Source organism: Schistocerca gregaria, chromosome 9, assembly GCF_023897955.1.
Source record: "Schistocerca gregaria isolate iqSchGreg1 chromosome 9, iqSchGreg1.2, whole genome shotgun sequence".
Lineage (NCBI taxonomy): Eukaryota > Metazoa > Arthropoda > Insecta > Orthoptera > Acrididae > Schistocerca > Schistocerca gregaria.
Genome location: NC_064928.1, coordinates 122,658,112 through 122,802,290, shown reverse-complemented (window position 1 = coordinate 122,802,290; position 144,179 = coordinate 122,658,112).

The following is a 144,179-nucleotide window of genomic DNA, read 5'->3' as shown; positions in this document are numbered from 1 at the left end:
CCTTACCAACAATTAATATTATATGATCATTCCATTCAAATCGTTCCGCACGCATACTCCCAGATATTTTACAGAAGTAACTGCTACCAGTGTTTGTTCCGCTATCATAAAATCATACAATAAAGAATCCTTCTTTGTATGTATTCGCAATACATCCGCTACAGATCTTCCTGCATTTCGCTACAATTTTCTAATGCTGCAACTTCTCTGTATACTACAGCATCATTCGCGAAAAGCCGCATGGAACTTCCGACACTATCTACTAGGTCATTTATATACATTGTGAAAACCAATGGTCCCGTAACACTCCCCTTTGGCACGCCAGAGGTTACTTTAACGTCTGTAGACGTCTCTCCATTGATAACAACATGCTGTGTTCTGTTTATCAGGCGACAGTGCGGAACTGTATCGAACGCCTTCCGAAAGTCAAGGAAAATAGCATCTACCTGGGAGCCTGTATCTAATATTTTCTGGGTCTCATCAACAAATAAAGCGAGTTGGGTCTCGCACGATCGCTGTTTCCGGAATCCATGTTGATTCCTACAGAGTAGATTCTGGGTTCCCAAAAACGACATGATACTCGAGCAAACAACATGTTCTAAAATTCTACAACAGATCCACGTCAGAGATATAGGTCTATAGTTTTGCGCATCTGCTCGACGACCCTTCTTGAAGACTGGGACTACCTGCGCTCTTTTCCAATCATTTGGAACCTTCCGTTCATCTAGAGACTTGCGGTACACGGCTGTTAGAAGGGGGGTAAGTTCTTTCGCGTACCCTGTGTAGAAAGGAATTGGTATCCCGTCAGGTCCAGTGGATTTTCCTCTGTTGAGTGATTCCAGATGATTTTCTATTCCTTGGACACTTATTTCGATGTCAGCCATTTTTTCGTTTGTGCGAGGATTTAGAGAAGGAACTGCAGTGCTGTCTTCCTCTGTGAAACAGCTTTGGAAAAAGGTGTTTAGTATTTCAGCTTTACGCGTGTCATCCTCTGTTTCAATACCATCATCATCCCGGAGTATCTGGATATGCTTTAACTGATTTAACGTAAGACCAGAACTTCCTAGGATTTTCTGTCAAGTCGGTACATAGAATTTTACTTTCGAATTCACTGAACGCTTCACGCATAGCCCTCCTTACGCTAACTTTGACATCGTTTAGCTTCTGTTTGTCTGAGAGGTTTTGGCTGCGTTTGAACTTGGAGTGAAGCTCTCTTTGCTTTCGCAGTAGTTTCCTAACTTTGTTGTTGAACCACGGTGGGTTTTTCCCGTCCCTCACAGTTTTACCCGGCATGTACCTGTCTAAAACGTATTTTACAATTGCCTTAAACTTTTTCCATAAACACTCAACATTGTCAGTGTCGGAACAGAAATTTTCGTTTTGATCTATTAGGTAGTCTGAAACCTGTCTTCTATTACTCTTGCTAAACAGATAAACCTTCCTCCCTTTTTTATATATTCCTATTAACTTCCATATTCAGGGATTCTGCAACGGCCTTATGATCACTGATTCCCTGTTCTACGCTTACAGAGTCAAAAAGTTCGGGTCTGTTTGTTATCTGTAGGTCCAAGATGTTATCTCCACGAGTCGGTTCTCTGATCTAGGTAATTTTCGGATAGTGCACTCATTATAATGTCACTAGATGCTCTGTCCCTACCACCCATCATAAACATCTGAGTGTCCCAGTCTATATCTGGTAAATTGAAATCTCCACCTAAGACTATAATATGCTGAGAAAATTGATGTGAAATGTTTTCCAAATTTTCTCTCAGTTGTTCTACCACTAATGCTACTGAGTCGGGAGGTCGGTAAAAGGAGCCAACTATTAACCTAGCTAGGTTGTTGAGTGTAACCTCCACCCATAATATTTCACAAGAACTATCCACTTCTACTTCACTACAGGATAAACTACTAGTAACAGCGACAAACACTCCACCACCGGTTGCATGCAATCTATCCTTTCTAAACACCGTCTGTGCCTTTGTAAAAATTTCGGCTGAATTTATGTCTGGCTTCTGGCAGCTTTCTATACCTATAACGATTTCAGCTTCAGTACTTTCTATCAGCGCTTGACGTTACGGTACTTTACCAATGCAGCTTCGACAGTTTACAATTACAATACCGATTGCTGCTTGGTCCCCGCATGTCCTGACTTTGCCCCGCACCCTTTGAGGCTGTTGCCATTTCTGTACTTGTCCGAGGCCATCTAACCTAAAAAACCGCCCAGTCCACGCCACACAACCCCCGCTACCCGTGTAGCCGCTTGCTGCGTGTAGTGGACTCCTGACCTATTCAGCGGAACCCGAAACCCCACCACCCTACGGCGCAAGTCGAGGAATATGCACCCCACACGGTCGGAGAACCGTCTCAGCCTCTGATTCAGAGCCTCCACTCGGCTCTGTACCAAAGGTCCGCAATCAGTCCTGTCGACGATGCTGCAGATGGTGAGCTCTGCTTTCATCCCACTAGCGAGACTGGCAGTCTTCACCAAATCAGATAGCCGCCGGAAGCCAGAGAGGATTTCCTCCGGTCCATAGCGACACACATCATTGGTGCCGACATGAGCGACCACCTGCAGATGGGTGCACCCTGTACCCTTCATGGCATCCGGAAGGACCCTTTCCACATCTGGAATGACTCCCCCCGGTATGCACACGGAGTGCACATTGGTTTTCTTCCCCTCTCTTTCTGCCATGTCCCTAAGGGGCCCAATTACGCCCCTGACGTTGGAGCTCCCAACTACCAGTAAGCCCACCCTCTGCGACTACCCGGATCTTGCACACTGAGGGGCAACCTCTGGAACAGGAGAAGCAGCCATCTCCGGCCGAAGATCAGCATCAGCCGGAGACAGAGCCTGAAATCGGTTCGTCAGACAAACTGGAGAGGCCTTCCGTTCAGCCCTCCGGAATGTCTTTCGCCCCCTGCCACACCTCGAGACGACCTCCCACTCTACGACAGGTGAGGGATCAGCCTCAATGTGGGCAGTATACCGGGCAGCCACAGTCGTAGTCCAATCGGGGGATGCGTGGGACGAGCTGGCCGTCCCCGACAAACCCCCATCCGGACCCCCACAGTGATGCCCATTGGCAACAGCCTCAAGTTGTGTGACCGAAGCCAACACTGCCTGAAGCTGGGAGCGAAGGGATGCCAACTCAGCCTGCATCCGAACACAGCAGTTGCAGTCCCTATCGATGCTAAAAACTGTTGTGCAAAGAAAGTCTGAATTGATCTAAAGAGAGCACAGACAAATCGACACGGTTATTAAAATACAAGATTGCCTAGTAAATGCAGTAATGTTGCTACTTGCGCACTGCTGACACACTGCTCGGCGGCGGAAGGAGACTACGCGATTTTACACTATTCAGGTAGTAAAACGCGATGCTACAACTCTCAAATACTATAACACGCCCGAAATGTATGAATTAAACAATGCAGGTACCAAAAACACGCAAAGAAATTAAGAATTAAATTATGTAACAAATGAGTGAGCTAGGAGTATACGACTTTCTGCTGGCAGCTGCTTATCCAACGGCGGCAGGGAGCACACTGGTTGTGACCAACCGACACTAGCCGTCCAAAACAAAAACAGAAGACAGACGACTACGAGAATTTACACTATTCAGGTACTAAAGCGCGATGCTACAACTCTAAAATACTATAATACGACCGAAGTATATGAATTAAACAATGCAAGTACCAAAAACACGTTCTTGGTGCCCCGCTCTTACTGTTTTCCCTCTTGGTTCTTGTACATACTGTATATTACTCGTCTTTCCTTGCAGCTTACCGAGTTTTTCTGAGGATTTCGAACATCTTGCTCCATTTTACATTGTCAAACCCGTTTTCCAGGTCGACAAATCCTGTGTTCTAGATTTATCTTCAGTCTTTCTTTCATTATCACCCTCAAAATTGCCTCTATGGTGGCTTTCTAAAGCCAAGCTGATCGTCATCTAATTGATCCTCAATTCTCTTTTCCTTTCTATGTTATACTGTTCAGCAGCTTTCATGCATGAACTGTTAAGCTGATTCTCACTCTTGTCCGGTCTTGCAATCTTGAAATAGTGTGGATGACGTTTCCCGAAAGTCTGATGTGCATCACCAGACTCATACACTGTACATACCAACGTGAATAAACATTCTATTGCCACTTCCGCCAAAGATTTTAGAGATTCCGACGGAATTTTATCAATCCCTTCTGCCTTATTTGAGTTTAAACCTCGTAAATTTTGATTGTAATAGTGGATACCCTATCTCTTCGCTGTCGACTCCTGTTTCTTCTTCTGTCACGTCACCAGGTAAGCCCTCCCCTTCATAGAGGTATTAGTGTACTCTTCCCCCCTATGAGCTCCCTCCTCTGCATTTAACAGTGGAATTCCCACTGCAAACTAGAGAGTCTGTATACACAGAGAGTGGCCATAGGTGAAGTTGCTCGTGATTGGTTGATTAGCTTAGGTGCGATTTTTCTGCCAAACGTCTCTCGCGCTTCCTATGTTCGCCGTGCTTTTGAGTTGAATTGAAGTTCAGAGGACTTTTGGAAACGATTAAATGGTATTTGAATTATTTAGAGATTTGTCATGCGTTGTTCATGCATGTTCTATTTAGTTGAATGTCGTTTACAGTACGTAATTAGCGTTGCGATCTTAAATACGAGTTGAAATAATGAAGCGTTTTGTGATTTCTTTAACAGTGCGTGCATACTGGTAGCATCATAAGCTTTTCTGAAGCTAATATCTGACAGTCCTTGCTGGAAACGGAAAGTTCCTGTAATTGTTGTGCATTCTTATTCAACTTAATAGAGCCAAACTTTATTTCGTTCCGAATCAGAACACTAGGCATTATTTTGGTTTCAGTATTACTGCCTGACTGTTGACGCTGGCAAGTTGTAGGCACGTTTCCCGCAGTAGTCGTGGTTGCTGAAACATTATTCGTAGTAAATAATTGTAGGTACTCCTGAAGACAGTTTTTAATAGGTCTCATTACTGTAGGGTAGAAGGTTCAAATGACTCTGAGCACTATGGGACTTAACATCTGAGGTCATCAGTCCCCTAGAACTTAGAATTACTTAAACCTAACTAGCCTAAGGACATCACACACATCCATGCCCGAGGCAGGATTCTAACCTGCGACCGTAGCGGTCACGCGGTTCCAGACTGTAGCGCCTAGAACCGATCGGCCACCCAGGCCGGCTGGGGTAGAAGGGATACGGTAGTTTTCTTGTTATATTTGGTCGTTATTACAGTAGCCTACATTTAACATTACCTGATTTTTTTTATTTTTCGATATATATATATATATATATATATATATATATATATATATATATATATATATATATATATATAAGAAATATATATAAAAGAAATGACATGCAAAACGTTTGAAGACGTGACAAGAAGTACTAATACGTCTCACACTTTTTGCATGTCACAAGTAAACAACTGCTTACGACTTTCATTTATCTGACGTAATACAGGTACGTTAAATGTTTAGCGTTATGCGCTTCCGATACAAAACAAATGATATACACTATATTTTTTATTTACATTACTTTCATTGCAGTATGTCTAGTAAACGAACTTTAAAGGAAATAAATGAAAGTAACGAATAATTTTTACAGCAACTATATCAAATTGTTCTGTGCTGTACGTCGTAGGCTACTATGAGTATATTATAGCAGTAAAGAAAGAAGAATGATTTCGCCATATAGTCTTGTGCTTTTGATTCGTGTGAGTGTGTCCTCCACTATTGGCCATTCAAAAGTCCCGCCCGTAGTTTGGCAGAGAAATGGCCGCCGTATCGTCCGGTTGACCATTCTCTCCCTATACAGGCTCTCTACTGCAAACGTAATGTTAACGCCATTGCTTTTAACTTCACTGAAGGCTGTCTTCTCTGTATGCTGGGTCCGATAGTCATTCCCTCTTCAATATGTTCACATTTCTCGTGTAGCAATTTCGCCTTAGCTTCCATGAATTTTTTACTTATTTCATTCCTTGCACTTAATCATCGTTCATTGTAGCACGTGGAGCTTGGTCCAAGTTTTGCTGAGATGTCTTATAATCGTCGGACTTAGTAAGAAGGTAGCTGCTGTAGGCTTTAGGCAGCCTGTAGCGGCGGGGGAGGACAGATGCCTTGGGGGTAGTTCGGCCAGCGACCCGCCAGAACTTGTACTGCTGCCCTGGTAACAGTCTGTCCGGATACATGGCCGGTAGCGGCGACTTCCCAACTCCAGTCTCCGCAGATGGCGCGTCCGCCACAGCCACGCCACAGCTGCCGTCCCTCTCTCTCTCACACACACACACACACACTGTGCTACTGATGCAATGTCCTACTGCTAGTGTTTGCAACGAATACATCAGACGTTCGTAAGGTACTCACGTGGGAGCTGAACAAAGCGAGCGAGACCCCTCGCCTTTTCGCTATGCTGATTCGCACAGCTTTAAAGTCTGCTACACAGCATAACTGGCAAGGCGACGAAGTGCTACCAACATACTATGCACAGGCGTGAAATTGACGAACTATTTGAAATTGTGTCAGACTGTTCGTTATTTATATAAATGATATGCCCTCTAGTATTATGGGTAACTCTAAAATATTTATGTTTGCTGATGACACTAGCTTGGTAGTAAAGGATATTGTGTGCAACATTGACTTGGTTTCAAGTGGTGCAGTACATGACCTCAGTTCATGGCTTGTAGAAAATAAACTAACGTTAAATCACAGTAAGACTCAGTTTTTACAGTTTCTGACACACATTTCAACAAAAACTGACGTTTTAATCTCACAGAACGGGCATATGATTAGTGAAACTGAACAGTTCAAATTCCTATGTGTTCAGATAGATAGTAAGCTGTCGTGGAAAGCCCACGTTCAGGATCTTGTTCAAAGACTTAATACTGCCATTTTCACTATTCGAACGGTATCGAAAGTGAGTGACACTTCGGCACGTAAATTAGTCTACTTTGCTTATTTTCATTCACTTATGTCGTATGGTATTATGTTTTGGGGTAACTCTTCCCATTCTAGAAGGATATTTTTGGCTCAGAAACGGGCGGTTCGGGCAATAAGTGGTGTGAGTTCAAGAACTTCTTGTCGACCTCTGTTCACGAGTCTGGGTATTTTGACATTGGCCTCTCAATATGTATATTCCTTATTGTTGTTTCTTGTTATCAATATTAGTTTATTTCTAAGAATAAAAAGCTTTCACTCGGTTAATACTCGGCAGAAATCAAACCTCCATTTGGATCGGACTTCCTTAACTCTTGTGCAAAAAGGTGTGCAGTATACTGCTGCATCCATTTTCAATAAGCTGCCACACGAATTCAAAAATCTTAGCAGTAATCCACGCGCTTTCAAATCGAAACTGAAGAGTTTCCTCATGGGTCACTCCTTTATTCTGTCGAGGAGTTCCTTAAAAAATTAAGCTGATTCTCATTGTATTGCTGATAGCGTTTGCTTGAACTTATGGACTGATTTTCTTTCAGGTTCATGAACATTTATTTTTATCTGTTATTACTTTTATGTTGTAAGTTCATGTACTGACACGTTCCATGACCTTGGAGATTTGCTCCTCAATTTGGTCCTACGGATTTTGACATGTAAATAAATAAATAAATAAACTATGCGAGGGCTGGAACTTAAATAGTGGCAACTATTTATTCACAACCGATACAAAAGAGTTACATGTTTGCATCTGTTACTGTCCTTCAAAGCAGTCATCAGCATTGTGTAGAACCCGTTGCCGTTACTCGCTAATAACAGTATTTTGTTATTTCGATAAACATCCCAAATGAATTTCACATAAGCGGTGACATAAAGGTATAAAATTCATGTTTTGGAGTCCAGAAAGCTCTATGCAACAGAAACTGCAGATCATTTTGCCATTTTCATTGCGAAATTGCCGGGTTATTCATGTCTGGGGTAATAATAGAGGGCTGTTTGCCTGGGTTCTCTGCTAGCGCAGTGAAATGTGTTTGCTACTGCAAGGGAGGTCTGGTTCGTTTTCGGTTCTAATCTCGATGGAGGCAGATAGACTATCAGTAAAGCAATTTTAAGAAATTCTCGCGCCCCCAATACGTTTTATTGCTACATTTATTCTGCACTGGCGCCCTGAGTCAATACGAAACTCTTGTAGAATTCCATACTTATTACTGCCTTCCTTTTTCCGCTTCTGTCAATAATTGAATTGACTTACGTGTGGCACTGAATGATTTTTAACTGAATTTCATTATGAATCTTCACGTATTGCTAAATTTTGCACACTTTCATGGTAGGTCAGCAACGGTAATTCAGTATGACTGCGCTGAAAGTTGACACAAACGGTTCCGCGGCCGAATGCGCATAATGTTTTGCTAATTCGTAACGACCTGGGGTACTTTGTCTTACTAGAAAAGTTGTTTTATCTCGATAGGTTGAAATTCATCAAGTACAGTTCATACTAATTAGCGTTTCTTCTTTCATTTATATCTTATATTTTCGTATTATGTTTAACACACTAATCAGCATTAATATAGTCACACACATGACTGAAAACAGTCTGACAAAGTTCGGACAGTTTGTCAATTTCACGCCTGTGCAAAGCATGTTGGTAGCACTTCGTCGCCTTGCCTTGTATGCTGTGTAGCAGACTTTAAAGCTGTGCGGATCAGCATAACGAAAAGGCGAGGGGTCTCGCTCGTTTTGTCCACGACTGTACCTGTATGTCTACACTATTCGTCAAACCACCGTTCGGTGTGTGGCGAAACTAACTTGTGCAGCTGTGCTGTCGCACTCTCCAGGCCTCGCAACATATCGACACATCATAGCTATGTTAATTAGAGATTAACAAGCCTTTAACAATAGCTCAATGGTATTCCTGTACAAATTAATTACATCTACATACATATTCCGCAAGGCACCGTACAGTGCTTTGTGGAGGTTACTTTACACCATTATCAGTCACTTCCCTTCCTGCCCACTCGCAAACAGAGGAAGGGAAAAACGGCTTTCCACATGCCTCCGGACGAAGCATAATTTCTCTTATAAAATTACAGTGAAATGAACACCCTCAGCTGCTTACAGGCGTTGACATACGTCAACTGGGACAGATGAAAATGTGTGCCACGACCGGGACTCGAACCCGGGATCTCCTGCTTACATGGCAGACGCTCTATCCATATGAACCACCGAGGACACAGTGGATAGTGTGACTGCAGGGATTTATCTCTGGCACGTCTCCCGCGAAACCCACATTCTCAACGTATTGTCCCGCACTACATTCGTAGTGTCTCCGCCCATTATACTCATTACTCGCGGCGCGTTGCCGATTCCCGTAAGAGTTCGGGCACTGTTTGTGCATTCGCACAGAAGAAGAAGATGGTCAAGTGGACGGTGATCCTTAACCATATATTTACTAAGATGGTATCTGTTCGCTGTCAACGCCTGTAAGCAGCTACGGGTATTCATTTCATTGTAATTTCATTCTAACGAGCTGCATGGTCACCGATGGTATCTGTTCTTTCGGACATGTCCGAAAGAACAGATACCATCTTAGTAAATATTTCTCTTATATTCGTAGCCATTATGCGGAATGTTTATTAGCGGCACTTGGATCGTTCTTCACTCTGTCGCAAATTCAGGTTCTCTAAAGTTTCTTAATAGAGTTCCTGGAAAAGAACGTCGTCTTCCCTCCAGGGTTCCCCTTTGAGTTCCCAAGGCAACTGCATAATATTTGCATGTTGATCGACCCTACGGGTAACAAATTTAGAAACCCCTCTATGAATTCCTACGATGTGTTCTTTTAATCCGACCTGATCGGACACCCGAAAACGAGAATAGTTGTCGCACTAGTGTTCTATATGCAGTTTCCTTCCAGACAAGCCACTTTCTTAAAACTCTCTCAATAAACGAAAGTGATCCATTCACCTTCCACAATACAGTCCTTACTTTGCTCGTCCCATTTTATATCGCTTTGCGACGTTACGCCTAGGTATTTAATCTACCTGGCTGAGTCCAGGAGCGCTTTACTACAGCCATATTAGAACATTACAGGTGTGTTTTTCTTACTCATCCGCATCAACTTACGTTTTTCTAAATTTAGGGCTAGCTACCATTCATCGCACCAGCTAGGAAGCTAGTCTACGTCATCTTGTATCTTCCCACGATCACTCAACGACGACACCACAGCATCATGAGCAACCAGCCGCAGTCTTCTGCTCACCTTGTCCATCACATCATTTATATGTATAGAGAACAACAGCAGTCCCGTCACACTTCTCTGAGGCACTCCTGAGGATATCCTTGTCTCTGATGAACACTCCCCATCGAATAGAAATATATTCGCAGTTAACATGAACGAATACGCAGCTGTATAGTGGGATAAAGACAATGAAAATTTGTGCGTGGCCAGGATTCGAACCGGGATTTTCCGCGTTTCGCGAGTGGTCGCCTTAGCTTCCATATGTCGTCGTCCATGTGTCATTCCTAAATTCCATTAATATTATTCCAGTACAGGGGAGACATTTTGTTTTCAGGTCGCAGGCCCGGTATCCATATATAGGGTGTTACAAAAAGGTACGGCCAAACTTTCAGGAAACATTCCTCACACAAAGAAAGAAAATATGTTATGTGGACATGTGTCCGGAAACGCATAGTTTCCATATTAGAGCTCATTTTATTACTTGTCTTCAAATCACATTAATCATGGAATGGAAACACACAGCAACAGAACGTACCAGCGTGACTTCAAACACTTTGATACAGGACATGTTCAAAATGTTAGCGAGGATACATGCATCCACCCTCCGTCGCATGGAATCCCTGATGCGCTGATGCAGCCCTGGACAATGGCGTATTGTGTCACAGCCGTCCACAATACGAACACGAAGAGTCTCTAGATTTGGTACCGGGATTGCGTAGACAAGAGCTTTCAAATGCCCCCATAAATGAAAGTCAAGAGGGTTGAGGTCAGGAGAGCGTGGAGGCCATGGAATTGGTCCGCCTCTACCAATCCATCAGTCACCGAATCTGTTGTTGAGAAGCATACGAACACTTCGACTGAAACGTGCAGGAGCTCCATCGTGCATGAACCACATGTTGTGCCGTACTTGTAAAGGCACATGTTGTAGCAGCACAGGTAGAGAATCCCGTACGAAATCATGACAACGTGCTCCACTGAGCATAGGTGGAAGAACATGGAGCCCAATCAAGACATCACCAACAATGCCTGCCCAAACGTTCACAGAAAATCTGTGTTGATGACGTGATTGCACAATTGCGTGCGGATTCTCGTCAGCCCACATATGTTGATTGTGAAAATTTACAATTTGATCTCATTGGAATGAAGCCTCACCGTAAAGAGAACATTTGCACTGAAATGAGGATTGACATATTGTTGGATGAATCATTCGCAGAAGTGTACCCGTGGAGGCCAATCAGCTGCTGATAGTGCCTGCACACGCTGTACACGGTACGGAAACAACTGGTTGTCCCGTAGCACTCTCGATACAGTGACTTGGTCAATGTTACCTTGTACAGCAGCAACTTCTCTGACGCTGACATTAGGGTTATCGTCAACTGCACGAAGAATTGCCTCGTCAATTGCAGGTGTCTTCGTCGTTCTAGGTCTTCCCCAGTCGCGAGTCATAGGCTGGAATGTTCCGTGCTCCCTAAGACGCAGATCAATTGCTTTGAACGTCTTCTTGTCGGGACACCTTGGTTCTGGAAATCTGTCTCGATACAAACGTACCTCGCCACGGCTATTGGCCCGTGCTAATCCATACATCAAATGGGCATCTGCCAACTCCGCATTTGTAAACATTGCACTGACTGCAAAACCACGTTCGTGATGAACACTAAGCTGTTGATGTTACGTACTGATGTGCTTGATTCTAGTACTGTAGAGTAATAAGTCACATGTCAACACAAGCACTGAAGTCAACCTTCATTCAAATGCGCCAACTGGCGGTGAATCGAGGAAGTACAGTACATACTGACGAAACTAAAATGAGCTCTAACATGGAAATTAAGCGTTTCCGAACACATGTCCACATAACATCTTTTCTTTGTTTGTGTGTGAGGAATGTTTCCTGAAAGTTTGGCCGTACTTTTTTGTAACACCCTGTATAAATATGAAGCGGCAGTGCCTGTGTTGTGGAGAAGCAAGACGGAGTGTTCTTTTGCACGCGAATGCATATCCAAACTCAGATTGCACGACACACCTTCACAACACAGCCACTGTAATTTCGTATTTGCCATCGATGACAACATACTGGGTCCGATTACTTAAGAAGTGTTTGAGCCAATCTTATGTCTGGTAATTTATTACGTGAGCTCCTGCCTTCGTTAACAGTCTGTAATGGAGCACCGTGCGAAACACTTTCCAGAAGCTGGGAATATGTTGCACTTCATCCATAAGTAGCGGGAGAGGCAAGCTGTTTTGCACGAGCGAAACTACGCTGATGTGGAGATCTTACTGATATTTTTTGTATTTGAACTGAGAATATGTTCAAGAATTTGGCAGCAAATCGATGTTAAAAATATAGTTCTTTAATTTTGCTGGTCAAATCTTTTGTCCTTCCTTTATACTGAAGTCACCTGCGTTTTTATCCAGTGCCTTAAGACTTGTGCGATAAATGGTTCAAATGGCTCTAAGCACTCTGGGACTTAACATCTGACGTCATCAGTCCCCTAGAACTTCGAACTGCTTAAACCTAACTAACCTAAGGACATCGCACACATCCATGCCCGAGGCAGGATTCGGACCTGCGAACGTAGCAGCCGCGCGGTCGATAAATGGAACCGAAGTAAGGGGTCAATACTGTAGAGTACTCTTTGGGATTCCATCCGGACCTGGCTTCTTATTTGTTTTCAGTTCTTGCAGTTGCTACTCTACGCCAGGAGTGCCTATTAGTATGTCCTCCATACTGGAATCTGTGCGACGGGGAAACGGCGGTCCGAGCGGTCTAAGGCGCAGCAGTCGTGGACTGTGCGGCTGGTCCCGGCGAAGGTTCGAGTCCTCCCTCGGGCAATGGGTGTGTGTGTGTGTGTTTGTCCTTAGGATAATTTAGGATAAGTAACGTGTAAGCTTACGGGCTGATGACATTAGCAGTTAAGTCCCATAAGATTTCACACACATTTGAACTTTTTTTTGAAGCGACGGTATGTTTGCACGAAGCTGCTCCGCGAACGATTTCTTAAACGCCGTAAGCTGAGTCACGATTTTGTGTACGAATTTTTAGACTTCTGAGTATACATTAGTTTATTTTGTACCCTGGTAAGAAAGTTAAGAGCCAGTCGGTTGCTCACTGCTTAGGCGCGAGAGCGAGCCAGCTCGTACGACCAGATGGGCGAACAGCACTGCAGTTGATCATGGTTTGCTCCCATCACTCATCAGCCGTAACTCTGGCATTGGGCAGCATAGAACGAGATAGGTATCCATTTCTGTCATCCACGCTCGACGCCCAGTGCCATTGTTGCAGTCGGAGTTGACAGCACTATGGACGAGGACTTATTCAGTAACTAAGTGTAAAAAAAATTCGGGATATTGGTAATACACTTGTTGACTATTTTTTTTTACATAATCACCATCCCGTTCAACATGTAATGAGCTCTGACACAAGCTTATTTCCTTCCTCGAAGACCCCTCTCGTCAGCTCATTCCCTCACTTCAGAGCCTCTTTCCGCACTCATGTGTGCCTTTGGGATGATAATCTGAAAGCGCCCTGTCAGGGGAAGGAGAGGTAAGGAGGGGGGGGGGGGGTCTCAAAACATCCCAACCGAATGAGTCCAAGCGCGCCTTGGTTGCAGGGGACGTCGTGCAGCTAGCACGCCCCTCTCTTGAGCACTCCCCTCCTTTTGTTACGAATGCTCCTTCTGAGTTTTCATAGGGTCTCCCAATATCATTGTTGTGCATTGATGGTTCCCTCCTGAGGCAAATATTTGACCAAAATGACGACTTTTCGGTCACAAAACATTGAGGCAAAACATTTTGCCCGAAATTCTGGTTTTGTAGTGTTTGGCAAATGAGGAATTGGTGTGACGTCACTGTCACGACTGTCTTTTTCCTTCAGACGTGTAATGAGCCCCCGGGTTCGATTCCCGGCGGGGTCAGGAATTTTCTCTGCCTCGTGATGACTGGGTGTTGTGTGATGTCCTTAGGTTAGTTAGTTTTAAGTAGTTCTAAGTTCAGGGGGACTGATTACCATAGATGTTAAGTCCCATAGTTTGGGTTGGGTTGTTTGGGGAAGGAGACCAGACAGCGAGGTCATCGGTCTCATCGGATTAGGGAAGGATGGGGAAGGAAGTTGGCTGTGCCCTTTCAAAGGAACCATCCCGGCATTTGCCTGGAGCGATTTAGGGAAATCACGGAAAACCTAAATCAGGATGGCCGGACGCGGGATTGAACGGTCGTCCTCCCGAATGCGAAAGTCCATAGTGCTCAGAGCCATTTGAACCATTTGTAATGAGCCACCCACGTTTCATCTCCATTCACAATGGAGCTCAGAATCTCCTCAACTTCCAATTCAAGTCGCCCCAAGAAACGCGCGGACGCCATTGACCTGATTTTTCTGGTGCTGCTCTGTCAGCTGTTTTGGGACAAATTTTGTGCACGTTTTCCGACCTCCCGGCGTTACTGTGAGTGCCTCGTATAAGAGAGTTCTGAGGGAGTTGTAGCAGAAATTTCATGTACGTCAATCGGCGGTCTTCACGAACAGTTTCTTCGATTTCTTGCACCGACTCATCAGTCGAAATGAAAGGTCTTCCATTCCTCTGTTCGTCATGAACATCTGTTCAGCCTCTACTTAACTCCCTACACCTCTTAAATATACTCGTCATGTTCACAACACCTTCGGCGTAAACTCTTTTGATTCGCGAAAAAATTCCGGTAGTTGTTATTCCTTCCGCATGTGGGAAGCAGATCACAGCACATGGCTCGCACTTGGCAAGATTTCTCACCTTCATTTTTCGCGCAATTGGACACTGCAACCTGAATTTTCGTGCTACCGTTTTCCTGCGATACTCTTTATAATCAGGGGATCCCCATCTACCACTTAGTGTTTCCATCCCTAAAAAAAACAGAAAAACAAAGCGCGTTATGGTGACAGTACACTTACTCGTATGTACACTCAACTATGAGTTTAACAACACATTATTTCTACTATACAGGGTGAAAAGTATTTAAACCGACAAACTCTGGGAGGTTGTAGGGGACATCAAAACAAATATTTTCCCCTAATGTAGTTTTTTTTCCTAGGAGGATTGTTTAAACCGGTGCAGGCTGTATTACGCTCTTCAGTTGTTAGAGGGCGTATTACGCTCTTCAGTTGTAAGCAACTGCTGTCCACCAGTGTAGAAGTGCATTGTCTCTGTTTACTAATGGAGCGATACATTTGGAGTGAGTACACTGATATGGTTGGTGCGTACTACGTAGCACACCACAACAGACGAGCAGCACAGCAGGTTTATCAGCGTTATCCTAATCGCCGTATCCCGCATCATACGACCTTTGCTGCTGTGTACCAACGTCTGCGTGAGACCGGGTCATTTAGCAGATTACTTGGGCAGGGATGCCGTCGCACGGTTAAGAACGCTGCAATTTGAGGAAGCTGTCTTGCAGCAAGTGGAGCAGGATCCTTCAATCAGCACTCTTGCAATTGCACTTAACATGGGGACGAATCGGACGAATGTAAGAACAGCCCTTTGAGTCCTTCCATTTCACTTACAGCGTGTCCACAACCTGGAACCAGTTGATTATCCACCCAGAGAACAACTTTCGCAGTGGTACCTGGACCAGTGTGAAATGCATCCTACATTTCCATCCTCCGTGTTGTTTAACGATGAAACAACGTTCGGGCGTGATGGAAACTTCAACATGAAAATTCGCATGTTTGGAGTCAGGGTAACCCACATGCCACAGTTGCTAGTACTCATCAAGTGCGGTTTTTCGTTCATGTGTGGGTGTTGTTGGCGACTGTTTAATTGGTCCGTATCTGCTACCTAGGCCATTAAATGGCAGGTGGTATTACAATTTTGTCGCCAGAACATTGCCAGAATTGCTGGAAGACGTCCCGCTCCCTACAAGACAACGCATGTGGTTCCAACATGACGGGGCGCCGGCACATTCCAGTCGTCGTGTGCGTCGATTCCTGGACCGACGGTTCCCAGAAACGTGGACTGGCAGAGGTGGTCCTGTACCATGGCCTGCTCGATCCCCACACATGTCCCCTTTGGACTTTTTTGTGTGGGGAGAGATGCGCAACCATGTTTGCGCAACTCCTGTTGCATTAGAAGAGGATCTGTTTGCCCGGATAATAGCAGCAGCAGGAACAATTCAGGATACTCCTGGGGTTTTTGCCCGTGTCAGTCAGAACATGATAAAACGGTGTAATCTTTGTTTACGTATCAATGGAGGCATTTTTGAAAATGTAGTATAATTGAAATTAGGTTGTGTTAATGTGTTGTCTCTTGGTCATACAAAATTTGAAAAAGTGTTTGTTGGTTTAATTAATTTTCCGCCAGAGAAATCTTCCTCTACCGGTTTAAATATTCCCCACAGGAAAAAATGACATTAGGGAAATATATTTGTTTTGATGTCCCGTACAAGCTCGCATAGTTTGTCGTTTTAAATACTTTTCACCGTGTATAGTTTGCAGACCATCAGTAAAGTTTAGTTTCCCGTCCTTCCTGGTTGGTTCAAATGGCTCTGAGCACTATGGGACTCAACTGCTGTGGTCATTAGTGCCCTAGAACTTAGAACTACTTAAACCTAACTAACCTAAGGACATCACACACATCCATGCCCGAGGCAGGATTCGAACCTACGACCGTAGCAGTCGCACGGTTCCGGACTGCGCGCCTAGAACCGCGGGACCAACGCGGCCGGCGGTCCTTCCTGGTCTAGCAGTTTTAACTGCTTCAGATCCCTGCTCCGCATCGCCTGAAGCCACGGCGGTGCGGCGCGCCGATGTGGGAAGTTCGGCTAGAGGGGTTGGTAACTGGCTAAGTGACCTCTCAGGTCCGTGGCGCCCGCCCACGCGGGGCTACAAAGGGAGAGGAATTTTCCGGGTGGTGGGTCGGTGGCGAGAAAGGCGCCAAACAGGCGAGGCGAGTGAGTGACCTGCCAGCAGCCGGGAGGGCGCAGGCGGGGCTGTTTGCGGCCATGGCGCCCCCTTTTTGGGGTGAAATACGCCGTATCTGGCGGCCTGGGGTGAGGGGACAGGTGGCCGGCGTGCCACAGGTCGTAGCGTGAGGGTCAGGTAGCCCCCGTGACGTCACAAAGGCGGTGTCGCGCCGAGGCAAGCCCCACGTCTCCTGGAGTCTAAACCCCGTAGCAAGCGGCCGAGATCCGCTGCAGGAAAAAATGCTGCTCATGTCAGTACCCTTCACTGCAATAATTTTGTGACGCTCCTAACGCAATGGAAAAGTTTACCACTACCTGCAGTAGCGCGCTACCAGAACTACGGTTCGGTAGTTTTGGTACATTACATATATGACGGAGTAAATGGTAGGATCACGGGTAGCATTGATACCATTCATAGAGAAAGAAACATAAATGAGTGTGTAAGAGAGCGACTGGGAGCTGACGACTTCTCTTAGTTTTGCGTCGAATTAGAACCGCACATCATTCATTGTTAGTCTGTTGTACACTACTGGACATTAAAATTGCTACACCAAGAAGAAATGCAGAAGATAAACGGGTATTCATTGGACAAATATATTGTACTAGAACTCACATGTGATGACATTTTCACACTATTTGGGTGAACAGATCCTGAGAAATCAGTACCCAAAACAACCACCTCTGGCCGTAATAACGGCCTTGATACGCCTGGGCATTGAGTCAAACAGAGCTCGGATGGCGTGTACAGGTACAGCTGTCCATGCAGCTTCAGCACAATACCACAGTTCATCAAGAGTAGGGACTGGCGTATTGTGACGAGCCAGTTGCTCGGCCATCATTGACCAGACGTTTTCAATTGGAGAGAGATCTGGAGAATGTGCTGGCCAGGGCAGCAGTCGAACATTTTATGTATCCAGAAAGGCCCGTACAGGACCTGCAACATGCGGTCGTGCATTATCCTGCTGAAATGTAGGGTTTTGCAGGGATCGAACGAAGGGTAGAGCCACGGGTTGTAACGCACCTGAAATGTAACGTCCACTGTTCAGAGTGCCGTCAATGCGAACAAGAGGTGACCGAGACGTGTAATCAATGGCACCCCATACCATCACGCCGGGTGATTCGCCAGTATGAAGATGACGAATACACGCTTCCAATGTGCGTTCACGGCGCTGTCGCCAAACACGGATGCGACCATCGTGATGCTGTAAATAGAACCTGGATTCATCCGAAAAAATGACGTTTTGCTATTCGTGCACCCAGGTTCGTCGGCGAGTACACCATCGCAGGCGCTCCTGTCTATGATGCAGCGTCAAGGGTAACCGCAGCCACGGTCTCCGAGCTGATAGTCCATGCTGCAGAAAACGTTCGTGCAGATGGTTATTGTCTTGCAAATGTCCCCATCTGTTGACTCAGGGATCGTAACGTGGCTGCACGGTCCGTTACAGCCATGCGGATAAGATGCCTGTCATCTCGACTGCTAGTCATACGAGGCCGTTGGGATCCAGCACGGCGTGCCGTATTACCCTCCTGAACCCACATATTCCATACTCTGGTAGCAGTCATTGGATCTCGACCAACGCGAGCAACAATGTCGCGATACGATAAACCGCAATTGCGATAGGCTACAATCCGACCTTTATCAAAGTCGGAAACGTGAGGGTACACATTTCTCCTCCTTACACGAGGCATCACAACAACGTTTCATCAGGCAACGCCGGTCAACCGCTGTTTGTGTATGAGAAATCGGTTGGAAACTTTCCTCATGTCAGCACGTTGTAGGAGTCGCCACCGGCGCCAACCTTGTGTGAATGCTCTGAAAAGCTAATCATTTGCATATCACAGCATCTTCTTCCTGTAGGTTAAATTTCGTGTCTGTTTCACGTCATCTTCATGGTGTAGCAATTTTAGTGGGCAGTAGTGTATAATTTATATCCTGACAGAAAATAAGTGCCATTTTATAAATAATGAACATTAGTTCGTCGCGTAGCTTCTACTCTGTTATATAACCAAAGCAACTGGTTTTGTTACAAGCACAGTTAAATACAAAAGTCGTGCGACTAGGGCCTCCCGTTGGGTAGACCGTTCGCCTGGTGCAAGTCTTTCGATTTGACGCCACTTCGGCGACTTGCATGTCGATAAAATGATGTTGATGATTAGGACAACACAACACCCAGTCCCTGAGTGGAGAAAATCTCCGACCCAGTCGGGAATCGAACCCGGGCCCTGAAGATTGACTTTCTGTCGCGCTGACTACTCAGCTACCGGGGGCGGACGACAAACACAGTTTACATGCACAAACAAACATAAATGTACATATTTATTGTTGTTACTTTGTACTCAATAGCATGTCCTTTATAACGCTCAGCCGGCCGGTGAGCTGTTCTAAGCGCGACAGTCTGGAACCGCGCGACCGCTACGGTCGCAGGTTCGAACCCTGCCTCGGGCATGGACGTGTGCGATGTCCTTAGGTTAGTTGGATTTAAGTAGTTCTAAGTTCTAGAGGACTGATGACCTCAGAGTGTTTTTTTATAGATTAATTGTCGTGAAAACACACCACATGTCATAAAGAAAGCGTGTAAACCGACTGAGGATGAATCACAACGATGCGAAACCGGTAAGGTACCCTTTGAATAAAGGAACTGAAAGTAAATTTGTGGCTGGTTGCTGTCCTAACACCATCAACATTTGTTTTCAAACAATGCCACGGTCTCCATCATGTCATCATATGACAAAATTGCACCTAGAAAGAATGTTCCAAAACACGGTTCACCTCCTGCGGAGCCAAGACACAGGATGCACAGACACGCCCCTAGAGCGCCATCTGATGGCCGATGAACATAGCAAATGAATCACTAACACTACAGCCCCTCAGTATGGACATCTTATACCCTGGTGCCACCGAACACGGTCCTTGAGCGTGTTGCATTATTTTTTTCCGGCAGTATACCTGCAACAGCTCTGCAAGAGGCCACACAATGAGGACAACAGATTTTTTGTTGCACCGGCACTCATAAACATACGGTACATTTCACAACAACACTAGTATTTTTTTTAATTACGTGATTTTTCAGCATTTCTGCGTTAGTACGTGTACCGCCACGTCGCCAGCACACGCTGCAGATCAACTTCCATCGAAGACTCAGGGATAATCTTTTGTGTGCTCTTGAGTCATTTCCCATTTGTGTAAAGTTCAGAGTGGTTTCAGGCTGTACAAATAGCATATGAACGTGTACATTGCACGGAACATAGTCTGTAAGGCGAATTCCATTACACCGAGAATCAGTTTCAGACCTCCACTGTGGACTTATTCCCCTAGCTCCGCTGAATAATTATTGCTTTCTCAGACACATGAGGCTGTTTTCTGTTGCACTTGCTACAGTTAATGTTCTCGACACATAATAGGGGCTTCAACATTTTCATTTTTCTGTAAGCAGGTTGGTTTTTTATTCAAGATTCCAGTGTACCGTGTTATTACCCATCATTCTGGCTACAAAACCCAATTTTTCAACACGATCTCCGTTATATGCGACTGCCTTACGCCGCCTTACTGGGAGGATCTATATGCCCACATGGTACCATTCTAACTTCGGAACCAACGTCTTGCTGCATCAGTAACCTCCCCATCATCCACGTACTTCTTCCCACGGAGTGCATCCTTCACTGTACGAAACAGATGGATGTCGGAGAATGTGAGATCCGGGCAGTAGGGTTGATGATGAAAAACAGTTCATTGCGGTTTTGTGATCTCCTCTCGGTTGTGCAGATCGTTTTTACGAAGGAGAAGAAGTTCATTTGCATTTTGGTGCCGGCCGAGCGGTTCTAGGTGCTTCAGTCCGGAACCGCGCGACCGCTGCGGTCGCAGGTTCGAATCCTACGTCGGGCATGGATATGTGTGGTGTCCTTAGGTTAATTATGTTTAAGTGGTTCTAAGTTCTAGGAGACTGATGACCTCAGAAGTTAAGTCCCATAGCGTTCAGAGCCATTTGATTTGAACAATTTTGGTGCCGACGAACACGCTGAAGTCGTTTCATCAGTTTCCTCTGGGTAGCACAATTCAGAGTTGACCTCTGCACCATGACGGAGAACATCAAACAGAATAACGCCTTCAGAGTTCCAGAAGACCCCCCGCCGTGACTTGACTAGCTGAGGGTGCGGCTTTGAACTTTTTCGTGGGAGGAGAGGTCCTGAGATGCCACTCCATGGATTGCCGTTTAGTCTACGGTTCCAAGTGTTTCATCGCGAGTGACGACGTTTGACAAAAAATTTTCACGATCAGTCTCGTAACACGCAAGCAGTTAGGTCCTTCATTGCTCCTTAAGGTCTTCTGTCAGACGACGGGGAACACAGCGGGCACAAAACCTCTGAGTACCTCAACTGCTGAACGAATGTGTCAGCACCACCAACAGAGACATCCAGTTGAGCAGCGAGGTGTTCGAATGTGATGTTTTGATCACCCCGAATGAGAGTGTCCGCACGTTCCAACATTGCAGCGGACACACCTCTCTCCAGCCGGCCAAGACACGAGAGATCAGACAGGTTTGTGCGACCTTGTTGCGATGATGGCAGACGCGTCGCCCAGCATCTCACCGTGCTTTTGTTCACTGGCAGGTCTCCGTAGAGACTGTGCAAGCACCTACGAATATCCGCGATGCTCTGGTTTTGAATGACAACTCTCTGCTTGGATGACACCTCCATTACAAACACTATTTAGAAGGCTACGGAGTTTAGGTTTTCCGTGGTTCAAATCGTTCAAAGATGGTTCAAATGGCTCTGAGCACTATGGGACTTAACTGATGAGGTCATCAGTCCCCTAGAACTTAGAACTACTTAAACCTAACTAACCTAAGTACATCACACACATCCATGCCCGAGGCAGGATTCAAACTTGCGACAGTAGCGGTTGCGCGGTTCAAGACTGAAGTACCTAGAATGGTTCGGCCATTTCCGCAACAAATCTCGCATTTTTTCAACCAAAACTGGCCGAGAAAAGTACGTGTTGCAGTACTTATCTAACGCCCCTGGTAGTTACGTGGTAGTGGCACACTGGAACCTAAGGAGATCACACACATCCATGTCCGAGGCAGGATTCGAACCTGCGACTGTAGCCGACGCTCGGTTCCAGACTGAAGCACCGAGATCGTCTCGGCCATTCCCGCAACAAATTGCGCATTTGTTCAACCGAAACTGGCCGAGAAAAATACGTGTCGCGGTACTTATCTAGCGCCACTGGTAGTTACGTGGTTACACTGGAATCTAAGGACATCACACACATCCATGCCCGAGGCAGGATTCAAACCTGCGACTGTAGCGGTCGCTCGGTTCCAGACTGAAGCATGTAGAACGGTTCGGCCATTCCCGCAACAAATCTCTCATTTTTTCAACCAAAACTGGCCGAGAAAAGTACGTGTTGCGGTACTTATCTAACGCCCATGGTAGTTACGTGGTCCTGGCACGCGGGAACCGCTGCTCGCGCACACGCGAGGGGTGTTTGACGTCGGCGATGCTGTGCCTGACACGAGCCGCCAGTGGAGAGGCGAGGCGGGCCGGGCCCCCCGGCAGGGCATATTCCGGGATATTACACGCGGCAAGCGGCCGGGGTCCTGCGACGCGCTGCGGCATGAATACCGATGCGTCGCCGCCGCCCCTCCCCGCCGCTGCCGTATGCGACTCCCCGCTCCGCCTCGCCCCAGTGCTCGATGCCGCCGCTGAATGCCGGCAGATGTATCGCCATTATTGGGACGCTGGCTGGCGCGATCTTCCCGCGCAGAAAAAGGAGCGCCAGCCAGCCGGTTAAAAAATAAAATAGCGAGAACGGCTTGCATATTCCGACAGCTGAGAGCGGGCGGACAGATGGAGCCCGAATCGCATTCAGGCGGGCCCTTTTCAGGGCGCGCCAAACTCTGCCACCCCTTTGGGTACCCGCCGATTCTAGCCTCTCCCTCCCCCCCTCTCTCTTTTCCCTTCCAGGTAATTTCGCGATCCGCGCAGCAGTCCGTACACAACACAGACACTTCTCTCACAGCTGCGTCGATAGTTTGGGGGTCATTATACAATTGCTTTCCAAGATGGCAACGCGCTAATGAGCCCATGCGACAAAAAATTTGTCATTCCTACGGATATCACTACAAGGATCATTTACCACCACGTAATTCCGCCCCTTGACTTGATAACAGCTTTTATTCAGTTAGGAAGTGAATCCAGAAGGTTGTGCAGGTACCTCGCTTCCAGGTTAAGCCACTCGCTGTAGATCTGATATACCGAGCGAGATGGCGCAGTGGTTAGCATACTGGACTCGCATTCGGAAGGACGACTGTTCAATCCCGCGTCCGGCTATCCTGATTTAGGTTTTCCGTGATTTGCCTGGATCACTTCAGGCAAATGCCGGGATGGTTCCTTTGAAAGGGTGCGGCCGATTTCCTTCCCCATCCTTCCCTAATCCGAGCTTGTGCTCCGTCTCTAATGACCTCGTTGTCGACGGGACGTTAAACACTAATCTCCTCCTCCTCCTGTAGATCTGATAGCGCAGTGTCCCCAAATTGTGGGGACGCTGATTTCGGAGTTTTACCCGCTTTTCTAACGTGTCCCACAGGTTTTTGTGGTGTCACCGCCAGACACCACATCTGCTAGGTGGTAGCCTTTAAAATCACCTGATATAAACCCCATAGAAAACTGTCGTGTTGGCAGAAGAGCCAACACCGAGTTACTAGAGGAGGCCGAAATGGACGCGTTTTTTTAGCTCGCGCATGCTGGCGTGAGGGGGAAAGGACTATGCTGGCGTGAGGTCTGGAACATGACAAGGAATTAGAATTGAGAAAGCGGACGTAATTAGTTTGATACTTAACTTTAATCCGTTAATGATGAACGTCGCTCTTGACGGTACATGATTGACAATATTATCTGTTCAGAATACATTCACAGTTACGGAATATGGCGCCTGCTAGGTTGTAGCAAATGACGTAGACGAAGCCTATGTTAAACTGTAGTCTCTGCTAATGAGAGCGTAAGTAGACAGTGAACCATCGCTAGCAAAGTCGGCTGTACAACTGGGGCGAGTGCGAGGGAGTCTCTCTAGACTAGACCTGCCGTGTGGCGGCGCTCGGTCTGCTATCACTGATAGTGGCGACACGCGGGTCCGACGTATGCTAACGGACCGCGGCCGATTTAAAGGCTGCCACCTAGCAAGTGTGGTGTCTGGCGCTGACACCACAATATATGCAAGGATGATTCATATTATGAAACTATATCCTAAGAAAATAAGCAATGATGACAAACATTTCTGGCAAAATTCAAAAATCGCTGTAGGAGAAGTACACTTGTAATAGACCTTGAGATGTGCCACAATTCCAATTTTATTACATCATGGCCAGACAAAGATTTCGAAATCAGGTACCGAATTGCAAAGCGTACCCAGGACCAAGCACAGTGGCCGAGCGGTTCTAGGCACTACAGTCTGGAACCGCGCGACCCCTACGGTCGCAGGTTTGAATCCTGCCTCGGGCATGGATGTGTGTGATGTCCTTAGGTTAGTTAGGTTTAAGTAGTTCTAACTTCTAGAGGACCACTGCAGTTAAGTCCCATAGTGCTCAGAGCCATTTAAACTATGGTGATTTATGTATGAACCGCACTGCCGACTTCTAAAGTACGTTCTTCGTCGAGTGCCAAAGAGCCCTACGGCTAGTTCTTGAAACATTGCCCATACTGTGGGCTCCTGTGAGCACACAGGTCAGAGTCGTATAGAGCGACTCCTGCCTACTGGACATTTTTTGCCACACTACCACCTCTCGAACAATGGAAAGAGCTCAGTAATAGCTCAGTAATAGAATCCAGTACGTTGTCCTCGATGGTGAGTGTTCATCGGAGGTGAGGGTATCATCTGGAGTGCCCCAGCGGAAGTGTGGTACGTCCGCTGTTGTTTACTATCTACATAAATGATCTTTTGGATAGGGTGGATAGCAATGTGCGGCTGTTTGCTGATGATGCTGTGGTGTACGGGAAGGTGTCATCGTTCAGTGACTGTAGGAGGGTACGAGATGAGTTTGACAGGATTTGTGATTGGTGTAACGAATGGCAGCTAACTCTAAATATAGATAAATTTAAATTAATGCAGATGAATAGGAAAAAGCATCTCGTAATGTTTGAATACACCATTAGTAGTGTAGCGCTTGACACAGTCACGTCGATTAAATATTTGAGCGTAACATTGCAGAGCGATATGAAGTGGAAGCATGTAATGGCAGTTGTGGGGAAGGCGGATAGTCGTCTTCCGTTCATTGGCAGAATTTTGGGAAGATGTGGTTCATCCGTAAAGGAGACCGCTTATAAAACACTAATACGACCTATTCTTGAGTACTGCTCGAGCGTTTGGGATCCCTATCAGGGGGCTTTGAGGGAGGATATAGAAGCAATTCAGAGGCGGGCTGCTAGGTTTGTTATGGTAGGTTTGATCATCACGCGAGTGTTACGGAAATACTTCAGGAACTCGGGTGGGAATCTCTAGAGGAAAGGAGGCGCTGTTTTCGTGAATCGCTACTGAGAGAATTTAGAGAACCAGCATTTGAGGCTGACTGCAGTACAGTTTTACTGTCGCCAACTTATATTTCGCGAAAAGACCACAAAGATAAAATAAGAGAGATTAGGGCTCGTACAGAGGCATATAGGCAGTCATTTTTCCCGCGTTCTGTTTGGGAGTGAAACAGGGAGAGAAGATGCTAGTTGTGGTACGAGGTACCCTCCGCCACGCACCGTGTGCTGGATTGCGGAGTGCGTATGTAGATGTAGATGTAGCCTTCAGTAGAAGAGATATGTTTACACAATAGGAAAGATGAACTAGTGTTCATAGTTTTAAGTTTTTTATTTTAGAGCCCATATTACTAGGCATTTATTCCTTGTTTAGGTCCGTGCTAAATCCTCTAAGAGCTTGTCGTTGGAGTTGTGGTTCATCCTGTGTATACTGTATGGGACATCAATTCGTACCAGGCCGCTGTTTTTCCTGTTTCAAGAATTGTGCTCAAGTAAAAAGAAAAATGTATTTCTCGACGTGACGAATAGAGTGAGCAAGCGGAACGGCAATAGGCGGACAGAGAGAGAGAGAGAGAGAGAGTTTGGGAGTCTCAGAGAGGCAAATCGGAATCGTGCAGCCGATCCGTAGCCACCCCACACTGTCAGACACACGCACGTCAGCTGCGGCTACCCTCGCTGCCTGCCTGCCAAGAAGTAATCCGGCAGCGGCAGGGGTGGTCAGGGGTTGGGGCTTGATATTCAGAGCGGCCAGCGAGCAGCGACTATAAATTTAAAATTGCGACTGTGTCCCATCATAAGGGGCGGCCGACGGTGGCCGGGCCCGGCACAGGGTGCCCCGGCAGTCGCGCCGCCGCCAGCCGCCGCCTCAAGAAGCGACCTGCTTCCCACCTCACAGGCTCTCGTCCGAGTGGACGCTGCGGCGATACGAGCTGCGCGGCTAACACTGCGCCTGTTCAGCCGCAGCTGGAAACCCACCGTCACTCGCGCGCTAATTGCTATCACGTTTGCTCGTGCGGATGACAGGTGTCGCCCACGACATAAACGGCGTATCTGGACACTTTGAACAGTGCGTATAGATGATTCTAAAAGTGTCTTATTTAGTGTTAAAAAATATATCGGCTCAACCACTTGTTTATAGTGTAAAACACTAAGATTGACGCGTTTCGGAGGTCAAGCTCCCATCATCAGAATAATAAAAAGTAAAAGAACATGATAAAACTCACGAACAATAATAAAATCATCAATTTTATTGTGCCTGGTGAAGACGAAGTGGGAGATATGATACTGCGTGAAGAGTTTGACAGAGCACTGAAAGACCTGATTCGAAACAAGGCCCCCGGAGTAGACAACATCCCATTAGAACTAATGACAGCCTTGGGAGAGCCAGTCCTGACAAAACTCTACCATCTGGTGAGCAAGATGTATCAGACAGGCGAAATACCCTGAGACTTCAAGAAGAACATAACAATTCCAATCCCAAAGAAAGCAGGTGTTGACAGATGTGAAAATTACCGAACTATCAGTTTAATAAAGCACGGTTGCAAAACACTAACGCGAATTCTTTACAGACGAATGGAAAAACTGGTAGAAGCCGACCTCGGGGAAGATCAGTTTGGATTCCGCAGAAATGTTGGAACACGTGAGGCAATACTGACCCTACGACTTACCTTAGAAAATAGATTAAGGAAAGGCAAACCACCGTTTCTAGCAGTTGTAGACCCAGAGAAAGCTTTTGACAATGTTGACTGGAATAATCTCTTTCAAATTCTGAAGGTGGCAGGGATAAAATAGAGGGAGCGAAAGGCTATTTACAATTTGTACAGAAACCAGATGGCAGTTATAAGAGTCGAGGGGCATGAAAGGGAAGCAATGGTTGGGAAGGGAGTGAGACAGGGTTGTAGTCTCTCCCCGATATTATTCAATCTGCATATTGAGCAAGCAGTGAAGGAAACAAAAGAAAAATATGGAGTAGGTATTAAAATCCATGGAGAAGAAATAAAATCTTTGAGGATCGCCGATGACACTGTCATTCTGTCAGAGACAGCAAAGGACTTGGAAGGGCAGTTGAACGGAATGGACAATGTCTTGAAAGGAGGATGTAAGATGAACATCAACAAAAGTAAAACGAGGATAATGAAATGTAGTGGAATTAAATCGGGTGATGCTGCCGGAATTAGATTAGGAAATGAGACACTTAAGGGAGAAAAGGAGTTTTGGTATTTGGGGAGCAAAATAACTGATGATGGTCGAAGTAGAGAGGATATAAAATGTAGACTGGCAATGGCAAGGAAAGCGTTTCTGAAGAAGAGAAATTTGTTAACATCGAGTTTAGATTTAAGTGTCAAGAAGTCTTTTCTGAAAGTATTTGTATGGAGTGCAGCCATGTATGGAAGTGAAACGTGGACGATAAATAGTTTAGACAAGAAGAGAATAGAAGGTTTCGAAGTGTGGTGCTACAGAAGAATGCTGAAGATTATATGGGTAGATCACACAACTAATGAGGAGGTATTGAATAGAACTGGAGAGAAATTTATGGCCCAACTTGACTAGAAGTGGGAATCGGTTGGTAGGGCATATTCTGAGGCATCAAGGGATCAGCAATTTAGTATTGGAGTCCGGCATAGAGGGTAAAAATCGTAGAGGGAGACCAACGGATGATTACACTAAACAGATTGAGATGGATGCAGGTTGCAGTACGTACTGGGAGATGAAGATGCTTGCACAGGATAGAGTAGCATGGAGAGCTGCATCAAACCAGTCTCTGGACTGTAGACCACAACAACAACATCATACAATGTTCAAAAAATGGTAAAATTTATAAAAATCCAGGACAAACGTATATAAATATCGCTTCAATACTTCGTCGAGCTTATATAAAACATGTTGCCCTCACAACTAAACAACATTTGCACATATCAGTTATAACAGGAACGTCTTGCGTTTGATTATAAAGAAGAATGTTCTATTGAGTACATATTAACGACTGGCTGTAAACTATATTTGCATAAACAGTAATTGTTTTGGCTACATAAAAGCGCAGAAGCAACGCGAACGGCTAATCTTTTTTTCTTATGAAATGCAATTTATATTTTGTAAGAATATGAAATACACATTGGACTGACAATGAACGATGTGTGGTTCTAATTATGCGCAAAAGGAAGAAACAAACAAATTCATTTATGTTTCCCACTCACAATTTACTACGTAATTTATGTACTCTACGAAAATTACTGACCTGTAGTTCTGGTAGAACGCAACTGTACGTACAACGCATTTCGGTGCGACCTACCGTGTACTGCTCCAGGTTTTACAGTGTTTATCAGTAAGGTCAGGCGACGTAGTTAGTAAAAGATCGCATCAGTTTGGTCCACTCTTACGGAGACGTAACAAAAGTTGAATGGCGATCGTTGGAAGACAGATGACGCTGATATTGCGAAACCCTATTCCGTAACGCTTGACAGCCTGTTTTCAAGAAAAAAATCAGCTGCCTCTCCCGTATACATAGAAAATAAGCGGAGATTAGGCCGTGTTCTGGGCCACCCACAGAGAGATGGAGAATAAACAGAAAGCCTGTGGCACGGAATTCAGCGCTTACTGCAGTGCCATACCGTGCTATTGTTCGCCATGTTCTGGGGAGGCGCCGCTCTGAAAGCGAAGGCGCTCGTGTTTCGTAAAAAACACAACTGCCGAATTTCTTTTCGGAACCGTATCCACCGAGTGCTCCGCCTATAAATCCACTCACATCTCTGGATTAAAATGACTGAAGACTGGTGAACATACGAGTATCTTGCATATGTTTCTGTAACCTAGTCGTATTTTGCGAAAATTTATTTATTTGTCTGCTTACATAAAAAAGATTGCCACATCACAGTTCTCCTTGATATATATGCCTTTTTTATTTTGAGTCATCAGTCTTCTGACTGGTTTGATGCGGCCCGGCACGAATTCCTCTCCTATGCCAACCTATTCTTCTCAGAATTGCACTTGCTACCTCCGTTGCCGATTGTTTGCTGGACGAATTCCAATCTCTATCGTTTTCTACAGTTTTCACGCTCTTCAGTTACCTCTCGTACCATGGACGTCATTCCCTCATGTCTTAGCAGATGTCCTATCATCCCGTCCCTTCTCCTTGTCAGCGTTCTCCACATATTCCTTTCGTCTCCGATTCTATGCAGAACCTCCTCATTTCTTACCTTGTCAGTCCACCTAATTTTCAACATTCGTCTGTAGCACCACCTTAAATGCATCGATGCTCTTCTGTTCCGATTGACCCGCAATCCATGTTTCACTACAATGCAATGCTGTGCTTCAAACGCACATTCTCAGAAATTTTTTCCTCAAATTAAGGCCGATATTTGATATTAGTAGGAATGTCCTTTTTGCCATAGCTAGTCTCCTTTTGATTTCCTCCTTGCTCCGTCCATCATTGGTTATTTTGCTGCCTAGGTAGCAACTTCATCTGCTTCGTGGCCATCAATCCTGATAAGTTTCTCGCTGTCCTTGTTTGTACTACTTCTCATTATTTTTGTCTTTCTTCGATTTCCCCTCAGTCCATATTCTGTACTCATTAGGCTGTTCATTCCATTCAGCACATCATGTAATTCTTGTTCACTTTTACTCTGGATAGTCATATCAGCCAATCTTATCATTCATATCCCCTCACCTTGAATTTTAATCCCACTCCTGAACCTTGCTATCCCAAATGACATTTAGACTTGTGACCATGCAGGCCCTTGACTAAAGCTTGCAGCGTACTTTGGCACGTACCCGAAAAATCAGGACGAAATGATCGTAAGTTATAATTGAAAACCTAGTTGCTGGATGGAAGGTACGCAAGATTACGTCTGTTATAAAAATGGGTATAGATATTCATCTACGTATATTTCACGTCTAGTCCTAAATCAGCGACCGTGGTACACATATCACTTATTGTCAGGAAAGAATGTGCGTTTCGTTAATAACCACCTTCCTGAATGAGATTTTCAGGAGTGTGCACTGCTTTTGAAACTTCCTGGCAGATTAAAACTGTGTGCCGGAACGAGACTCGAACTCAGGACTTTTCCCTTTCGCGGGCAAGTGCTCGACCAACTGAGCCACCCAAGTACGACTCACGAGCCGTCCTCACAATTTTACTTCTGCCAGTACTTCGTCTCCTACCCTCCAAACTTCACAGAAGTTCTCCTACGAAACTTGCGCTACTGGAAGAAAGGATATTGCGGAGACATGGCTTAGCCACAGCTTGGGGATGTTGCGTCGCAAATCTTTTCACGTGAATCACGTGACCGTTAAGAGCTCCGTCAATACACTACGTTTTATACCTCGTGTACGCGATACTACGGCCATATGTATATGTGAATATCGTTAGGTCCCTCAGTTTATGACGGGACATCATACACATTCTCCGTGGCCCTTGAGTTACTTGACATATCATGGTCCAGCAGCAACAGAACTCGTGCTTCTTTACCTTATTTGTAAATCTGAGGAAGTTACGTTTGTACTGGGTTGCTTTCACAAGAAACTGTAAACATATTGGTGCTCTTCTTTAGGTATCTTGGTTGACTATTGGGTGAGGAGCACTGAATGTTAATGAAATATCTTGCGATTGTACACGTTTGGGGATGGGATGGGGGACAGAAGAAGAGGCAAAAGAGAGATACTTGTTTTATGAAATAAAATTTTTTTATCTTATAAAGTTTCTCCTTTCAGTTGCAAGAGGGGAATGTTTATCTTTTCTAATGTGCATGTTTAAAAAAGTTTAAGCTCAGCAGTATTTTCGATGTATGAAGCTATTTTGTTTCCTGTTTAGAATTCCTTTCGTTGAAAATTACTGTAATCTAATGACTGGTATCAGTTGGACATTTACACATGTAAATTAGTTCACATTTCCAGTGACGATGTCAAACGAAAATAAATAAAAAAGGAAACGAGTGCATTGTAAGTGGGTTGGGGTAAGTCTCGATCACAAAATGGATCAAGTAAATATAGTTACTTGAATGTAAAATTTCCGAAGCTTGCAATGGGGCAAAGCATCTTCTCATATTGATCTACGTTTGTTTCGACATGATTCAGTAATACAGAACTATGGGCTTCATTCGTAGCTTTACGACAGTAAGAAAATCTTTCATCTAAATAACACTGCAGAATCCAAAACAATACCAAACATTTTGTCAAAAAATAAGAGATTTATAGTGATACACACGCCCAGGCGTTTGTGCCTGCAACAGACCTGGCGTTCACCGTGACTGGCCGACGTGACGTCACCAACAAGCACCGAGGCCTTCCTTTGAGTCGGTGTTCGTCTAGCACGCAAACAAGCCAACACAAGCCGGTTGCAAACGCTAAGCTGGTCTGCTCGTTGTGGGACCAAACTGCTGAGGTCATCGGTCCCTAAGTCTATACACTACTTAATCTAACGTCAACTAACTTACCCTAACGACAATATACACCCATGTCCGAGGGAGGACTCGAGCCTCCGACGGGGTCAGCCGCGCGAACCGTGACAAGGCGCCTTGGACTGCGTGGTTACCCCGCGCGGCTGACCTCCCTCTAATAAAAACACGGCCATTACTGACACCGAGGCAGAATCTGCTTTCAATGGAAAACACATCAGACCTCCGTCCTGCCCTCCAATGAACCCTCACTTGACACTTGTCAAGTCGCAGGTGAGAGTGGTTAGGGGTCAGTGGAATGCACGCTACAGGGCTTCTGGATCGGAGTTGTCCTTGAAGCAACCGATTTGTAACAGTTTCTTTGTATCACTGTGACGGCAACTGCTGCTCACATTGCTGCGTACGACGGCGTACGACTCACCACTGCCATACAGCGAACACGACGATCTTCGCTCTCGGTAGTGTCACGTGGCCGTGCGGAGGCCGGTTTTCTTGCGACCGTACCTTCCTATTACCGCAGGCAGCAATCATGCGCAGTGCCCACATTCCTGGCAAGCCTTTCTGAAACACTGCAGAAGGATGATCCAGATTTTCGTAGCCCTATTACGCGGCCTCGTTCAAACTCACAGGGAGACGGCACGACCGTGCCGTCGGGGATTTGTCCGCAATTTAGTGTGGTGAAAGAGGACCCCTAACACCTCACGTGGTTAAAATATTAGGACGCACTGCTCGGAAAATCCCGAGAAAAATCGATCCAAAGTTTCTTAGGTGCCTTATGAGTATAGAATGTTAGTCGTGCCGCGGTCTGGCCTACATTACGCCGTCACGGTAGCTCAGCGTCTTAGGTCAGAGTTGGTTGGCCTCTGTAATAAAAAACTGAGTGAAAGGATCAACAACGAACTTGAACCGATGTCATGTGACGTCCGCAACGACCAAACAGACACACAAAAAAAAGAAAACCATAGTTAGCGCTCGGACCCTTACGCCAGAGGTCTCGGGTTCGATTCCTCCTCCGGCACTTTTTTTTTTCTTCTGTTGCTTGCAAAATTGTAGCGCATTGTTACAGGAGAATCCTGAACTTAATTCCCGGGAAGATTGTATAAAAATTCATTCTATAATTCACCATCAATTATCGTCACCAATATTCCGAGACACGATTTAATATGCCTGGTTTGCCTCAAAATTGTCAGAAACTCGAAACAGTTTCGTAAATGTTAACGGGGCATGTTTTTGTACAGATTAAGTGCAGACGCCCTGTGATTGTAAAAAAATCCGCTTTTATATGTGGCGCAAGATGTCGCAAAAAATTATTGCTTTGTTTGTTTTTACGATAATTACCACTGCGGTTCTTGTTTATAATTATTATATGTATAAAAATTGAATGTTTCCCAGTCGACTTTGTTATTCTGATTAAAAAGACAATTTTTCTCCTCATATACTTTACAACGAAAAATGGAAAATCCACCGCTATGAATTGTGTTGTTGGACAAAAAGAAAATAATTTTTATTCAATAATGTAACTAATGTGTGAAAGATAATGTAGGTTTGGAAACTTCCTGAATAATTGGTGGAATAACCAAAGAAAATGAAAGAGAAGGGGGGAAAAAGTGCCAGAGGGAAATCGAACACGACACCTCTGGCGTAAGGCTCCGAGCCCTGAACACCAAGGCCAGACGGCGACTCGGCAGTGTACTAACATTTTATACTCATACGGCACCTAAGAAACTTTGGATCGATCTTTCCCGGAATTTTCCGGGTATTGCGTCCTAATATTTTAACCACGTGAGGTGTTAGGGGTCCTCTTACACGACACAAAATTGCGGACAAATCCCCGACCTTACGGCAGTGCCGTCTCCTTGTCAGTGAGGTGTCATTGTCGCCTTTAAGGCATTCTTGAGTAACATCAACGCACCAAGTCCAATCTCAAAGATAACAAATGTTCACGACAGTTACAGCGCGCATTTAAATTCCGTATTTCTAGATTTTCGGAAAGCTTTTGACACCGTCCCTCAAAAGCGACTTCTAATCAAGCTGCGGAGCTATGGGGTATCGTCTCAGTTGTGCGACTGGATTCGTGATTTCCTGTCAGGAAGGTCGCAGTTCGTAGTAATAGACGGCAAATCATCGAGTAAAACTGAAGTGATATCAGGTGTTCCCCAGGGAAGCGTCCTGGGACCTCTACTGTTCCCGATCTATATAAATGACCTGGGTGACAATCTTAGCAGTTCTCTTAGACTGTTCGCAGATGATGCTGTAATTTACCGTCTAGTAAGGTCATCCGAAGACCAGTATCAGTTGCAAAGCGATTTAGAAAAGATTGCTGTATGGTGTGTCAGGTGGCAGTTGACGCTAAATAACGAAAAGTGTGAGATGATCCACATGAGTTCCAAAAGAAATCCGTTGGAATTCGATTACTCGATAAATAGTACAATTCTCAAGGCTGTCAATTCAACTAAGTACCTGGGTGTTAAAATTACGAACAATTTCTGTTGGAAGGACCACATAGATAATATTGTCGGGAAGGCGAGCCAAAGGTTGCGTTTCATTGGCAGGACACTTAGAAGATGCAACAAGGCCACTAAAGAGACAGCTTACACTACACTCGTTCGTCCTCTGTTAGAATATTGCTGCGCGGTGTGGGATCCTTACCAGGTGGGATTGACGGAGGACATCGAAAGGGTGCAGAAAAGGGCAGCTCGTTTTGTATTATCACGTTATAGGGGAGAGAGTGTGACAGATATGATACACGAGTTGGGATGGAAGTCATTACAGCATAGACGTTTTTCGTCGCGGCGAGACCTTTTTACGAAATTTCAGTCACCAACTTTCTCTTCCGAATGCGAAAATATTTTGTTGAGCCCAACCTACAAAGGTAGGAATGATCATCAAAATAAAATAAGAGAAATCAGAGCTCGAACAGAAAGGTTTAGGTGTTCGTTTTTCCCGCTCGCTGTTCGGGAGTGGAATAGTAGAGAGATAATATGATTGTGGTTCGATGAACCCTCTGCCAAGCACTTAAATGTGAATTGCAGAGTAGTCATGTAGATGTAGATGTAGATGTAGATCTGATCTGCACCCTCATAGTGGCCCTAGTAGCGGGACTCTTATGCGCCTGGCGCGAAATTTGAATAGACATCATCGTTCGGATGCAGAACACGCATATCACTTACTGTTGTGTACATAGTTCCGCATAGTCAGCGCGTACACAACTTTCCCACTAGAGTGCGCCCCGCTAAGCACAACAGCGCATGCGCAGCGTTCGTCTGGCTCCACACTATGAGATGGCGCTGCCTTAGAGACGGACCAAATTCTGCTTCCGCCGATCCGCGTATTAATATGTAACGCAGCGAATGAGACTTCTTGCTAACGTAGAACCTCTTCTCCTCGCGTATCACACTCGCACAGTGATACATGAACGCATGAGGTATTATAACGATTGTACAGACCTCCGATCAGTCAGTCTGCATTTTTCTGTAGCAGTCTGTACCAGTCTGCAGCAGTCTGTACCAGTCTGCATTAGTCTGTACCAGTCTATAGCCAAGTTTCAGTCTGCGCCTAATAAGATTACCATATTCTTTTACATATTCATGAAGATAAATGAATAGACACTTTGTCAAGTATCAGAGATGTGTGAGAATAAGATGATCGTACCAAGACCAAAGGTATTTCGGATGGTCAATTGTAGACAGCCTCCAGAATCAAGCTATGTAATGTCTATGGTTTTTATTATTTTAATAAATGTGTGTGTAAATTAATCAAGTTCTGTTTAAAGTTGGTCACTGTCAATCTGCTACTCTGAGCGTGCAGGTGGCATTTCTATCGTCTGAGCTAACGGCAGAAGATAAACACGCCACGATAAGACCACGAGACATGTTGCTGACAGTCGCCTACTTCGTTAGAGCGACAGCTCAAATAATCTGATGGTGTGTGTATTGAAGGTCTTACAGTACGCACACCACAGTATTAATATTTACTTCAGTGAACTTCGTGCTAACTTTTCTACCTAAGAGATGCTAAAGAAACAGATATTATAGAGATCAGATCTTTCACTGGTTTGTAATGTGTGTGTTGGTCTTTGAGACGATCAAGAAAGAATTTGTCATAGTTTTGGGATAACCCAAAGGGCAACAGACTTGAATCATACTACTTATGCACAAGTGGAAATCGATTCAGGTTGCACTTGAGATATCTAGATTTGATAGTATCCATGACTGGCGTTCTCAGAGGGAATGACGAGCCGGCTGCTATCCAGATTAATGTACAAAGATCAAAGGTACTTCAGATTGTCAATGGTAAACTGGCTCCAGAATTAAGTTACGTAATGTCTATGCTTTTTATTATTTTAATAAATGTGTGTGAAAATTAATCAAGTTCTGTTGGTCACCGTCAATCTGCTACTCTAATCGTGCAAGTGGCATTTTTATCGTCTGGCCTAACGGCGGAAGATAAACACGCTACGATAAGACCACGAGACACATTGCTGATACTCGCCCACTTCGTTAGAGCGCCACTAACGTGGCACTACTCCGTCTTGGTTTTGCGCTTTTTTGCTTCCATTATTGTAGATGGTAGAAAGAATAATGATAGGCGCCTAGAACCCGCTGCGAGTAAACAGACGTGCTTTGCAGCAGGAGTCGCAGCGGCCAGGGCGAGCGCCCGAGGACGGACTTGCTTGCCGCAGCGGCTCTGGACGGCTTCCTGAAGGGGAGGCGAATATTGGCTTTTACAGGGGGTGGGTGGGGCGGCTGGATGTCCTGGCGGTCGGCGCGGCTTTGAGGGGATATCTGCCCTGCCTCCGCTCCCGGCTGCTTCCCTTGTCTGACTGGAATAATCAAATGACGGACCACATACGCCGCCGCAGGAATATTATACGGGCCGAGCGAGCAGCTATCTGCAGAACGGCGGCTGAAAGGAAGAAAGAAAGAAAGAAGGCAAGGGGGAGTAAAAAAAGTTACGGGAAGCCGAGCGGGCAGAATGAGGCAGCGACCGGAGAAAAGTCATGCCGGGCATAAAATAAAATCACCGATTAGTGGGCGTGTCCTTCCCGCCTGCTGGCTCCCAAATCCCTGTCCCCGCCGTATCCTCCGTGACGGCGAAATGGACGAGGCACTTTTCGTGGCGAGCGGGAAGGTAATTTCGCGTTCAAACTGCGCGGAAAATAACTGGTGGAAAAGCGGGGAGGAAAAGGGAAAGAGCGGCGTCGGGGAGGGGGAAGGGTCGTCGTGTGTGGCCGGGCTCGCGCAGTTAATTTGCTACGCAGTGTGCGGGCTCGTGTGTGACAGAGGGAGCGGCGTCGCTGTGACGTAAAGCGCTGCCGGTGCGGATGTTGCGATAGCGTCCCCCCGTCTCTGCGGAGAGGATTTCGTTTCTTACTCCCCGACCGTTCCGGAGCCGGTAAACATCGACTGCGCAACAACCGTTATGTCAGACCCTGTCGTAGCACCGCTAGGTCACACCCCATCCTCCACGGAGCTTCGTCGTGTGTGCTCCATTGAGTTTCTGCTTACGCAACGAAATTTTATTGCTACATTTCTCGTCGAGTGATTGAATAATGGACACCGTAACGGCATTTTCAGGAAAGGTTGTAGAAAGATATTTTTTTTTTCCTTTATTGATTTTCAATTCCCCCCGAAGGGGGCGGGCTGGCAGCAGCTCAGCACGCTGCTCTACAGCGTACAGACTTTTTTAAAAACGGAAGAAACAAAAGAAACAAGAAAAACAGGCGATAAAACGGTGACTTAAAGTGTAAAATGGCGGAAAAAATGCGGAAAGTTAAAACAGAAAGCAAAGAGGTTGGCAATGTTAATAAAATATACAGGAATCAGCAAGTAACGTAGTAGACACAGAATTAAAAAACGTGGCGACAGTCTGGTTTCTGTTCGCAAGAGATAAAAAATCACACCCAGCGACAGTATGATGGCCGTTCACAAAACTTCCCAAAAGACACAACACAGAACACTCACTGTAAAACACTGCACGAAAATGGCGGCACAAAGATGACATTCCCAAGCCAAGCCAGATTGGAGGGGGTGGGGGGGAGAAATGGAGGAGGAGGAAAAACAAGGAGGGAGGAGAGGAAGAAACGAAACGGGGGAACCAAGGAGGGAGAGGACTCATAAGAGGGGGGGGGGGAGAGGGGCAGGGCAGACGCGAGAGGGAATGAGAAGAGGCAGAGGAGGGAAATGCAAAAGGACTCGGGGGAGAGAAGTTGGCAGATTGAGGGGAGATAGGGAACAAAGAAGATGGAAGGGGGGAGAGGGAGCCTGGGAATATGACAGAGGAAAGGAGGGGGAGTGAGGATCAGAGTTGATAGAAGGGATAAATGGAGGGAGAGGGGGCATCATCCAGGAGGGGGAGTTGATGGAAGCCACCTTGGAAAAGAAGATGAAGGGTGTAGAGATAGAGGGTAGGGGGGACACAACAGTGAAGACGTGGTAGGGGGCGGGGATGGGAGAGGAGAGGAGCAACCAGGGGGTGACGGGGTTTAAGGCGGCGGGAGGTGTAGAGGATGTGGATATATTTTAGGAATAGGAGCAGATGGGGGAAAGGAATGAGGTCATAGAGGATCCGAGTGGGGGACGGGAGGCGTATACGGAAGGCGAGGCGGAGTGCATGGCACTCAAGGATCTGGAGGGACTTATAGAATTGGGGGGGGGGGGGCGGGGGTGGAAAGAAAAGTTGTGACTAACTTTTAACATCTCGAGTAGGTAAACTTTGTGGAGGAGCATTAGGTCGCACTCATTACTGAACAAAATCTCTTGGAAGAACAGTGTAGATTTACAAAGGAAAGATCAACAGCTCATTCGTTCAATAAGTAATGCTCAACATTTTTTTCTTAAATAAGTCATTAACATACATAGACAAACGCCCTTGTTGATGGTTCACATTTGATGTTTCTTCTGTGCGCTGGTGAAATTTCGAACCGTTCCGGCAGATGGCAGAACCGTAGTACAGTGTCAAAATAGCGTCTATATACGACGTTACAAGCAGTCTGCTGTTACTGGATACTTGTGTGCAGAAAAATAAACCGTGGTGAACGTCCATAAACGTTTGTGTGCAGTGTATGGCGATGCTGCAGTTGATAGGAGTGCAATTGGGAGGTGGGTAAAGAAAGTTACAGCCTCAGGAAATGCAGAAACAGAGCTCTATGATCAGCCACGCTCGCGACATCCTGCCACAGCCACCGCTCCAGACTGAATCGTGCGGATGCCGTTATTCGCGCCGACAGGCGCATCACAACTCGACAGTTTAATCTTCGTTGATCCATCATGGATCGTGGGACGACGGCAGGCATGAATTTCTTGATACAATAATTTACCAACCGTATGATTTGTAGAAGTTTATTTTACTTTATGAACTTCTATGTGCTACCAGTTTCAGCATTACATTGATGTCATCTTCAGGCACCACTGGTCATAGTCGTAAAATCGCTATACACGGAAGGAGCCATATAACTGGATCCGTGAATCAAACGTCCTGCGCAGACTACTCAGTCTGTGTCGCCTGGCCACCAAGAGCTGTTGCAGGACGTTTGATTCACGGATCCAGTTATATGGCTCCTTCCGTGTACAGCGATTTTACGACTAAGACGAATGGGGCCTGAAGATGGCATCAATGTAATGCCGAAACTGGTAGCACATAGAAGTCCATAAAATAAAATAAACTTCTACAAATCATACGGCCGTTGCTAAATCATGGCATCAAGAAACTCGACAGTTTGTTCTTCAGTTGCCGACCAGCATTGGATCTGCGTCTTCAGTGATCCAGACACTCTGTGACAAAAATGGTACTGGAACACAGGATGACAGACTAAAAGCCGAAATACTAAATCTATTTTTCCAAAGCTGTTTCACAGAGGAAGACTGCACTGTAGTTGCTTCTCTAGATTGTCGCACAGATGACAAAATGGTAGGTATCGAAAAAGGCGACAGAGGAATAGAGAAACAAAATCGCTCAAAAGAGGAAAGTCCCCTGGACCTGATGGGATACCAGTTCGATTTTACACAGAGTACGCGCAGGAACTTGCCCCCTTCTTGCAGCTGTGTACCGTAGGTCTCTAGAAGAGCGTAGCGTTCCAAAGGATTGGAAAAGGGCACAGGTCATCCCGTTTTCAAGAAGGGACATCGAACGGATGTGCAGAACTATAGACCTATATCTCTAACGTCGATCAGTTGTAGAATTGTGGAACACCTATTATGTTCGAGTATAATGATTTTCTGGGGACTAGAAAACTACCCTGTAGGAATCAGCATGGGTTTCGAAAAATATCGTGTGAAACCTAGCTCGCGCTGTTCGTCCACGAGACTCAGAGGGCCATAGACATGGGTTCCCAGGTAGATGCCGTGTTTCTTGGCTTCCGCAAGGCGTTCGATACAGTTCCCCACAGTCGTTTAATGAACAAAGTAAGAGCATATAGACTATCAGACCAATCGTGTGATTGGATCGAAGAGTTCCTGGCTAACAGAACGCAGCATGTCATTCTCAATGGATAGAAGTCTTCCGAAGTAAGAGTGATTTCAGGTGTGCCGCAGGGGAGTTTCGTAGGACCGTTGCTATTCACAATATACATAAATGACCTTGTGGATGACGTCGGAAGTTCACTGAGGCTTTTTGCGGATCATGCTGTTGTATATCGGGAGGTTGTAACAATGGAAAATTGTACTGAAATGCAGGAGGATCTGCAGCGAATTGACGCATGGTGCATGGAATGGCAATTGAATCTCAATGTAGACAAGTGTAATGTGTTGCGAATACGTAGAAAGAAAGATCCCTTATCATTTAGCTACAATGTAGCAGGTCAGCAACTGGAAGCAGTTAATTCCATAAATTATATGGGAGTACGAATTAGGAGTGACTTAAAATGGAATGATCATATAAAGTTGATCGTCGGTAAAGCGGATGCTAGACTGAGATTCGTTGGAAGAATCCCAAGGAAATGCAATCCGTACCAGAAAGGGTTGATAGAAGAGATAGAGAAGATCCAATGGAGAGCAGCGCGCTTCGTTACAGGATCATTTAGTAATCGCGAAAGCGTTACGGAGATGATAGATAAACTGCAGTCGAAGACTCTGCAGAAGAGACGCTCAGTAGCTCGGTACGGGCTTTTGTTGAAGTTTCGAGAACATACCTTCACCGAGGAGTCAAGCAATATATTTGCTCCCTCCTACGTATATCTCGCGAAGAGACCATGAGGATAAAGTCAGAGAGATTAGAGCCCACACAGAGGCATACCGACAATCCTTGTTTCCAAGAACAATACGAGGCTGGAATAGAAGGGACAACCGATAGAGGCACTCAAGGTACCCTCCGCCACACACAGTCAGATGCCTTGAGGAGTATGGATGTAGATGTAGATAATCAAAGAGGTGCTAACGATAGGTTCCGCGAATGCTCACAGCGGACCACAAGATTCAAACAAAGGGCACTTCATCTGAATTGTTGGTGCGTTTTGAGACCGACGGAGAGGCATTTCTGTCACGGATCGTTACGGCGGACGAAAGCTGGTGCACCACTTTCCACGGGAAACAGAAAGGCAGTGCATGGAGAGGGAGCGTCCTCATTCACCACAAAGCAGGAAATTCAAGACCGACTCCTCGGCGAGAAAAGTCATGGTGACAGTCTACTAGAATTGTGATGGCGTGATTCTAGTGGATGTGATCCCAAGAGGGGCAACCATCGATTGGGAGGCATACGTGAGGACTCAAGAACCGTTTCCGACGTGTAGGAACGGACAAGACTCCAGCAGAAATCTTGCTCGAACACGGTAATCTACGCCCACACCCAAGTATGAGAACCAGGGAACACATTACTAAATTGGGTTGGACATTATTGCCCCATCCACCCTACAGTCCAGACAGTCTGGCACCCTCGGACTTCCATCTCTTTGGGCCGCTTAAAGTTTCTCTATGGGGAACACACTTTGAAGATGACGAGAGTGTCAGTCCAGTCGTGCAGTGAAAACATGGCTACACCTACAGGACAAGAGCTTTTACCAGCAGGGAATACATGCTCTTCGACAACGTTGTTGTACAGCCATAGAACGTGGTCGCCACTACATAGAAAAATAGAAGATGGACATGTTGATGTATATTCTCACCAAAATCTTACAGATAACAATAAATACACTCCTGGAAATTGAAATAAGAACACCGTGAATTCATTGTCCCAGGAAGGGGAAACTTTATTGACACATTCCTGGGGTCAGACACACTGATCACACTGACAGAACCACAGGCACATAGACACAGGCAACAGAGCATGCACAATGTCGGCACTAGTACAGTGTATATCCACCTTTCGCAGCAATGCAGCCTGCTATTCTCCCATGGAGACGATCGTAGAGATGCTGGATGTAGTCCTGTGGAACGGCTTGCCATGCCATTTCCACCTGGCGCCTCAGTTGGACCAGCGTTCGTGCTGGACGTGCAGACCGCGTGAGACGACGCTTCATCCAGTCCCAAACATGCTCAATGGGGGACAGATCCGGATATCTTGCTGGCCAGGGTAGAACACGTTGGGTGGCACGGGATACATGCGGACGTGCATAGTCCTGTTGGAACAGCAAGTTCCCTTGCCGGTCTAGAAATGGTAGAACGATGGGTTCGATGACGGTTTGGATGTACCGTGCACTATTCAGTGTCCCCTCGACGATCACCAGAGGTGTACAGCCAGTGTACGATATCGCTCCCCACACCATGATGCCGTGTGTTGACCCTGTGTGCCTCGGTCGTATGCAGTCCTGATTGTGGCGCTCACCTGCACGGCGCCAAACACGCATACGACCATCATTGGCACCAAGGCAGAAGCGACTCTCATCGCTGAAGACGACACGTCTCCATTCGTCCCTCCATTCACGCCTGTCGCGACACCACTGGAGGCGGGCTGCACGATGTTGGGGCGTGAGCGGAAGACGGCCTAACAATGTGCGGGACCGTAGCCCAGCTTCATGGAGACGGTTGCGAATGGTCCTCGCCGATACCCCAGGAGCAACAGTGTCCCTAATTTGCTGGAAGTGGCGGTCGGTCCCCTACAGCACTGCGTAGGATGGATCCTACGGTCTTGGCGTGCATCCGTGCGTCGCTGCGGTCCGGTCCCAGGTCGACGGGCACGTGCACCTTCCGCCGACCACTGGCGACAACGTCGATGTACTGTGGAGACCTCACGCCCCACATGTTGAGCAATTCGGCGGTACGTCCACACGGCCTCCCGTATACCCACTATACGCCCTCGCTCAAAGTCCGTCAACTGCACATACGGTTCACGTCCACGCTGTCGCGGCATGCTACCAGTGTTAAAGACTGCGATGGAGCTCCGTATGCCACGGCAAACTGGCTGACACCGACGGCGGCGGTGCACAAATGCTGCGCAGCTAGCGCCATTCGACGGCCAACACCGCGGTTCCTGGTGTGTCCGCTGTGCCGTGCGTGTGATAATTGCTTGTACAGCCCTCTCGCAGTGTCCGGAGCAAGTGTGGTGGGTCTGACACACCAGTGTCAATGTGTTTTTTTTTTCCTTTTCCAGCAGTGTATATTATCAAGGCTTTCACGACCGGATGACATATCTTCTGAACATCTTGCGGGATGTAAGGTCGTTGTCCATGAAACTCTTCAGCTCCTAACGTTTCGTTCAGAGCTGCCCTGGACATCTTCAGAGGGGTGTTTCACCTCCGGTGAGTCATTCGACAAGACTCACCGAAGGAGAAACATCCCTCTGAAGATGTCCAGCGCAGCTCTGGACGAAACGTTAGGAGCTGGAGAGTTTCATGGACCACGACCGTACATCCCGGAAGGTTTACCAGAAAATAAATATATTCTGAGGGAAAAAATGTGGGGCATTACGTATTGAACGACCCTCGCAATTTTTCCTCTTCTCCGGAAAAATACACTGTCCAGCTACCTTAAAGGGACCAGTTGTCAAATGCCTGAGTAACTGCGTTTTTCGGCGAGACGTGCAGAAAGAGAATCAGTGAGGTTCTGAACGGTACGGACAGGGATGTGAAGCCGGGCCGACTCCAGTGACGTGGCCAGCGGCTCCAGGTTTCCAGCATCAGAAAAACTGCGTTTCTACAACTGTTAACTCACAATTGGGTGTGTATGAACAAAGGAGAATTGCATCTTCTACTTGAAACAACTATAATGGAGTTTTACTGTTATTACTCCTACAATTCCAGGAAGTCCACAAGGCTACTGATAATTTATTACAACTGTATTGGGGTATAATAAAATTAAAATGATGCAAAAATGATTATCTGTTGCATAAGGCACCACATCGTGTATGACACGAGGCCTGTTAAGCAGAACTAAATGCTAGCAACAGGCTTCAACACCATTTATGTCGAGATTGATTTTAAATTTTGTTGTAGTACTGTTAATGAGTAAGATTTCATAATAGCATATGCCTGTAGAAGACGGAATTCTCATCAGTACGGAAACACCGAGTTGCGAGTTAACAGGTTTAGAAACGCATTTTGTCTGCTGAGTTGAGCGAGCGAGCGACCAAGCTCAGGCCTATCTTCGTAACGTAAGCGTCGCGGCCTGTCTGCTCATGGGCCTTTCTAAGACGAGTATCAGGAAAAGTGAAACAAGGATATTGGAATATGGTCGAACTGAATCAGTGATACACAGGGAAGTGGACTAGGAAATAAGACACTAAAAGTAGTAAATGAGTTTTTCTATTTAGGCAACGAAGTAGCTGATGAAGAGGGAGGATGTGAAATGGAGACTGCCAACAGCAAAAAAAGCATTTCTAGAAAAATTTAAATGTTACGAAGTACTTTCTTAAGCTGCTTGTCTTGAGCGTAATTTTCTACCGAAGTAAAACGCTAACGAATAATAGTACGACAAAGAGAAGCGCAGAAGCTTTTCAAATTTTGTTATGTCGAAGAATGGTGAAGATCCGATGGGATGATCGAATAATTGATGTTAATGTTCCGTCAAACAGGGTTTGATTTTGTAAAATGTGACGGGTTTGTGTAATACCAAGCTTCTTAAGGAAAATTATAACCCCAAAATAAAAGCAAATCATGTTTATGACATGTCTTAAGCAAAAAAAAATATTGTTTGTAAAGTTATCTCGTCCAAGGGGAAGCTGAAGTCTCGCGACATTTTCCGTAGCTTTACTGGTTGCATCACATTACAAGAATAAATGGAATATGGAGCGTCATTTCAACTGAAATAATATTTCTGCTTCTTCACTCTTTACTTTTATAGCACTTCTGTAGCAGCGTGAGGCACCTCCAATTCTAATTTCACTTCAATGAAGATTAGTTATTAACACAACTGACTGTAGATGTTCTTCAAACTTCAGACACCCTCTTCGTAACACCCTAGGTTCACCAAGTAGGCCCACATTGCTCTGATAATTGATTTAGGAGATATCTCCAACATCAGACCGTGCAAGTGTGTATGTTGAATTACCTGTCATCCTCACGAACGTAACTTGTCTCTCATAACACGTTATCATTTTGTCAATGTGTCCAATAGGGTTCTTAGTTTTCTTCTTTTCTGCTTTTGTTGATTGCTAGGAACATGGCTCTACAAAAAAAAAAAAAAAAAAAAAAAAAAAAAAAAAAAAAAAAAAAAAAAAAAACCACTTTCGCCTATAGTCCCCAATCTTGACTTCTTACTGAAGCACATTTTATATAAGCACGAATAACAACTAGGACGTGTTTATGACATAGCAATGAATATTTCTACACAACATTAAGTACAGAAAGATACTCACGTCCAATGAGCTGCATCATCCAGCAGGATGATGTACGAACACCACAATCATGATTTTCCTACGAGTGAAGTTCAGTGCCGGCCGGGTTGGCCGAGCGGTTCTAGGCGCTTCAGTCTGGAACCGCGCGACCGCTACGGTCGCAGGTTCGAATCCTGCCTTGGGCATGGATGTGTGTGATGTCCTTAGGTTAGTTAGGTTTAAGTAGTTCTAAGTTCTAGGGGACTGATGACCTCAGATGTTAAGTCCCATAGTGCTCAGAGCCATTTGACCCATTTGTAGTTCAGTATGTCTTATGTAAGGACCAATTTAACTAAGAACTTCCAGAACCGGCATTCGATAGAAAGTGCGAAGCGTGTAAAGTAAACCGGGTCGTGTAAAATAACCCCAAAAGACGGTACAGAATCAAACTGAGAAGAAGAGCAATGTATGGTACAACATACAAGAAGGATCGATTGACACGATACCTTCTGAGTCATCGTTAGCTTGCTAATCGAAGAAAGTGTGAGGGTAAAAATTGTTGAGTGAAACCAAGTCCTGACTAGACTTGAATTTCTATTTGGTGCGATGAAAGTTCCAATTGCTCTTTATAGAAGGGCGAAAGTTACTGCAGATGATTAGGAAAAAAAGAATCGTATAAAATTCTAATACAGTATTAGTGATGTGCTGTTTGTCACAGCTACTCCGATGAAATATCTAGGCGTAAAATTGCAAAGCGGTATCAAGTGAAACGAGCACATATGGCCGGTTGAAGGGAAAGCGAATGGTCTACTTTGGTTTAATGGGAGAATTCTAGGAAAGTGTTGCTCATCCAGAAAGCAGACCTAGTACATAACAGTATTGTACGGTTGTTTTGGATCCCCAGTGGGTCGGTTTAAAAGGATCTCAGAGACATGCTGCTAGATTTTTCATCTGGAAAAACACTGCGTGAACTCAAGTGGGAATCGCTAGGAGAAAGAGTACGTTGTTTTCGCGAAACGCTACTGAGAAAGTCTGCAGAAGCAGCATTTACCACAGACTGCAGGACGATCTTACATCTACCAACGTACATCCCAGGCGAGGATCCCGAATACAAGATAAAAGAAAATCGTGCTCGTACGGAATCATACAAACAGTTGTGTTCGTTTCTCTCCATTTTCGAGTGGCGCATGAAGCAGAACGACTGGGAATAGTAGAAGATACCCTCCGCACCCTGTGATGGTTTGCTCTGTACGTATGTACCGGGTCATTAAAAAGTCAGTTTAAGTTTGAAAACTTAATAAACCACGGAATAAGGTAGATAGAGAGGTAAAAATTGACAGACATGCTTGGAATGACATGGGGTTTTATTAGAACAAAAAAAAAACAAAGTTCACAAAATGTCCGACAGGTGGCGCTGGACAGCAAAACTGCTACCGTGACGGGTGAGACGTACGCCGATATGTTACAGAATCGCATCATCCCCAGCCTCGCTGATAAACACCTGCTGGAACGTACGATGTTTATGCAGGATGGCGCTCCACCCCATATTGCTAGACGCGTGAAAGATCTCTCGCGCGTCGTTAGGTGACGATCGTGTGCTCAGCCGCCACTTTCGTTATGCTTGGCCTCCCAGGTCCCCAGACCTCAGTCCGTGCGATTAATGGCTTTGGGGTTACCTGAAGTCGCAAGTGTATAGTGATCGACCGACATCTCTAGGGATGCTGAAAGACAACATCCGACGCCAATGCCTCGCCAAAACTCCGGACATGCTTTACAGTGTTGTTCACAACACTATTCCTCGACTACAGCTATTGTTGAGGAATGATGGTGGACATATTGAGCAATTCCTGTGAAGAACATTTCTTTGTCTTACTTTGTTAGGCTAATTATTACTATTCTGATCAGATGAAGCGCCATCTGTCGGACATTTTTTGAACTTTTGTATTTTTTTTTTTTTTTATTCTAATAAAACCCCATATCATTCCAAGCATGTTTGTCAATTTGTACCACTCTATCTACATTATTCTGTGATTTATTCAGTTTTCAAATTTATACTGATGTTTTGATCACCCGGTAGATGTAGATTACGGAGATTGCAGTATATTCTGGCGGTAGACAGCTGAGAGATCAGGCGGGTGTCCTAGCCTCAGTTTAGGGACAGACCTCACTGCAGTCTACTCACCCTACTACCACATACATGCTCCGCAACCCACCATGCGGTGGATGGCGGAGGTTACCTTGTACCTTCTACCACCGCTCCTATGCAGTTATGCGGTGACTTAGAGGCATATACCAGCTGCGTCAAAGCGATCTCGAAACTGAAGAACTAAGCAACAACGACATCTACATCATACTCCGCCAGCCACCTAACGGTGTGTGGCGGAGGGTACTTTTGATACCTCTAACTGATCCCCTAGTACACTGTTCCACTCGCGAATGACGCGTGGGAAGTATGATTGTCGGTAAGCCTCTGTATTTGCTCTAATTTCTCGAATTCCGTCATCGTGGATATTACACGATATGTATTTGGGAGGAAGTAATACGTTGTCCCATTCTTCCTGGAAAGTTCTTTCTCGAAATTTCAATAGTAAACCTCTTCGTCTTGCACAACTCCTCTCTTGTAACGACTGCCAATAGAGATGGTTGAGCATCTTGGTAGCGCTCTCACGCGAGCTAACGGTTCGCGCCGCTCTTCGTTGGATTCCCTGTGTGTCTTCTCTCGGTCCCACCTGATGAGGGTACCATGTTGAAGAGCAATACTCGAGAATCAGTCGATCAAGCGCCTTGTAAGCGTCGATGTAATACATTTTCTGATTCTTCCTACGAATCTGAGTCTGACATCTGCTTTTACTACTGTTTGTTTTATGTGGTCAACCCACTTAAGGTCGATCTCCATAGTTTCACCTAGATATTTTACAGTATATACTGTTTCCAGAAATTCCTCATCAATATTGCAGTTGTACGGTAGCGGTTTTGTTTTCCTATGTATGCGCAGTATGTTACACTTATTTATGTTCAGGGTCAACTGCCAGAGCCTGCACCATTGCTCAGTCTTCTGGAGGTCATTGTGCAAATCGATACTGTCTCCTGGCGCTACTACTTTGTTATAAATAACCGAAACAAATGGCTCTGAGCACTATGGGATCTAACTTCTGAGGTCATCAGTCCCCTGGAACTATTTAAAACTAACTAACCTAAGGACATCACACACATCCATGCCCAAGGCAGGATTCGAACCTGCGACCGTAGCGGTCTCGCGGTTCCAGACTGCAGCGCCTAGAACCCCATGGCCACTCCGGCCGCCGACAACCGAATCATCAGCAAACAGGCTTATAGAGCATGCGACGCTTTCTACTAGATCATTTACACACCTTGTAGACTGTAATGGACCTACCACTCTTCCTTGGGACAGTGTCGATCTTGTTCCGTTAAGAGGGACGTGTTGAGTTCTGTCTGCTAGGAAATTATGAATGCAGTCACAAATCTTGTCCAGTACTGGGTACGATTCTTTCTTTTTTTTTTGTGCCAAATCTCTTCATGAAGTGAAGGAGCACGGCATCAATCTGGCAGAAGTAAAGCTGTGAGGACGGGGCGTGAGTCGTGCTTGGGTAGCTCATATGGTAGAGCACTTGCCCACGAAAGGTAAAGGTCCCGAGTTGGAGTCTCGGTCCGGCACACAGTTTTAATCTGCCAGGAAGTTTCATATCAGCGCACACTCCGCTGCAGAGTGAAAATCTCATTCTGGAGAATGTCTACACCGCTGTTCATCTCATGGAGGAACAAAGCGAGCTAGGTTTCGCAGGATCTCTCTTTGCGGACTCAATGCTGATTTTTACAGACGAGATTTCCGTTCTCTAAAAACATCATACGTCTTATGTATTGAACATGTTCCGTTACTCTGTAACAGATTGGCGTTAGCTGTATGTGTGCATGTTTCCTGCGGCCCTTCTGGTAAACTTGCGCTTTTTTTCTGTCGCTGGGTATGCCCCATTGCTCCAGCGATCTACGGTAAACGGCTGCTAAAAGGGAAACAAGGTCTTTCGCATAATCCTTTTAGAATGTTATGGATATCTGGACTGGTCGTGAAGCGTTTCTACTGCTAAGCGATTGTTGTTGCTTTTCTAATCCGCGATCGGTTATCTCAGTATCTACCATTTTGACGTTCGTACCGTAATGTCTCTTGCAGTGGTCTCTCTCTGATAATTTCAGAAATTTTATAAATTATAAACTCAGTACATATCTCAAAATATCTCTTCTTATCTTACCGATTCCTAAACTGTAATATACGATGATTATCAATGCAAAGTAGTTTCAAGCTCTATTATTCCTTGGAGCGTGCATTTACTCCATGGAATAACTTCTCTGCTATCTATGTTTTCTCTTATGAAAAGAATGATATGGATCTTGCCGATTAGCCGTGAAGGAACGAAGATGTATATGTATGTATTGTTGAGCTAGTCGCCATCTTGATGAGATTCTGTATGAGAAGTAATTTAATACATGAACTAAACTAAAGTAACTGTGTGCGCGTATTATTTATCTGATTATTGTTGACAGTGTCTGCTTACTACGCTCTGTTGCACTGGATCAGTGGGGAACGTTTGATTTACACTGGACGAGCCTGCCGTTTTGTACGCTCAAGATATCCAGTTTATACCTTCAATAAATGGGCTAACGCGGTCTTACCAGCAGATCTCCGGTCTTCCCCATGTGATCACCGAAAGTTACTAATTATTACAAATGTTTTCAGGAGATCGACTGACAATTTTCGTCGCACCGAGACTTCGAAATTGCTTCACTGCCTTATGGAATTTAAGTTAAGCTCAATTTAATCAGGATACAACAGTATTGAACTGTGTGAATGTGATAATCATGCTTTGTGAACGAAAATTCCCTTAATATACGCATTTTTTTTACGAGGGCTATCCACAAAGTACATTACGTTTTGGAATTAAAAATAAAAAAAGTATTGGAAATTTTTAAAATTATATACAGATGAAAGCCACACTTAAATACTACTTTTCTACGTAGTTGCCGTTTAAATTAAGACACTTATCGTAGCGATGGACGAGCTTGAAAATTCCTTCATCGTAAAATTCGTCCGCCTGCGCCTTCAACCACGTGGTTACCTCATCTTGAAGCTGTGCGTCGTCATCAAAACTCTGCATAGCCAACCACTTCTTCATTGCTGGGAATAAGTGGAATTCGCTCGGTGCCAGGTCGGGACTATACGGTGGATGAGGAAACAACTCCCACTTAAAAGATTCGAGAACTTCACGAGTGGCATTTGCCGTGTGGGCCCGGGCGTTGTCGTGAATCAGCAACATCTTTGAGCCCAACTTTCCCCTGCGATTGTTTTGTATTGCTCTTCTGAGGCTGTGCAGAGTTTGGCAATACCTTAGGGAGTTTATTGTAGTGCCACTTTCCAGGAAATCCACAAAAATCACACCTTTTCTGTCCCAAAAGAAGAGGTAACCACGTGGTTGAAGGCGCAGGCGGCCGAATTTTACGACAAAGGATAAGTGCCTTAATTTAAATGGCAACTATGTAGAAAAGGAGTATTTAAATGTGGCTTTCATCTGTATTTCCAATACTGTATTTATTTTTAATTCCAAAGCGTAATGTACTTTGTGGATAGCCCTCGTACTATCCTGATCAGTGAAGCTAAATCAGGTCGGTGTGAGAGAGGTTTTTAAATTTCAGATCCCACAGAAATATTAAAGTACGATAGTTGAAAGGCGGGACTGTGTTAGGTCGTACCGCGGTGAAAATTTCCCACATGTGACGGACGAATTAGCCGGACGCTTTGCTCGCCTGCGAGTTGAGCGCAGCCAGCGCTTCTCCAGGCGGCAGCCTGTTGCTCCCGCACGATCGACACGGCGGAGCAGGTGTTTGGCGGGCGCGCCGACTTCCGCGTCACATTTTGGGGTGCTTTCCCCACAAAAAAAGCGCCCGATCCGGCCCGCCGCCCGTCCTCTAAACAAAGTAAACAAAAAATCACGGTTTCACCCCAAAACGCCGCCGCCGGCAGCCACCTTTCGCGTCGACCCCCGAACCACCCCTGGCGCAGGTTTCCAACTTTTAGTCACACGAAACAGGTGGCGAGAGGGGCAGCACGGTTTACACAATTCCCGCGGAATTTCGCCGCGACAGCTGCTGCTGCTGCTGGCGGGTGCCCCCGTGCCAGACAGCGCCTGAGTCGCGGATTATGGCCAATAACACTCACACCCGGGCCAGAGGGCCTGCTCTAAAAAGGAAAGGGTGTGCGTCAGGCGCACGTTTTGTCGTTCAGGACAACTCTCAGCCCGGACGGGAGATTTACGATCGCTGGTCCGTATTATTGCTCCCGTTACAGCAGTCAGAGATCCTGCAAGAAAACTAACCAGAATTCTGATTTATCATACACTGACGGAAAAAAAACGCAAGAAATTATTATTGTAGAGTAATGAAATTTGTGGAACACATTTATCTATCTAACATGTGTAAGAGATCTACATCTACATCAATACACCGCAAGCCACCTGACGGTGTGTGGCGGAGGGTACCTTGAGTACCTCTATCGGTTCTCCCTTATATTCTAGTCTCGTATTGTTCGTGGAAAGTCGGTATGCCTCTGTGTGGGCACTAATTTTTATCCTCATGGTCTCTTCGCGAGATATACGTAGGAGGGAGCAATATACTGCTTGACTCCTCGGTGAAGGTATGTTGTCGAAACATCAAAAAAAAGGCCCGTACCGAGCTACTGAGCGTCTCTCCTGCGGAGTCTTCCACTGGAGTTTATCCATCATCTCCGTAACGCTTTCGCGATTACTAAATGACCCTGTAACGTAGCTCTCCGTTGGATCTTCTCTATCTCTTCTATCAACCCTATCTGGTACGGATCCCACACTGCTGAGCAGTATTCGAGCAGTGGGCGAACAAGCGTAGTGTAACCTACTTCCTTTGTTTTCGGATTGCATTTCCTTAGGATTCTTCCACTGAATGTTAGTCTGGCATCTGATTTACCGACGATCAACTTTATATGATCATTCCATTTTAAATCAGTCCTAATTTGTACTCCCAGATAATTTATTGAATTAACTGCTTCCAGTTGCTGACCTGCTATTTTGTAGCTAAATGATAACGGATCTTTATCTTTCTTTCTATGTACTCGCAGCACATTACACTTGTCTACATTGAGGTTCAATTGCACCATGCGTCAATTCGTTGCAGATCCTCCTCCATTTCAGTACAATTTTCCATTGTTACAATCTCTCGATATACCACAGCATCTTCCGTAAAAAGCCTCAGTGAACTTCCGATCTCATCCACAAGGTCATTTATGTATATTGTGAATAGCAACGATCCTACAACACTCCCCTGCGGCACACCCTACTTCGGAAGACTTCTCTCCATTGAGAATGACATGCTGCGTTCTGTTAGCTAGGAACTCTTCGATGCAATCATAGAATCGGTCTGATAGTCCGTATGCTCTTACTTTGTTCATTAAACGACTGTGGGGAACTGTATCGAACGCCCTGCGGAAGTCAAGAAACACGGCATCTACCTGGGAACCCGTGTCTATGGCCCTCTGATCTCGTGGACGAATAGCGCGAGCTGGGTTTCAAACGATCGTCTTTTTCGAAACCCATGCTGATTCCTACAGAGTAGATTAATATTGCAAGATCACACGATATTGTAAGTGCCAGATATGCCATTTCAAATGTGAAATGCTGGTACATTAATTACAGGAGTAAGCGGCAGAATGTTGAATGCAGGCATGCACACGTGCGTGCATTGTGTTGTACAGGTGGAGAATGTCAGTTTGTCGGATGGAGATGCCTGTTGCACTTCGTCGATCAATACAGGGGAGGTCAGTGCTGGCTGTGGATGACTCTGGAGTTGAAACTTCCTGGCGGATTACAACTGTGTGCCGGACCGAGACTCGAACTCGGGACCTTTGCCTTTCGCGAGCAAGTGCTCTACCAGCTGAGCTACCCAAGCACGACTCACGCCCCGTCCTCATAGCTTTACTTCTGCCAGTACCTCGGCTCCTACCATCCAAACTTCACAGAAGCTCTCCTGGTAGAGCAGTTGCCTGCGAAAGGCAAAGGTCCCGAGTTCGAGTCTCGGTCCGGCACACAGTTTTAATCTGTCAGGAAGTTTCATATCAGCGCACACTTCGCTGCAGAGTGAAATTCCCATTCTGACTCTGGGGTTGTCGTCCCGTATGTTCTCGACTCGAGACAGATCTTGTGTACGAGCGGGCCAAGGCAACATGTCGACGCTCTGTACAGCATGTTGGGTTACAAGAGTGGTATCTGGGCGAAGGTCATCCTGGAACGTGGAACGCTGTTCGTGAATGACAACTCAAGAGGTCGAATCAACAGACTGCCATACAAAATTCCAGTCAGGACTTGTTGGATGAATACGAGAGTGCTCCTGCTGTCATACAAACTCGCATCCTTGACTGTAACTCCAGGCGTAGGTCCAGTGTGTCAACCACACAGACAGGTCGGTTGCCGGCCCTCAACTGACTTCCTTCTAACCAACACACGGCCATGACTGGTAAATGACTTCCACCCTGCCCTCAAACAAGCTCTCCCCTGACACTAGTGAAGTCGCGAATGGCAGTGGTTTCGCAGCAAGGCTTCTGGCTCGGAGCTGTCAACACATTTGTAACATATGAATGCAGAGTCTCGCGGCGATAACATTGAATGAAATGTTCTCGGGTTTCCAACCGCGTCAATTGGTTAAAACTACACGAGCTTTTGGCCAAGCACTCCTTGGCCATTATCAAGTGTTATGACTGCCAGTGGGCTATTGGTGCGCCCTTATATCAACCGTCTACGACTTAGTGAGGACGATATTATGGTCAGTTTTGATTCTCTGGATCCAAATTCCCAGTACTTTGTAAGTGACGTGGTCGAGCTATTTAGGCACACTCTTACGTCATCCTACTTCGTGTACGTTGTTGTTATTGTGGTCTTCAGTCCTGAGACTGGTTTGATGGAGCTCTCCATGCTACTCTATCCTGTGCAAGCTTCTTCATCTCCCACTACCTACTGCAGCCTACATCCTTCTGAATCTGCTTCGTGTATTCATCTCTTGGTCTCCCTCTATGATTTTTACCCTCCACGCTGCCTTCCAATACTAAACTGGTGATCCCTCGAAGGTCTCAGAACATTTCCTACCAACCGATCCCTTCTTCTAGTCAAGTTGTGCCACAAGCTCCTCTTCTCCCCAATTCTATTCAATACCTCCTCATTAGTCATGTGATCAACCGATACGATCTTCAGCATTCTTCTGTAGCACCACATTTCAAAAGCTTAGATTCTCTTCTTGTCTAAGCTATTTACCGTCCACGTTTCACTTCCATACATGGCTACACTCCATACAAATACTTTCAGAAACGACTTCCTGACATTTAAATCTATACTCGATGTTAACTAATTTCTCTTCTTCAGAAACGCTTGCCTTGCCATTGCCAGTCTACATTTTATATCCTCTCTACTTCGACCATCATCAGTTATTTTGCTCCCCAAATAGCAAAACTCCTTTACTACTTTAAGAGTCTCATTTCCTAATCTAATCCCCTCTGCATCACCCGACTTAATTCGACTACATTCCATTATCCTCGTTTTGCTTTTGTTCATGTTCATCTTACATCCTCCTTTCAAGACACTGTCCATTCCGTGCTACTGCTCATCCAAGTCCTTTTCTGTCTCTGACAGAATTACAATGTCATCGGCGAACCTCGAAGTTTTATTTTTTCTCCGTGGATTTTAATACCTACTCCGAACTTTTCTTTTGTTTCCTTTACTGCTTGCTCAATATACAGATTGAATAACATCATGGATAGGCTACAACCCTGTCTCACTCCCTTCCCAACCACCGCTGCCCTTTTATGCCCCTCGACTCTTATAACTGCCATCTGGTTTCTTACAAATTGTAAATAGCCTTTCGCTCTATGTATTTTACCCCTTCGTGTACAACGGCCAGTATTACGATCAGACAGACGGCGTAGCAATGGGTAGCCCGTTAGCTCCAGCTGTTGCAAACCTCACCATGAAGAATTTTGAGGAAGTTGTCATAGATACTGCGCCATTGAAGCCTAAGTGTTTCTTTCGATAAGTTGACGACACGTTCGTCATTTGGCCACACGGACGCGAGAAATTAGACGAGTTTTTGGAACACCTCAATGGCATCAACAGTAATATACAGTTCACCATGGAGGTGGAAAAAGATAGTGCATTGAACTTCCTCGACGTCCCTGTCCACCGTAAACGAAATGGGTGCCTTGGCCACAGCGTCTACAGAAAACCCACCCACACAGACATGTACCGTCACGCTAACAGCCATCATCATCCAGCACAGAAGGGCACAGTGTTACAAACATTGGTGCATCGTGCGAGAGTAATATCAGACGACGACAACCTGGCCCACGAACTGAGCCACCTACGCAATGTTTTCAGGAATGACGGCTACAGCACCCATCAAGTGAAAGAAGTTATTTCTGAGAAATAACAGAATAAGACCAGCGACGAAGAGCAGGAAAAGAAACTTGCTTTGCTGCCATTCTGTGGCTCTGTGTCGGGCAAGATAAGCCGCCTGTTGAAAAGACACAAGATCAAATCGATCTTCAGGCCTCCAACGAAAATCCGTCAATTACAGAGACCAGTTAAAGACGCAGTAGGTCTCAGAACACCTGGAGTCTACGAAATACCTTGTGAGTGTGGCCAGGAGTACATCGGACAAAGAGTGCGCACTGTGGAGCAACGCAGGAAAGAACATGGGAGGTATTATCGCCTACGCTATCCAGAGAAATCTGCTTTAGCTGAGCATGCGTTAGAAAACGGTCACCACATAAAATTTGACGATACCTCTGTCGTGGCTCGCACTAACGGCTTCTGGGACAGTTTAATACAGGAAGCTATTAAAATAAAAATTACCACAAACACCCTGAACAGAGACGGTGGCTTACAGGTCAGCGCTGCGTGGGATCCAGCGATCGCGCTGTTGAAGAGAGCACATCGAACGCCGAATCAAAACGTGAGCATATATGTCAACGTGACGGGCACCAGTGACGTCACAGCCGGCAGCTAGCGTATATAAGGGCGCACCAACAGCCCACTGGCAGTCATAACACTTGACTATGGCCAAGAAGTGCTTGGCCGAAAGCTCGTGTAGTTTTAACCAATTGACGCGGTTGGAAACCCGAGAACATTTTATTCACATTTGTAACAGTTTGTTTGCCACTGTGGCGCAAACTGATGCTTAAATTGCTGCTACAGATGCAGTACGATGCGGCAGAGCCACTGGCCGAACACGATGGTCTTCCCTCTTAGTACGAGTAGTGCCACGTAGCTGTCCGGAATGCGGTCTTCTTGCGACCGTTCATTCTGATGACTACTGCTGCCAGTGGCTTCGATTCTGTGAGGTCTGTCTGTCTGCAATATCGCGGACGGAACATCCAACTTCTTGTAGCCGTATTACTCAACCTCTTTCAAACGCAGTAAGAAGCTGATAATGCCGCCTTGTCGCCTTAAACGCATACTTGGCTAACATCAACCCACCACGTCCAGTATCAAAAGGTAATTAACGCTCACAACCCTTATTGCGTGTATTTAAGGCAAGCTTGATTTGCATTCTCATAGTGGCGATACTAACTCCACTCTTACGCGACTGGCGCGAAATCTGAATAGACATCATCCTTCGGAGATGTAGGAACAGTCGCGGTGCTCCTTCTTGGTTTTGCTCCCCCCCCCCCCCCCCCCCCCCCCCGATATTATTTCTCAAGTGATCATTCCTTTTTCTCAACACATACTACTCATACAGGGATGAACGAGTATCGTTAGGAAGGTTTTTTAACCACCTTCAGATATTGCATATCGATTATGCGCTAAAACTTACTGTTTGTGGCAAAGTTTAACATAAAAGAAACTTTTAATTGTCAATAGCAAATAGTTCATCATGGGTACCTAGCTTCATACCTTCATTATACGAAGCTAATTTCATCATGAATAAGAGACTCCCTCTTCATTTTATCTTATTACAAATACAGGGTGTTTCAAAAATGACCGGTATATTTGAAACGGCAATACAAACTAAACGAGCAGCGGTAGAAATACACCGTTTGTTGCAATATGCTTGGGACAACAGTACATTTTCAGGCAGACAAACTTTCGAAATTACAGTAGTTACAATTGGCAACAACAGATGGCGCTGCGGTCTGGGAAACTCTATAGTACGATGTTTTCCACATATCCACCATGCGTAGCAATAATATGGCGTAGTCTCTGAATGAAATTACCCGAAACCTTTGACAACGTGTCTAGCGGAATGGCTTCCCATGCAGATGAGATGTACTGCTTCAGCTGTTCAATTGTTTCGGGATTCTGGCGGTACACCTGGTCTTTCAAGTGTCCCCACAGAAAGAAGTCACAGGGGTTCATGTCTGGCGAATAGCGAGGCCAATCCACGCCGCCTCCTGTATGTTTCGGATAGCCCAAAGTAATCACACGATCATCGAAATATTCATTCAGGAAATTAAAGAAGTCGGCCGCGCGATGTAGTCGGGCACCATCTTGCATAAACCACGAGGTGTTCGCAGTGTCGTCTAAGGCAGTTTGTACCGCCACAAATTCACGAAGAATGTCCAGATAGCGTGATGCAGTAATCGTTTCGGATCTGAAAAATGGGCCAATGATTCCTTTGGAAGAAATGGCGGCCCAGACCAGTACTTTTTGAGGATGCAGGGACGATGGGACTGCAACATGGGACTTTTCGGTTTCCCATATGCGCCAGTTCTGTTTATTGACGAAGCCGTCCAGGTAAAAATAAGCTTCGTCAGTAAACCCACATGCATATCGCCGTCATCAATCCTGTGCACTATATCGTTAGCGAATGTCTCTCGTGCAGCAATGGTAGCGGCGCTGAGGGGTTGCCGCGTTTGAATTTTGTATGGATGGAGGTGTAAACTCTGGCGCATGAGACGATACGTGGACGTTGGCGTCATTTGGACCGCAGCTGCAACACGGCGAACGGAAACCCGAGGCCACCTGATGCACTAATTGCCCGTTCCCCTCTGTGGTTGCCGTACGCGGTCACCCTACCTTTCCAGCACGTTCATCCGTCACGTTCCCAGTCCGTTGAAATTTTTCAAACAGATCCTTTATTGTATCGCTTTTCGATCCTTTGGTTACATTAAACCTCCGTTGAAAACTTCGTCTTGTTGCAACAACACTGTGTTCTAGGCGGTGGAATTCCAACACCAGAAAAATCCTCTGTTCTAAGGAATAAACCATGTTGTCCACAGCACACTTGCACGTTGTGAACAGCAAACGCTTACAGCTGAAAGACGACGTACAGAATGGCGCACCCACAGACCGCGTTGTCTTCAATATCTTTTACATCACTTGCAGCGCCATCTGTTGTTGAAAATTTTAACTACTGTAATTTCGAAAGTTTGTCCGCCTGAAAATGTACTGTTGTCCCAAACATATCGCAACAAACGGTATTTCTATCGCTGCTCGTTTAGTTTTTATTGCCGTTTCAAATATACCGGTCATTTTTGAAACACCCTGTACATTTTATTTTTTTAAATACTTCTACATCTACATACATACTCCGCAATCCACCATACGGTGCGTGGCGGAAAGCACCTCGTACCACAAATAGCATCTTCTCTCCCTGTTCCACTCCCAAAAAGGACGAGGGAAAAATGACTGCCTATATGCCTCTGTACGAGCTCTAATATCTATGTGGTCTTTCCGCGAAATGTAAGTCGGCGGCAGTAAAATTGTACTGCAGGCAGCCTCAAATGCTGGTTCTCTAAATTTCCTCAGTAGCGATTCACGAAAAGAACGCGTCCTTTCCTCTAGAGACTCCTACGCGAGTTCCTGAAGCATTTCCGTAACACTCGCGTGATGATCAAACCTACCAGTAACAAATCTAGCAGACCGCCTCTGAATTGCTTCTACGTCCTCCCTCAATCCCACCTGATAGGGATCCCAAACGCTCGAGCAGTACTCAAGAATAGGTCGTATTAGTGTTTTATAAACGGTCTGCTTTACAGATGAACCACATCTTCCCAAAATTCTACCAACGAACCGAAGACGACTACCCGCCTTCCGCACAACTGCCATTACATACTTGTCCCACTTCATATCGCTGTGCAATGTTACGCCCAAATATTTAATCGACGTGACTGTGTCAAGCGCTACACTACTAATGAAGTATTCAAACATTAAGGTATTCTTTTCCCTATTCATCTGCATTAATTTGCATTTATCTATATTTAGAGTTAGCTGCTATTCTTTACACCAATCACAAATCCTGTCCAAGTCATCTTGTATCATCCTACAATCACTCAACGACGACACCTTCCCGTACACCACAGCATCATCAGCAAACAGCCGCACATTGCTATCCACCGTATCCAAAAGATCATTTACGTAGATGGAAAACAACAGCGGACCTACCACACTTCCCTGGGGCACTCCAGATGATACCCTCACCTCCGATGAACACTCACCATCGAGGACAACGTACTGGGTTCTATTACTTAAGAAGTCTTCGAGCCACTCACATATTTGGGAACCAATCCCATATGCTCGTACCTTAGTTAGGAGTCTGCAGTGGGGCACAGAGTCAAACGCTTTCCGGAAGTCAAGGAATATGGCATCCGTCTGATACCCTTCATCCATGGTTCGCAAGATATCATGTGAAAAAAAGGGCGAGTTGCGTTTCGGAGGAGCGATGCTTTCTAAAGCCATGCTGATGCATGGACCGTAACTTCTCTGTCTCAAGGAAATTCATTATATTCGAACTGAGAATATGTTCGAGAATCCTGCAAAAAACCGATGTTAAGGATATTGGTCTGTAATTTTTAGGATCCGTTCTTCTACCCTTCTTACATTCAGACGTCACCTGCGCTTTTTTCCAGTCGCTCGGGGCTTTACGTTGGGCAAGAGATTCGCAATAAATCCTAGCTAAGTAAGAAGCCAATGCAGTAGAGTACTCTCCGTAAAACCGAATTGGAATCCCATCAGGACCTGGCGATTTATTTGTTTTCAACCCATTCAGCTGCTTCACAACCCCAGGGGTATCTATCACTATGTCCTCCATACGGGAATCTGTACGATAATCAAACGGCGGTATGTTTGTACGAACTTCTTGCGTGAAATATTTCTCAAATGCTAATTTTAAAATTTCAGTTTTCACTTTGCTGTCTTCCGTTGCCAGGCCAGACTGATCAGTGAGTGACTGGATAGAAGCCTTCGACTTATTAACTGGATAATTTGTATGAAGCATTGTCGTAGATAATAACCGTGACCATTGCGGTAGTTCACTATCTCTGCCCCTATACCTTGAAGAAAGTGAAGAACAAACCACACACCAAGATTGCTTTCTTACCCTGAATATCGTTTGCACCGAATTTTTGTAATGCTCTGTAAAGATTGTTCTTCAAAATTATGGGCCTAGACATGTAAATAGAAGGATGTGACATGAATTCATGATTATTATTTCACGTTGTCCGGTTTATTTTCAAAGATATTTTCTCTTCATTCTCACAACTACCGTAATCTCAACGACTACACTTACTCCAAATACTATCATTGGTTACAACCACGAAAGTGCGAAAGTTTCTTACGGGTCCCTTGGTACAATCAAAGTTGCCTTACGGAAGCGTCTCATATTGTGTTGACCTAAACTATGCAGAGTGAATGTTAAGCGAGGGGGAAACTTCAGAAGCTGATTCCTGACAGGGGAAAGAACAAAGAAGTTCATGTCCTGACATGGACAATGCATTTTAGCAACTAGTATTGGCAATGTGTGTGCCGATTTAACACTCGAAGATGTCTTTCGATGGGGATATCTAAGGAATCGAAACCGTCGTCGGTCACACTAATTCAGCAACACCAAAGCGTAAAAGTCCGGACCCTACCCAAATTGGTAGAGATTTGATTTCAATTTACTCGCACACCGTTGGTTTACATACATCTCCTGCATGATAGGAAAATGTTCTATTAAAAAGTGTATCGCTGGTTACTGTAAATATATAGAGAATAAGTTAATGGCCGGTGTTCATGCCTCCGCAGAAACAGTAATGTTTCTTGTGTTTGCGTATCTAAATATTCTGCGGTCACCTGTTTGTAGGGGATAGCAGTGCGAGCTGTGTCCACCCCTCGCCTTTCTGACAGCTTGAACCCTGCCGGAGACGCTTTCAGTGGGGTGTCAGAATGTCTGTGAAAGAACAGCAGGCCATTCTACCTCAAGAGGAGAAGCCAAAGTATGTACTGGTGTTGGATCTGGGATTTGGAGCGAAGTCGACTTCCTCTTGTTCCAGAATTGTTCCATTGAGTTCAGGTCAGGCCTCTGGACGGGCCAGTCCATTTTAGGGATGTTACTGTCCAGTTACAGAACTATCACATTTCGTGACATCTAGCAATCAGTTCCGCATTACATAGGGGTGTCGTGATACTTTTTATCCGATAGTGCATGTATGTATTGAACTGGGGACCTAGAAACGATGGAGTGACATCATCCCAGCCGTAGCCCCCACTGGTTCTCAACCCCGCTACAGGCCACAGCAGTCCACCCACTCCACCGCCGCCCCACACCGAACCCAGGGTTATTGTGTGGTTCGGCTCCCAGTTGATCCCCCGGGAACGTCTAACACCAGACGAGTGTAACCCCAATGTTTGCGTGGTACAGTAATTATGGTGCACGCGTACGTGGAGACAGTGTTTGTGTAGCAATCGCCGACATAGTGTAACAGAGGCAGAATCAGGGGAACCAGCCCGCATTCACCGAGGCAGACGGAAAACTGCCTTAAACACCACCCACAGACTAGCCAGCACACCGGGACCTCAACACTAATCCGCCGGCACGCCTTCGCGTTCGGGACGCAGCAATTTAGACCGGGCGGCTAGCAGGGCGGGCATCCGATAATGTAACTTTTTATTTTAAAATATCTTACCTGAAACACCCTCTGTTGGGCCACAGCTAAAAAAGTATTTCCGAAACCGGGTTGGTTGGATGATTTGGTGGAAGTGGCCAGACTGCGAGGTCATCGGTCCCATCGGATTAGCGAAGGATGGGGAAGTAACTCCGCCGTGCCCTTTCGAAGGAACCATCCCGGCTTTCGCCTGAAGCTATTTAGCAGAATCGTGGAAAACCTCAATCACAACGGCCGGATGCGTGTTCTTGAATTGTCGTCCTCCCGAATGTTAATCCAGTGTACTAACCTGTGCGCCACCTCGCTCGGTCCCGAAAAAGGGAAATCTGTTAATATCCAGTGTAGGAAGACACAAAGATACTACAGACATTGGCTACGAGCGGGTACTGATTGAAAACAATGGGGAAATTTGGAAATTTGTGTCGGAGCGGGATTCGAACCTCGGTCTCCTGCTTACTAGGCAGCCGACACAATAGTCATTGCAGCTGCACGCGCTACCGCAACACGCCTCACGTCAGACCCAAATTCTCAAAAATGACTCCGAGCACTATGGGACTTAACATCTGAGGTCATCAGTCCCCTAGAACTTAGAACTACTTAAACTTAACTAACCTAAGGACATCACACACATCCATGCCCGAGGCAGGATTCCAACCTGCGACCGTAGCAGTCCCGCGGTTCCGGACTGCAGCGCATAGAACCGCACGGCCACCGCGGCCGGCCCAAATTCTCAGCTTGTCGACGCACTACTGTGTGGTGTCCCTTGTCCTTTATCCTCATTACTCGTGGCAATTCAGAATAATCCCGTAAGAGTTCGAGTCTGGTGTGCATCCGCACTAAAGAGACTATTGGCCGCCATCTCATATATATATATATATATATATATATATATATATATATATATATATATATATATATATATATATATATATATATATTGTCTGGTCCTTCGAACATGTCATTTGCAGAACATCCATGTAGATGTAGAGTTATGCAAGACGCTACCTCTTTTCGTGACAATCCCTCCCATTTGCTAGAACGTCTTCACTTCAATCGCATCCATACTTAGATATTATACATTAAATGTTACATATATATATTTTTAATAGGGGGTGGCGTGCCTCTGTGTGGGTGTCGAACACTGGATCAATCTGACCTCCAGTATTAACTGTCTCAAGGTTCTCGTGAAAAAATAGCAATCTGGGTTTTACATGATCGAGGCTTGTGGATACCATGTTGATTCATACATACAGGTTATTCGGTTTGCAAATGAAGCAATCATATGTGATCACGACTTGGTTCCCACATTCTACCAGAGATGACTGTGAGATAGGTCTATAGATCTACGCATCGGACTTGCCTCCCTCCGTATATACTGGAACGACCTGCCGTTTTCTACAGTCAAGTGGCGTGTTCATACTTATCAGCGACATCTGGAATTAAAATTCAAGGTGACAGGATATCAATTATAACATTCGCTGATGATATTGCTATCATCAGTGAAAATGAAGAAACATGACAGTATCTCCTCAGTGAAATGAACAGTCCAATGAGAACAAAATATAGATTATGCGTAACTCGAAGAATGACGAAAGTGATGAGAAGTAGCAGAAATGAGAAAAATGGCTCTGAGCACTATTGGACTTAACATCTGAGGTCATCAGTCCCCTAGAACTTAGAATTATTGAAACATAACTAACCTAAGGACATCACACACATCCATGCCCGAGGCAGGATTCGAATCTGTGACCGAAGCGGTCGCGCGGGTACAGAGTGTAGCGCCTAGAACCGCTCGGCCGCTTAGTTGGATGCTTTAATCTGCCAGTAAGTTTCATATCAGCGCACACTCCGCTGCAGAGTGACTAAGCCGTGTCTCCGCAATACCTTTTCTTCCAGGAGGTGCCAGTCATGCGGCAGAAATGAGAACAGCAAGAAACTTAACATAACTGATGATCACGAAGTAGACGGCGTTAAGGAATTCTTCTTCTTACGCAGCAAAATAACCAAAGAGGAACAGAGGAAGGAGGATATCAAATGCAGAATAGAACTGGAAAAAGGGCATTCTTTGCCAAGAGAAGTCTAGTAGTATCAAATATAGGCTTTAAATTGAAGAAGAAATTTTTGAGAATCTACGTTTGGAGCACAGCATTGTATGGTAGTCAAACATGGACTGCGGAGAAACCGGAACAGAAGATAATCGAACCATCTGAGAAACGGCGCTGCAGAATGATGCTGAAAATTAAGTGGCCTGATAACGTAAGGAATAAAGACGTTCTCCGAAGAAATGACGAGGAAAGTAAAATACGGCAAGAAGAAGGGACAGGGTGGTAGGAAATCTGTTAAAGGCGTCATGGAATAGCTTCCACGGTACTAGAGGGAGGTGTAGAGGATAAAAACTATAGAGGAAGACAGAGTTGGAAAACATCGAACAAACCATTGAGGACGTAGGTTGCTACTCCAAGATGAGGAGGTTGGCACAGGAGAGGAATTCGTGGCTGGCAGCATCTTCGTGGTGTAGCAATTTTAATGGCCAGTAGTGTAGTTCTCAGCCCTTTCAACTGCATTCTATGTCCCCAATGTGGGAGTTTGTGGAGCAGTTCTCCTGCGTTAATGTCTTCTTAAACGTGAAATTTAAAACTTCTCCTTTCCTTTTCCTGTTTTCAGAGCATTCAGACAAGGTTGGCGCCGGTGGCGATACCTAGAATGTGCTGACATGAGGAAAGTTTCCAACCAATGTCTCACACAAAAACTGCATTTGACAGGCGTTGCCTGGTAAAACGTTTCTGGGATGCCCCGCGAAAGGAGGAGAAATGCGTACCATCACGTTTCCGACTTTGATAAAGGTCGGACTGTAGACTATCCCGATTGCAGTTTATCGTATCGCGACATTGTTGCTCGCGTTGGTCGAGATCCAATGACTGTTAGCAGAATATGGAATCGGTGGGTTCAGGAGGGTAATACGGAACGCCGTGCTGGATCCCAACGGCCTCGTATCACTAGCAGTCGAGATGACAGGCATCTTATCCGCATGGCTGTAACGAATCGTGCAGCCACGTCTCGATCCCTGAGTCAACAGATGTAGACGTTCTCAAGACAACAAACATCTGCACGAACAGTTCGACGACGTTTGCAGCAGCATGGACTATCAGTTCGGAGAGCGTGGCTGCGGTTACCCTTGACACTGCAGGACAGACAGGAGCGCCTGCGATGGTGTACTCGACGACGAAGCTGGATGCAAGAGTGGCAAAACGTCATTTTTTCGGATGAATCAAGGTTGTTTTTACAGCATCATGATGGTTGCATCCGTATTTGACGACATGGCGGTGAACGCACATTGGAAGCGTGTATTCGTCATCGCCATACTGGTGTATCACCCGGCGTGATGGTATGCGGTGCCATTGGTTACACGTCTCGGTCACCTCTTGTTCGCATTGACTGCACTTTAAACAGTGGACGTTTCATTTCAGATGTGTTAAGACGCGTGGCTCTACCCTTCATTCGATCCCTGCGAAACCGTGCATTTCAGCACGATAAAGCACATCAGCATGTTGCAGATCCTGTACTGGCCTTTCTGGATACAGAAAATGTTCGACTGTTGCACTGGCCAGCACATTCTCCAGATCTCTCACCAATTGAAAACGTCTGGTTAATGGTGGCCGAGCAACTGGTCCGTCACAATATGCCAGTCACTACTCTTCATGAACTGTGGTATCGTGTTGAAGCTGCATGTTCAGCTGTACCTGTGCACGCCGTCCAAGCTATGTTTGACTCAATGCCCCGTCGTATCAAGGTCGTTAATACGGCCAGATGTGGTTGCACCGAAATTGCGTGAATATGTAATCACATCTCAGCTCTAGTATAATATATTTGTCCAATGAATACCCGTTTATCATCCGCATTTCTTCTTGGTGTAGCAATTTTAATGGCCAGTAGTGTAATTAGTAATGACGTATAAATTTTGGTTTTACGGATACTCCTCGTTGCCATTGACCCATTTCTTAGCTGCATTTATTGTGAAATCCTCGCCCAGAGCAATGTCCTAAGAGCCTGAAAAAAAAGCGCAGGTGACTCCTTTAGTCGAAGGGCAAAACAGCGGCCGGCACCGAAAGAAACGGAGAAGGTTCTCAGATATGTGAGTGGCTCTAAGTCTTCTTATGCAACAGAACCCAGTATGCTGTCCTGGACGGCAGTGTTCGTCAGAGGCAGGGGTATCCTCAGGAGTAAGACGTGAGAAGCAGGAAGGCATGTTGGAGAAGCGGTGCGGCCTGTTCTGTACCCAGAAGCTGGACCAGCGACGGCTGGAACCAGTTCTCCGGACGTTAGGGCACGCGCGGATATACTGGTCTGGACCACGTGCCGACCACGTGCCGACCACGTGTGCCAGTCCCCGGCGGACACGTGCCGTGCCGTGCTGGCCAGTTTCTACGGGGACTACAGGGAGGTCCACTCTATGACCTCGTCCGCAGCATGCGACACGGAGTCGCCCTCCCTTCTTCCAAGTGCTACAGCTCGTTTCAAGCCCTTCATGTCGGCAGCAGACGCTGCCGGCTGTTGAGATAATTGGGAAAACGCGCGGTAACGGGAACTGCCTGCAACCTCCGATGCGCTGACTGCAAGTTTTGCCAAAAATCAAGACGCGAGTGATGAGTATCTCCAAATAGATATGCCAAAGTCCAGTCCTTTATCTAGAGAACCGCCCTAGACTTGGTTGCAGGAAAACATTGCACCGCTGGGTAAAGAAAGGACTCGGTGTCATTGTCATGCGGCCGCAGTCGTAGAAAACACACGGCCATTTGTAGACCCAACAACCAGGCATCCACAACGGCTGCAGAGTTGAATCGGTGATGATCATCGTTGACGAAAAATGGCTCAGATGGCTCTGAGCACTATGGAACTTAACATCTGAAGTCATCAGTAACCTAGACTTAGAACTACTTAAGGGGGGGGGGGGGGGCAGGACGTCAAACGGGCCGATCTGGAGCAGGAGAGACAAAGACAGGACATTTTAATTTCCACTCTCTATAGTTTTACTAATAAATTCATAAAACTTTGCCAGAATGACAAGGAATAATTCAGTATTCACACTCTTAGCAGTGGAAGTTCAAAAACATAACAATTTTTTTTTCACAAGCGAAATTTCATCATTTTTTCATTTACTATTGGTTGCATTTGTTGGTATAGGTACACTTTTCTTCAGAAGTAAGAGACATTCTTCGATGAATTTTGCACAGCATACAAACCATACTTGCAAGTGTATGAAACTCTGGAATTTTCCAGATCTATTAAAAACTGTAGTAAAATGGAGATAATTAACTATAAAATTTGAGATTTTCTAAACATGGAGTTTAAAATGTTACAGCTCATTCATTTCTTTATAAATTAAATAAATTCTAGAGTTTCATACACCTGTAAGTATGGGTTGTATGCTGTGCAAAATTCATCGAAGAATCTCTCTTACTTAGGAAGAAAAGTGTACCTATGGTAACAAATGCAGCCAATAGTAAGTGAAAAAATGATGAAATTTCACAGGTATAAAAGATTTATTTTGTTAATGCTTTCGACTTTCCACTGCAATTAGTGTCAATCCTGAATCCTTCATGATCACGCTGACTAAGTTTTATGAATTTATTTGTAAAGGTATAGACGGTGGAAATCTGCCTCTTCTGCTCCAAGTCGGCTTGTTTGACGTCCTATCCCCCTTAAACCTAACATCACACACATCCATGCCCGACGCAGGATTCGAACCTGCGACCACAGCAGCAGCGCGGTTCCAGGCTGAAGCGCCTAGAACCGCTCGGCCACAACGGTCGGCCATCTTTGACCCTATGACAGAAGTCGCAGTGGGGAGACTCCGCCAATCCTATGGCATGGAGCCGCTGATTATTTGGATGATTCCCACAGGTCGCATAAGACCAAGTCGCTCTGATATGCGTCGGAAAGGAACTGTGATGTATGTGGCGCCAAATCACAGTCCACCGCAACGAAGGGAATTTGCGTTCTACGGCGTTACAGGCGACACAGCGTAGGAAAAGGACGTAGAAATTCTTCGCCCGCGGCAGGCGCGTTCGTGGGAGTTCGGCACGAAGATAACTGAATTCCACAATGAAGGCTGTGGTGTCTACAAACTCGAACCCGATACTACCGACCGGGCCCAGCATGATCGACTGAGCTATACAAGAACGAATCAGAAGCCATCCTCATAGCCCTGCTTCTGCCAACATCTGACCTACCTGCCAACCTTTACAGAAGCTTTCCTGCGAAATTTCTGCAAGAAAGGATATTGCGAAGACATGGCTTAGTCACAGCTTAGTTGGATGCTTTAATCTGCCAGGAAGTTTCATATCAGCGCACATTCCGCTGCAGAGTGACTAAGCCGTGTCTCCGCAATACCTTTTCTTCCAGGAGGTGCCAGTCATGCAAATTTCGTAGGAGAGCTTCTGTGAGGTCCGAAAGGAAGCAATATGCTTTACGACTCGCCATCAAACGTAGGCTCTCGCAATCTCCACAGTAAGCCTCTCCTTGATGCACAACGCCTCTCTTGTCGCGTCTGTCAGTGCCATCTGTCGAGCGTCTTCAAATCGCTCTCGTGCCGACTACACGATACGGTGACGAAACGTGCCGCTCTTCTTTGCATCTTCTGGATGTCTCTTATTAGTGCTGCTTGGTAAGGATCCGAGACTGATGAACAATATTCAGGAATTTGACCAATAATGGTTTTATAAGCCACTTATTTCGTAGATGAAGCTGTGACCGAGCGGTTCTAGGCGCTTCAGTCCGGAACCGCGCTGCTGCTACGGTCGCAGGTTCGAAGCCTGCCTCGGGAATGGATGTGTGTGACGTCCTTAGGTTAATTAGGTTTAAGTAGTTCTAAATCTAGGCGACTGATGACCTCAGATGTTAAGTCCCATGCTCAGAGCCATTTTCGTAGATGTATTACATTTCCTTAAAATTCTTCCAGGCATTTCACAGTGGAATTTGCTTTGCCTAACATTTTTTAACGTGATTTTTACGCTTTAGGTAGCTACAGGTGGTTACACCTAGTTATCTTTTTATTGTTACGGATTCTAGTGTTTTTTCTCCAATACACAGTACAAGAATACTTCATCGCTTTGTCTCTTATGCACAGTGTGTTACATTTATTTGTGTTCAGGGTCAACTACCACTACTTTACCAACCATCGATCCTCTGCAACTCTTTCTGCATTACAGTCCGTTGGACCTTTCTTATAACGAACAGCGTCGTCTGAATTAGCTTTATAGAGCTTTATATATATATATATATATATATATATATATATATATATATATATATATATATATATATATATATATATGAGGCAAAGAATGTGGTACAGCTGCCTAATATCCTGTAGGGCCCCCGCGAGCACGCAGAAGTGCCGCAGCACGACGTGGCATGGACTCGTCTAATGTCTGAAGTAGAGCTGGAGGGAATTGATACCATGAATACTGGAGGACTGTCCACAAATCTGTAAGAGTACGAGGCGGTAGAGATCTCTTGTGATTAGTACCTAGCAAGGTATCCCAGATATGCTCAATTGTGTTCATGTCCGGGGAGTTTGGTGACCAGCGTAAATGTTTAAACGCAGGAGAGTGTTCCTGGAGCTTGTCTGTAGCAATTGTGGACGTGTGGAGTGCCACACTGTCCTGCTGAAATTGCCCGAGTCCGTCGGAATGTACAATGGACATGGATGGATGCAGCTGATCGGACAGGACCCTTACGTACGTGTCACCTGTCAGAGTCGTATCTAGATGTATCAGAGCCTCCACCAGCTTGACTAGTCCCTTGCTGACATGCAGGGTACATGGATTCATGAGATTGTCTCCATACGTGTACACGTCCATCAGCTCGATCCAATTTGAAACGAGACTCGTCCGAGCAGGCAACATGTTCCCAGTCACCAACAGTCCAATTTTGGTGTTGACGGGTCCAGGCGAGGCGTAAAGCTTTGTGTTGCGCAGTCAGCAGTGGGCCTCTGCGCCGAAAGCCCATATCGATAATGTTTCCATGAATGGTTCACACGCTCACTGTAGTTGATGGCTCAGCACTGAAATCTGCAGCTATTTGCGGAAGGGTTGCACCTCTGTCACATTGAACCATTCTCTTCAGTCGTCATTCGTCAAATTTCTTTCAGGATATTTTTTCGGCTGCAGCGATGTCGGAGAGTTGATATTTGACGGAATTCCTTGTATACACGGTGCACTAGTGAAATATATATGCATATATATAAATTTCGCTTTTGCAGTAAGTAGCTGGAATCGACGGAAAGCGTCAGTTTGTATCCTGTTGGAAAGTAAATGATTTCTAAATCGGAAATTTTCGCGCCCATTCGAAAGAGGGGTCTCAAATTAATATAGTGCGATTATTAGTTTTATCGACACGTATTAACAGAGATAGTAAAACACGAAAAATAAGCAGTACTCCACCAGTGCCGGCACCGCCCTCACCTGTGCTGACACCTACCGCCAAGCTGAAGCGCTGCTCATTCGCTGCTGGAGTACCAGTTATAACTTCGTGTTTTACTATCTCTGTTAATACGCGTCGATAAAACGAATAAACGCACTAGACTAATTTGAGACCCCTCTTTCGAATGGGCGCGAAATTTTCCGATTTAGAAATCATTTACTTTGCATCATCATCATCAAGACTGATTATGCCTTTCAGCGTTCAGTCTGGAGCATAGCCCCCCTTATAAAATTCCTCCACGAACCCCTGTTCAGTGCTAACATTGGTGCCTCTTCTAATGTTAAACCTATTACTTCAAAATCATTCTTAACCGAATCCAGGTACCTTCTCCTTGGTCTGCCACGACTCCTCCTACCCTCTACTGCTGAACCTATGAGTCTCTTGGGTAACCTTGCTTCCCGCATGCGTGTAACATGACACCACCATCTAAGCCTTTTCGCCCTGACTGCTACATCTATAGAGTTCATTCCCTGTTTTTCTTTGATTTCCTCATAGTGGACACCTGCCATCGTTCCCATCTACTAGTACCTGCAATCATCCTAGCTACTTTCATATCCGTAACCCCAACCTTATTGATAAGGTAACCTGAATCCACCCAGCTTTCGCTCCCATACAACAAAGTTGGTCGTAAGATTGAACGGTGCACAGGTAACTTAGTCTTGGTACTGACTTCCTTCTTTCAGAAGAGAGTAGATCGTAGATGAGCGCTCACTGCATTAGCTTCGCTACACCTCGCTTCCAGTTCTTTCACTATGTTGCCATCCTGTGAGAATATACATCCTAAGTACTTCAAAACGTCCACCTGTTCTACCTTTGTTCCTGCTATTTGGCACTCAATCCGTTTATATCTCTTTCCCACTGACATTACTTTCGTTTTGGAGATGCTAATCTTCATACCAGAGTCTTTACATTTCTGATCTACCTCTGAAATAATACTTTGCAAACTTTCAATCGAATCTGCCATCACAACTAAGTCATCCGCATATGCGAGACTGTCTATTTTGTGTTCACATATCTTAATCTCACCTAGCCAGTCTATTGTTTTCAACATATGATCCATAAATATTAAGAACAACAGTGGAGACAGATTGCAGCCTTCTCTTACCCCTGAAACTACTCTGAACCACGAACTCAATTTACCGCCAACTAACTGCTGCCTGACTATCCATGTAAAGACCTTTGATTGCTTGCAAAATTTTGCCTCCTATTCCATAATATCTTAGAACAGACAATAACTTCCTCCGAGGAACCCTATCATATGCCTTTTCTAGATCTATAAAGCGTAGATACAATTCCCTGTTCCACTCCTAACACTTCTTCATTATTTGTCGTAAGCTAAAGTCTGGTCCTGACAACCTCTAAGGGGCCTAAACCCACACTGATTTTCATCCAAATGGTCCTCAACTAATACTCGGACTTTCCTTTCAACAATACCTGAGAAGATTTTACCCACAACGCTGATTATAGAGATACCTTTGTAGTTGTTACAATCTTTTCTGTTTCCATGTTTAAAGATTGGTGTGATTACTGCTTTTGTCCAGTCTGATGGAACCTGTCCCGACTCCCAGGCCATTTCAATTATCCTGTGTAGCCATTTAAGACCTGCCATTCCACTGTATTTGATGAGTTCTGACTTAATTTCATCCACCCCAGCTGCTTTATTGCACTGCAATCTATTGACCATTTTCTCCACTTCCTCAAATGTGATCCTATTTCCATCATTATTCCTATCCCATTCTACCTCGAAATCTGAAACATTACTGATCGTATTTTCACCTCCACTGAGCAACTCTTCAAGATATTCCCTCCATCTGCCCAAGGCATCTACAGGATTGACCAGTTTTCCTGACCTTTCCAAAATACTTGTCATTTCCTTCTTACCTCCCTTTCGAAGACTGCTAATTACACTCCAGAATGGTTTTCCAGCAGCTTGACCCAGTCTCCAACCCGTTTCCAAAGTCTTACATGATTTTTTCTTGGATGCTGCAATTATCTGTTTGGCTTTGTTTATTTCTTCAACATAACTTTCTCTGTCTACATGAGCTCTAGTATGTAGCCTCAGATGTGAAATGACATATGGCTACAGCAGAGATATTGACAGTAAGGTTAGTAAATTCAGTCGGGTATGTGGAACCTAAGAAACTCAAATTAAATGTTACAAAACTCTTGCAGTTCCCACACTTACTGCTCTATGTAAGTGAGACATGGGTGATTACCAAGAAGCAAGAAAACCGGATTCAGGCACAAGAAACGAAATCCCTTAGAGGTGTTAAAGGTTTCACACAAGAATACAGACTAAGAAATCAAGATGTTAGAGAACTGCAAATCTTTAGCCTGAAAGATAAAATTCGACATTACAGAAGAATATGGAATGATCTACAGAGAATGGAGAGTGAGAGACTTACCTTAAAGGAAAGAAATTGTAAGTGGCATTGGAGCAGAGACAGAGGAAGACCACGACAGAGATGCGTACCGTAACAGGCAATTCCTGCCTAATACCTGAAGAGAGAATATGTATTAAGCCTACCGATTGCAAAAGGGGAAAAGGGGAAATCCACTGGGATAAGCGGCTTTGACAAACAAAAAGCACAGTCGTCCGTCTTCAGGCCACAAGTGGCCCATCGGGACCATCCGACCGCCGTGTCATCCTCAGTTGAGGGTGCGGACATGAGGGGCGTGTGGTCAGCACATCACTCTCCCGATCTTTATAACGGTTTTCTTTGACCGGAGCCGCTACTATTCGGTCTACCAGCTCCTCAACTGGCGCCACGAGGCTGAGTACACCCCGAAAAATGGCAACAGCGCATGGCGGCCCGGAAGGTCACCCATCAAGTGCCGGCAACGCCTGACAGCGCTTAACTGCGGTGATAAGGCCGTTGCAACTTTGACAAAAGGCAAATTATTATCAAGTAGAGCCTGTGAACGTGTATTACGAACAGCTGGTCGGTTCGTGGCCACTATCCTGAGCATATACGGAAAGAGGTAGGACAGTGCAATTACCACAAGGCGCTAAATGGCTGGAGGTCGACCATTCTTCACAGAACGTGGGGTTCGGAGACTTGTCTGTAAAGTAGGATAGACGATGATCTGTGGCTTCTCTGCCGAAAGAGCACAACGCTGGTGCACATACAAGTGTTTTGGAGCACACAGTTCATCGTATATTGTTGAACATGGAGCTCCGCATCAGACCGCCCTTACGTGTTCAAATGCTGAGCCAACGACATCGTCAGTTACGATTGCAGTGGGCATGGGACCAAAAATGGTTCAAATGGCTCTGAGCACTATCCGACTTAACTTCTGAGGTCATCAGTCGCCTAGAACTTAGAACTACTTAAACCTAACTAACCTAGGGACATCTCACACATCGATGCCCGAGGCAGACTGTAGCGCCTAGAACCGCACGGCCACTCCGGCCGGCAGGGCATGGGACCACCGGGATTGGTCCGTCGCTGAATAGAAACGTGTCGGCTCTTCGGGTGAATCACAGTTTTGCTACAGTGGATCGACGGTCGTCTCCACAAACGCCGCCATCGAGGTGAACGGTGGCTCGAAACATACAGCGCGCCACGGACACAGGCTAGTGTGAGCAGTATTATGCTATGGGAGGCATTCTCCTACGCTTGCATGGGACCTGTGGTAGTAATCGAAGGCACGCTGACAGCTGCGAACCACCTGCATCCCTTCACGTTCGATGTCTTCCCCGACATCGATATCGTATTCCAGCAGTGTAGCTGTCCGTGTCTCGGAGCCAGGACCGTGCTACAGTGGTTGGACTAGCATTATAGTGAAATCACGTTGATGTGAGGGCTACCAGATTCACCTCATGTAAATCCTACGGAACCTATCTGGTTCGCCATCGGGCGCCATGACCGCGTAGGCAAATCAGCGGCCCGATATTTACACGAATTACATGATCTGTGCGTAGACATCTAACGCGGCATGACTCCACAAAGCTACAAACAAGCTGTCAGGTCCCTCATTCGCAGGATTAGCGATGTATTTCATTCCAAAGACGGACAAACAAGCAATTGTGAACATTAATAAAACCTACAAACTTCTGGGACGGATTCCTGACTGAAAACTGAGGAAAGAAGGTCCTATGAACATGCGTGCTGAAATGCATCTTTGTCACGGTAGATGGCGCTGACAAATGGCTGTTGCTCTGACCACGTGTTTTGTGTTGTATGGTGCAGGCTGTGTGATTGACGCATAGTGTGTAAGCATGTGAATGGTCCGGTACTGAATTCGGGAACAAGCCGAGGTGGTGTTTAAGTACGGGCAAGCAAATGGAAACGATCGAGAGGCAGCACGGCTATACCAAAATAAGTACTCTCACGGACACCAACCACACCACACACGATTTCAAGGCTGTTTTGGGCGTTTATGCGATCATGTGTCCTTCCACACAGTGGAACGTGCAAGGAGGCGGCAGACTAAGCTTACACCAGAACTGTAGGAGCGGGCTGTACAGGATATTGAGACGAACCCTAGTACAAAGCTCCAGGTAAGTGGCCCGGCAACATGGCGTGAGCCAAAGTACGATTATGTGTATCCTGCATGACAACCGCTACTATAGCTATGACCTGCAATACCACGGAGGCTATTTTGAACATCTGTTGTGACGTGGATGCAGTGCAGGTTTGTACTGTGTTTCGCGACGATTTGTTGTCGTTCCACGCACACCGTCCGGTTCCGGACACAAGCCCGTAGGACCTCTTTTCCTCCATTTACAGATAGGAATCCGTTCCTGCAGTTTTACTTCATCATCCCGTTAAGAGTAATGTATCGTGTTTATCTCTGTGACCTCCCCTTCTCTCTTTGCTCCGATTCTTTCACTGATCTTTCCTCTTCTCTCTTCCTTCTTCGTACCGCGGCTATGTCTCAGGGCTTTCAATGCAGAAATGTAGTGAGAAGGGGGCACATATGTGTGGTGGTTCACGGTATCGTAGTGCGGTATCGTAGTGCCTGTGGTTTGAGAAGACTGATGACCGAAGTACGAACATTTCTTAAAAGAAAAACAGATATGAGCTCTCTTTTCTTTTAAAACTATAAAAGCGTAGCTAGTACAATCTATCGTTTTACTAACCTGAATGAGCACGATATCACTGATGAAGTTTCAACCTCGAAAGAAGTTTATTAATACCAGTTAGCTGAAATAAACAAAACTCATCGAATTCAGAAGTCACTCACAGTTAGAGTAATTACTTTCTGATATGAGTGTGTAGTGGTCATTGATACTTAAGAGATCGTTTCGATAATTCTATCACTGTCCGTTTATGAGTTGCTAAGCAACTTATCAACAAGCTGATTATGCAACGATTAAAATTTGTCGTATCCCGACGATAAATCGCTTCTCGCTTGCTTTAAGCATCAAAACGAATACAATGCCGCTCATATAAGTTCTTGATAGTTATTATCAAGGTGATGTCCTTAAATTACGGTTAGTGTTAATCAATCATACACGCGACGATAACACCCGATATCGAGCCGCGTATCTTAAACTCCGCGCCGATATTTGAGAACTCGCGCGCGATTTGTTTGCACCAAAGTCGGGCCGTGGTTCCCTAGAATAGTTTTTAAATCAACTCCGGGTTGTAAATTAACAATTGTAAGCCCATTCATGAAGGGTACAGCAGATCTGTACTCGAGGAACGCGGAAAGTTTGTTCTTACAAAGAGAAAACATATCATGCATAATGCAACAAGGATATTTTCTATGTCAAAACATATTTATATTTATCCCATTAAAGCTCATTACCTATTAAATGTTGTACATAATTAAATTCTTTACTGTGAAAATTATCAACAAAATTTAGAAATGAATGATATGTTTTAAAAAAAAGTCTCAAGTTGATATGACGTTATGGGTCACTAGTGGTTTCGACTCCCCTACACTCACGTGACGCAAAGTAGATCCGACTATATAGGACATACTCGTGTAATGTTACATCTCCTAGAAAGCCCTGAATTCAGTCAAACATCTGTTCCAATAATCGGGAAGCTCGAATTTTTTGTTTTGCTACTAAACGATATAGTACAGTACTATATCAATGCCTTTCGGATATCAAGAAACACAACAACAGTCCGAGCGCCCTTGTTCTACATCTACATCCGTACTCCGCAAGCCACCTGACGGTGTGTGGCGCAGGGTACTCTGAATACCTCTATCGGTTCTCCCTTCTATTCCGGTCTTGTATTGTTCGTGGAAAGAAGGATTGTCGGTATGCCTCCGTGTGGGCTCTAATCTCTCTGATTTTATCCTCATGGTCTCTTCGCGAGATATCCGTAGGAGGGAGCAATATACTGGTTGACTCCTCGGTGAAGGTATGTTCTCGAAACTTCAACAAAAGCCCGTACCGAGCTACTGAGCGTCTCTCCTGCAGAGTCTTCAACTGGTGTTTATCTATCATCTCCGTAACACTTTCGCTATTACTAAATGATCCTGTAACGAAGCGCGCTGCTCTCCGTTGGATCTTCTCTATCTCTTCTATCAACCCTATATGGTACGGATCCCACACTGCTGAGTAGTATACAGGCTGTGGGCGAACAATCGTACTGTTACCTACTTCCTTTGTTTTCGGATTTCATTTCCTTAGGATTCTTCCAATGAATCTCAGTCTGGCATCCGCTTTACCGACGATCAACTTTATATGGTTATTCCATTTTAAATCACTCGTAATGCGTACTCCCACATAATTTATTGAATTAACTGCTTCCAGTTTCTGACCTGCTATTTTGTAGCTAAATGATAAGGGATCTATCATTTTATGTACTCGCAGCACATTAAACTTGTCTACATTGAGATTCAATTGCCATTCCCTGCACCATGCGTCAATTCGATGCAGATCCTCCTGCATTTCAGTACAATTTTCCATTGTTACAACCTCTCGATGTACCAGAGCATCATCTGCAAAAAGCCTCAGTGAACTTCCGATGTCATCCACAAGGTCATTTATGTATACTGTGAGTAGCAACGGTCCTACGACACTCCACTGCGGCACACCTGAAATCACTCTTACTTCGGAAGACTTCTCTCCATTGAGAATGACATGCCGCGTTCTGTTATCTAGGAACTCTTCAATCCAATCACATAATGGCTCTGATAGTCCGTATGCTCTTACTTTGTTCATTAAACGACTGTGGGGAACTGTATCGAACTGTCCCTTGTTTACGGCGCTCTCGACTTCATGGACGAACAGAGCGAGATGTGTTTCGCTAAATCTCCAGGTTGGTTTCTATATAGCATATTTTCGTCATACTGCCTGATCTTGGAACATGATCCATAAATGTACAAGGGATTGTAAGGTTATTTTTAACATGTCAGCAAGTAAGGTCTTGATTTGAAGTCCACTGAACGCCGAATAGCCGTGTGAGATCCCCCAAGGGAAAGCTCGACAGGCAACGGGCAGCCTGGCAGCCAGTGTGGGAATGTGGGGATCGTTTTTTGCGAGCTGCGGGCTTTCGCTTTCAAGATGACGCGGGGGGGGGGGGGGGGGGGCGCAGCAGACCTGCAAACAAACCGCCCAGCCTCCACTCACCCCTTTAGCCGCCTTTCTCGCTCCCTCTCTGTCTCTCTCTCTCTCCGTCTCTTTTGTGCCGTGTTAATATATCGCCGTACGGTGACGCAGCTACTCCGGAAGAAGAGAGAGAGGAAAAAAAAAAGAAACGCGAGTTTTGCTGCCGCTCCGTGGTGGCAAGCTGCCGTCGTGGATTTCTGCCCCCGAGGATGATCACCGATTATTGAGCAATGGATTGGGGAGAGTGGCGATTGTATTATGAGAAATACACGTGGAGAACTCCACGCACCGGCCGGCTTGGAAAAAAAAAATGTGTGCAGAGATTGATTAACATCGGGGCTGGTGGCCGCCTGCGAGCAGACGGAGCACGCCGAAACCCTTTGCCATCGTCAGGAGAAAGGAAGTGCACATGTTGCATGAGACGGCAGGAAGTGCAGAGGATTTAACTCTGACTTGCATTTTTTGTTTCCCCGTTCCGTCTCTCTTTTCATATGAAATGGTCTCGCGCGTGTGGGGGAATAGTATATGATGAAGCTGCTGCGATGTGTGGTCTGAAGAGCCGGGAGATTGATGGGTCTGTGGCTCTGCTTTTGTGTCGGTCTGGAAATGGTGCGCAATCTGCGAGAGGCGCGCAAAATAACGGGAGGTCGCTGAGACAGCGGTGCCAGCAAGGACCGGAGTAGAGCAGATGCTGGGCCCGCAACTTCAGCCGCAAAACGTCCTAGCTGCTGGCGAGACTTGCGGATTGTGAGGTCGTCATCATCATCATCATGATCATCATTTAAGACGGATTATGCCTTTCAGCGTTCAATCTGGAGCATAGCCCCCTTATAAAATTCCTCCACGATCCCCTATTCAGTGCTAACATTGGTGCCTCTTCCGATGTTAAACCTATTACTTCAAAATCATTCTTAAACGAATCCAGGTACCTTCTCCTTGGTCTGCCCCGACTCCTCCTACCCTCTACTGCTGAACTCATGAGTCTCTTGGGTAACCTTGTTTCTCCCATGCGTGTAACATGACCCCGCCATCTAAGCCTGTTCGCCCTGACTGCTACATCTATAGAGTTCATTACTTTCGTTTTGGAGATGCTAATCTTCGTACCACAGTCCTTACATTTCTGATCTAGCTCTGAAATATTACTTTGCAAACTTTCAATCGAGTCTACCATCACAACTAAGTCATCCGCATATCCAAGACTGCTTATTTTGTTTTCACATATTTTAATCTCACCCAGCCAGTCTATTGTTTTCAACATATGATCCATAAATAATGTGAACAATGAGGTCGTCGTCAATGAATGTTTTTGGTTCCTAACGCTCCGTCCACATTCGTGTTGGACATCGTACAATGTGCCCCATAGTGAGTAACATAGGCTCTCCGACCTATGACTTTGCCAAACAACTGGCATCACTGTTGAGGTCTCGTGTGGGAAAATGTACTCACCACATAAGAAACTCTGCTGACTTCATTAGTAAACTGAAATCACTGAAAATGAACCCGTCTGATATATTAGTTATTAATGCGGTGCCTTTATTTACAAAGGTTCCCCTTCCAGAATCTCTACAACTAATTGAAAGAAGTTTTGACAAAGAGATTTCAGCTTTATAACATGTTCTGACCTCCACATATTTCTTATTTAACAACGAATTTTTTGAACAGACGGACGGAGTCGCCATGGGTAGTCCTTTATCCCCCCTGGTGGCCAATTTATTTATGGAGCACTTCGAGGAGGAGGCGCTTGAATCTGCTGACTTGATACCCACGGTATTCTGGACGTATGTTGATGACACCTTTGTAGTTTGGCCCCATGGTGAAGACAACTTGCAAGACTACTTAAGACATCTGAACTCCCTCCACGAGGCGCAGACAGGATGGCACTTTGGGACATGAAGTGTGTAGGAAGCCGAAGCACACCGATCTGTATTTACGTGCAAATAGCTGCCACCATCCTGCCCAGACAATGAGCTCCGAACTTTGACCCACAGAGCGCATATTATTTCTGACGAAAACAGTCTGCAAGATGAACTTACAGAGTGTTTGAAGACAATGGGTACTCTCCACTACAATACAGAGGGCACTGAAAATGAAACCGAAAGAGACCACAACGAAAGCAGAAGAGGTTGAAGGAACCTTTAAATCGATGGCCTTCCTGCCTTATGTGGGTAGCCTCTCATCAAAAATAGGACGGATTCTCGGCAGACACAAAGTAAAAGTGATTTTTCGTCCTCCACCCAAGACAGCTGCACTCGTGGGCTCCGTCAAAGATGATTTGGTGCTCCGAAAATTTGGAGTTTACAAAATTCCATGTGAATGTGGCCTTTCTTACATCGGACAAACAACCTCGTACTGTCCAAGAAAGATGTACAGAACACCGGAGGTACACACGACTTTTACATCCTAACAAGTCGGCAGTGGCAGAGCACTGTATTGATAATGTTCACGGTATGTTGTATGACAACGTCGAAATTTTGGTAACTACATCATCATTTTGGGACTCGATAGTGAAGGAGGCAATTAAAATTCGCTTGACGACGAATTTAACTAACAGAGATAGTGGTTTCAGTCTTGATAAATCATTGAATCCGGCACTTGCTGTAATAAACTCACAAAGACTCGTCACAGTGCAGCTCACAATGATATATCGATATGCCAAGACAGATCGACTGCGGAGTCATAGATACAACTCGCGCATTATGCACGTCTCTGCCGCCGACCAACGTCTCTGGTGCATTTGCATCTGTGGCCGCATGAGCAGTCGCGCGGTACAGGAGTATAAAGGGTGAAGCGAGCACTGGAGCGGCAGTCTTGCGACTCACTCTGAAGATGGCTGGACGGTATACAGTCAAAATATTAGAAGAAGGAGGAGATTTCTTGCGGCTGCACACCCGAAACTTAATGGAACAACGTGCTCCTAGTTCCGCCCAGTCTTGCAGGCCGGAAAAACCACGCTAATACCGGGTGGTTATAATGAGAGTGCAGCGACTCCTTGATGTCCAATTTGTGCTGTAGTTATCGTATGGCAGCGAAACTTCTTAGATATGCAAATGCGTTAAGGTACCTTGCCTGTGAACTCCTGCAAAAATACTAACAATTCTCATAAAGTTTACATGGCTTTAACTAAATAAAGTGAACTCTTACTTGGACGACAGCTGTAGGGCAACAGGTGTGTTTCTTGTTGAAAATTTTGATATACAATTAATCACATTACTTCTTATTACAATTTCTTTATGAAGATCAGTAAAGTACATGTTCTGTTTGCCACTCAACATTTGGAATCTATATACCGATTACCTAACTAAGTTAGATGCTTGAAACTTTACATATTAAAGTGTCCATCTAAAAAGCAGACTACAATAACTTTGTTTCAGTGGCAAATTTTTTTAATTCCAGAAATATTTACCTTTGATTATCAAAGTTAAGGTTATGTTTCTATAACTAATCAGTACGTGTTTTTCTTCTTGTCGGTGGTACGCTAGTGTCTGTAGCCTACTTGCGCCGATTAGTATCCTGAAGCATCCCAAAAAGGTTCAAACCTCTACCTCAAATAGATTTAATGTGCATGAAATAAATATGTCAGAAAATTTAACTCTCAGGTAATTTAATTCAAAGGTGTATTTGATCTATGGGTCACCTTTGTTGTTCGTAGTAGGCTGCTGCTTTATATCTTTTTGGTTTACATGTTCCTCGTCTTCTGTCTTCGTTTCCTTGTTCCTCCTTGTTATTCTGGCCTATTGAATTGGCTCAAGGACCCACTACCACCAGTGACTGCCCCAAACTGAACCCAGAATATATTCCCAGCAACTCTAGATCTGCACACCAGTACAAAAATACTTTTTTAGAGGCATAATAACTTTCTAGAATGTCAAAATAGCAGAAAATCAAACTACAGAAATATTCAGAAGGGAAACAACGCTTGAGATATTCAAGGAAAACTCAAGACCATCACAAAGCGTATCTTCTAACGTGGCTGCTAACTCGAGAAAGTTGTGTAGTATATTTTTCCCGAATGGGAGTCTAATGACAACATTTGACGTGTAAAAGCAGTGGAAGCATTAGTGTGGTCAAACACAGAGACATCTTTAAGTTGGTTTTTTAAAAAAAACTCTCCGATGTCTAATTCAGTTCTTTCAACTACCATTTTATTCAAAGAACTGTAAGCATTGAGATGCGATACAAAAAATAGTTTTTTTGAAGCGAATTCACAAGGAAGTGACGCTAATGCGGGACCGGTTTACGCTGGAAAAACAGTTCAAATTGTGACCACTAGGTGCCAATCTGGCGCTGTACACTGTTTGTATGACAGTATGATATAAACGCTGTTATTTGATAAGATACAACGTGATGATGATGTTTGGTTTGTGGGGCGCTCAACTGCGCGGTTATCAGCGCCCATACAAAATCCCAACATTTGCTCAGTCCAAACTAGCCACTTTCATGACATGATGAAATGATGAGGACAACACAAACACCCAGTCACCTTGAGGCAGGTAAAAATCCCTGACACGTCCAGGAATCGAACCAGGGACCCTGTGCTCGGGAAGAGAGAACACGACCGCGGGACCACGAGCTGCATACAGGGTGAAAAGTATTTAAACCGACAAACTGTGGAAGGTTGTAGGGGACATCAAAACAAATATTTTTCCCTAACGTCATTTTTTCCTATGAGGAGTATTTAAACCGGTAGAGGAAGATTTCTCTGGCGACAAACTAATTAAACCAACAAAAAAGGTCCAGAAGGGACATATCTGGGGATCGAGCAGTCCATGGTACACGACCATCTTCTGGGAACCGTCGGTCCAGGAATCGAAGTAAACGACGACTGAAGTGTGCTGGCGGCCCGTCATGTTGGAACCACATTGTAGGGAGCAGGACGTCTTCCAGCAATTGCAATGGCGAGAAAATTCTAATAGTGTCTGCCATTTAATGGCTTAGGTAGCAGATACGGCCCAGTTAAACAGTCCCCAACAACACCGACCCATACATTAACGAAGAACCGCACTTGATGAGCGCTTGTAACTGTGGCATGTGGGTTATCCTCACTCCAAACATGCGAATTGTGCATGTTGAAGACTCCATCGCGACTGCACGTTGCTTCATCGGTAAACAACACAGAGAGGATGGAAATCTAGGATCCATTTCACTGTGTCCCAGGTACCACTGCGAAAAACTGTGCTCTGGGTGGATAATCAACTGGTTCCAGGCTGGGGACACGCTCTAAGTGAAATGGACGTAACAATTGCTCCCGAAGGACTGTTCTTACATTCGTCTGATTCGTCCCCATGTTACGTGCAATTGCACGTGTGCTGATCCCGCGCCACACGCTGCAAGGCAGCTTCCTCAAATTTCAACGTTCTTACCGTGCGACGGCGTCCCTGTCCAGGTAATCTGCTAAATGACCCGGTGTCACGCAGATGTTGGTACACAGCAGCAAAGGTCGTATGATGCGGGATACGGCGAGTGGGATATTGTTGTTGATAAACCCGCTGTGCAGCTCGTCCGTTGTGGTGCGTTACGTAGTACGTATTTTGTTACGTTTTTGAGCTTCCATTACTATCTACATCTACATCTACATTTATACTCCGCAAGCCACCCAACGGTGTGTGACGAAGGGCACTTTACGTGCCACTGTCATTAGTTCCCTTTTCTGTTCCAGTGGCGTATGGTTCGCGGGAAGAACGACTGTCTGAAAGCCTCCGTGCGCGCTCGAATCTCTCTAATTTTACATTCGTGATCTCCTCGGGATGTATAAGTAGGGGGAAGCAGTATATTCGATACCTCATCCGGAAACGCACCCTCTCGAAACCTGGCGAGCAAGCTACACCGCGATGCAGAGCGCCTCTCTTGCAGAGTCTGTCACTTGAGTTTGCTAAACATCTCCGTAACGCTATCACGCTTACCAAATAACCCTGTGACGAAACGCGCCGCTCTTCTTTGGATCTTCTCTATCTCCTCCGCCAACCCGATCTGGTACTGATCCCACACTGATGAGCAAAACTCAAGTATAGGTCGAACGAGTGTTTTATGAATCCTGAATCCTTCCTGATCATGCTTTCAAAGCTTTATGAATTTATTTTTAAATGTATAGACAATGGAAATTAAAATGTCCTGTGGTGCCTTTCCTGCTCCAAGCCGGCCCGTTTGACGTCCTACCCCCCATAATGTGATTGGACAGTTACAGTGGAATTACCACAGCCAAATGATAAACAAAAACAGGCTGTGATTAGAAAGTGAATGGAGTCGTTTGAAATTAATCATCATTAAGAAATATGTACGCAACTGTGACAGGAAACTAAAGAAATATGTAAATAAAAGACTGAGTGTTGAAGCAGTTATCTACTAGGGCGGGCGAGGACTTGCGGGGTGCAGGTAGTACGTCACTTACTGAGCACATACGATCCACGAATACTGGACGGGAATACTGCTGGGCTCAGTTTATATATAGCCGCGGAAGGTGGCCATAGCGTGGCAGCAAGATGGCCGCTACGCAGACAATTACCCCGTGGCTCTTTCGCCGCTCGCACCCCCTGGACGCACCCTTTTCCACCACCCCCGCTTAGCCGCGTCGCGTCCGGCGCTATGGCAACCACCCCTCCCTTCTCCTCCACCCCTCCCCAGGTTTTCATATTTATATTTGGCGTGCGCGGCGACTGATAACGCTCTCGCCCCTGTGGGGAGAAATCCGTCCGGGGTGGCGTGGAGGGGTGGGGGGGTTAATAAAACACAGGCCAGACCAAGACGCGACACACCCTATGGCCGGCGACTAGTGAAGCGCCCACGGCGACCCACGCTACGAAAATTCGCCTCTCCCGCCGTGGGTACGTCATTTTAGACATTTTGTTGCGATGCTTGCACAGTCAGAGAGTGTTGCGCCGGACGAAAGTACACTCGCCGGTAGAACGGCGGTTCTCTGGTTTGATACGGGAGTTCAAATTCAAATGTATCTGAGCACTACGGGACTTAACATCCGAGGTCATCAGTCGCCTAGAACTTAGAACTACACTCCTGGAAATTGAAATAAGAACACCGTGAATTCATTGTCCCAGGAAGGGGAAACTTTATTGACACATTCCTGGGGTCAGATACATCACATGATCACACTGACAGAACCACAGGCACATAGACACAGGCAACAGAGCATGCACAATGTCGGCACTAGTACAGTGTATATCCACCTTTCGCAGCAATGCAGGCTGCTATTCTCCCATGGAGACGATCGTAGAGATGCTGGATGTATTCCTGTGGAACGGCTTGCCATGCCATTTCCACCTGGCGCCTCAGTTGGACCAGCGTTCGTGCTGGGCGTGCAGACCGCGTGAGACGACGCTTCATCCAGTCCCAAACATGCTCAATGGGGGACAGATCCGGAGATCTTGCTGGCCAGGTTAGTTGACTTACACCTTCTAGAGCACGTTGGGTGGCACGGGATACATGCGGACGTGCATTGTCCAGTTGGAACAGCAAGTTCCCTTGCCGGTCTAGGAATGGTAGAATGATGGGGTCGATGACGGTTTGGATGTACCGTGCACTATTCAGTGTACCCTCGACGATCTCCAGAGGTGTACGGCCAGTGTAGGAGATCGCTCCCCACACCATGATGCCGGGTGTTGGCCCTGTGTGCCTCGGTCGTATGCAGTCCTGATTGTGGCGCTCACCTGCACGGCGCCAAACACGCATACGACCATCATTGGCACCAAGGCAGAAGCGACTCTCATCGCTGAAGACGACACGTCTCCATTCGTCCCTCCATTCACGCCTGTCGCGACACCACTGGAGGCGGGCTGCACGATGTTGGGACGAGAGCGGAAGACGGCCTAACGGTGTGTGGGACCGTAGCCCAGCTTCATGGAGACAGTTGCGAATGGTCGTCGCCGATACCCCAGGAGCAACAATGTCCCTAATTTGCTGGGAAGTGGCGGTGCGGTCCCCTACGGCACTGCGTAGGATCCTACGGTCTTGGCGTGCATCCATGTGTCGCTGCGGTCCGGTCCCAGGTCGTGGGGCACGTGCACCTTCCGCCGACCACTGGCGACAACATCGATGTACTGTGGTGACCTCACGCCCCACGTGTTGAGCAATTCGGCCGTACGTCCACCCGGCCTCCCGCATGCCCACTATACGCCCTCGCTCAAAGTCCGTCAACTGCACGTACGGTTCACGTCCACGCTGTCGCGGCATGCTACCAGTGTTAAAGACTGCGATGGAGCTCCGTATGCCACGGCAAACTGGCTGACACTGACGGCGGCGGTGCACAAATGCTGCGCAGCTAGCGCCATTCGACAGCCAACACCGCGGTTCCCGGTGCGTCCGCTGTGCCGTGCGTGTGATCATTGCTTGTACAGCCCTCTCGCAGTGTCCGGAGCAAGTATGGTGGGTCTGACACACCGGTGTCAATGTGTTCTTTTTTCCATTTCTAGGAGTGTACTTAAACCGAACTAACTTAAGGACGTCACACACATCCATGTCCGAGGCAGGATTTGAACCTGCGACCGTAGCGGTCGCGCGATTCCAGACTGAAGCGCCTAGAACCGCTCGGCCACGCCGGCCAGCGATACAGGAGTAGATTGATTGCAGCTGTAACACACAAAACATTACACTCAGGTGGAAAAAAGTCATGCGATACCACCGAATATCGCTATAGTGCCTCGCTTTGCCCCTCGTAGTGCAGCAACTCGACAAATCGTTGGACGTTCCCTGCAGGAATATGTAGCCATGCTACCTCTACAGCCGTACATAATTGCGAAAGTGTTGTCCATGCAGGATCTCCTGCACGAAATGATCTCTCGATTGTTGTTGTTGTGGTCTTCAGTCCTGAGACTGGATTGTTGCAGCTCTCTATGCTACTCTATCCTGTCCAAGCTTCTTTATCTCCCAGTACCTACTACAACCTACATCCTTCTGAATCTGCTTAGTGTATTCATCTCTTGGTCTCCCTCTACGACGTTTACCCTCCACGCTGCACTCCAATACTAAATTGGTGATCCCTTGATGCCTCAACGCATGTCCTACCAGCCGATCATTTCTTCTAGTCAAGTTGCGCCACAAACATCTCTTCTCCCCAATCCTATTCAACACTTCCTCATTAGTTATGTGATCTACCCATCTAATCTTCAGCATTCTTTTGTAGCACCACATTTCGAAAGCTTCTATTCTCTTCTTGTCCAAACTATTTACTGTCCATGTTTCACTTCCACACATGGCTACACTCCATACAAATACTTTCAGAAATGTCTTCCTGACACTTAAATCTATACCGGATGTTAACAAATTTCTCTTCTTCAGAAGTGCTATCCTTGCCATTGCCAGTTCACATTTTATATTCTCTCTACTTCGACCATCATCAGTTATTTTGCTCCCCAAATAGCAAAACTCCTTTACTACTTTAAGTGTCTCATTTCCTAATCTAATTCCCTCAGCATCACCCGACTTTTTCGACTACATTCCATTATTCTCGTTTTGCACTTGTTGATGTACATCTTATATCCTCCTTTCAAAACACTGTCCATTCCGTTCAACTGCTCTAAGTCCTTTGCTGTCTCTGACAGAATTACAATGTTATCGGCGAACTACAAAGTTTTTATTTCTTCTCCATGGATTTTAATACCTACTCCGAATTTTCCTGTTGTTTCCTTCACTGCTTCTTCAATATACAGATTGAATAACATCGGGGAGAGACTACAACCCTGTCTCACTCCCTTCCCAACCACTGCTTCCCTTTCGTGCCCTTCGACTCTTGTAACTGCCATCTGGTTTCTATACAAATTGTAAATAGCCTTTCGCTCCCTGTATTTAAACCCTGCCACCTTCAGAATTTGAAATAAAGTATTCCAGTCAACATTGTCAAAAGCTTTCTCTAAGTCTACAAATGCTAGAAACGTAGGTTTGCCTTTCCTTAATCTTTCTTCTAAGATAAGTCGTAGGGTCAGTATTGCCTCACGTGTTCCAACATTTTTACGGAATCCAAACTGCTCTTCCACAAGGTCAGCTTCTACCAGTTTTTCCATTCGTCTGTAGAGAATACTCTTTATTATTTTGCATCCGTGACTTATTAAACTGATTGTTCGGTAATTTTCACATCGGTCAGCACCTGCTTTCTTTGGGATCGTAATTATTATATTCTTCTTGAAGTCTGAGGGTATTTCGCCTGTCTCATACATCTTGCTCACCAGATGGTAGAGTTTTGTTAGGCCTGGCTCTCCCAAGGCGGTCAGTAGTTCTAATGGAATGTTGTCTACTGCAGGATCCTTATTTCGACTCAGGTCTTTCAGTGCTCTGTCAAACTCTTCACGCAGTATCGTATCTCCCATATCATCTTCATCTACATCCGCTTCCATTCCCTTAATACTGTCCTCAAGTACATTGCCCTTGTATAGGCCCTCTATATACTCGCTCCACCTTTCTGCTTTCCCTTCTTTGCTTAGAACTGGGTTTCCATCTGAGCTCTTGATGTTCATACAAGTGGTTCTCTTTTCTCCAAAGGTCTCTTTAATTGTCCTGTAGGCAGTATCTATCTTACCCCTTGTGAGATAACCCTCTACATCCTTACATTTGTCTTCTAGCCATCCCTGCTTCGCCATTTTCCACTTCCTGTCGATCTTGTTTTTGAGACGTTTGTATTCCTTTTTGCTTGCTCCATTTACTGCATTTTTATATTTCCTCCTTTCATCAATTAAATTCAGTACTTCTTCTGTTACCCAAGGATTTCTACTAGCCCTCGTCTTTTTACCTACTTGATCCTCTGCTGCCTTCACTACTTCATCCCTCTAAACTACCCATTCTTCTTCTACTGTATTTCTTTCCTCCATTCCTGTCAATTGTTCCCTTATGCTCTCCCTGAAACTCTCTACAACCTTTGGTTCTTTCAGTGTATCTTGGTCCCATCTCCTTAAATTCCTACCTTTTTGCAGTTTCTTCAGTTTTAATCTACACTTCATAACGAATAGATTGTGATAAGAGTCCACATCTGCCCCTGGAATTGTCTTACAATTTGAAACCTGGTTCCTATATCTCTGTCTTACCATTATGTAATCTATCTGAAACCTGTCAGTATCTCCAGGCTTCTTCCATCTATACAACCTTCTTTCATGATTCTTGAACCAAGTGTTAACTATGATTAAGTTGTGCTCAGTGCAAATTCTATCAGGCGGCTTCCTCTTCCATTTCTTAGCCCAAATCCATATTCACCTACTACGTTTCCTTCCCTCCCTTTTCCTACTACCGAATTCCAGTCACCCATGACTATTAAATTTTCTTCTCCCTTCACTATCTGAATAATTTCTTTTATTTCATCATACATTTCTTCAATTACTTCGTCATCTGCAGAGCTAGTTGGCATATAAACTTGTACTACTGTAGTAGGCGTGGGCTTCGTGTCTATCTTGGCCACAATAACGTGTTCACTATGCTGTTTGTAGTAGCTTACCCGCACTACTATTTTTTTATTCATTATTAAACCGACTCCTGCATTACCCCTATTTGATTTTGTATTTATAACCCTGTATTCACCTGACCAAAATTCCTGTTCCTGCTGTCACCGAACTTCACTAATTCCTACTATATCTAACTTTAACCTATCCATTTCCCTTTTTAAATTTTCTAACCTACCTGCCCGATTAAGGGATCTGACATTCCACGCTCCGATCCGTAGAACGCCAGTTTTCTTTCTCCTGATAACGACATCCTCCTGAGTAGTCCCCGCCCGGAGATCCGAATGGGGGACTATTTTACCTCGGGAATATTTCACCCAAGAGGACGCCATCATCATTTAATCATACAGTAAAGATGCATGCTCTCGGGGAAAAATTACGGCCTTAGTTTCCCCTTGCTTTCAGCCGTTCGCAGTACCAGCACAGCAACAATTCCATCGTTGTCTGGGAACATGAAGTCTATGAATGGCTGCAAATGGTCTCCAAGTAGCCGAACAAAACTATTTCCAGCCAACGATTTGTTCAGTTGGACCAGAGGACCCACAATTTCATATAAACACGGCCCACGCCATTGCGGAGCCACTACCAGCTTGCTTCGTCGACAGGTTGCGTCCGTCCCTTCGTGGCGTCTGCGCCACACTCTTAGCCCTTCCATCAGCTCTTACCAACTGAAATCGCGACTGACTTGAAGAGGTCTCGGTTTTCCAATCGTATAGGATCCAACCGATAAAGTCACGAGCCCAGGAGAGCCGCTGCAGGTGATGTTTTGCTGTTAACAATGGCTCTCGTGTCGTCCGTCTGTTGCCGTAGTCCATTAACGCCAAATTTCGCCGCGCTGTAGTAACGGATAGGTTCGTCGTACGTCCCACATTGAACTCTTCTCTTACTTCACGCAGTGTTGCTTGTTAATACTGAAGATTCCCGCAGTGGAACGTCCCAAGCGTCTAGCTCCTACACTACTGGCCATTAAAATTCCTACAACACGAAGAAATACAGATGATAAACGGGTATTCATTGGGCAAATATATTATACTAGAAGTGATATGTGATTACATGTTCACGCAATTTGGGTGCATATATCCTGAGAAATCAGTACCCAGAACAGCCACCTCTGGCCGTAATAACGGCCTTGATACGCATAGGCATTGAGTCAAACACACCTTGGATGGCGTATACAGGTACAGCTATCCCATGCAGCTTCAACACAATACCACAGTTCATCAAGAGTAGTGACTGGCGTATTGTGACGAGCGTGTTGCTCGGTCACCATTGACCAGAGGTTTTCAATTGGTGACAGATCTGGACAGTGTTCTGGCCAGGGCAGCAGTCGAACATTTTCTGTATCCTGAAAGACCCGTACAGGACTTGCAACATGCGGTCGTGCATTATCCTGCTGAAATGTAGGGTTTCGCAGGTATCGCATGAAGGGTAGCGCCACGGATCGTAACACATCTGAAATGTAACGTCCACTGTTCAAAGTGCCGTCAATGCGAACAAGAGGTGACCGAGACGTGTAACCAATGACACCCCATACCATCACGCGGGGTGATACGCCAGTACGGCGATGACGAAGACACGCTTCCAATGTGCGTTCACTGCGATGTCGCCAAACACGGGTGCGTCCATCATGCTGTAAACAGAACCTGAATTCATTCGAAAAAATGACCTTTTGCCATTCCTGCACCCAGGTTCGTCGTTGAGTACACCACCGCAGGCGCACCTGTCTTTAATGCGGCGTCAAGGGTAATCGCAGCCACGGTCTCCGAATTGTTAGTCCATTCTGCTGCAAACGTCGTCGAACTGTTCGTGCAGATGGTTGTTGTCTTGCAAATGTCCCCATCTGTTGACTCAGGGATCGTAACGTGGCTGCACGGTCCGTTACAGCCATGCGGATAAGATGCCTGTCATCTCGACTGCTAGTGATACGAGGCCGTTGGGATCCAGCACGGCGTGCCGTATTACCCTCCTGAACCCACATATTCCATACTCTGGTAACAGTCATTGGATCTCGACCAACGCGAGCAGCGACGTCGCGATACGATAAACCGCAATCGCGATAGGCTACAATCCGCCTTTTATCAAAGTCGGAAACGTGATGGTACGCATTTCTCCTCGTTACACGAGGCATCACGACAACGTTTCACCACGTAACGTCGGTCAACTGCTATTTGTGTATGAGAAATCGGTTGGAAACTTTTCTCATGTGAGCACGTTGTAGGTGTCGCCACTGGCGCCAACCTTGTGTGAATGCCTTTAAAAGCTAATCATTTACATGCTGCAGAATCTTCTTTCTGTTGGTTAAATTTCGCGTCTGTAGCACGTCATCTTCGTGGTGTCACAATTTTAATGGCCAATAGTGTGTTATCATTCCGCGTTCAGAGTCTGTTAATTCCCGTCATGCGGCCATAAACACTTCGGCAACATTTTCTCTTGAATCACCTGAATACAAATGACGGGGTCCGCCAGTACACTTCCCTTTTATACCCTGTGTACGCGACACTGCTGCCATCTGTATAAGTGAGTATTGCTATCCCACAACTTTTGTCACCTGAGTATACAACTGGCCAACTGCATCAAAGATTGTATCATATGTGGAGTATAATTCCAAATACAATGGAAAATACGAATAATATGTTTGATTTTTGTACATATTAGCAATGAACTATGAGTTGAGTAATGATTTATGCTTAAGTCTTACAAAATATTAAGAAAAAAAATGGTTCAAATAGCTCTGAGCACTATGGGACTTAACAGCTATGGTCATCAGTCCTCTAGAACTTAGAACTACGTAAACCTAACTAACCTAAGGACATCACAAAACACCCAGTCATCACGAGGCAGAGAAAATCCCTGACCCCGCCGGGAATCGAACCCGGGAACCCGGGATATTAAGAAAGCGCACATGTTCACTAAATAAGTTTCAAATTAACGTAAAGAAAATGTATCACGATTTTCTACAGCCCACGGGAATTTATCCTTCTATATTCATTTGAAAGAAAAATGATAAGGAAGAAACTGGAATTTTTTAAAACGAGAGTGTTTTTTTTGCGTTTCCCGTAAAGTTTACTTTTTGGTCATGTGTGGTTTCTCAATATTTGCATTAAATAACAAACTGGTAAAAAGATGGCGAACATAAAATCAGAAATAAAACACTTATTTCTACGCATTACGAAAATACAAACGTAACATTAAAAATAACAAAAAGCTAATACTACTGATATTTGATTTATTATGAATACTAGATTTTTTATGTGACTAGTAATTAAATACGAACATGTTTTTCGACTAAAAAGTTGTGATTCATATCAGTATTCGTTAATTAACGCTTCAATCAGATAAGAAGTATTGAACTGAAATAAAAAGTAAAAAAATTTTGCCTCTTGTGTGGATCTGACCACCGACTTAGTAATTACGAGGCTAAAAGGCTATGCGCACATCTATGGGCGACCTGGGTAACGAAATATGTTTTGTACTAAACAGCGCTCGCATTCTTCATATTTTCAAACACGATTTTTTTCGTCTAATTTGTGGAATTGCATCGTAATCTTGACGTTATTAAAAGCGTAACACAAACCCGGCTTTGCCTATGCTGTATTGGAACACAGTCTAGGTAGCCGGGGTAGCGTAGCTCGTCAACTTGCTAGAGTTGACAGAAGGCAAACAGAAACACAGAAAAAAATTCGCATTGATCAAACTGCAAACCGCCTTCACTTGAAGATTTGTGTGCGTACAATGGATCCCAACGAAGAGAAGTTAGATGTGCTACTATGGAAAATATAAGTTAAGATAACAGTAACTGGAATAACGTAATCTTATAGCAGAGGGACATGTCGTATACTATGTAGCAATTTTAAACGATATATTGTGTACAGTAATGGCAGTCCTTGAGTACTAACTGGATCGTTACTTCTCTTTAATTGTGGTTGAAAGGAGGCGTAAAGCTTAAAGCACGGCAAACCTTTTTTAATGCCGGCTTGATCAATAATTAGAATATACTTATCATTCTGAGTCTGAAACAGGGTAAATCGGTATAAAAATGTTATTAATATTACAAAACGTGGTGACTGGCAGTAGGGTGCCCTGTGTAGTTGCCGGCCGCTGTGACCGAGCGGTTGTAGGCGTATGGATTTGTGTGCTGTCCTTAGGTTAGTAAGCTTTAAGTAGTTCTAAGTCTAGGGGACTGATGACCTCAGATGTTAAGTCCCATAGTGCTAAGAGCCATTTGAACCATTTTTGAACTACAACAACAACACAGCAAAGACATCAGCGGCCACCAGGGGCCACTACCGGCCCACATAAACATAAGGAAGAGGTCGCTGCAGATCCCGGAACTACACTACTGGAAATGGAAAAAAGAACACATTGACACCGGTGTGTCAGACCCACCATACTTGCTCCGGACACTGCGAGAGGGCTGTACAAGCAATGATCACACGCACGGCACAGCGGACACACCAGGAACCGCGGTGTTGGCCGTCGAATGGCGCTAGCTGCGCAGCATTTGTGCACCGCCGCCGTCAGTGTCAGCCAGTTTGCCGTGGCATACGGACCTCCATCGCAGTCTTTAACACTGGTAGCATGCCGCGACAGCGTGGACGTGAACCGTATGTGCTGTTGACGGACTTTGAGCGAGGGCGTATAGTGGGCACGCGGGAGGCCGGGTGGACGTACCGCCGAATTGCTCAACACGTGGGGCGTGAGGTCACCACAGTACATCGATGTTGTCGCCAGTGGTCGGCGGAAGGTGCACGTGCCCCTCGACCTGGGACCGGACCGCAGCGACGCACGGATGCACGCCAAGACCGTAGGATCCTACGCAGTGCCGTAGGACTGCACCGCCACTTCCCAGCAAATTAGGGACACTGTTGCTCCTGGGGTATCGGCGAGGACCATTCGCAACCGTCTCCATGAAGCTGGGCTACGGTCCCGCACACCGTTAGGCCGTCTTCCGCTCACGCCCCAACATCGTGCAGCCCGCCTCCAGTGGTGTCGGGACAGGCGTGTTTGGCGCCGTGCAGGTGAGCGCCGCAATCAGGACTGCATACGACCGAGGCACACAGGGCCAACACCCGGCATCATGGTGTGGGGAGCGATCTCCTACACTGGCCGTACACCTCTGGTGATCGTCGAGGGGACACTGAATAGTGCACGGTACATCCAAACCGTCATCGAACCCATCGTTCTACCATCCCTAGACCGGCAAGGGAACTTGCTGTTCCAACAGGACAATGCACGTCCGCATGTATCCCGTGCCACCCAACGTGCTCTAGAAGGTGTAAGTCAACTACCCTGGCCAGCAAGATCTCCGGATCTGTCCCCCATCGAGCATTTTTGGGACTGGATGAAGCGTCGTCTCACGCGGTCTGCACGTCCAGCACGAACGCTGGTCCAACTGAGGCGCCAGGTGGAAATGGCATGGCAAGCCGTTCCACAGGACTACATCCAGCATCTCTACGATCGTCTCCATGGGAGAATAGCAGCCTGCATTGCTGCGAAAGGTGGATATACACTGTACTAGTGCCGACATTGTGCATGCTCTGTTGCCTGTGTCTGTGTGCCTGTGGTTCTGTCAGTGTGATCATGTGATGTATCTGACCCCAGGAATGTGTCAATAAAGTTTCCCCTTCCTGGGCCAATGAATTCTCGGTGTTCTTATTTCAATTTCCAGGAGTGTATTTTCACACGTCAAACCATGTGATGGAAAATAGATCCGAGGTTCTCACCCGCCGAAGCGCTATAAAGGCCGGCGCTCGACCGCACATCTGCAGATCATCGACCGCCAGCAGACGTGGATAGCTGTCGCCTCGGCAGTCTGGCTTGGATCTTCTCGCTGATCTCTGTTTTAGGCTCGGTATATCAGAGAAGTCTGTGGAGGAGACTAGTAGGAAATTATTTCAGTTGTTTTCTATGTTATTCTTGTATGTAGTTGTGATTCGAAGACGGATCTCTGTTTTGTGTTGGTGTTATGCCTCGAGAATTTGTTTGGGTAATTGAACAGTCCAATAAATTGTTTTCGGACTTTGATCGTTAGTAACTTCCGCTTACGCAGACATATCAGGTATCCTGCTCTTAGCAGCAACGTAGATGTCGCCACATCCTGGAGTCTCGTAAAGCTGCAGACGAGTCCGCCTTCGCGAAGGAGCCAGCATTTCTGCAGCGCACATCTCAGAGGAGCCCAGTCATAGTTACGGCAGGGAAGCTCAGTTTGTGGACCCTAGAACGATCTCCTTTTGCACTGGTAATGGATGTGTGGACTTCCAGGTTTTAGTCACCAATTTCTAGTCACTGTTTCGACTGACAGCTACAGGATTAAATAGCTGCTAGTTATTGTGAACATCGAAAGAGGGTTAAGTCCTAACCTATTGCAGAGTAACACCGCTTTCCATTTAAACTTCATGCAAATTATCTCATATTTAATTGTCGCAGGTTTTGATTATTTTTTTCTTATGTTGATCACGTAATTCTCTTTATGAAGCACGGAATTTAATTATTGTTTCTTTCTGTCCCTTCACTTACTTTAAGTTGTAGGTTCTTAATCCGATGTCCAAGAAGATATCAGCAATAAGATCTAAATCTTAACATCATACTACTTCAGTCATATGGCGTTACTGAAAATTTGTGCAAATTCCCCACTTTAACAGTTTTCTCAGGGTCATAATTTTCGCATTATACATTTAACTTTGCGCACAAATGTTTAGATGTTAGTTCTTAAAGAGACAGTCTGCTCACAGTTTTGGAGGGTTACGGGAAATTATATGCCACAGGGTTTGTCATGCTACTAAGACAGAGGAATTCCACAGACATTGATATCCCGAAAACAAACCCGCCTCTTGTTATGACGTTCCAGAAAACGGGAAATTTTAACCCAAGAGAATTTAACCGTCGCGGAACTCCCACAGACGAAACCCACTAAACCTCAATGACCAGTATGCATTTTCCTTCTGCTTCTTTGCCCTCAACTCCAGCAAGAAAACGAATTACATTACCTCGTGGTTCAAAAATGTTGCAATTGGCTATGAGCACTATGGGACTTAACACCCGAGGTTATCAACCCCCTAGAACTTAAAATTACTTAAACCTAACTACCCTAAGGACAACACACACATCCATCCACGAGTCTAGATTCAAACCTGCGACCGTAGCGGTCGCACGATTCTAGACTGAAGCGCCTAGAATCTCATGGTCACAGCGGCCGACGTTACTTCGTATTCCAGTACAATACAGTGAAAGTTAGTTTTGTGCGACTCATTAATAACGTCATGTTTGCATGAATGGTGCACAGTCATACGTTTTTGAACAGGACTTCAGAAGAGACAGTCAATTACCGAATAAAACACACAGGATGCTATTAGGTTGGTTGGTAAGTTCGTAGCGTTTTTGTTCTGCATGTTGGTATACCGGTTACTATTGGGTTGCTTTTTGTTTGTAGTTCTTTGTTGCTATTAACATATTATCGCTTTGTTATTTGGAGATGGTGAATGGACCTACGTACGCTAGGAAATGTAGTATCATGTGGAGAAATCGGAACATTTCCGACTTATTCTTCTGTTTGAGTTCAATAGAGGGTTGACATCAGCGGAGTAGGCAGAAACATTTGCGCTGTGAATGAGGGTATTGTCATTGGACACAGCACGGCAAGAAAATAGTACTCGTTCTAACGATGTTTTCTTTTCGAAGTTAGTGACTCTGCACGTTCATTAAGACCTTCAAGGCTTGATGAACATCGTTTAAACACATTAACCCACAATGATCCACTTCATTACACTCGAGAACTGGCAAATGTGATGAACTGTGATCATTCCAGCATCGTGCGACATTCGCATGCAGTGAGGGAGGTTCAAAAGTCGGCTGTATGGTTACCGCATGCTCTAACTCAAAATCACAAACATCAGCGGATGGTCATATGTGCATCTTTGCTTGCTCGTCATCAACTGGCTCGTCAACAACACCGACCATTCCTATCGTTAATGGTGACGAGAAATAGCGTCTTTATGATAACGTAAGGAAAATAGAGGAATGGGTCAGACCAACCAAAGCACCAACTGCACTACAAAGACCTGCGCCCATCCACAAAAGAGAATGCTATGCATCCGGCGGAACAGCGAGAGTGTGGTGTGCCATTAATTGCTTCCCCGAAGTGTAACCATAGAAAGGTCTCTGTTGGATTCCTTTCATGTTAATTTCTTAAATCTGTTGTCATTTACGGCATAAATTCCTCTTCTAAATTTACTGTGGTGTTTCTATCTGGGAGGAGACTGAGCAGTGGAACGTGTTACTTTTACACATAAACAAGAACGATCTGTCACACTACTACACTTTAAAACACAATGTAGATGTAATTCGTGGCACACAGTCTCATATGGAACCTACGTCCGCTTTCTTTTATATACTGTATATGATAAGATGCTGTCATCTCCCTTCCCGTCTGTGTGAAAGGATGAATGAGCAAATGTATTTCTAGTTGCATGCTTGATGGTAGCAGACAAGCCTTTTTGCTAGAGAACAGTAGGACCAACGACGGAACAGGTAGCTACGCTTTCTAAAAGCAGAGAGGTTTCTATTCTTAGTATGGTCCTGTCCATCCCTTGTCATGTTGGTATAGGAAGCTGCCTCTCTGGTCACTACCGTTTGTATCTGTTAAGCACCCTCCGTAGGTGCCCACGGCAATCTGCCCGCGGCGAGCGTCTGAAGTGGTAAGATCTCCGGCTAAGCGCGTCTGTGCTAAGTCTGTAGGACAATGGATTTCTTAAGTTCAGCCTAACTGAAAATTTAATCACCTTTATTTCAGGTTTAGATCTAATATATCTTATGTTATCTTAAATTGCGAGGCTGTGTAATTCGAGTGTGAAGTTTAGAATATCTTCCAGTAGTTGCTTTGTCACTACTTTGTGAGTAAAGTGGAACCACGTGTTGAGGATCTGTAACTCTAACTAAGATCATCTATCTTAAATGCGAATGTGTGTGAGATTATAACGTCTCGTTTTGACAATATTTTCCAATATAGCAACTTCTCTTTCTGTTCAACCCACGTGGGGTGTACTTTGTGAGACCAGTACCACGTGCTTATACAATTGTTTGACCCATCAGGCTAATAGTAAGATGATAGTAACCAGTTCGAGGTTTTTGTTTTGTAAATTGCGTTTCGATGTAATTTATTTTAATTATCAAAATTATTGTGGGGTTACGCACTTTGTGTAAACCAAGCTGACCACGTGTAGCATGTGGTGTAATCATCAAACCAGCTCTCAGCCATTCTTTTCGGGAAGATTTCACAGAGAGTTAGTATGAATTTAGTATACCAGTGTGTGGTACATTCATGACGGACAGGATTGCGCTACGAACGTAACTTCTTTGGGTGAATATTGAATCGTCTGGTTGTGGTTAGTTTCCTCTTGCATATGTTTCAACGTTCTTCGCGTGTTATTTTATGAATGCAGTGTTGTATGCAGTCTCCCAATCTTGGCTCCCTATTTGATGTGTTCCGTAAGATTAAAAACACACATTTTCACAATCCTAAATAAGACACCAGTTTAGTTATGAATCAAGTTTAATATGCTGAAATTTTAACGGAACAATGATCAAAGTTAAAATAAATGTCTAAATATAAACCGATTTACCTCTTTTTATTTAAATCATATATATATATATATATATATATATATATATATATATATATATATATATATATATAATCTCACCCGTTGCCGTAAGATGACTATTAAAAGATTATAATTAATGTTAGTCTGGTTGGCAGTTTGGTAAATTAGACGGTATACCTAGTGAAACAGTTGCTCAATAATGCAAGGTTAACTTCCCCAGATAGCTCACAGCTTGTAACTTGCTTTCATTGTCTTGAATATCAGCACCGCTTTAAGAACAATTTAATGCACCAACATTACACCATCACTGCTGACATTTACTGTCAACAAGCGAGACGTCTTGTAGATGCAATTCGAGATCAATGACCAGAAGAGTGTGTGAAGTGATGCTACTCCACCTTAACGCCCGCCCGCATCCTGCTAGACTGACAAAAAACACTATAGAGGATTAGGATTTGGAAATCATTTCACACCCACCTTCTTCACCTGACTTTACGCCCTAAGGTTTTCACCTTTTCCGTTCTCTATCGAAGAACCTTCAAGGAACTTCATTTCCGGATGAAAAGACGCTTCGAACATGGCTCGACGAGTTCTTCGCTTCAAAACCAAATGATTTCTACCATCGCGTAACCAAAAAGTTACCCCAACGTTGGCAAACTGTTGTAAACAGTTATTCAAATGGCTCTGAGCACTATGGGACTTAACTGCATTGGTCATCAGCCCCCTAGAAGTCAGAACCACTTAAACCTAACTAACCTAAGGACATTACACACATCCATGCCCGAGGCAGGATTCGAACCTGCGACCGTAGCGGTCGCGCGGTTCCAGACTGTAGCGTCACTCCGGCCGGCTGTAAACAGTGAAAGAGAATATATTATTGAAGACTTAAGTCTCTTTTTCGTACAATTTTCGTGTCGAGACTTATGGAAAAACTCTACGAACTTATGCAGCAAACTAATATTTGAGAAAAGACATACTACTTCAGAAAAGACATGTCTATGCAAAGTTGTTCAAGTCCTATCTTTATAAAAGAAGTCGTGAGGGCCAGCTCCTAAATTTCCCTTTTAAGAGAAACCAACGCCTTTCTGCTAAAAGAAAATAAAACCAAGGCGATAAAGAGATTTTATTTAAAATGATTACTAACTTTTTGTGTAACATGACCCGTGAACACATAAAATAAGGACGAAGAAGTATAATCATAATGGAAAAGTTTCCTGAGAACGAATGCTAGGAGGCAAGGGAAGACGCCAGAGAGAAGAGGAGAGAACTGTACAGGGAGAGGGTGCTATATTTATCGCCGGGTGGGTCCCCCGGCTCAGCAGTATGCAGATGGGCCCCCGTAACGAGACCGGACGGACCGTGTCGGCCATATTGGACGCCGCGGCTGTCCGCACCCGGCGTCTGGACAGGAGACAGTCTCATTAGCGTGGGAGGGGGATGTGGGGGGGGGGGAGGGGGAGAGGATTCTTGCAGGAGGATCGCCGGCCGCAGCAGAAGAAGGGGAGCAGGGCGGCAGTGGTCGAAGGAACGGCCTGGGGGAGCGAGCGTTGCTATGGCGACGCGGCCGCCCCTGACGGACACGCAACCCAACCAACAGCCGCGTCCACCGGGCCGCGCCCGCAGGGGCAGCGAGCGATCCCTGTTTCTGCGACTCTGCCAAACAGCCGCCTCAGCTCGCAAGCAGCGTCACGAGCAGAGTTTGGCTGTGTAGCTAACGCGTGACACTGTACGACGTTTTATATACATTTCGTAGGTTTTCTGTTGGCAGATCCCTTGAGTCTTCATTCCTGATGGTCTACCACTTTTTTCCTCATTTTGTGGTATCTACTAAAATGTAGACTTTCACGGCCGGAAATTTCATGTCCATTATAATTATCCTGGCTGTTATGCCGTGGTCGGTTGATGAATTCTGTGTCAATTCGCAATGTTTCGTCCCCATCTGCAGGGGACATCTTCAAGGGGGTCTGTAGCTCGATGGAAGGTCCAACACACCCACTGGCTCGCTACTGGCTGCCGCTAAATTCCGTGTCCGCGCGCTCCCGCGCCGAGGCGTAACGTCACGTGTTTTGAAAACGTCAGTGCAATTGACCACTGTCCGCTGCCGTCGATTGCCGTTGCCATCACCCAGTAGTGGACGGGTGGTACACTTCTTCTTCAACATCGGCATCCATATACCGTTTAATTTCACGCCCTCCTCCTTTCGATTGAAATTATTAGGGTGTTTAGCGATTTCGATTGCCTCCCTGTAGAGCTTTTCGTAATATACGCTTGGGGCCGCTAGTACTTGCGTCTCCTCGAAAAGAATATGGTGGTTACCTGGCTGGAAAGCATGCCCCGCAACAGCTTATCGTTCCGTTTCTCCTTTTCTACAATTGCCCTTGTGCTCTTCCAACCGTTTTGAAACAGTTCTTTTAGTGGTACCCACATAAACATCTCCACAGCTGCATGGGATCCTACCAGCTTTTTCCAATGGCTTGCGAGCGCCCTTGGCAGGCTTAAGGTTTCCCTGTATCTTCCTGGTGAGTTTGTAAATTACGGTAATATTCCGCTTCGTCAAGATCCTCCCTATTCTTTCCGTTACATTTTTAACAAACGGCAGAAAAACCTTAGATTTTTCAGTATCCTGTAAGTCACTATGATTTCTGCGTGGCTTTCTCAACGCACGTTTTATTTCGGTGGACGAATATCCGTTCTTCATTAGTGCATTGTGGAGATGTTCCATCTCAGCGTCGAGCAACTCAGGTTCACAAATATTTCTAGCTCTGTCAGCTAACGTCTTGATAACACCCAGCTTCTGTTGTGGGTGGTGGTTCGAATTCCGGTGCAAATAACGGTCCGTGTGCGTGGGTTTGCGGTATACTGAGTGGCCCGAACTACCATGTTCGTTTCTAAAAACAAGCACATCGAGGAAATGTAATTTGCCGTCTACCTCCTCCTCCATTGTAAACTGAATTCTCGAGTTTATACTATTCAGATGTTCGTGGAACCGGCTTAGTTCCTCCATGCCATGTCTCCACAGCACAAACGTGTCATCCAGGGAGGCAATCGAAGTCTCTAAACACCCTAATAATTTCAATCGAAAGGAGGAGGGCGTGAAATTAAACGGTATATGGATGCCGATGTTGAAGAAGACGTATACCACCCGTCCACCACTGGGAGATGGCAACGGCAATCGACGGCAGCGGACAGCGGCCAATTGCACTGACGTTTTCAAAACACGTGACGTCACGCCTCGGCGCGGGAGCGCGCGGACACGAAATTTAGCGGCAGCCAGTAGCGAGCCAGTGGGTGTATTGGACCTTCCATCGAGCTACAGACCCCCTTGAAGATGTCCCCTGCAGACGGGGACGAAACATTGCGAATTGACACAGAATTCATCAACCGACCACGGCATAACAGCCCGCATAATTATAATGGACATATGTTGTATTTGCTGCTGTTGTACACATCGTACAGAGTTTGCAATCTCTCCCTCTGCGCTAGCTACCCTCTTCCACGAACCATTTTAAGACTTTTTTAAAAGCTCCTCATTCTGTCATATTGTACACTGGCTGACGCAAAAAGTTACGCACTCAGAATGGGAAGAGGTTTGACAGAGCACATGACGTTACTTTGATGATTACAAAATCTAGTCAGATAGACAAGGAAATTTTCACTACAGTGCTGTACTATATGGACAAAGATCAAAAGACACTAAGACAACCCGAAACTTCATAAATGAAGTTCCTTCGATCAGAGATAGGCTGCACAAAAGAAGACAAAATAAGAAATGAAGAAATAAAGAAATAGCTGAGGGCACAGCCGTTGTAAATGGAAATACCGTGTGGCTAGAGCCTCCCGTCGGGTCGACCGTTCGCCTGGTGCAAGTCTTTCGAGTTGACGCCACTTCGGCGACTTGCGCGTCGATGGGGAGAAATTATTATGATAAGGACAACACAACACCCAGTCCCTGAGCGGAGAAAATCTCCTACCCAGCCGGGAATCGAAACCAGGCGTTGACCACTCAGCTACCAGGGGCGGACGGCAGAGCCATTAACTGAAAAACATACTCAACAAACTCAGGACTGGAAAGAGCATGTTAAAAAGTTTCTAAAGCCAGACTGCTGTCTTCTATCCACATGGCAACTTGTGATGAGGTCCAACTTAAAATGAACACGTTTCACAACGAAAAGATTTATTAAGACCTGAATATAATGGGACAGTCTGTCGAAACCGGTTGTTTGAAATATAATAAAGAAATATATATGCGATCTTGGATCTAGAAAGTTTTTAGCAAGTAAATCAGATCGCTCCTTCCGTCTTTTAAAATGATGAGAAAATTCAATGAAAGAGCGTGTATTGCATATCTCACATCAGAGAATCCCTAGACAAGCAATGGAATATAATCCTATTGGGAGAAGGAGTATGGGAAGAAAGAGGAAGACACGCCAAGGCTGAAATAGACGATAAGGCGTAATCGTGGACTGGCAGCGGGACGCAGTTGACGTCTGAAACGGCCCCGCTGATGCTCTGTTGGTGGCAGGGGGAACTAGCTCGTCGCCACTGAAGTATCTCAGTATCACGCAGACTGTTGACAGGCAAACGCCCGATGTGTGAGCGAGTACTGTCCTGTTGAAAAGCCGCAACCGTGAATGAAGACCATACCGTACCTTCATGCTTCCCTCAGTCACTACCATCCCCGACCTGAAAATAAGTAGTAGGGCAACAAGGATATCGCCCCACTGGCCCGAGCACGGGGCTCACAACCCGAACCACACACCACTGTTAAGCACTAATGAAGGACTGGGTCCCTTACTTTGATTGCACATAATTCATTAAGGTCAATCCAACACATTTATTTCAAATAACATAAATGAAGAATGAGATTTTCACTCTGCAGCTGAGTGTGCACTGACATGAAACTTAATGGCAGATTAAAACTGTGTGCCGGACCAAGATTCGAACTCTGTTAAGTTTGGAAGGTAGGATACGAGTTACTGCCAGAAGTAAAGCTGTGAGGACGGGGCGTGAGTCGTGCTTGGGTAGCTCAGTTGGTAGAGCACTTGCCCGAGAAAGGCAAAGGTCCCGAGTTCGAGACTCGGTCCGGCACACAGTTTTAATCTGCCAGGAAGTTTCATATCAGCGCACACTCCGCTGCAGAGTGAAAATCTCATTCTGGAAACATCCCCCAGGCTGTGGCTAAGCCATGTCTCAGCAATATATCCTTCCTTTGATAAGTTCTAGTTCCGCAAGGTCCGCAGGAGAGCTTCTGTAAAGTTTGGAAGGTAGGAGACGAGGTACTGGCAGAAGTAAGGCTGTGAGGACGGGGCGTGAGTCGTGATTGGGCAGCTCAGTTGGTAGAGCACTTGACCACGAAAGGCAAGGTCCCGAGTTCGAGTCTGGGTCCGCATACAGATTTAATTTGCCAGGAAGTTTCAACATAAATGAAGTTACATGTGAAACTGTCTGACATTAAACAGGAATAATAAAAAAAATTCAACATCAGCTGATTTAGTGCGTGAAGCGCGAGTTAAGCCAACAACCAGATAAACTAAACAATTGACCGTAATTCAAAAGAAAGAGGATAAACAAAATTGAATCAATACACCCCACTGACAAATATTCAAAAAACCTTACAATACTACTCAAAAGAATACACTGAAGTGGGGAGCACTCATTCACCCGACAGAACACTTCAAAATGAGTTCAATAACACAGCTGCGTGCCCCACAAAACAGCAAGACATTAAATACATTTCATTTGACGAATAACAAATACTCATTAACATTACGCCACTCCTGTTTGAACTGCAAAGGAAACAGGCGCTTATTCTGAAAGAACTATTTTTATATGTTTAAATTACAGCATTAAGAAATTCCAAAAGATGTCCAATCGAAACCCCGCCCCCCCCCCCCCCCCCCCCCCCCCCCCCCGCTTTTCAGTTGAGGCACAAATCTTTCCCCTTTCTAGGCGGAGGCTTAGCCAGAAACACAGAAAACACAGAATGCCACAAAAACACAGTTTTCCTGTGAAATCTTACAGGAGACCCGGAAGCAGTAACAGACAAGGGATCGGCACACACAAATAACACAGGCTAAGAGTCAGACTACTTGCACATCCTACGAGAACTTGTTCACACTATGCTCACCACGAACTGTAGACATTCCGGCCGAACATCCTCTTGCGGTGGTTGCCAGAAGGACGAAGCAACCAACAGGCCCACGCCGTGCTTCTCACACAGGCACCTCAGTTTGTACACACATCTCGGCCAACACCAACTCCGGACTCCCATCTCACTGCGTGGCTTGGCACAGTTTATACGAAATGCCTCCCAGGCAACCAGTAACTGCCGCTGGAGTTTCGCGATTAGCAAACGGCCCCAGCGTAACAGACATCACACATGCGCTTACGCCCAAGCCACAACTCCGCCAGTCTCACCGGCCGCCCCAAACCGACTGCCTCTCGCCGTCCTGCGCGCCCCAGCCGAAAAAGCAAAGATGTTAAGGCCCGGGGACTCGCCAAAGATAACTAGCCGATCGCTGATGATCGACCAGCGATCAGGCTCACTCACATTGCCGGTTGTCTTCATCAGGGGCGGGTGGGTCAATCAAACGAGAACAATAGATTTGCCACTGACAAGGGGAAAGCCTCAGACACGGCCAACCGATTTGGCTCAAATTTGGCAGGTCGCTTGTGTACAACCTAAAAAGAAGGAATCTAAGATATTTTGGGTCAACACCCCCTCGTTTTTGAAAAAATCACCCCTAAAAGTTTGACTAGCAATCGACTCAAAGTTGGCGGGATCGATAGATAATTGTAAATAGAGCATTTTACATCACCAGGTATGGTGGAAATTTTTACAACTGCCGCGTCTGTACCCATATGGTCAACGCTTTTCGCCGACGGCACCGATAGCGCAACGGCCAAAGTAACTGACTGCGAATTTTGAAGAAACGTAGTGGATGTTATTCTTTTGGTTTGTATTTTTCCATATCTCAATTGATATGGATAGGAGAGTTAATAAGGTAAGTAAATCAACAAGGAATGATAATAAGGTAGGCAAATAAATTTCTCAAACCTCTTGGGATAGTAAACAACTAAAATGTTACTGCAGGTCACTTTACAATGACTCTTCCAATCACTGTTAAGTGTCCTCAGTTTTCTTAGAACAACTAGATGGATGGTACTTGTCATATAAACATTCGAAACAAATATACTCACGGCACCAAGAGCATCTAATGAACGCAATCTTTCGACAGCTACACTGTTCCTTCCCTATGACATGACGAAGAGGCAACCGGGACAACATAACTCTCCCCGCGTGCTTTCTATCCCGTGCCTCGCTGTAAACAAGCGTCGCGCGGTTGGCTATCTGTGATCCCTCGTGAGGAAGTCGCAGCACTTTTACTCGGAGTTGTTTTCATATGACAAGGCCTTAAAGTTTAATACTTTACTAACTCATGGTGTTTGGGAAATTAGTTTGCCTACCTTATTATTATCATTCCTTATTGACATTCAAACGTCAGATTATTGTTTTTACTAAAAATGGCCCTGAGCACTATGCGACTTAACTTCTGAGGTCATCAATCGGCTAGAACTTAGAACTAATTAAACCTAACTAACCTAAAGGCATCACACACATCCATGCCCGAGGCAGGATTCGAGCCTGCGACCGTAGCGGTCGCTCGGCTCCAGACTGTAGCGCCTAGAACCGCACGGCCACTCCGGCCTGCTATTGTTTCTACTACTTATCCGCATTAATTTACATTTATCTACATTTAGAGCCAGCTGTCATTAATGACACCAACTACAAACTTTGTCATCTTGCATCACTCAACGACGACACCTTCCTATATACCACAGTATCAAAACAAAATGTCCAGACACTCTGTGACCAAAATGGTACTGAAACAGAGGATGACAGACTAAATGCCGAAATACTAAATGTCTTCTTCCAAAGCTGTTTCACAGAGGAAGACTGCACTGTGTTTCCTTCTCTAGATTGTCGCACAGTTGAAAAAATGGTAGATATCGAAATAGACGACAGAGGTATAGAGAAACAATTAAAATCGCTCAAAACAGGAAAGGCCGCTGGTCCTGATGGGATACCAGTTCGATTTTACACAGAGTACGCGAAGGAACTTGTCCCCCTTCTTGCAGCGGTGTACTGTAGGTCTCTAGAAGAGCACAGCGTTCTAAAGGATTGGAAAAGGGCACAGGTTATCCCCGTTTTCAAGAAGGGACGTCGAACAGATGTGCAGAACTATAGACCTATATCTCTAACGTCGATCAGTTGTAGAATTTTGGAACACGTATTACGTTCGAGTATAATGTCTTTTCTGGAGACAATAAATCTACTCTGTAGGAATCAGCATGGGTTTCGAAAAAGACGGTCGTGTGAAACCCAGCTCGCGCTATTCGTCCACGAGACTCAGAGGGCCTTAGACACGGGTTCACAGGTAGATGCCGTGTTTCTTGACTTCCGCAAGGCGTTTGACACAGTTCCCCACAGTCGTTTAATGAACAAAGTAAGAGCATACGGACTATCAGATCAATTGTGTGATTGGATTGAGGAGTTCCTAGATAACAGAACGCAGCATGTCATTCTCAATGGAGAGAAGTCTTCCGAAGTAAGAGTGATTTCAGGTGTGCCGCAGGGGAGTGTCATAGGACCGTTGCTATTCACAATATACATAAATGACCTGGTAGATGACATCGGAAGTTCACTGAGGCTTTTTGCAGATGATGCTGTGGTGTATCGAGAGGTTGCAACAATGGAAAATTGTACTGAAATGCAGGAGGATCTGCAGCGAATTGACGCATGGTGCACGGAATGGCAATTGAATCTCAATGTATGCAAGTGAAATGTGCTGTGAATACATAGAAAGATAGATCACTTATCATTTAGCTACAAAATAGCAGATCACCGACTGGAAACAGTTAATTCCATAAATTATCTGGGAGTACGCATTAGGAGTGATTTAAAATGGAATGATCATATAAAGTTGATCGTCGGTAAAGCAGATGCAGACTGAGATTCATTGGAAGAATCCTAAGGAAATGGAATCCGACAATAAAGGAAGTAGGTTACAGTACGCTTGTTCACCCACTGCTTGAATACTGCTCACCAGTGTGGGATCCGCACCAGATAGGGTTGATAGAAGAGATAGAGAAGATCCAACGGAGAGGAGCGCGCTTCGATACAGGATCATTTAGTAATCGCGAAAGCGTTACGGAGATGACAAACTCCATTGGAAGACTCTGCAGGAGAGGCGCTCAGTAGCTCGGTACGGGATTTTGTTAAAGTTTCGAGAACATACCTTCACCGAAGAGTCAAGCAGCATATTGCTCCCTCCTACTTATATCTCGCGAAGAGACCATGAGGATAAAATCAGAGAGATTAGAGCCCACGCAGAAGCATACCGACAATCCTTCTTTCCACGTACAATACGAGACTGGAATAGAATAGAGGTACTCAGGGTACCCTCCGCCACACACCGTCAGGTGGCTTGCGGAGTATGGATGTAGATGAAGATGTAGATGTATCGTCAGCAAACAGCAACAGATTGCTGCCCACCCTTCCCCCCAGGTCAATTTTATACATTGAGAATAAGACAGGTCCTATCCCACTTACGGTTACCCTCGGCTCCGATGAACACTCGCTGTCGAGGACAATGTTGCACTTCAGACTGCTACCGCAGGTACGGGCATATGGAATAGGTTGCCAAGTACGTGAGTGGCTCGAAGACTTCTTAATTGACAGAACAGAACTGTGTCTATTAAGAAGTCTTCGAGCCACTCACGTACCTGGCAACCTATTCCATATGCTCGTACCTGCGGTAGCAGCCTGAAGTGGGCGCTACGGTCGCAGGTTCGAATCCTGCCTCGGGCATGGATGTGTGCGATGTCCTTAGGTTAGTTATGTTTAAGTAGTCCTACGTTCTAGGGAACTGATGACCTCAGAAGTTAAGTCCCAGATTGCTCAGAGCCATTTTTGAAGTCTGAGGCGGGGCATTGTGACAAACGCTTTCCTAGGGTTACACTCCTGGAAATGGAAAAAAGAACACATTGACACCGGTGTGTCAGACCCACCATACTTGCTCCGGACACTGCGAGAGGGCTGTACAAGCAATGATCACAAGCACGGCACAGCGGACACACCAGGAACCGCGGTGTTGGCCGTCGAATGGCGCTAGCTGCGCAGCATTTGTGCACCGCCGCCGTCAGTGTCAGCCAGTTTGCCGTGGCATACGGAGCTCCATCGCACTCTTTAACACTGGTAGCATGCCGCGACAGCGTGGACGTGAACCGTATGTGCAGTTGACGGACTTTGAGCGAGGGCGTATAGTGGGCATGCGGGAGGCCGGCTGGACGTACCGACGAATTGCTCAACACGTGGGGCGTGAGGTCTCCACAGTACATAGATGTTGTCGCCAGTGGTCGGCGGAAGGTGCACGTGCCAGTCGACCTGGGACCGGACCGCAGCGACGCACGGATGCACGCTAAGACCGTAGGATCCTACGCAGTGCCGTAGGGGACCGCACCGCCACTTCCCAGCAAATTAGGGACACTGTTGCTCCTGGGGTATCGGCGAGGACCATTCGCAACCGTCTCCATGAAGCTGGGCTACGGTCCCGCACACCGTTAGGCCGTCTTCCGCTCACGCCCCAACATCGTGCAGCCCGCCTCCAGTGGTGTCGCGACAGGCGTGAATGGAGGGACGAATGGAGACGTGTCGTCTTCAGCGATGAGAGTCGCTTCTGCCTTGGTGCCAATGATGGTCGTATGCGTGTTTGGCGCCGTGCAGGTGAGCGCCACAATCAGGACTGCATACGCCCGAGGCACACAGGACCAACACCCGGCATCATGGTGTGGGGAGCGATCTCCTACACTGGCCGTACACCTCTGGTGATCGTCGAGGGTACACGGAATAGTGAATGGTACATCGAAACCGTCATCGAACCCATCGTTCTACCATTCCTAGACCGGCAAGGGAACTTGCTGTTCCAACAGGACAATGCACGTCCGCATGTAACCCGTGCCACCCAACGTGCTCTAGAAGGTGTAAGTCAACTACCCTGGCCAGCAAGATCTCCGGATCTGTCCCCCATTGAACATGTTTGGGACTGGATGAAACGTCGTCTCACGCGGTCTGCACATCCAGCACGAACGCTGGTCCAACTGAGGCGCCAGGTGGAAATGGCATGGCAAGCCGTTCCACAGGACTACATCCAGCATCTCTACGATCGTCTCCATGGGAGAAAAGCAGCCTGCATTGCTGCGAAATGTGGATATACACTGTACTAGTGCCGACATTGTGCATGCTCTGTTGCCTGTGTCTATGTGCCTGTGGTTCTGTCAGTGTGATCATGTGATGTATCTGACCCCAGGAATGTGTCAATAAAGTTTCCCCTTCCTGGGACAATGAATTCACGGTGTTCTTATTTCAATTTCCAGGAGTGTATATAGTCTGTCTGTTTCCTTCCATCCATGGATAGCAGGATATCATTTGAGAAAACGGCAAGCAGAGTTTCGCAAGAGCGATGCTTTGTAAATCCGTGCTGATTTGTGGAAGCAAGCCTTTCTGTCTCAAGGATACTATCAATATTCAAGCCTGAGTATCTCTTAGTCCTTGAAGACGACGACTGTTAAATTTGAGCAATGTATTGCACCGTTCTGAAGAACAAATACTTTATTCAGCTCCGCTGCATTCGCCTAGAGGATTAGACATAGGACATTCCCGTGTGAAAGTATGCAAAAGTGATGTCTTGGTGGGTGCTGACATGGTAGCTTTGAACATAAAAGCGATGCAAAGTTTCACACTAAGAAAAACAACACATTCGAGCTCAGAATGCCTTCAAGTATTCTGCAGAAATCTGTTCTGTAAACGCTTGCGCTTCGTGTATCTGAGGCGGGTCGTGAGAATCAGCCCTGTATTTACCTACCTTTACGTGCCAAAGCGGGTAAAATCAACATCATAGTTAACCTGCACACCCACCTTCTACATCAATCGGCCTAGCAGATTGTATCTGCAGCCGAATACTGGGTGTGATTCTTTAACTACCTCGGCTATCGGGCCAGTTGTTTCATCAGGATATGAGACTCTATAATGAAACAGGGATGGATGCATAGTCTGTACCAAAGTGTTTTGTAGTTCTACTATTGTGGCTTTGAATTGCGGAGTTTTTTCTAAATGCACTTTGTATTAACCGCAAATACTATCAGGATTCAAGCCTGAGTATCTCTTAGTCCTTGAAGAGGACGACTGTTAAATTTGAGCAATATATTGCACCGTTCTGTAGAACAAATACTTTATTCAGCTCTGCTGCATTCGCCTAGAGGATTGGACATAGGACATTCCCGTGTGAAAGTATGCAAAAGTGATGTCTTGGTAGGGGCTGACATGGTTGCTTTGAACATAAAAGCGATGCAAAGTTTGACAATAAGAAAAACAACAGGCTATGATAGCAGGTTTTTTTGTGATTTTTAGAAGAGTGTGCTGAAAAAATAATGCATCCGAATTCTTTATCTGAAAGCTCATAAAGCTTTTTAAGCAAAACAAATGTCATTAACATTCTACATCTTTATTCTTCACGTCTATTTATAAATTTCTTGACATAGTGACTCTGGTGACGAACGCATTTCTCCCAGTTTGTTGGTGCGGTGAATGTAGAATGTTTGACTTTGTTGACGGAGCCACAACCTAACTTATGCTTGGACTGCTTTATCACCATCAAAGTGAAGTCGTCGACGGCGTTCTTTCAGTTTTGGAAACATATGAAATTCAGATGGGGCAAGTCGGGACTGTATGGAGGGTAATCGATGACACTGGAACCGAGGAACAGTACTACGGCTGTTGAGACTTCGTGTGTGGTCATGCATGAAGTAAAGGGAGCTCCATGTGTGGACGGACTCTTTGAATTCGAAACTCGATTACAGCACGCTGTTTCTCACTGCACCGACATAGTCACGAAACACACCGCCATGTTACACGCTACAATGCGGACCCTTCTAGCGGGAGAGGACTGCAAATATGCAGACGTGAAGACTCAAAATGTAGAACGTTAATAACGTTTGTGTCATTCACAAAGCTTTATGAGTATCACATTGTTGTTGTTGTGGTCTTCAGTCCTGAGGCTGGTTTGATGTAGCTCCTCTCCATGCTACCCTATCATGTGAAAGCTTCTTCATCTCCCAGTGCTTCCTGCACCCTACATCCTTCTGAATCTGCTTAGTGTATTCATCTCTTGGTCTCCCTCTACGATTTTTACCCTCCACTCTGCCCTCCAATGCTAAATTTGTGATCCCTTGATGCATCAGAACATGTCTTACCAACCGGTCCCTTCTTCTATTCAAGTTGTGCCATGAACTCCTCCCTTATTCTATTCTATACCTCCTCATTATTTATGTGATCTACCCACCTAATCTTCAGCATTATTCTGTAGCACCACATTTCGAAAGTTTATATTCTCTTCTTGCCCAAACTATTTATCGTCCATGTTTCACTTCCATACATGGCTTAAATCTATATTCAATGTCAACAAATTTCTCTTCTTCAGAAATGCTTTCCTTGCCATTGCCAGTTTACATTTTATATTCTCTCTAGTTCGCCCATCATTAGTTATTTTGGTCCCCAAATAGCAAAACTCCTTTACTACTTTAAGTGTCTCATTTCCTAATCTAATTCCCTCAGCATCACCCGACTTAATTCGACTACATTCCATTATCCTCGTTTTGCTTTTGTTGATGTTCGTCTTATATTTTCCTTTCAAGACATTGTCCATTCCGTTCAACTGCTCTTCCAAGTCCGTTGCTGTCTCTGACAGAATTACAACGTCATCGGCGAACCTCAAAGTTTTTATTTCTTCTCCTTGGATTTTAATACCTACTCCGAATTTTTCTTTTGTTTCCTTTACTGCTTGCTCAATATACAAATTGAATAATGTCGGGGTGAGGCTACAACCCTGTCTCACACCCTTCCCAACCACTGCTTTCCTTTCATGTCCGTCGACTCTTATAACTGCCATCTGGTTTCTGTACAAATTGTAAATAGCCTTTCGCTCCCTGTATTTTACCCCTGCCATCTTTAGAATTTTAAAGAGAGTATTCCAGTCACCATTGTCAAAAGCTTTCTGTAAGTCTACAAATGCTATAAATTTAGGTTTTATCTTTCCTTAAACCTGTCAACGCCTGCTTTCTTTAGAATTGGAATTATTATATTCTTCTGGACGTTTGAAGGTATTTCGCCTGTCTCATACCTCTTGCTCACCAGATGGTGAAGAACTGTCTCTCCCAAGGCCGTCAGTAGTTCTAATGGAATGTTGTCTACTCCCGGGGCCTTGTTTCGACTCAGGTCTTTCAGTGCTCTCCCTGAAACTCTGTACAACCTCTAATTTAGTCTGTTTATCCAGGTCCCATCTCCTTAAATTCCCACCTTTTTGCAGTTTCTTCAATTTAAATCTACAGTTCATAACCAATAGATTGTGGTCAGAGTCCACATCTGCCCCTGGGAATGTCTTACAATTTAAAACCTGGCTCCTAAATCTCTCTCTTACGATTACATAATCTATCTGATACCTTCTAGTATCTCCAGGATTTTTCCATGTATACAACCTTATGATTCTTGAACCAAGTGTTAGCTATGATTAAGTTATGCTCTGTGCAAATTTCTACCAGATGCCTTCCTCTTGCATTTCTTATCCCTAAACCATATTCACCTACTATGTTTCCTTCTCTCCCTTTTCCTACTCTAGAATTTCAGTCACCCGTCGAAATTCAGAGTCATTACTTTTCAACACGCACCAGTACAAATAGTGACATAATTTACATAAGCAGTAAGCTAAACTACGAACTGCTATTAGTGTGGAACGAAATTATGAAATTGATTTGGTTTCAAGTGTTACCGTGCATCACTAGTGGCATATTTTTATCCGAAAAAAGAAAACTGCTTATGGTGAGAATAAGAGAGAAACTGAGCAGTAATTTGTGGAATATTGTCTTAACTTGATCATTGTAAAGAGTAATTGTGGACAACTTCTCTAACGAAAGTAAAGTATCAAGTCTTTTCTCTCATTGACAGGAGTGACCGATCGTCAACGTCTCCTCTTGGTGCACGGATCTCAGCAAACATCAGAAATAAACTGCAGATCCCAGGGGAAGGTGTTACAGACACACAACACGGGTAAGTGGCCCTAGCTTCTCAACATAATTAAGCTAAGAGGATCGGCGCTGAAGTACACAAATAGAGGAATTATTTATAGGAAAAAGCAATTTGTCGAAAGAAAAAGAAAGAAAACTTCAACCGAGGCACTGTTTGACTGTTTTAGTGTCCTCCACACAGTCACCCTTTACTGCGACACAGGTTTGCCTTCGATGAATGACTTAGGGGAGATCTGAGAAGCCTGCAATTTTTGTGTTTAGGTAACATTCCACCCCAAAAATCACCTCTTCGATATCATGAAACAGCCTGACACGCCACCACTGATGCTATTTCAGCAGAGTAAAAGTATAAGGCAAAAGTTGATGACCCAAGAAAGCAGCATGGCTGGTTGTGTTCTATACTGAAAGTGATGCTGCGTTGTTTTCGAGCAGAATCGCCCACTAGGGCAGCCACCCGCGATATTTCGTCTTGAAAGCCACCCGCAGCGTTGCAAGGAGATACCAGCAGTATACTTCTGTGACGATTTGCCCCTTATGAGTATAATATGTTAGCACTACGTCATGACAATCCCAAAAAAGGCTGAGCATAAAGTAGCCCGTTGATGATTGAGTCTTAGCCTGTTTCTGCGGTGGTGAAGGTACATGTTTCCACTCCTAGCCCTGCTCCTCTCTCTCGGAGTCATAGACACAGCACTCATGCACGCTGAAGAAGTCACTTCCGTAGTGGTGAAACATTTCCGAAACTGCCTCGATTCGCTGGGCTTCTTTGAATGAGAGCTGTCGCGGAACCCTACCGCTGGTGACTTGGTCGTTTTAAAAACGTCGTGCAAAAAGTTGAAAACGCATTCATGATTAATTCTTCACTTCCTATACTGTAAGGTGGCAACGGCCTTGCACCTTACATGAGTCCATTTAACGTGACACTTTAGGTTATGTAGGGATAAAATACAGGGAGCAAACGGCTCTTTACAATTTATACAGGAACCAGGTGGCAGTTATAGGAGTCGAGGGGTACGAAAGGGAAGCAGTGGTTAAGAAGGGAGTGAGACAGGGTTGTAACCTCTCCCCGATGTCATTCAATCTGTATATTGAGCGAGCAGTAAAGGAAACAAAAGAAAGGTTCGGAGTAGGCATTAAAATCAATGGAGAAGATATAAAAACTTTGAGGTTCGCCGATGACATTGTAATTCTGTCAGAGACAGCAAAGGACTTGGAAGAGCAGTTGAATGGAATGGACAGTGTCTTGAAAGGAGGTTATTAGATGAATATCAACAAAAGCAAAACGAGGATAATGGAATGTAGTCGAATTAAGTCGGGTGATGCTAAGGGAATTAGATTAGGAACTGAGGCACTTAAAGTAGTGAAGGAGTTTTGCTATTTGGGGACCAAAATAACTGATGATGTTCGAGGTAGAGAAATGTAGACTGACAATGGCAAGGAAAGTGTTTCTGAAGAAGAGAAATTTTTTAACATCGAGTATAGATTTAAGTGTCAGGAAGTTGCTTCTGAAAGTATTTGTATGGAGTGTAGCCATGTATGGAAACGAAACGTGGACGATAAATAGTTTAGACAAGAAGAGAATAGAAGCTTTCGAAATGTGGTGCCACAGAAGAATGCTGAATATTAGATGGGTAGATCACGTAACTAATGAGGAGCTACTGAATAGAATTGGGGGGAAGAGGACTTCGTGGCACAACTTGACTAGAAGAAGCGATCGGTTGGTAGGACTTGTTCTGAGGCATCAGGGGATCACAAATTTAGCATAGGAGGGCAGCGTAAAGGGTAAAAATGGTAGAGGGAGACCAAGAGATGTATACACTAAGCAGATTCAGAAGGATGTACGTTTTCAGCAAGTACTGGGAGAAGCTTGCACAGGATAGAGTAGCATGGAGAGCTGCATCAAACCAGTCTCAGAACTAAAGACCACAACAACAACAACAGGAGTAATACTCTAAATTACGGAGTAGGAAATCTATGGGAAAACGCATCGGACCGCGAGAATCCCGCAATTTTGTAATTATAAGATTTTGTGCGAAGGCAGTACACAAGACAGAGCTCGGCTACGTCCCCGCCTAGCCGCCGAAGGCCACAGCCTGATGGTATGAATGGTGAACTGGGGGATTTCTGTAATCTGTTTAGAGAGGCCACAGCGGCCGCCAACCTCTGAAGGATGCCGGCTGCAGGTGTTCAAGTGTTTACCAAAACAGAACAGTGGATAGCTGGATGGGCTTTCCTGAGTGTGCTCTCGCCTATGTCCCACTAATTTTACGCCTTCTAGTAACTCAAGTGGGGCAGGCCAGGAGTTCGTAATAACAAACTTTCAATGCAAGAATCTGTGTTCACTACGACGGGGAATCTTGCTGGGAAAATCTCGAGTGGTCTCTTGGGAGTAAACTTCCAGTAAACGTGTTATTGCCCGCAGCTGTGGTTCTTCCGAGCTGGCGAGGGCGGAGTTTACGTGTGAAATTTTGTAGAAATAAAAGAATTGTGGAAAAGATTTCTATTCCCAGGCCGTACATTGGTCGGCACTGGCAAACTGGGTATTTTAAGAGCTTCTAGTGATGTGATTCGCTCGGTAAAAGTTGAGGGGAGAAAACAAAGGTGAAGAGCGATCTTGCTGGACTCTCGGTAAGGGTCTTCCGTTCTGGGCTCTCTTACTGGGAGGCCGTTAGCCAAGTCGTCTCCTGTCTTGGTCTTTCGTTCTGAGAGGACGTTAGCCGCGCCAGCTCATTGCTGACGGAAACATTGTCGCAATTAGAGAACTTATCGGACAGTAGTCTGGTGTTAGAATACTGTAGGATTGTACTTTCCGAGACGCCACACGCTGACCGCACGGCTGCACCGTCGTCGTCGGAGACCACCGCTACAACAGGAATGTTACGGTGAGATCCCTCCGGCATCGGCCTGTGTCAGGAGTAATATTAAATAGTTGGATCAATTGCAATTGCTGTTTCCACAGAGGTTTCACGGTACTTAGGAGTGTAGTGGTTCTTTGTGTATATGTATTAAGACATCGCGTTTTGGGCCGATTTTAACACAGTTACTGCCAATGCCAATTAGGAGGATAATTTGTAAATTGTTCATTGTGTTTTATTCAGCACTGATATGAAGGTTATAGTAAAATTATTGTGGTGCAGTAGAGCCTTTACTTTCAGTAGTTGATCCTGAATTCACCCTCTCGCTTTTTATTTTCTTTTTGTGTATGCGTTTGATGTCATTGAACATTCTAAGTGTTCGTGATCGTTCATGTTTGGTAGTAAAAATGGGTGTGATTTATCATCAACTTACCACCGCAGATTAATTAGGGGTGACAGGGACACATTTAAATCTAGCATTATCCATTTTTGCGTACAGTTCCACTCCCAATTTCTCTGGAAGTCAGGGGCGAACACATGCAAAAACCGGATAAGCAACGTGTGGGGTGTTACACATCTTCCCGAGAACCCTCTCTGCCCCAGATGCGCTGCTACCGACATGCACCGTTTCGTTTGAGATACGGCTGACTGTTGAATTCTTTCATCTTGCATGTTGGCGTTGTTGCTGCAATGGAGCAAGGTCCACATTTAACTCTAGCGCTATCCGTTTTTGCGTACAGTTCCACTCCCAATTTCTCTGTAAGTTGTTCGTCAGTGGCGAACACACGCAAAAATGGGACAAGCAACGGGTAGGGTGTTACAATACTAAATGCTAACACAAAAAAGGCGCACCTCGAAGGAATTATCCTAATGTGAAGGAAATCGGCAGATGTGATGTTCATTTACAGAGAAACAATTTCAGAAAAAATCGATAATTTATTCAAGAGATAGAGCTTCATAAGCTGAGGAAGTCAGTATCGCTTTTGTCCTCCTCTGGCCCTTGCGCATTTATTTATTCGACTTGGCACTGACCAAGTTATTGGATGTCTTCCTGAGGGATATCGTGCCCGTTTCTCACCAACTGGCGTGTCAGATCGTCAAACTCCTGAGGTAATAGGAGGGCCGCGCCCCTAATGCTCCGAACGTTCTCAGTCGGGGAGAGATCCGACGACCTCGCTGGGCCAATGTATGGTTTGGCAAGGGCAAGGACAAGTGCTGCGCAGACAGTCCAAGTGGTCCTGCTGTGGAAACAGGCGGCACCCCAGGCCGTCACTCCTGGCTACCGGGCAGTATGGCGCGTGACAGTCAGGTTGGTATCCCACCACTGTTCGAGGCGTCTGCAGACTCTTCTTTGCTGTTCATCGAGACTCAGTTCGAAGCGGGTCTCATCACTGAAGACTATTTCACTACAGTCACTGAGATTCCAGGCCGAAGACGGGAAACTAGACGACCTGGACAGTAGTGGGATACCAAATACACTCCTGGAAACTGAAATAAGAACACCGTCCCAGGAAAGGGAAACTTCATTGACACATTCCTGGGGTCAGATACATCACATGATCACACTGACAGAACCACAGGCACATAGACACAGGCAACAGAGCATGCACAATGTCGACACTAGTACAGTGTATATCCACCTTTCGCAGCAATGCAAGCTGCTATTCTCCCATGGAGACGATAGTAGAGATGCTGGATGTAGTCCTGTGGAACGGCTTACCATGCCATTTCCACCCGGCGCCTCAGTTGGACCAGCGTTCGTGCTGGACGTGCAGACCGCGTGAGACGACGCTTCATCCAGTCCCAAACATGCTCAATGGGGGACAGATCCGGAGATCTTGCTGGCCAGGCTAGTTGACTTACACCTTCTAGAGCACGTTGGGTGGCACGGGATACATGCGCACGTGCATTGTCCTGTTGGAACAGCAAGTTCCCTTGCCGGTCTACGAATGGTAGAACGATGGGTTCGATGACGGTTTGGATGTACCGTGCACTATTCAGTGTCCCATCGACGATCTCCAGAGGTGTACGGCCAGTGTAGGAGATCGCTCCCCACACCATGATGCCGGGTGTTGGCCCTGTGTGCCTCGGTCGTATGCAGTCCTGATTGTGGCGCTCACCTGCACGGCGCCAAACACGCATACGACCATCATTGGCACCAAGGCAGAAGCGACTCTCATCGCTGAAGACGACACGTCTCCATTCGTCCCTCCATTCACGCCGGTCGCGACACCACTGGAGGCGGACTGCACGATGTTGGGGCGTGAGCGGAAGACGGCCTAACGGTGTGCGGGACCGTAGCCCAGCTTCATGGAAACGGTTGCGAATGGTCCTCGCCGATACCCCAGGAGCAACAGTGTCCCTAATTTGCTGGGAAGTGTCGGTGCGGTCCCCTACGGCACTGCGTAGGATCCTACGGTCTTGGCGTGCATCCGTGGGTCGCTGCGGTCCGGTCCGGTCCCAGGTCGACGGGCACGTGCACCTTCCGCCGACCACTGGCGACAACATCGATGTACTGTGGAGACCTCACGCCCCACGTGTTGAGCAATTCGGCGGTACGTCCACCCGGCCTCCCGCATGCCCACTACACGCCCTCGCTCAAAGTCCGTCAACTGCACATACGGTTCACGTACACGCTGTCGCGGCATGCTACCAGTGTTAAAGACTGCGATGGGAGCTCCGTATGCCACGGCAAACTGGCTGACACTGACGGCAGCGGTGCACAAATGCTGCGCAGCTAGCGCCATTCGACGGCCAACACCGCGGTTCCTGGTGTGTCCGCTGTGCCGTGCGTGTGATCATTGCTTGTACAGCCCTCTCGCAGTGTCCGGAGCAAGTATGGTGGGTCTGACACACCGGTGTCAATGTGTTCTTTTTTCCATTTCCAGAAGTGTATACTGTCACCCGCCATACCTCAGGACGACGAGGAACGTAGTGTGGGGTGCCATTTGACTCATAGGAGGTCCCCTTGGGTTGATACAGCACAGCGGTATGTCATCGATGTTTTACGCCTTGGTTTGTTATCCTTCCTGGGAAGCCATCTTGGCCTTACATTTCAGCAAGATAATGCCCGTCCGCAGAGGGTGACAATTTCTACTGCTTCTCTTCGCGCTTACCAAACCCTACCTTGTCCAGCAAGGTCGCTGAATCTCACCACAATTGAGAACGTCTGCAACGTTACCGGCAGTACACTTCAACCATCTTGGGAGTTTGACAATCTAATGCGCCAATTGAAGAGAATATGGCAAGACATACCTCACGATAACATCGAGCAACTCAGCCAAGCAATGCCAAATCGAATAACAGCTTGCGTACGAGCCAGACGTGGTCCAACGCATTATGGTTGGTTGGTTTGTGGGGGTTAAAGGGACCAGACTGCTACGGTCATCGGTCCCTCCAACGCATTATTGTTTGGCTCATTTTGTGGAGCTCTTTCTTTTGAATAAATCATCCAATTTTTTGTTCCAAACTGTAAACATTTGTTTGTCTGTACAGGCACGTGAGCAAGATGTATCAGACAAGCGAAATACCCTCTGACTACAAGCAGAATATCATAATTCCAATCCCAAAGAAAGCAAGTGTTATAGGCGTGAAATTTACCTTACTATGAGGTTAATAAGCCACAGCTGCAAAATACTGACAGACGAATAGAAAAACTCGTAGAAGCCGACCTTGGGGAAGACCAGTTTGGACTAGGTACAAATGTTGGAACACGTGAGGTAATACTGACCCTACGACTTAGATAAGAAAATAGATTAAGCAAAGGCAAACCTAAGTTTCTAGCATTTGAAGACTTAGAGAAAGCTTTTGACAATGTTGACTGGAATATTGTCTTTCAAATTCTGAAGGTGGCAGAGGTCAAATACAGGGAGCGAATGGCTACTTACAGTTTTTACAGAAACCAGATGGTAGTTATAAGAGTCGAGGGACATGAAAGAGAAACAGTGGTTGGGAAGGGAGTGAGACAGGGTTGTACCGTATCCCCGATGTTATTCAGTCTGTATATTGAACCTGCAGTGAAGGAAACAAAAGAAAAATTGGGAGCAGCAATTAAAATCCACGGAGAAGAAATAAAGTCTTTGAGGTTTTCCGATGACATTGTAATTCTGTCAGAGACAGCAAAGGACTTGGAAGAGCAGTTGAACGGAATGGATAGCGTCTTGAAAGGAGGATATAAGATGAACATCAACAAGAGTAAAACGAGGATAATGGAATGTAGGCAAATTAATTCGGGTGATGCTGAGGGAATTAGGTTAGGAAATGAGACACTTAAAGTAGTAAAGGAGTTTTGCTGTTTGGGGAGCAAAATAACTGATGATGGTCGAAGTACAGAAGATATAAAATGTAGACTGGAAATGGCAAGGAAAGCGTTTCTGAAGAAGAGAAATTTGTTAACATCGAGTATAGATTTAAGTGCCAGGCAGTCTTTTCTGGAAGTATTTGTATGGAGTGTAGGCATATATGGATGTGAAACGTGGACGATAAATAGTTTAGATAAGAAGAGAATAGAAGCTTTCGAAATGTGGTGCTACAGAAGAATGCTGAAGATTACATGGGTAGATCACGTAACTAATGAGAAGCTACTGAATAGAATTGGGGGAAGAGGACTTCGTGGCACAACTTGGCTAGAAGAAGGGATCGGTTGGTAGGACACGTTCTGGGGCATCAATGGATCACCAATCTAGTATTGGAGGGTTTCGTGGAGTGTAGAAATCGTAGAGGGAGACGAAGAGATGAGTACGCTAAGCAGATTCAGAAGGATGTAGGTAGCAGTAGTTGTTAGGAGATGAAGAAGCTGTCACAGGATAGAGTAGGTTGGAGAGCTGCATCAAACCAGTCTCTGGCCTGAAGATCACAGCAACAACAACAATATGTACGTCACGTCTACCGATTTGCGTCCCGTTCGGATAGTTCCTTCGCGGTGCGTCGTTTTGTTTTGTTTTGGAGTGTGCATCCTTAGACTGTCCAGCCACATTAATGCGACCACCTGTCAAAAGCCTAAATAACCACAACTTGTGCGCGGACCTGAGTGAGAATTGCAGGAGAAGAGTCAGAGCGGTTCTGGAAGGCACCGACGGGGATGTGCAGCCATGTCGTCGCCAGCCGCGCTTCCTTTCCCATTGGAGGATGTATGGCGCTTACAGCCCGGTCCACGTGGTCCCACAGGTTCCCAACTGGGTTTAAATCCGAGGAGTTTTCTAGCTAGGGGACTACGGCGAACTACAGTACTTATGTGGTACTGCTAGGATCGATGTCCAGCGCATAATGCATTGCGTGCAATCTTTTTCTGAAACGAAGGCATACAGCCAAATCGATTGGTCGTAAAGGAACAGTGGATTCACTTGCCCGGTCTGCTGACTTAATTCCTCTAGATATTCGTCTTCGAGGATGTGTGAAAGACGTCTGCCGCGGTATTACAACTGTGCTTGGAATTCACAGGAGAACAGAAGCGGCTATGAATTCTTTCATCCCACTTTTCTTGGTTACCACGTTGAGCATCTTTGTTCTGCCCCTCTTTGTGGCCACACTGGTTTACGGTAATACAAAATGGATGTTGTTATATACTCATAAATTAAGGATAGTGCTGATGCACGGAGAAACAACTCTCTGGTTGGCGGTTAGCGTGTTTAAATCACCTCGGGGTATGGCCATGCGGTGCATTTGACCTGCGGTCGTCGCACGGTGGCGCTGGGAGCAGTCCACATATACATGTGTGTTGGTGCATGACAGAGTACTGTGCATCGAGTAAGTGTGCAGACGTTCCCTGACGGGCTAATCGTGACTGTGTGTTGAAAATGGCTCAAAAAACACATATCGAGGGGTAGATTACTAGGGCGACTGGAGGCTTGTCAAACGCAGCAGGTCGTAGCACGGGCCTTCCGTGTGCCACAAAGTGTGTTCTCAAGATTATGGCAATGATTCCGGCAGACAGGAAACGTGTCCAGGCGCTACAGTACGAGACGTTCACAGTGTACAACAGCAAAAGAAGACCGATAACTCACCATCAGTTCCCGCAGACGGTCACGGAGTACTGTAGGTAGCCTCGCTTGGGACCTTACCACAGCCACTGGAACAGATGTCTCCAGACATACAGTCTACAGATGACTGAACAGACATGATTTATTCGCCCGGAAATCTGCAAGGTGAATTCCACACACCTGTGGTCACAGGAGAGCCCGTGAAGCCTGATGTCAAGAACACAGTACATGGTCATTGGAACAGTAGTCTCAGGTTATGTTCACGGACGAGTCCAGGTATAGTCTGAATTCTCACCGAGTTTTCATCTGGCTGAACCAGGAACCAGATACCAACCCCTTTATGTCCTTCAGAGGGACCTGTATGGAGGTCGTGGTTTGATGGTGTGGGGTGGAATTATGATTGGTGCACGTACACCCCTACATGTCTGTGACAGAGGAACTGTAACAGGTCAGGTGTATCGGGACGTCATTTTGCACCAGTATGTACGCGTTTTCAGAGGTGCAGTGGGTCCCACCTTCCTCCTGGTGATTGATAACGCACGGTCCCACCGAGTTTGCCATCGTGGAGGAGTACTTCGAAACAGAAGATATCAGGCGAATGGAGTGGCCTGCCTGTTCTCCAGACCTAAACCTCATCGATGTTCTCGGTCGACGTATCGCTGCACGTCTTCAAACCCCTACGACACTTGAGGAGTTCCGACAGGCACTAGTGCAAGAATGGGAGGCTATACCCCAGCAGCTGCTCGACCACCTGATCCAGAGTATGCCAACCTTTTGTGCGGCCTGTGTACGTGTGCATGTTGATCATACCCCTTATTGATGTCAGGGAACATGGGCAGGAAACAGTGGCGTTTTGTAGCACGGTTTTCTCAACTATCACCAATACCGTGGACTTATAGATCTGTGTCGTGTGTGTTCCCTATGTGCATATGCCATCAGCGGCAGTTTTGAGTAGTGCCACGTTGTGTGGCACCACATTCTGCAATTATCCTTAATTTATGAGCATGGGTGTAGTATTATGTCCGTAAATTCTAATCAGCTGAGAGACTAAGGAACGAAGGCCTTTTTCATGGTCTGCGAAAACAGCCGATGCCACATTTACCTTCACTAGACTAGAGTCTGGTAAGGGCATTTGGTCTACTATTGCTAAACTGCAATTTGGATTGTGGTTTGTGGATATGTGATGCAAAATTGAAAATAAAACTATGGGACTTAACTTCTGAGGTCATCAGTCCCCTAGAACTTAGAACTACTTAAACCTAACTAACCTAAGGACACCACACGCATCCATGCCCGAGGCAGGATTCGAACCTGCGACCGTAGCGTCGCGCGGCTCCAGACTGTAGCGCCTAGAACCGATCGGACACTCAAGCCGGCCCCGATAATTCGATCGTGCAGTAGCCCGCACGAAACATTCCCCTTTGGACTGCCCCTGGTGCACTCCATGACCGCCCCAGGGGGTTGTGAACCCCAAATACGCACATTATGGCGATTCATTACTCCACTGACAAAAAAGGTCGCTTCGTCGGAAAAGGCAGTTCGTCTGAGATAACCATTATCGTCCTCAATACGTGATAGCATTTCGACCGCAAAGTCATATCGACGTGTACTGTCATTGGGCAACAAGGCCTGAACGATTTGCAGTTTGTCTGCAAGAAACAATAAACGTTTGTGTAAAATGTCATGGAGAGAGCTTTTTGGCATCTGTAATTAACGTGAGGCCCTGCGCACCGATTTCTTCGGACTTCGCAGAAAAGACTGCCTTACAGCTTCGACCCTGTCTGCTGACGTTCTTGGTCGACCAGACCTCGGAAAGTCAGCAACCGATCCTGTGTTCTTGAACTTCTCATACCAGACTTTGTCTGGAAGTGTCTCTGCACTGTGGTTGGTGATCGTGTTTCATGGTACCACAAGACACACTGTGCCTTCTCATGATTGGTTAACGTGGCTTCCTGGGCACTGCACCTCATCCACTACTTACGTACTGCGAACCTAAAACAGATAGTTGTAAACAATTCGACACAAGTTTCATATTTGTATCTTACTTCTAGCCTGAGTTATCAATTCATGTAATCAGAGAAAGTGTTTTCGGACACCCTGTATTTTACACTGGAATGACGAAAGTAGTGGAATACCTCCTAATATCGCCAGGTTGGAATCCAACCGCTGTCCCGCGCTTCTCCAGCCACGTCTTCGACGTGGTTCCTATTGAGTGGAGTCGAATTCTATCCAGTGATGAGCCCCGCTTAGAACTGAGCCCCGATGTCCACTGAAGACACCCAGACCAACCTGACTTTCGCCCGCCATTCGGCCCGGTAACCATCAGTGACGGTCTGGGGTGCCGTTTCTTTTCATAGCAGCACTCCTTCGATTGTCATCTGCAGCAACCTTATACCGCAGCGGTACGTCGACCATGTTCTACGATCCATTTTGTTTCTCTTCATGTCAACCAACCACGCGCTTACATTTCAGCAAGATTCAAATGGTTCAAATGGCTCTGAGCACTATGGGACTTAACAGCTGAGGTCATCAGTCCCCTAGAACTTAGAAGTACTTAAACCTAACTAACCTAAGGACATCACACACATCCATGCCCGAGGCAGGATTCGAACCTGCGACCGTAGCGGTTTCGCGGTTCCGGACTGACGCGCCCAGAACCGCACGGCCACACCGGCCGGCCTTTTCAGTAAGGCAATGTCCGTCCACACACAGGGACAGTTGCTGTCCATGCATGAGTACGGCTTTAGAAAGCATCGCTCCTGCGAAACGCAACTCATCCTTTTTTGACATAATATCTTGCGAACCGTGGATGAAGGGTATCAGACGGATGCCATATTCCTTGACTTCCGGAAAGCGTTTGACTCTGTGCCCCACTGCAGACTCTTAACTAAGGTACGAGCATATGGGATTGGTTCCCAAATATGTGAGTGGCTCGAAGACTTCTTAAGTAATAGAACCCAGTACGTTGTCCTCGATGGTGAGTGTTCATCGGAGGTGGGGGTATCATCAGGAGTGCCCCAGGGAAGTGTGGTAGGTCCGCTGTTGTCTTCTATCTACATAAAGGATCTTTTGGATAGGGTGGGTAGAAATGTGCGGCTGTTTGCTGATGATGCTGTGGTGTACGGGAAGGTGTCGTCGTTGAGTGACTGTAGGAGGATACAAGATGACAGGATTTGTGTTAGGTGTAAGGAATGGCAGCTAACTCTAAATATAGATAAATGTAAATTAATGCAGATGAATAGGAAATTGATAAATTTACTTATCTAGGCAGTAATATTACCAGGGATGGAAGGAACAAGGCAGAAGTGAGAAGCAGAATTGCTCAAGCAAAGGCTGCTTTTAACAAGAAGAAAAACATCTTAACATCTAAAACCATCAGCCTTCAAATCAGGAAAAGATTTTTGAAATCGTATTGTGGCGTGTGGCATGCTATGGGTGTGAAACATGGACTCTCGGGATAGAGGAAGACCAGAAGCTATATTCTTTTGAAATGTGGTGCTATAGACGCATGCTCAAAATAAAATGTATCGACAAGGTCACAAATGAAGTGGTTCTGGAAAGAGCCGGTGAGAAGAGAAACTTGTGGAGTTTCATTGTTAAAAGAAGAGTGCAATTCATAGGCCATCTATTAAGACATAAAGGACTCCTGAACACAGTCGTAGAGGGATATGTCGAGGGAGAGAGACCAAGAGGAAGAACACGACTGAGGCACATGGATCAAATCGTGAAAGATGTGGGATGTAACACCTATAAGGAAATGACGAGAAAAGCTGAAAGACGCACAGAATGGAGACAAGCTGCCATTGCAGCTGTTGCAAACCAGCCCTTGCATTGACCACTACAGAAGAAGAAGAACAATAGGAAAAAGAATCCCGTAATGTTTGAATACTCCATTAGTAGTGTAGCGCTTGAGACAGTCACGTCGATTAAATATTTGGGCGTAACATTGCAGAGCGATATTAAGTGGGACAAGCATGTAATGGCAGTTGTGGGGAAGGCGGATAGACGACTTCGGTTCATTGGTAGAATTTTTTGAAGATGTGGTTCATCTGTAAAGGAGACCGCTTATAAAACACTAATACGACCTATTATTGAGGACTACTCGAGTGTTTGGGATCCCTATCAGGTCGGATTGAGGGAGGACGTAGAAGCAATTCAGAGGCGGTCTGCTAGATTTGTTACTGGTAGGTTTGATCATCACGCGAGTGTTACGGAAATGCTTCAGGAACTCGCGTAGGAGTCTCTAGAGGAAAGGACGCGTTCTTTTCGTGAATCGCTACTGAGGAAATTTAGAGAACCAGCATTTAAGGCTGACTGCAGTACAATTTTACTGCCGCCAACTTACATTTCGCGGAAAGACCACAAAGATAAGAGAGATTAGGGCTCGTACAGAGGCATATAGGCAGTCATTTTTCCCTCGTTATGTCTGGCAGCGAAACAGGGTGAGAAGATGCTAGTTGTGGTACGAGGTACCCTCCGCCACGCACCGTATTGCGGAGTATGTAAGTAGATGTAGATGAAAACAGTTTCTACTGCTTGTCCTCGTGACTGGAGGACCCTACTTCCGCCAGCAATGTCACCGGATCGCTTCCAAATTGAGAAAGTTTGGAGGATTATGGGCAGGGCCCTGCAACCAGCTCGGGATGTTGAGGATCTAACTCCCCAATTGGACAGAATTTGGCTCGATACCCGCAGGGCAGGCAGCATCTCTGGCAATCGATGCCAAGTCGAATAACTGTTGGCATAAGGGTCAGGCGTGGACCATCGCGTTACTGACTTGCTCGATTTGTGAAGCTCGTTCTCTGATTAAACCATCCAATTTTCTGAGATTCTGATCTTTTGTTTGTTTGTACATCACATCTACCGATTTCCGTACCATTCAGATAATTGTTCCGTGGTGTGTCCTACAGTGTATACACTAACAAGGGAACCTCCCCCATCGCACCCCCCTCAGATTTAGTTGTAAGTTGGCACAGTGGATAGGCCTCGAAAACCTGACCACAGATCAATCGAGAAAACAGGAAGAAGTTGTGTGGAACTATGAAAAAAATAAGCAAAATATACAGACTGAGTAGTCCATGTTCAACATAAGCAACACCAAGGACAGTATGAGCTCCGGAGCGCCGTGGTCCCGTGGTTAGCGTGAGCAGCTCCGGAATGAGAGGTCCTTGGTTCAAGTCTTCCAGTGAGTGAAAAGTTTCCTTTCTTTATTTTCGCAAAGTTATGATCTGTCCGTTAGTTCATTGACGTCTCTGTTCACTGTAATGTCTGTGTTTTGCGACCGCACCGCAAAACCGTGCGATTAGTATACGAAAGGACGTGCCTCTCCAATGAGGAACCAAAAGGTCATAGGTCATCCGATTCCTCCACAGGAAAACGTTTGATATATTCTATACGACACTGGTGACGGCATGTGCACCACATGACAGAATATGTTGTCGACCCACCTAACTTGCACACTTGGCGAATGAGTAAAAAGAATCTTCTACCTTGCCCGATTTAAGTTTTCTTGTGGATGCGATAATCACTCTCAAGTGATGAAAACATACGAGTTTGTCACATAAACTGAAAGTAGAAAGTTAAACTTTTCATTCGAGGAAAGGCTTGAACCAAGGACCTCTCTTTCTGCAGCTGCTGACGCTAACCACGGGACCACGGCGTTCCTGAGCTCACATTACCCTTGATGTTGCCTATCTTGCACATCGACTACTCAGTTGGTATATTTTGCTTATTTTTTTTCATAGTTCCACACAACGTCTTCCTGTTTTCTCGATTGATCTGTGTTCAGATTTTCATGGCCTATCCACTGTGGCAACTTACAACTAAATCTGAGGAGGGTGCGATGGAGAGGTTCCGTTGTAAGTGTAGATGTTGCGTTGTGAATTTCTCCTTTTATTGTTATTTATCGTATGGCTTTACCACTGCAAGTGCGGTATTGACATCGTAAATTTACATAACATAGCATATAAATACAAATATACATATACACACATACATAATAATATAAGCAGAACAAACACCAGTCATTATTAAATCTGAACAAAGTTGAAATATAATCACAACTTCAATTCGTCAAAAAGGTATGTCCTAATGTGACAGCCATTTAATGGCAGCAGGGCTGGCCTCCAGTCACCACAGAATCTTAGCAGTGGGCAATCTTGCACTAGATGTAATGTTTGTTCATCAGTTTCACAGTCACACATTGCGTTATCATTGGCGTCCCATTCGTACAGCATGGATTTAGTTCTCGCGTGTCCAGTTCTCACACGGTTAAGCTGGCACCAGACTTTACGAGGAACTGCATTCCTGGGAGTTGTTAGCTGGGGTCGTCTATATTGTGTCGGTTAATGTCACTATTGTTCCACTTGGTTTTCCAGAATTTGTGGCAGTCATAGGTAATTCCTTGGGCAAGTGTTCTGTCTTCCCATATTGGAGCTCTTGATTTAAGGCGATATCGACAGCGGTCATCTGGTACTTGGTGTATCGGTAGTACTCTTGCCTTATCTCCTTCATTTATTTTTTGCCAGTCCTGAATTGTTGCCTGCTGTCTACGGATTTCAGGCGGAGTGATGTTTGAGAGGACATGAAGCCATTCTAGAGGTGTCGACTTTAGTGTAAGTGGGAGACGTGTGTAAACAAACTCCACGGCAGAAAGTTTACACAAACGGCGACCAAACTGGACGGAGAGTCCCTCGCGGTCAACAGCAGAAGCCGGCCGATGTGGCCGAGCGGTTCTAGGCGCTACAGTCTGGAACCGCGCTACCGCTACGATCGCAGGTTCGAATCCTGCCTCGGGCATGGATGTGTGTGATCTCCTTAGGTGAGTTAGGTTTAAGTAGTTCTAAGTTCTAGGGGACTGATGAACTCAGCAGTTAAGTCCCATAGTGCTCAGAGCCATTTGAACCATTTTTGAACAGTAGCATCCTCAGCGAAGAAACCGTCTGACCGCTAAGACAATTAATATCGAACCATCAGTCCATATTATGCAGTTAAGCATAGAAGGCATCAGTCGCAGTAAATGTGAGCACCTAGGTAGAATGGCTAAGGAATTCCTCCTGTAATTTCGATTTATTTCGCATTTCGGCAAAAAGTTTTCATCTCGCAGTGACCAGCGGCCTACAGACTGTAATTAAAGACCTGGATGCGGCCGTCGGTGGAAGACTGTGGGTTCCCTTTAGGGGAATGCTACACAGCTCACCGAACCCGAGAAGTAAAACAGCGGGGGGATCAATAGCGCTGCCGGCGAAACGGAAGACGGCGAAAAACATAAAGTGCGCTAACAGTTACGACCGCTGACCCAAAGGGGAACCCCTCGCAAAAGGAGGGAAAACGAGAAAATGGAGAGAAAGCAGGGGAACGAAGAATGGACGGGTCAGAGAGCATCGTAGTGCTGCGGGAGCAGGGAGGAGAACTGGGATGCTGCTGACCAATGGCGCGCTAGCGTCCAGCTATCCTGGAGGGAGAGGGGAAGGCGAGTGGACACCGCCTGACCAGTGGAGTGGCCACTCGACACGTGCCGCGGGCGACGTCTGGAGGGGTGGTGGTGGGTAGAGGGGGGAGGCGCCGTGGAGGGGATGATGGTAGAGCAGGGTGGGGGCGGAGGGGAGGGGGCAGCAACCGGACAGTCGGTGACCGCCGGCCGAGCATATTGACTGCCGCGGGCCTGGCGGGAAACAAAAAGCGAACGGCGCATGCGCAGTGGGGAGCCGCCGGCTCTCCGCCTGACCGCGCGGCGCGGCGCGCTCGGTCGATAGGTGTACGTGCGACGCGCCAGTCGACGCGCAGTATCGAGGTGAAACACCCCGCGTCAAGGGGACCGCCGCTTAAAGGGAAAGCCCGTCTGCGGGACACGTCCCGGACCGCCCCGAGGACCACTGCACGGCAACCAGCCGCTTTTTGCCTGGTTTCACTCATCAGAATTAAAAGTGGACCGAATCCATCACATTAAGTCATACAATGAAGGCTTTCACGACCGGATGGTACTGTTGTTGATAATTCTTCCGTGTTATATGGCTGTGGTCCATGTAATTTTTCTATTCCTTGGCTCCTGAAAACATTCGTGTCAGTTTTGATATTGTATCTCTGTTTACTATGCTTCCGGTCAATGAAGTTATGGTTTACATAACGGAAGTTTCCCCTGAAGACTTGACCGCTCTGTTTAGCCAGCTCACATCTAGCCAGTTTCAGTGCGATGAGGAGTTTTATGAGCAACTGGATGGTGTTGCCATGGGTATCCCGCTGAGCTCTGCGATTGTCAATTTTACATGGAGAAATTAGCGTTGAAGAAAGCAAATAAGAAACCATGTTGTTGGTATCGTTATGTAGACGACACAGTCTGGTTTAAACACGGTAAAAAAGAATTTTTTGATTATCTTAATAGCATAAACCCTAAAATTCAGTTTACCATGGAAGTGGAAAAAGACGAGGCTATTTCGTTTCTCGATGTGTTAGTCATGAGATATACCGATGGCAGTCTAAAACATAAAGTGTTTCGGAAGGGCACACATACTGATAAGTACTTACATAAGAACTGCAATCATCACCCACAACAAAAAAGAGGTGTAATCAAAAGTTTAGTGGACAGTGCAAAACGGATTTGTACGCCGAAACATCTGGATACGGAACTGAATCATCTGAAAAATCCCTTCGGAAAGAATGGGTACTCAAATAAAGAAATTAATAGAGTTTTAAGACCTAATTACAGCAGGCCAAAGGACGAGGATGATGCATAGCAATGGGAGAACACGGTGTCTTTACCTTTCATTAGTAAGGTTATAGATCGAATCGGCAAAATTTTGCAGAAACATAAAATAAAACCGGTATTCAAACCTACCAGAAAAATAGGACAAGTACTTCGTTCTGTTAAAGATAGAAGGCCACCATTATCATCTTGCGGTGTGTATAAAATTCCATGTAGTTGTAGCAAGGTTTACATTGGTACTACGAAAAGAAGTGTGAATACGAGGGTAAAGGAGCATAAAAGTCTTTGACGACTGAGAAAAATGATAAATCGGCCGTTGCGGAGCATGCACTTCAGTCCGGTGACCATGTAGTTAAGCTTTCTGAAACTACAGTTTTAAGTGCTACCACGAACTATGATCCACGACTGTATAGGGAGGCTATTGAAATTTATAAACTTGGAAGATAATGTTAATAGAAAAGAAGAGGCCTTTAAATTAAGCCAGATATGGACAGTGGCGCTACAGAATCGATAAGTGATTTTTGTTTATGACGGACTATTATCGATAGTTACATTTTATGTTTGACTAGTTTTCTCTGTGCTACTATGTGCAAGCTAGACCACGCCCACTTTCCTCTGTATTTAGGCCGCTCTCCCACGCCCGAGTGATTTCCCTAAATCGTTTCAGGCAAATGCCGGGATGGTTCCTTCGAAAGGGCACGGCCGATTTCCTTTCCAATCCTTCCCTAACGCGAGCTTGCGCTCCGTCTCTAACGACCTCGTTGTCGACGGGACGTTAAACACTAACCACCACCACCACCACCCACGCCCGACTCGTCAGCCGGTAGGACTTAGCAGGACCAGCCATACCTCTGAAGATGTCCAACGTAGTATTGGACGAAACGTTAGGAATAGAAGAATTCCATGGACCACGGACATGTAACCCGGAATAATTATCAACATCAAATTAAGTGTTGAGAGAAAGATCTGAAAAGGTATAGCACTTCAATTAATGAACCATGGGTTTGAAAACGTTTTCTAACTTTAGGTATGGCTGGTTAGTGATTAAACAGACAATATGCTGCCTTATCTATATTATTGTACGACTAACTCGGTCACTTAATGCCAATAGCACGCTGCCTACCTAGCGACTTCTGCGGATAACAACAGCTTGATTTTCACTATATAATGTGGTTAGTGTTGATTATCTAGTGACTTCCACCGGTAATAAAAGCTCAGTTTTCTATATTTGACATAATTGTTCCACACTGTTAAAAAGTTAAAATGCTGTCGTAATCTACTACTACATCTACATCCACATACGAACCCTGCAAAGCTACTGAACGGTGTATGGTGGAAAATACTTTCTGCGACATTTCCTCCCGTATTCCATTCTCAAATACAGCAAGGGGAAAACGACTGTCTCAAGCCTCCATACAAGCTCTGCTTTCGCGCTTCTTATATTCATGGTGCTTACGGAAATGTAAGATGGCGACAGTAGAAACGTTCTGCTGTCACCCTCCAATGCCGGTCCTCTAAATCTGCGCGTTATTGCCTTGCGGGAAGATCACCGTCCTCCTTATAGGGATTCACATTTAAATTGACGAAGCATCTCCGTAAAAAGTACTTGCTGATCGAACCTACCCGTAACAAATTTAACAGCCCGCCGCTGAATTGGAAATGTTCAAAGGTGTGTGAATTCCTAAGGGACCAAACTGCAGACGTCATCGGTCCCTAGACTTGCACACTACTTTAACTAACTTATGCTAACAAGGGAAGCTCCCCATCGCACCTCCCCCCTCCCCCCCCCCCCTCAGATTTAGTTATAAGTTGGCACAGTGGATAGGCCTTGAAAAACTGAACACAGATCTATCGAGAAAACAGGAAGATGTTGTGTGGAACTATGAAAAAAATAAGCTAAATATATAAACTGAGTAGTACATACGAAAGATAAGCAACATCAAGGACAATGTGTGCCCAGGAGCGCCGTGGTCCCGTGGTTAGCGTGAGCAGCTGCGGAACGAGAGGTAGTTGGTTCGAGTCTCACTTCGAGTGAAAAGTTTACTTTCTTTATTTTTGCAAAGTTATGATCTCTCCGTTCGTTCATTAACGTCCCTGTTGCCTGTAATAATTTTAGTGTCTGTGTTTTGCGACCGCACTGCAAAACCGTGCGATTAGTAGACGAAAGGACGTGCCTCTCCAATGGAAATCGAAAACATTTGATCGCAAGGTCATAGGTCAACCGAATCCTCGACAGGAAAACACGTCTGATATATTCTATACGACACTGGTGACGGCATGTGTGTCACATGACAGGAATTTGTTGTCGACCCACTAACTTGTACACTTGGCGAATGGGTAAAAAGATTCTTCTACCTTTCGATGTTTGTTTAAGTTTAGCGTCCCCATACTACGGCGCAGTTACCTCGCATCGGACGGTCGGACGGACAGATAATAATTGTCTGAAAATAAAAAAAACTTTTCACGCAAGGGAAGACTCGAACCTAGAACTTCTCACTCCGCAGCCGTTCACGCTAACCACCGGACCACGGCGCTCCTGGGCGCACATTGTCCTTGATTTTGCTTATCTTTCGTATGTACTACTCAGTTTAAATATTTTGCTTATTTTTTTTAATAGTTCCACTCAACTTCTTCCTGTTTTCTCAATTGATTTGAGTTTTTCAAGGCCTATCCACTGTGCCAACTTATAACTAAATCTGAGGGGGTGCGATGGGGAGGTTCCCTTGTAAGGACAACACACACACCCATGCCCGAGGGAGGACTCGAACCTCTGGCGGGAGGGGCCACGCAATCCGTGACATAGCGCCTCTATCTCTATCTATGGTTCAAGTGGCTCTGAGTACTATGGGACTTAACTGCTGAGGTCATCTGTCCCCTAGAACTTAGAACTACTTAAACCTAACTAACCTAAGGCAGGATTCGAACCTGCGACCGTAGCAGTCGTGCGGTTCTAGACTGAAGTGCCTAGAGCCGCTCCGCCTCACCGGCCGGCTTATTGCCGCTCGTCGTGTCCGTTACGTCATTACTTATAGAGAACAAAAGCGGTCGTATGACACTTCCCCGGGGCACTGCTGACCGTCTGTTTGTCTCTGATGAACACTCGCCGTCATGGACCACACACTGGGTTCCTTTACTTAAAACTCCTCGAGCCATTCACGTATCTCGGAACGAAAACCGTATGGTCACACGTTGGTCAACAATCTGCAGAGGGACACAATGTCAGACACTTTCCGGAAACTGGCTGGAACATTTGGAACTATCGGTCTTTTGCGGGAAGAAAACCTGAAGATATCCTGTATTCAGTGCTGTATGAACCATTTCTGTAATAAATTTGCGGTTTTGACAATAAAGTGTTACTTAACTGGAGTTAATTTTTAAACACCCTGTAGTCTCGGGTAATTTGAGCGTTTTGGATCACGATGCTTCAAGACGCATACAGAAACTTTAGTACTTGCCTTATTGTGTTGAACTTTCAACCTAAGTTTACACTGACGTGACGGAAGTCACGGCGTACCTCCGAATATCGCGTCGGACCTTCTTTTGCCTGGACTAGTGCAGTAACTCGGCGTGGCACGGACTCAACAAGTCGTTGGAAGTCTCCTTAAGAAATAATGAGACATCCTGCCCGTATAGGCGTTTGTGATAGTGTTGCCGCTGCAGGATTTTGTGCACGTACTAACCTCTCCATTATGTTCCAATTATGTTCGATGGGACTGGTGAAACTTCCTGACAGATTAAAGCCGGCCGGAGTGGCCGAGCGGTTCTAGGCGCTACAGTCTGGAACCGCCCGACCGCTACGGTCGCAGGTTCGAATCCTGCCTCGCGCATGGATGTGTGTGATGTCCTTAGGTTAGTTAGGTTTAAGTAGTTCTAAGTTCTAGGGGACTGATTACCTCAGAAGTCAAGCTCCATAGTGCTCAGAACCATCTGGACCAATAACCATCGTTCGGTTGGACCAGTGTAACTAGTCCATTCTATGTAAACAGACTCCACAACGTTATGGAGCCACCACACCCTTGCACAGAGCCTTGTTTCACTTGGATCCATGGCTTTGTGGGGCGCGGTTCATACTCCAACCTACCATCAGCTCCCATCTGACCAAGCAACAGTTCTTTAGTCGTCTAGGGTTCAACCGTTACGGTCACGACCCCGGAAGAGGCTCTACAGGAGATGTCGTGCTGTTAATAAAGGAATTCGTGCCGGTCATCTCGTGCTGTAGCGCATTGTAACTTACCTGTTTCTATGGGTTATTACGTTATTATTGGGAATGTAAATACTTATTGCTTCTGAAGTTAACGTGAGAAGATTAGGGTCGCCTCCGACTCTAACCATACAACTAATCGAAGGTTTGGTCGAGTCGGAAAATAAATTAATTTGATCACAGACAAAAAACTCACAAATATGCATACGTTGTGATGTCGCTCATAGGGGATGCGATGTAATTAAAAGTATTGCCCGTGTACTGTTCACGAGAATCAAACATTTAAAATAAAATAGTAAATGCATGAACACTGTGCATAAGATCAGCTCCCAGCAACACACATAAAAATGAGGCTTAATCTAAAGCATTTGTTTTAAAATGAAAGGGGAAACTAATCTCTTGACCTGTGCGTAAGGAAACGCGTTGGATGTGCCAACGGGAAAGCTACGAGGTGAGTGGCTTAGGTGCAAAAACGAAACTTCGGAACACGAGAGAAAATTGTGGATAAAATCATTTATTCCTAAGATAAGGATGTGAGGCGTGTACACAATTCCTGATAACATTAATTCCTGAAACATTAAAGAAAAGCATCGAACAATTCACCGTTATAACCTACACCTAAAATCATTGGTGTGAATCATTCATACAACTGCTGCTGCCTGATCACTGATCGCAATAACTCGTGAAACGGTTCACGTTTCGCAGTACATCCGCGTGCCCACGTGGTTTGTGGAGACGCAATTTCCAGGTATCGTGGCCAAGTTGCAACAATATCACATCACACAATCCTGAACAGCTAACATTCTTTAACACAAACATGAGACCGGACAGTTAGTGATGACGGTAGCCCAACAAAACGTTAATGTTCAACCACGTGGTCGGCTCCCCACGGACGAAAGATATATAAAGCAAGGAAAATTTACGAGAAGGCAAAGCTATTAATATTTAGAAAAATGAAAGCTTATACAGGCACAGCTGAAGGCAAACAGACATTCATACAGAAGCTAGTGCTCACTTCTTATCGACACCTCTGTGTGGCGCTCCTCCGGTGGATCCAAGTCTGCTATAGCAATTTACTAAAAGAAAAATCTGTCAAAGTTTTGCATTCCTCGCTGCGACAAGGCAGAGCAGTCTTTCAGAGTTGAAAAGCGAGACCAAAAGCTAACAGCTTTCCCCTCGCCAAGTAACAACGCGCCACGCGGTCAGTCTAACTCACCCTTCTTCGACTGGAGCACAGCTGTAGACGCTTCCTGTACCGGCGGAAGACTGCCTCACTTTTTCTTCTCCAGCCTCTTCCACGCTCCTCGTGGCCCGGAAAACCCAAAGATGCCATTTCCGCCACCAACCTAACGCAAGTGGATTTCTCACAAGTAGCGCAAACCTCTTTGCCTACTTGGCCACTACGAGAGTTAGCTATTCTGTACAACTGCTGCTGAATCTGTACGACTATCGCAGACTTTCTGCAGCAGACTACGCCCCCGTCTAGCAACGTGACACACAACAACATTCATTCAATCACACCACTATGATAATTATGAGAAAAGATAAACAAAGAAAAGAAAGAGAAATGCTAGTAAAATTGGGCTACCGGACTAATGAAAGGTAGCTACAGGACCCCTTCACCATTAACGCCCATTTTCACCGCACCGTCCTAACGGATACTTTCGTTGTACGTCCCACATTGATTTCTGCGGTTATCTCACGCAGTGGTGCTTGTGCTTTAGCACTAACAAATCTATGCAAGCGTTGCTGCTCTCTGTTTTTAAGTGAAGGCCGTCGGCTATTGTTTTGCCCGTGGTGAGAGGTAATGCCTGAAATTTGGTATCTGCACACTCCGAATCTCGGAATACTGAATTCACTGAGAATTTCCGAAATGGAATGTCTCATGCGTGTACCTCCAATTACCAATACGCGTTCAAAGTCTATTAATTCCCATCGCGAGGCCACAATCACGCCGGAAACCTGAGTACAAATGACAGCTCCGTCAATGCACTGCCCTTTTATATCTTGTGTACGAGATGCTATATCCGTGTCCGCCCCCGGTAGCTGAGTGGATCCCAGATACGCGTCCACCGAGAACTAAGGATTTTTACAGCCTGCTCATGCGCTGTGTTCCCCGGAATGTGATGGAGACCAAACATCCCTGCATCCATTGGCCCATGGTGTGGACTGCCGTCCACCAGCCCTTCCTCCCTACGAACGTCCGGGCACTGTGGTTTCACATAATCAACAGGAAACGTGCCGCGAAGCAGCGACTCCACAACATTGGGTTGTCAGAATCCCCTCTCTGTCTCCTTTGCCAGCAACTGGACACTGATGAACACCGTCTGACATGCGCCTCATCGCAAGATGTGTGGCGCTTCGTGCAGTAGATCATTGCCTGCTATCTCCGGGTGCCACCAGAAACAATCGAATCTCGAATGTGTCTATATCCGGAGGACAGACATTTTACCGCCGCCAAATATCATGCTAATACGTGTGTCAAAGGGTGGGCGGTCGCTTATCTCTTTCATGAGGGACCTAAATCTCGCCTCGACTTCTGGACCTATTTACGAACAGCTCACGCAGCTCTCGAAAACGCGGCACGTTACCGAACGTTATTTGCTAACTATCTTCGACCGGTCTTTGTTAGACCTCCACTGAGTTGGGGGGTGCCTGGCTCAGAAGGCACCTACCCATCCTCCCCCGGCGGTGTCGGAGTTTCAACGGTCTACGACCGATTGTACTTCTGACCTCCGCGGATGGGAGAGCGCGTCGCAGAGTGCGCGGATTTTATTCTTTTTGGTTTACCTTTTCCTTTTCTTTAACCAGAATTTATATTTCTTTTCCTCTGCCGCCGATGTGTTTCGCATAATTTCATGATAATAGTGCATATTACAAAAAACACATGCAAATAAATATATAACAACAACGCATCCCACTACTGTTGCCGGCCGCGGTGGCCGAGCGGTTCTAGGCGCGCAGTCCGGAACCGCGCGACAGCTACGGTCGCAGGTTCGAATCCTGCCTCGGGCATGGATGTGTGTGCTGTCCTTAGGTTAGTTAGGTTTAAGTAGTTCTAAGTTCTAGGCGACTGATGACCACAGATGTTAAGTCCCATAGTGCTCAGAGCCATTTGAACCATTTGAACCAGTACTGTTGATTCCTGTGTCTCCCCTAAGCACCGCAGGATCGGAGGTGGTGAGGGGGACACTGTGGCCAGGCCTCGGGGTTCGACCCCTGCCCACTTTGCCCCCCGAGCCCCCACCGGTCCACAACCCCCCCCCCCCCTCCCCAAAAAAAAGCGTGTTCGGTCAGCAGGCTAGCTGCCCTCCGTAATAAAAAAAAAACAAAAAAAATTAAAAGAACCTGGTCAGTGCTACAGAATGTCAGTGCTAAGGGCCCGGGTTCGATTCCCAGCTGGACAGGATATTTTCTCCGCTCAGGGACTGAGTTTTGTGTTGTCCTAATCATTAACATTTCATCCGCATCGACGCGCAAGTCGCCGAAGTGTTTTGTGAATAATAAAGGTTTCTGTTTCTCCTACCTTCCTTAATATAAAAAGAAATAAATGAAAACCCGTTTCTACCGACAAAAAAAAAAAAAAAGATGGACAGAGCGTTTGCCATGGAAAAAAAGTCGGTAGAGCACTTGCCCGCGAAAGGTAAAGGTCCCGAGAAAAAATAAAAAAATTAAAAAAAGTGGCGTCACATCGAAAGATTTGCACCCGGCGAACGGTCTACCGGACGGGAGGCCCTAGTCACACGACATTTGCATTTTTACCATATCCGCATGCTGTGCGTGCATGCCACTATTCCATGACCTTTGTCACCTCAGTGTATACCTGTCAATGAGTAGTTCATGACAACATTTTAAATTCACTCAATAATTGTATGAAATACAAGAAATCAAACTGTCATTCCTGGAAACTGCATCTGGGACCGAGGAACGGGTGACGTTCTTAGCGGTTTTAGTGATACAGTTTTGGCATAAGATGTATTGGTAACTATTCGTTTCATATCTGGACAAAAACTACTGTGTTTCTTATTATACTTATAAACATAAAGACATTTCATAATCTCTGTATTCCTAGAAGCCGTGCTTATAGCACCTGTAATATTATTATACCTGTCACACTCGCGTACTGAAGTGTTGATTATGGCTATAGTGTTAAACAATATCATCACCTTCCTCTGTTAAATCTCAGAGCCGTGTTCAACTACACTGGACATATTTTTCCAGCTACACGCGATGTTTTGCTGACGTATAGAGACTGAGGTGTTCCATATCGTGCACTCTCTGGTCTTCACGGTTGGTAAGGTAAATATCTTTGCTCGCTTGCCATGGTGTCTTCCAGACTTCCTTGTCCTCTCGTCGCAGATTACTCTCTCGAAAGGAAGTACACAGTGTGTGGAAAACTGCTTCGAACCAAATATAAAGCGAGAGCCTTTTTCAAATCACAGACAACGTATATTTATCCAACCGACAGGCTACCTGTGTGTGACCACTTCGCTGTTAGGTATGGAATTTCCCTGCGAATATAGGTTTATTCCTCTTTACTGAATTCACCATTGTAATCCAAGCCCCTCGCATGTAATTATTGTATTACTCCTTTTTACTAACTTTATCAGTTATACCGCAGATGTCACTGCTGGGTAAGAATGAGTGCGCAGCATTTTATTAGCGTGCAGAACATTTTGAAATTTCCGTTTGGTCCGGTGCACGAGTAAAAAAAAAAAAAAAGAGAGAGAGAGAGAGAGAGAGAGAGAGAGAGAGAGAGAGAGAGAGAGAGAGAGAGATGCTATTCACATTTTTGTTTATGTCTTATCTCTCTTCGTCAAACTATTGAAACTCAAATACAAGATTCACTATTTATTTTTAAACCAAAATGATATGAGCTCACAGGACAAAACATCAGTCATCCCAGTGAGCAAGCACAGATGAATCGTTTAGCACCTACAGGCGGACAGCCTCTAAGTGAGAAGCATAAGGTATATATTAATACCTTTAGCTGCTGACGGGAGTTGATATATATCAACGGGGACAGGTGGAAAAGTGTGTCCCGACCGGGACTCGAACCCGGGATCTCCTGCTTACATGGCAAACGCCCTATCCATCTGAGCCACCGAGGGCACAGAGGGTAGTGCGCCTGCAGGGTCTATTTCGCGCACACCTTCCGCGAGACCCACATTCTCACCTTACATGTCGACACACTACTTTCGTACTGTTCCTACCCAACACACTCATAACTCGTGGAAGACATCCCTACTAAGTCCCGTAAGAGTTCGGGTAATATGTGTGCATCCACACAGAAGAAGAAGGTCATGGCCGCTATTTCCAGAACTATATAGTTAAATGGGTATGGTGTCTGTTCTTTCCGACATATCCATATAAGCATAAGGAAATGGCGGTAAGTGAGACCCTGTACGTAAACATGGGTAAGTGTAAGGACTTGGCTGAGTGGTGAGGGGACAATCGTGTTTGGTCGTGCCCTTGGTCACATGGTGCGTGAAGTTGCTAGGTCCGTCCGTGTCTGCAAAGGTGTGGTGTAACACACATGCCTCGATAAACGACATCAGAATTGCGGTCAGAAAAAGATCTTAACTGATATAGACCCGAGACGCGTTTCACAACTTCTGAATGAACATCACTTTCCAACCAGACAGCAAGCTGCAGACAGTGACTGAAGGTCAATCCGCACCTATTAGCGAGACAACACTGCTATGGGGACTGCATGCGACGAACATTCGGGGCGCGGTCATCTCGCAGGAGGCCATTGCTGACACAGGCACATGAAGTTGCGCGTCTTCACTGGGTAGACATCACCGAACGCGACTAGCAGAACATAATGCTGTCTGACGAATCACGTTTTCGCATATATTCAAATACTCAAATGACGCACGTCGTCGATAGCACCGAAGGTCAATAGAAGCATTTCATCCTAAATGTGTGCAAGGTCAGGGTGAACCCGTAGGTGAACCTATGATGTTTCTAGAATGAAATTTTCACTCTACAGCGGAGGGTGCGCTGATATGAAACCTCCTGGCAGATTAAAACTCTGTGCCGGACCGAGACTCGAACTCGGGACCTTTGCATTTCGCGGGAAAGTGCTCTACCAACTGAACTACCCAACCACGACTCACGACCGGTACTCACAGCTTTACTTCTGCCAGCACCTCGAATCCTACCTTCCAAACTTTACAGAAGCTCTCCTGTGAACCATGCAGAACTAGCACTCCTGAAAGAAAGGATATTGCGGAGACATGGCTTAGCCACAGCCTGGGGGATGTTTCTAGAATGAAATTTTCACACTACAGCGAAGTGTGCGCTGATATGAAACCTCCTGGCAGATTAAAACTGTGTGCCGGACAGAGAATCGAAATCGAGACCTTTGACTTTCGCTGGCAAGTGCTCTACCAACTGCGCTACCCAAGCACGACTCACGCCCCGTCCTCACAGCTTCACTTCTGGGTAGCACAGTTGGTAGAGCACTTGGCAGCGAGTTCGAGTCTCGGTCCGACACACAGTTTTAATCTGCCAGGAGGTTACAACCTATGATGTATTCGGCGTGTTTTTTCTTACCACGAATTGGGCCCGCTCTCTGATGTGGACTACTAACATGAGCGAGTCGACGTCTGAATCATGACTTTGCTAGTGCAGCCCCTAAATCTTCAAACGACGATAACAGAATTCATCGGGCTGACAAGTGTCTGGTTTTCTACACACTCCGCCGGCAAGTGTGCCCGAGCGGTTCTAGGCGCTTCAGTCTGGAACGGCGCGATCGCTACGTTATCGGGTTCGAATCCGGCCTCTGGCATGGATGTGTGTGATGTCTTCAGGTTAGTTAGGTTTAAATAGTTCTAAGTTCTAGGGGACTGATGACCTCATATGTTAGGTCCCATAGTGCTCTGAGCCATTTGAACCAATTTTTGAAGCACACTCTCCCCATCCTATTATATCTCGATTGGCATGTGAAACCATAAGACTTGAACCTAACATAAAATGTGTGGGACAGCGGGTCAAACGCCGATGGCAGCAACCCCGCAATCTGTTGGATTTGCGTGATCAAATCCTCAGAGACTGAATTAAGCTGGATGCGGCCTTCCTGCACAACCCTGTAGACTCACTTCCTAACAGAATCCACGCCGTTATCAAGTCCAGGGCAGAATTACTGGGTGCTTGTAAAAGTGAAAATATATACTAACTATGCCCTATTAGAGCTGCTGCTTGCAGTCTTGGTCTTGGGAGCCAGAATGTCGTCACGTGTGTGTGAGCTGCGACTGCGTGAGCGTGTGTGTGTGGGGTGGGGGGGGGGGGGGAGGCCTTTTTGCCTGAAAGCTTAGTTGTTGGACGTCTTTTTGTTGCGCCTGTCTGCGACTTAACGTCTCCGCTACTATTTACCTGGTCACTCAGTGTTTCCTAGTTGAGTTACATCTTTGAAATCGGTTTTAGCCTTCAGCACTGTTTCTTTTCCTTACAAATGCAATGGATGGCCAGTATATCAATACATTCTACCCGAAAACATTACATGCACCAACTTTCAAAGTAACGTTCGTTCGTCTATCTTTTAAATATTGACAATACTCTCTGAATGGCTACGCTTTAACAAAGAACGTTGGGTCCATCTACAATGGACGAGTATAAGTCTTCAAATAATCTTCATATAAAAACACAAA